The sequence below is a fragment of the Podarcis erhardii genome (genome assembly GCF_964252035.2).
Source record: "Podarcis erhardii genome assembly, chromosome: 3".
In the NCBI taxonomy this organism is placed as follows: domain Eukaryota; kingdom Metazoa; phylum Chordata; class Lepidosauria; order Squamata; family Lacertidae; genus Podarcis; species Podarcis erhardii.
The window spans coordinates 7879921-7998281 of record NC_138507.1 but is presented as its reverse complement, the minus strand read 5'-3'; the positions used below and the strand labels follow the sequence as shown (position 1 = coordinate 7998281).

General features: G+C 42.3%; 3 protein-coding genes and 2 long non-coding RNA genes across 7 annotated transcripts; 2 read left to right on the top strand and 3 right to left on the bottom strand.

Annotated features, from left to right (window-relative positions):
- Positions 1–23959: 23959 nt before the first annotated feature.
- Positions 23960–27650, bottom strand: LOC309338486. Its single transcript, XR_014154925.1, has 3 exons — positions 27243–27650; positions 26938–27105; positions 23960–26235 (listed from the first exon to the last, which is right to left on the bottom strand). It is a non-coding gene; the product is annotated as an uncharacterized lncRNA (long non-coding RNA).
- Positions 27651–27989: 339 nt separating this feature from the next.
- On the top strand, positions 27990–71470 carry PPP3R1 (protein phosphatase 3 regulatory subunit B, alpha). Of its 3 annotated transcripts, none has more exons than XM_081855758.1 (7): positions 27990–28433; positions 42195–42263; positions 56910–56949; positions 60117–60293; positions 64002–64061; positions 67223–67407; positions 69345–71470. In XM_081855758.1, exons 1-7 carry the CDS (start codon positions 28431–28433, stop codon positions 69390–69392), a joined length of 582 nt encoding a protein of 193 aa, XP_081711884.1. In that variant the 5' UTR covers positions 27990–28430; the 3' UTR covers positions 69393–71470. The 3 variants fall into 3 exon arrangements, with proteins under 3 accessions (XP_081711884.1, XP_081711883.1, XP_081711885.1); XM_081855757.1 differs by having other exon boundaries at positions 42195–42266; XM_081855759.1 differs by lacking the exon at positions 42195–42263 and having other exon boundaries at positions 27994–28433.
- LOC309338475 lies at positions 71196–72719 on the bottom strand. The gene is made up of 2 exons (XR_014154909.1): positions 72537–72719; positions 71196–71904 (listed from the first exon to the last, which is right to left on the bottom strand). It is a non-coding gene; the product is annotated as an uncharacterized lncRNA (long non-coding RNA).
- A 627-nt stretch (positions 72720–73346) lies between these two features.
- On the bottom strand, positions 73347–84769 carry PNO1 (partner of NOB1 homolog). Its single transcript, XM_081855718.1, has 7 exons — positions 84489–84769; positions 78885–79034; positions 77275–77358; positions 75700–75760; positions 74784–74901; positions 74095–74165; positions 73347–73630 (listed from the first exon to the last, which is right to left on the bottom strand). Exons 1-7 carry the CDS (start codon positions 84747–84749, stop codon positions 73563–73565), a joined length of 813 nt encoding a protein of 270 aa, XP_081711844.1. The 5' UTR covers positions 84750–84769; the 3' UTR covers positions 73347–73562.
- Positions 84770–87641: 2872 nt separating this feature from the next.
- On the top strand, positions 87642–106438 carry DNAAF10 (dynein axonemal assembly factor 10). The gene is made up of 8 exons (XM_081855674.1): positions 87642–87866; positions 94702–94802; positions 96518–96648; positions 99110–99211; positions 100076–100191; positions 103298–103432; positions 104119–104216; positions 105762–106438. Exons 1-8 carry the CDS (start codon positions 87672–87674, stop codon positions 105967–105969), a joined length of 1086 nt encoding a protein of 361 aa, XP_081711800.1. The 5' UTR covers positions 87642–87671; the 3' UTR covers positions 105970–106438.
- The last annotated feature ends 11923 nt before the right edge of the window (positions 106439–118361 follow it).

The window sequence follows — 118361 nt, the reverse complement described above, 5'->3', positions numbered from 1 at the left end:
AGGAGTGCCTGGCGTGCTCTGGTCCAGGGGATCACGAAGAGTCGGACACGACTAAATGACTAAACAACAACAAACCAAGCCATTGTCTTGCACCATTCAAAGGGATTGATGATAATTAATAATGATGACCACTTACTTATAGGTGTCACGTGTACAGTTAAGAGCTGCTTTGTTTCTGCCTGCAGGAAAAGGTAGTTTTCAATGCTGTTGATAAAAAAAACAAAAACCTGTAACAGCAGAGTAGTGTAGGATGAATCATTAATATATCTAAATAAATAATTTCATTAGCCGTCAACACAGTCTGAGCTGTGTAATCAAAGCATATTACCAGAAGAAACCCCTCTCAACGAGGCCTCATAACGCGAACAATCTGACAGCCCTTATCCAACGTTTCTGTATGCTTTTTGACGGTGTTTCTACCTGTCAGAAGGTTGACCCAGGACTTCCATTGCACTATCACATTAGCAGCAGTTGCGGGAGTGTTAAAAGGAGGGCTTGCCTTTGCAGCAGTGGCAGAATTGTGCTCAGTTCTTGTTCAGAGACCCATCACTGACTTTTCCCTACCAGGGATTTCTAAGTCTTTAATTATTTAGTTGCCCCATTTTTCCAGTCATTTGCCAAATGTGCTTTCATTCAGTTATTACAGGGAGAATCCGACGTTTCACGAATGGACTCTTGCTTGCACAATGGGATTTCATCTTTCTTTTCTCCACCCTGCAGATCCCTGCCCAGACCCCCCCCAACTCCCCAGAGCAATTTTTCAGGGTACATGGGGGGAGAGGAAGGTGAAATACCCTTGCAAGAGCAGAGGTCCATACCACTCATGCAAGGACAGCATCAAATACAACCCTTGGGCATTTAAATCCCATCCCCTGCCTGCGATAAAATCAAACACAGGGCAATTTACAATAAAAGAGCTTAAACAGCCAAAATGAGCAAGATAACCTTAGAATAAAGGTTATAACATTTGGGGCTTTTCGTTTAGAGAAAAGTGTTAAGTTGTGGGTGAACATATCAGACGACACAGCGATTCTTCAAACAGCTCTTGTTTATTCACAGGCCAGAACAGAACTGAACTGAAGGGTTCAGCCAGCCTGCTTATATAGAGCTCCAGTACAACGTAACTGTAACAATTTTCTTAAACTATCCAATCACTGAACGTCACTTTCGATCCTTTATTTGCATAACTATCTACAGTGTCCCCCTGCTGGCCCAGGGTGAGAACTTCAGTACATAACAAAAAGGGGAGCAAGAAGGGACATGATAGAGATGTTTACAATTCTCCATGGTCTGGGAAAAGAGGAAAGGGAGATGTCTCTGTCCCCCTCATAATGGTAGAACTCAAGGCCATCCAATGAAGATGAATGTTGGAAGCCTCGTGGCAGTCAAAAGAAAGGACGTCTTCACACAACACATAGTTAAAACTATGCAATTCCCTTCCACAAGAAGTGCTGTATTTTTTGCTCCATAAAACACACTTTTTTCTCCCTCAAAAGTAAGGGGAAATGTCTGTGCATCTTATGGAGCAAATGCATGGTCCCTGGAGCCTAACTGCCCAGGGGCAAAAGGCAGATCATGCTTTTTTCTTTTCTTTTTTTTGAAAGAGGGAAGTGGGTGTTGACACAAAGCTGCTGGTCATTTGCCGATCGGGGAGAGAGATAAGGGACGCTAGAGATAAAGGAGGCTGCCTGGGAGGGGGGAGGTAAAGACATCAAACTTGCAAAGGGGGGAAACAGGAAGACTAAAGCAATAAGGAGAGAAATTAGAAGAAAAAGAGGAGCAAAAAACTGCTCCAGCTAAGGAAAAGACACTAAGGCAAACATGAGGGAAGGGTGTGCTGAAAGGAAGCAGCTGATCGGTGGGATCAGGAGAGAGATAAGAGACGCTAGCGGAGGCTGCCTGGGAGGGGGGACGTAAAAGCCCATGGATCCTCAGGAATTTTACATTGGGTCACCCCAAATTCACCATCAGATCACATAGCATGTCCATGGCTACAGCCTGCACCAAAAAAATCACTGTTGCGTAGGGCCGCAATGGCGCAAAAACAAGGTTACAAAGCACGGCTCCACATGGATCCTCAGGATTTTTGCATTGGGTCACCCCAAATTCACCATCAGATCACATGTCTGTGGCCACAGCATGAACCACAAAAATCATACACCCACTGTTTTGATCAGAATATTTTTTTTTCTTGTTTTCCTCCTCTAGAAACTAGGTGTGTCTTATGGAGCGAAAAATGCGGTAGTTATGGCCACCAATTGGGATGGCTTTAAAAGAAGGTTAATCAAATTCATGGAGAAGGCTAGCAATAGCTAGCGGGCATAACAGCTGTGTTCTACTACCACTGTAGGAAGCCGGAAGCCTTGAATACCACTTCTTTCCTGCTTCCCTCTACCTATTGCAGCCTTTCCATACTTTTCATGAGGACCCCTTAGTCCTCAGAAGAAACCTCTTGGGGCAGCGGGAGATGGAACTGGAAATTTTTTTGGCTACTCCACCTTGTGCTAGCACAAAGTCAACATTGTGTGCAGTCGCATATCAACAGCGACACACTAGAAACGTATATCATTTCATTCCATTTTAACTTAGTATACAGCCTTCCTATGTTACCATACACAAAGTAGTTTACAAGCTGAAGAAACAACAAAATATACAACAAAGATCACACACCTTATAAAGGTAAAAAAGAAAGAAAGGCAAAGGACCCCTGGACAGTTAAATCCAATCAAAGGCGACTATGGGGTTGTGGCACACATCTTGCTTTCAGGGTGAGAGAGCCGGCATTTGTCCACAGACAGCTTTCCAGGTCATGTAGCCAGCAGGACTAAACAGCTTTTGGCACAACGGAACACCATGGAACACCATGACAGAAGCCAAAGTGCACGGAAACACTGTTTACCTTCCAACCACAGTGGTACCTATTTATCTACTTGCACTGGCATGCTTTCAAACTGCTAGGCTGGCAGGAGCTGGGACAGAGCAACGGGGATTAAAGTACCTCCGTGTTACAGCTAATATGATGTTTCCAGCAGTGCACCAGGTGTCTGTGCCCAGAGGTGTTTCTGTGTATCACAAACCTTTTCCAGATGTGAACATAACAGCAATCTACTCAGGGTTACTACACAAATATTTAGTGTATGAAACTGACTGGCAGTAGAATCAGGCCTGGACTCCTTGTACTTTCATCTACTGTACATACCTTGCTCCATCAATGGGGGCACAAGTGCAGCCGACCTATCATGCACCCCACGGACTAGCTTGCTCCCCTCAGGAGAAGCAAAGGGTTCTGGCCTGTCTCCAGTGAACTCGTGGCAGAGGTGTGTGTGACCTGATATGTATGGATGTTTGAGGCTCATCTACAAATCAGAAAGTCCCCTGTTTGAGTCTCACTTCTGCCATGAACTTGCTACATGGCCTTAGGGAAACCACACACTAATGCACACTCTCAGCACACTCTCGCCAGAGTGGTACATGCTCTAGTTATCTCCCGCTTGGACTACTGCAATGTGCTCTATGTGGGGCTACCTTTGAAGATGACTCGGAAACTGCAATTAATCCAGAATGCGGCAGCTAGGCTGGTGACTGGGAACAGCTGCCGAGACCACATAACACTGGTCCTGAGATTGGGTCCCAGCACGTTTCCAAGCACAATTCAAAGTGTTTTTAAAGTGTTTAAAGCCCTAAACGGCCTTGGTCCTGTATACCTGAAGGAGCATCTCCAGCCCCATCGTTCAGCCCGCACACTGAAATCCAGCACCGAGGGCCTTCTGGCAGTTCCCTCATTGCGAGAAGTGAGGTTACATGGAACCAGGCAGAGGGCCTTCTCAGTAGTGGTGCCTGCCCTGTGGAACGCCCTCCCATCAGATGTCAAGGAAATAGGCAACTATCCTATTGTTAAAAGACATCTGAAGGCAGCCCTGTTTAGGGAAGTTTTTAATGTTTAATCCTGTACAGTGGTACCTTGGGTTAAGTACTTAATTTGTTCCGAAGGTCCGTTCTTAACCTGAAACTGTTCTTAACCTGAAGCACCACTTTAGCTAATGGGGCCTCCTGCTGCTGCCGCGCCGCCGGAGCACAATTTCTGTTCTCATCCTGAAGCAAAGTTCTTAACCTGAAGCACGATTTCTGGGTTAGCAGAGTCTGTAACCTGAAGCTTATGTAACCTGAAGCGTATGTAACCTGAGGTACCACTGTATTTTGTTTTTAATATTTGATTGGGAGCCACCCAGAGTGGCTGGGGAAGCCCAGCCAGATGGGCGAGATATAAATAAATTATTATTATTATTATTAGCTTCCCTCCCTGACATCTACAACATGGTCAGTCGTAACACTGATTTGCCTCCCAGGTTTGCTGTGAGGATTACAACAGGATAATAATGCATATGAAGTGCTTTGAGCACTTGAAAGCACAACAAAAATCTTAGATATTATTATTCTTTATTTGATACCACTCTCTTCCATTTCCTCATTTCCATTTCCTCTTCCTCTTCCTCACACCCATAACCCATCTCTGTTTCTGCTTATTTCTCTCCTATCCAAAAGGTTCCCTTAAGCACCAGCATGAGCCCATGGCTTTGTATTCCCGCCCCATCATCCATTACACAACCACAAAATAATCCCTTCTCCTGTCCTTGCTATTTCCAAAGACTCAGTTTTCTTTGCATCAAGTTAACAAGCAGTTTATATAAAAGGAGAGCAGGACTGCTGGAAATACTTATGTATCAAAGCCCTTATGGTTGTCACAGAAGTACGGTACATTTCTTTGGTCAGATTTGGATACATGACTCAGGTTATTTTCTTCTCCCTCCCTGCAGTATACTGTAGAAGAACATGTTCTACTTCCCCACTAGATGGTGGTAAGAGGAGAGAAATAACTTACAGCACTAGCTTCATCAAGAACTCCCAGGTTTCCTTATATACACAGAGAGATATTTCTGTTCCTGATCATAGGCACGTTTATTTGCATTTAATACATTTATAGCTTGCTTTCTGTGCAATATACTCAAAGCTCACGACTTCATTTTAAACAATCAAAAACATATTGCAGTATCAGTAAATCACTGACAATTAAAAATGCAGCAACTGCCAGAGGTTGTGTTCAACGGAACTTGCTTCCTGGTAAGTGAACACAGGACTGCAGCCTTAGAGCATTTTCACAAATGAGTGGTTCATTCCGATTTTTAAAGAGGTAAAATTTGCTTTAGCTGGAGGGCCAGAGGTTCCCCGTTCCTGCCTGTTGGTATTATGGTAAAGAGCCACTGATAGAGCTCATCTCTGCGAAAACATTCACTTCCTTTCCATTCTGAGGCTGTAAACCTAGGTATATTATCAGGAAAGAAAATTTAACTTAAATCACACTGGATCTAACTACTACTACTACTACTACTACGACTTTATTATTTGTACCCCACCCATCTGGCTGGGTTTCCCCAGCCACTCTGGGCGGCTTCCACAGAAACCAAAAAAACACTAAAATATCACACATTAAAAACTTCCCTGAACAGGGCTGCCTTAACATGTCTTCTGAATGTCAGGTAGTTGTTTATCACTTTGACATCTGATGGGAGGGCGTTCCACAGGGCGGGTGCCACTACCGAGAAGGCCCTCTGCCTGGTTCCCTGTAGCTTTGCTTCTCGCAATGAGGGAACCGCCAGACCAATGAGGGCCCTCGGCGCTGGACCTCAGCATCCGGGCAGAACGATGGGGGTGGAGACGCTCCTTCAGGTATACTGGGCCGAGGCCGTTTAGGGCTTTAAGGGTCAATACCAGCACTTTGAATTGTGCTCAGAAACGTCCGGGGAGTCAATGTAGGTCTTTCAAGACCGGTGTTATGTGGTCTCGGTGGCCGCCCCCAGTCACCAGTCTAGCTGCCGCATTCTGGATTAGTTGTAGTTTCCGAGTCACCTTCAAAGGTAGCCCCATGGAGAGCGCATTGCAGTAGTCCAAGCGGGAGATAACTAGAGCATGCACCACTCTGGCGAGACAGTCCGCGGGCAGGTAGGGTCTCAGCCTGCGTACCAGGTGGAGTTGGTAGACAGCTGCCCTGGATACAGAATTGACCTGTGCCTCCATGGACAGCTGTGAGTCCAAAATGACTCCCAGGCTGCGCACCTGGTCCTTCAAGGGCACAGTTACCCTATTCAGGACCAGGGAGTCCTCCACACCAGCCTGCCCCCTGTCCCCTCAAAACAGTACTTCTGTCTTGTCAGGATTCAACCTCAATCCATTAGCCGCCATCCATCCTCCAACCGCCTCCAGACACTCACACAGGACCTTCACCGCCTTCACTGGTTCTGATTTGAAAGAGAGGTAGAGCTGGGTAATGAACACGGTTGGAACTGCACTGTAAAGGTGCAAAAGGTGCCAGCTTCAGTGCCCAGGATCTCCAGGTAGAATGTCCTCTGCCTCAGACCCTGGAGAGATGCTGCCAATCAGTGTAGACAATTCTGGGCTAAATAGACCAATGGTCTGAGGCAGCTTTCTATGTATTCTGTGTATCCTGCCTTTCCTTCCTTCTATCTTTGATCAGGAAACAGTAAACCACACCCACTAAATTTATGTCACTTTCTGCAGCAACAACATAAAAATTGCATAATATATTGATGTTACAAGGAGTTGAACAATGTAGCTGTTCAACTATTTCTCATAAGGTTATCAAATGGCAATGTAGAGCTTTTGTTTATTCTAGAACTCCAGAGGTATGTTCAACTGTGTGCGTCCGCTCTTCCACAGTTCTAGAGATGCCATCATTTGAATTCCTTCCTCCTGGGAACTATCTTCCCTCAATGTGAAGATTGATCAACAGCAATGAAAATGTAAAGGGACCCCTGACCTTTAGGTCCAGTCGTGGCCGACTCTGGGGTTGTGCGCTCACCTCGCTTTACTGGCCGAGGGAGCCGGCGTACAGCTTCCGGGTCATGTGGCCAGCATGACTAAGCCGCTTCTGGCAGAACCAGAGCAGCACACGGAAATGCCGTTTACCTTCCCGCTGGAGAGGTACCTATTTATCTACTTGCACTTTGACGTGCTTTCGAACTGCTAGGTTGGCAGGAGCAAGGACTGAGCAACAGGAGCTCACCCCGTCGCGAGAATTCAAACCGCCAACCTTCTGATCAGCAAGTCCTAGGCTCTGTGGTTTAACCCACAACGCCACCCGCGTCCCCCAACAGCAATTAGCAGGAGATAAACTTTAGTTTCATGTGAAGAAAAAACCACCTGCTGATGTATGCATATCAAACCTATGTTAATGGAACAAGAAAATGAAAGGCCTGTTCTTCCCCTGGCCATTTGGCAACCCTATGCAGCTCAGAACATCAGAGTACATCTCATTATTGTTTCTGAAAGGTACAAAATTTCATCACCCAGAAGACATGGCTATTTCTGGAGGGAAATACCTGATCATAATATAAATATTTCATTGTTAGCTGTAATAACTGTAGGAAACACTATGAAATATCAAACGGAAGCTGTTGTAAGAGACTCCAAACTTGCTATTGTGTGAATTTGACCACTAAATTTAAGCTGGGGGGGGGGCAAGCTAAGTGATGATTATGCAGATGGCCAAGAATCAGCAATGATGGGAGTTGGAGTCTAGGTACAGCTCCAGGACTGCAGGTCAACCCCCACCCACCTTATTTACACTAAGCAGCCAAATATTTGGTGGCAAGTCCCCCACTTTCCAGCATATTTGAATTAGATGATAAAGCATCTTTTCATTAAGCTCTGTAATTGCCAGTATCATCACAAACGGAGCTCAGCTTTAACTAGCAAACTGTTGAATATGCAAGCTCAGCTTGCAGCATAGTTGCCAGTCCTCCCATTTGCTTAATTAGAAAGCCTCAACTTCTGTAGTAGGAAGGTTTAGAGTAACTGCTCTGAATCTTGTCCCTGGAGGCGACGCTCTCTCTGTATGTTACAACGCAGTGATGTACATAGCCAAGGGAGAATCAAGCTTAAAGCTCCACTGTTCTAATCACCTATTAACTAGCCCATCCCATTCCCTTTGGTCTAGTTTCTATTATGTACTCCTCTTGATACTTGCTGTTAAGTCTCAGCAATGCTAATGGGAATTGTACAACTGGGAAGACTAAACAACTGAGATTTCAAGCAGTAGTAATGACCTAATACCCAAGTAAACATATTTTGTATGAGATACTCATTATACCAAAGAATGGGGGTGGGGTGGGGGGAGGCTTCTAATACCTTTGCTGCCACAGCACCCTCTGCATCGGCCAAGAGGGCCAGAATCTTATGGGAAAGTCCTGGTCTGTAAGGGAGAAGCAAAGGCAGAGCATGCAGGCAGCCACTCACGTTGTCATGTCAAGAACATCCCATGCCTCTCAAATGACCGGGGTCTTAATGGGCTTAACAACCATGGGCAAAATGCCCATGCCAGTTTGTATGCACTGCAATGCTTCAACAGTAAAATTTGGACCCGTGTTACTGTTGGGATCTCCGCTTGGCCAAGCTGATAAAGCTCATTTTCTTCCCCAAAGTCCTTCGGAATCGCCTCCCGACGTGTTTAACGACCTGAGTCTTTGATAAGGCCTCAGGCACATTCTTCAGCAGAGTTTCCAGCACAGGAAAGAGACGAGAGGTTTGGGCTACATTGCAAAGAGTTTTATTTCTAAGCTACGCAGACAGAAAAGACACCCTCTCTCCTTGAAAGCAAAGAGCAACTGAACAAAGGAACAAAGGAAACAGGAAACCACTAACGTCACATCCCATCTCCCGTCTCCCGTGAGACTTCCAACAATCTGGAAGGACTCTGGGATGTAAAAAGAGTCCTGTGACTCCAAGCAGCTGCTTAGTGGCAAAACAGAAACTAACAGTTACTGCGTACTAATGTGTAGTGTCAGATCAGATTAGGTGATGCTGCTGCGGTGGCACATCTCGGGGACAAGACTCCCCCCACCTACAGGCCTCAGACAAGCTCTGAATGGGCCTGGACCAACACTGGGTTGTAGAGCGGCAACTGAAATATCTGTGGCCTTGAGGGAGGCTTCCATCACCGCCTGCCTCTGCCATCTGGACCAGGTACTCAGTGAGAAAGCACTGACTTGTCAGACTGAACATCCTGCTGCTTGGACTGCCATTTCTGGACTGGGGGAAACATACATATTCTTGTTGCAATTATGGACACTGTCATGCTGTATATTGCTGGGGCAGGGGGAGTTCTCAGCCCAAGGACTGCATGTCCTTCTGTGTGGATTTCTGGGCTTTCCATGCTGGTGGCAGACACAGACACAGGCAAAAGCGGGCGGAGCAACAACTGCGATATTTATCTTTCTATAGTAGGCTAGGTTCTACACACACTCACATGCCCCTCTGTATCCGTCACCCAGGCAAGCAATACACATTTTCAGAGTTCAAAGCTACATTCCAGCCAAGTCATGGAGGGATATGGCCTGGGGAGAGTTAAAGGGGCTGACAGAGATGCCTGAAGGCCCATATTTGGCCCCCAGGTTTCAGGTTCCCCACCAATGATTTTACTTACTTACTTCTCTACCTACCGTATTTTTCTGTGTATAGGACAGTGCTTTTTGTTTAAAAAAAACTAGGCAAAAATTGGGTGTTGTCTTATACACGGATAGTGAATGCAGAGGGGGGACGTGCGATTACTGGCAGCAGCAAGCAGGAGATTGGCAGCGGCGACTGGTGGTTGCAGCAAGGCCTGCTGGCGATTGACTGTGGCTGCGGCAATTGGGCAGGCGATTGACGGCTGTGGCGAGGTGTGCGATCGGCAGTGGCTGTGGCAAATGATCAGCAGTGGCAGGCAGGCGGGTGAGTGATTGGCAGAAGTGACCTCCCCCCCCCAAAAAAAGCTAAGCAACTTAATTTTTTTATTTTGGATTTTTTTTTAAAAAAGGGGGTCGTCTTATACATGGAGATGTCTTATACACAGAAAAATACGTACATTGCATTTATATCCTACTTTTCCCCCTGCAAGGAGCTCAAGGTGGCATACATGGTTCTCCCCCTTATTTAATCCCCACAACAAGCCCTATGAGGTAGGTTAGGCTGAGAGGCACTGAGCAGTCTCTCAGAAAGTTCATTTAGTAGGCAGAGTATATATAATCCAAAGAAAACAATAAGCAACCCTCCCCCCAGTTTATGTGTTGAAAAATATGACATATGTATTCAGTTCTTCCCTGTATAATAGATGTCTTAATTTTAGCCTCGTGTTATGAGAAACCACAAGAGTTGGAGAAAGTTGAACTCAATCTTATTGATTTTGCCCTTTCTGCTTTGTGCTACCATTGTAATCACTTCCTCTTTTAGTAAAGTGAGTATGTGGCATGTAGTCACACGGGACACAAGAATCGGCTGGAGGAAGACAGTTTTAAGGAGGCCTCTGCAAATGGAGAGACCTCTGAAGTTTTCAGGAAAGGGTTTTAAAACACACCACCTTTACCCCCTCCCCCCAAAAGAAATCTCATTAGCAAATTAGCCGTTAATTCCATCTTTTTATTACAATAATTCTTCAGCTGAGATTTCTTTCTTATATACTGGCCTTATCTTATTAGTACACAGAACTCATAACATTTCAACCAAAGAGGAACACCCTAGTCTAAGAGACGCTAAGGAAGAACTTCCTGGCCTGGAGGTAAACTAAGAGGAGACACTTAAATTTGAGATGGGTGTGTTGATGCGTGAAAAAAGCACTGTGTTGTGCCGTGACTATAAGGCAGAACACATGAGGCAGAAATCATTTACATTTGAGCACAGATATATTTACCATGAAGAACAATTTGCCCTTCCAGTACTGGAAAATGGATTCCGAAACACATTGTGCTTGAAAGGTAGATGTAGTCAGAATTAACAATTCAACAAGAACTGCAGTGTGCCCAATAATGGAGCAATTTGTCATGTACTAACTGCATTCTGGACCAGAATAGATGCTATGGAGCAAAGATGCTTGTTTGGTCATGAGTCTGTCATCTACATTTAAAGCAAAAGGGGGAGGTGGCTCCCACCCCCTTTTACAACAAAAGGGGGACATGATGTTAAGGGGCAACTGAACCTTTTCCCATTTTGCTTTCTCACTTCACACATGACCTGATTCCCTTCAGATATGCGAAATGTGTGCCTGAAGCAACGTAATGCAGAAAGTAAAGTGGGGAAGAGTTCAGTTAACTGCGTCTTCATCCACCTTATGCTGTGAAAATAAGATCTCCAAACCAATCTGTGAAGAAGCATGGCTACCCAATAATGTCTACTTTGAACTCCATGGGAACATTTAATCAACTGGGAAAGCATATTAAAATTTGGGGATACAGATGGTACATTGCAACTAATTGTAGCAGAACATATAAGGACTGCTGATACAGTCAGTATCTCTGCTGCGATGCAGAACACACACACACACTCCTACACATTATGCCCTTACTTTCATTACAGGTTCAGAAATATCAAAGACACTGTATAAATGCATTTGATACATAACATAAAACAGATTAACAAAACCACTGGTTTCCAGGAATCTTATTAGTATATTGCTCCCCAGTACACAGATCAATGCAGCAAATCAATTTCATACCAAGGTTAAAAGTAAATACAATCCAAAGCTTGTCTACTCAGAAGTAAACCCTACAAAAATCAATGGGGCTTACTCCCATGTAAGGATAGAAGAAACTATCAATTTTAGTTCCCTCAGTTTCTCACTGTTCCAATAGTAAATTCAATTCTTTGTGTTTCTGCATCAATTTGCAATTTAAAAAAAATCCTCATGAAAATTCTTCAACACTTTCTCCTAATAAACACATTTTGGTATGCAGTTTTGACTAATGTACAGATATTTGCAAGCAATATAATCCTAATGTAATGCATTTTTGTATGTTATTTTTACTAATATATTCGTTTTACACACCCTCCCCCCCCTCCATATATGCATTGGCTGGATTGAGAACGGCATTGTAAAATTCAGATACTTGTGAATTTTGAAGGTTGGCTATGTTTTGGTTCTTGTACTATTTCAGAAACTGCACATTTGATAAATTTGGCTTTAAATGCAAACTGAATTGAATTTCTCCCCCAACCCTGTTCTCAGGTAAGTGGAGTTTAGATTGTAGCCTAAATCCATAGCAAAGGTAGAGAAGCCAAATCTGATTCATAAGGTATTTGAGTTCTGCTGTTTTTAGGACCTGTAAATTCAGATTACATTCATTTCATGTAATCTGAGACGTGAAACAAGGAATGGCCTCACTCAGAACCCATTTTCAAGGCAAAACTGCACTTATACACTATATAAAAATTGTCCACGTTTTACTATTAGACACCCCGCAATTCTAGTTCAAACCATAGAAAGTAAACATCAAAAAATCATGACGACATCACTTGAAAACAATTTATGGCATTATGAAAAAACAACAACAAAAAGCATGCTAGCCGAGTCCTAAATGAGAGGCAGCTTTGTTTGTATAGCATTTAATGGGCCCCAATGGGAGCAGGAACAGCTGTGTAAAGCTTGGCTGTCCAATTTTTCCTCTGTATTTACACGTTACCCTTGTTTTATGGGTTGAAAATGCCCAGGGAGTCTACAGACATGCAGTCTGATTATTCACAGATCTCAACATACTGGGTTTATAAAACGGCATCTGGGCTGTGCAGTAAGCATGAGTTCAAACACTAAAACCAAAGAAAGAAAGAACGTAAGGGAAGAAACTGAACATTGTTATCCTGAGGTTGATTACTATGGGGCCAAGAAGGCAACTTCTATTATATTTTAATCTGTTTTGTGTGACTAAGAAAATGTGTGTGATTCCTACCCTGGGAAGTAAAGGGAGCCAGGAAACACTGTGTAGCTTTAAAACAAGTCATGTTGATTGGATTTGGAGTCCCAATAATGGCTGGCCACAGGTTCCCTACCCCTAAAAGAGACTTATAATTTTTATGTCACTGATCTTCCTAATGGACTCTGCATACATATTCTCCAGTTATATTTGCTCTTTTATATCCTTAACTGTATGGCTGGCAAAGATATACAATTCTAAGTTCTATGAATCAGTGATGCCTTTGGTGCCACAAAGACATCCTTTTTATGCAAATCATGGAGTGGAATTTACCTAAATAGAGCACTTGCCACAAAGAGAATGAATGGTAGCAGAGAACATAATTAGTGTAATCCTGATGAACATGAAGAGGCTGTGCTCTATTGCAGGACTTGGTGTACTAGGGCAACTATTAAAAAGTCAACCCAATAAAATTACACTGTGTCCCATGTTAACTGATAATTTAAAAGGAACATTAAGTAAGCATTTCTGCTTAACTTCTGGCCTCTATTAATATCTGCACCTGTAGAAACAAGCCAAGGGGATGGGTGGGCAAGGAAGTAGAATTTCAGCTAAAATTTCGGGCGTCTGCTTTCTACTCCTGTGTACCTGTAGGGGAATTCCAAGTTCCCGTACTGGAGGTCAATAATAAGAAGGTATGAATCAATAAACATTTATTGCATGTACAAGGTGGCAACTCCTATGCAGAAGTCGCTACAAAGGATTCAGATGCAAAGCGAGCATAGATATAGCAACCTAAAATCATAAAACCAACCCCTTCATTATGTTAGTTCAACACAGAAAGTATTTATTTTTTTTCTCTGAATAAATTTTTATTAAATTTTCCACCATAATAACACAAACCACAAAGCAAAATGATACACAAAAACAGAAAAGAAAAAAGAGAAGGAAAGAAAAAAAGGAAGCGGGGGAAAGTGGGGGAACAATAAACAAATAGACAATAATAACAAACTTAATTCTTCACAAATCCAACCTTTTAAACATCTTGGTTGACTTCCTCAAATCCCTCCCTTCTGAGTTTCCTTGTAATTTAAAAGTAACAGCTTTCCAATATCATTATTAAACTAAAACAATTTCCAATTATAGTCATCTTATTCACTTTTCTTAACATTCTAAATCCCACATATTTAATTATAACTTAGTTTAATCCTAGGCCTATTTGTTTCTTTCAAGTAATTTATAATTTTTTATATTACAATATTTGTTCAAATAGTCCTTAAATTTCCTCCAGTCCTCTTGAAACGCCTCTTCTTTCTGGTCGCGGCCATTGTGGCATACGAAAATAATTTAACATCTTGGGCAATTCTAAGCCTGTTATTCCAAGGAGAAAGGCCTCTGGTTTCTTAATAAATGTATATTTCAACATTTTTTTCAGCAGAAAGTATATTTTAGCGACACTAACCAATTAGCAGTTTACACCTTTTGACATGCGCAGTTAGTCTCATTTTTTGCTACCCTATTTTACATCTTCAGCTAGGCACAAGTGCTTAATCTACAATTCTCTTTGAAGCTGCTACAGCATTTGTTGCATTTCCATCTCCTGATGTTTCTAATGTTTTCTTATCTGTAACATAGCTTGCTTCAATCATGTCAAATATGGTCTTGTTTTCTTTCCACCCAGCAGTTTCTCTTCAATGCAACTTAACTAAACAATTTAACAATTTTGGCTCCCACACATCTTTCATTGAAGGTCTGCCCCAAGTTGTTGAATGGAACCTAATAACTTTGCATGGATTGCAGCATTAAGGTGCAGTCCCACATAGTTTACTACATTCACATCCCATTGAAACTGATGGGGAGTAAACATGTGCTGGACTGCAGTCCTCATGGCCATTTCAGTTGTCTTGTATGCAAAAATAAATAAATCACACACCTAGGAAAGCAAGTCCAATCTTAAACTGTGATCTAGGACCAGTTTTTGTCAGTACAGTGGTGCCCCGCAAGACGAAAAAGCCACTAGACGAAAGGGTTTTCCGTTTTGGAGGCGCTTCGCAAAATGAATTTCCCTATGGGCTTGCTTCGCAAGACAAAATGTCTTGCGAGTTTTTCCGACTTTTTTTTCCTCCCCCCCCCCTTTTCTAAGCCGCTTATCTGCTTATCCGCTAAACTGATAAGCCGCTAAAAGCCGCTAAGCCACTAATAGCGCTAATCCGCTAATCCGTCAGTGGGCTTGCTTCGCAAGACAAAAAAACCGCTAGACGAAGAGAATCGCGGAACGGATTCTTTTCGTCTTGCGAGGCACCACTGTATATGGAAACATCATAGCTGCAGACAGCCAGATTGTTGACATCACATGATGCGCCTATCTGTGGGAAAGAAGAATTTCCCAGGAAGTTCATAGGCTGGAAAAGGCTCTGTGAGGAGTGTAATTTGAAACCTTCCAACTGCACATGTACAGGAAGTTTGTCAGACTTGCTAGAAGAACTGAACTGAAAGGTCGTGTTTTTCTCTAGTGCTGTAATGTCAGAAATAAACATCATGTAAATAGATTTCTGACTACTTTTCTTTCCCCTGCAGAAGCAGGAGGAGGGGGTGTGCATTTTTACCCACTCTTGGGAAAATGTCGCCTATCAATATCTCCAGTGGCGTAGCGTGGGGGGTGCAAGGGGTGCCAGCTGCACCGGGCGCAACATTTTTGGGGGCGCACTCGGAGCTCTCTGCCCCTACCTGGTCCTGGCTCACTCTCTCTCTCACAGTGCTGGCTGTGCGAATCTGATCCGAGCTGCCGGGTCGCCGCCCACTGTGGAGGGGGAGGGTGCCAGGCGTGCATTGCGGAGCAGAGAGAGAGCGAGGGAGGGACTATCTGGGGGAGGGAAAATGCAGCAGCCGCCCAGCGCAGAGCTGAGCGCGGGAGAGAACTACATCCGACCAGCCCAGTTTTGGAGGGAAGGTGTTAGTTGCGGCGGAGCCCTGGCGCCCCGGGAGGCTGGCCGGGCCGGTAATGGGGCTGGCCGGTGGCGCCGCTGCCATCCTGCGGACAAAAGGGCTGCCGCCCCCGGCCGAGCCCCCCCCCCCCCGCGAAACCAGGAGCAGCTCTCTGGTGCTCGAGGGCTTCGCAGGCCCTTCATCTCCCCTCCATTGGCGCCTCAGCCCCCAGCCCTGCCTGCGCGGCTCCTGCGTCTGGGGGCGCACTCGCGCGGATGGGGTGCCGCTCCCCGCTTGCAAATGGTGCCCGTAAAGTCACATCAGAGACGCCCCCGGGACCCAGTTGCTGCCTTCTTCCCCGCCATGTGATTAAGCCTCGCACTACTTTGTGGCAGTGGTGTAGCGTGGGGGGTGCAGGGGGGGCCGGCCGCACCGGCCGCAACATCTGGGGGTTAGGGTTAGGGGGCGCAAATCCACGGGTTAGGGGGCGCAAATTACTTGCCTTGCCCCGGGTGCTGACAACCCACGCTACGCCACTGAATATCTCCCTGGTCTGTCCGGGAAGTCAGCCAGAGGAGGTTACCGGTAAGCAAGCTCCGGGAACTGTGAGAGGGGCCAGCCTCTGTGGAGGGGGCTTGCAAACCAACAGTTTTAGGACACTGGATGCATTTGAAATAATTCCAATGGACAGGCTCTGGGCAGTGGCGTAGCGTGGGGGGTGCAGGGGGGGGGCCGGCCGCACCGGGCGCAACATCTGGGGGTTAGGGTTAGGGGGCACAAATCCACAGGTTAGGGGGCACAAATCCACAGGTTAGGGGGCGCAAATCCACAGGTTAGGGGGCGCAAATTACTTGCCTTGCCCCGGGTGCTGACAACCCACGCTACGCCACTGGCTCTGGGTATTTTGGTGACCAAGCAGGAGCCAAACCAAGAACAATAGGACAGGCACTAGAGTCTGCATTTAGCATTCAATGCAGACCAACATATTTCACAATATCCTGCCTCATTTTAGAAACCTTGTATCACCAAGATGATATAAATTGTATTAGTAGCCCTAATGCACCTAAGGTACTGTACATGCCAGCAGAGGAGCCAGCGGAATATAACCCTCTTAATTTCCCAAACTTTTTAGCAGCCTTCAAAATGTATTTGTTTACTTTTATTTATTTTTCACCTTCCCTCACGGAATTCTGCTCTGGTACAAGCCTACCCATACAGTGATCACCTTTGGATGCAATCCTCCAATTTCTCCTCTCACCTGGGTGCTGATGAGAGGAAAAGGCTTTCATGGGGGTACACTGCTTGTGGAAAGCTCTTGCCATAAAAGTTTGCCTGGTGCCTACTTTGGTGCCTACCTATTTTCAAGGTCCACTGAAGACCTTTCTGCCCATGCCTTTTAACTCATTTTTATCTGTTCTAATTACACTGCTTTTATCAGCCATCTTTGGACTTGATTGTTGGTTTATTATGCAGTGTGTTCCGTAGTTTGTTCTATCTGTTTTATTTGCCCGCAAAATATTTTGTATTGATGTGTGACATATAATTTTTTTTTTTAACATATATAAATCAAGAAGAAAAACTTGCTCCATGCCCAAATCTTGCTTTGCCAACTCTAAAGAATGTTAACATCTCTCTATGCTGGTTGTCAGGAGACGGGTACACTAAACATGGAATTATAATAAACATTAGCCCAATGTTTGTGGAGCTTCAAAAATGGCTCACACTGTGAGCCTTTCCAGACCATTTAAACCTTGTAGGAGTTGCATAATTCCTGCACTATGTTGCTTAAGGTCGGTGACTAAGATGGCAAAAGAACATTTATATGTTCTTTCTTTGATCCGCTGTCACTGCTAGTTAATTGTAGCCTGCAAAATATCAGGCATGCAAGTCCAAATTATTCAGCACCTACTTTTGCTTTAAAATCTAACAGTTATGCTGGAAAAGATGGCAAGTAAAGGAAATGTGGATTAGAATGAGATTTTAAGTGGGGGCTGGTTTAAAATAGAAAATACCGGTAATTCCCGTTGAAATGGAGGTGGAAGTCATAAAGAGAAAGAAGATTTACAAAACTAGATGGAATGCTTTGTACATTTTTAGCACACTGTTGAATCAGCCATGGTGTACAACAGAAGAAGAAGATTTTGGATTTGATATCCTGCCTTTCACTCCCTTTAAGGAGTCTCAAAGCGGCTAACATTCTCCTTTCCCTTCCTCCCCCACAACAAACACTCTGCGAGGTGAGTGGGGCTGAGAGACTTCAAAGAAGTGTGACTGGCCCAAGGTCACCCAGCAGCTGCATGTGGAGGAGCAAAGACTCGAACCCGGTTCCCCAGATTACAAGACTACCGCTCTCAACCACTACACCACACTGGCACTAGAAGGTTTAACGATTTCAATGATATAACTGACTACACGGACTACTAAATAAATATCTAGTTATGATAATAGTACAGGGAGTTCAAGGGACCTGGATTTAGTTCTAATGAATCATGGGAAGGAGGCCAACTACTGCAAAGCAAACACATATACAAACACCAACCTAATTGTTTGGGTACTGCAACAGTGCAGCATCAAATTTGTGGAAGATCACTTGCTCTAGTGAACGGAAAACACTGCACAGAAAAAGAATCACAGCATGAAGACAGCATAGCACTGCTGTACTGAAAAACTCCAGGGCCTCCCAGTAAAGTACCATGCTTAATTCAAAACACTTGTCTTAATGGTTAAAGTCCTATATGACTTAAAACTGAAATACTGTACCTGTCTTCTTTAACATCATTATGTTGTTGTTGTTGTTGTTGTTGTTGTTGTTGTTGTTGTTCTTCTTCTTCTTCTTCTTCTTCTTCTTCTTCTTCTTCTTCTTCTTCTTCTTCTTCTTCTTCTTCTTCTGTTTCTTCCTGCTTTGTTAGACACTCTGGCAATATAATATTGGTACAATGGATAGTATGGTGCAAAGGGGTGCAAACAGGGTTGGAGTAGGCAAGGCAATCCCCTTCCCTCAGAGCATATGCAAGTATTTTCTGTTCCCACATATGGCCCAAAGCCTGGGGCTGCAAATGAACATCAGGCAATTAGTCTGACAGCACACACCTATAAATCCCATTGCGTTCAATGGGGTTTTTACTCCCCAGGGAGTGCGTTTAGAATTACAGCCTTCTTTCAACAATATAGGTGGATAAAATTATGATTTACAGAACAGTTCTATTGTACTATATTTTATAAATAACCATGTGGGGGTGGCAACTATTATGCTTATTTCATGTGTGGTTAAGAAAGGGAAAGTGGTAGCGATTTACCAAACTCATCCAGAGTTGCTTTGTTTGGGTAGAGGTTGGAATACAACTCTATGTCCCAATTTAGGATTGCATCTCTTTGACCACATGCAGTAGGTTTCATATACTGTATTTGCCAGGAACAAGGTGGAGTTGGAATTCTCTATACATAATGCACTATACATCCATAAATCAATGGTTAGGTTACACAAAGCTCACAAGCCATCTTTAATTATACTGACAGCCTACTTACTGTAGCAATAACTTATTCTTTGAAACATAAAAAATGAACTACAGACCCTCATCCATTACTCTGGAACCTATTTCAATCATTACATAGAACGCCAAGATCATAAACTAAAAATGCCCCCACTATACTACTGTTTTCACAATGTTCTCATCAAACATAGAAAGATAAAAATAATGTGACTAGGCATAAAAATACCTGGCTATTGCAGAAGTATTAAATTTCAAGTAGATGCCCTACTATAGTATTACTAAGTATTAAATTTCAAGTAGATGCCCTACTATAGCATGATCTGGAAGCATGTACTATGTCCTCCATTAATATACTATTATTCTTCCTCTCCTTTACCTGTAAGCTTAATTTGAGACTTAATGTGGGGGTTTTTTGTCTCAATACTTAGAAAGTAAAAAATCTTTCCACATTTGCTATTTCCTCGTGAACATACATTTTAAAAAACAATATTTGAGGGCAGCTGTATTCTCAGTTTTGGGGGATCAAAACCCTTTTCCTGGACAGCAACCCATACTGTATCTGAATAAAGCAACAATACTATACACAAGTTATCTGGCAGTAAGCTCAATTGGACTCAGTGGGACTTACTTCTGAGTAGGCATATATGGGTTTACACTGTAAAATCTTTTGAAGAACAGTGGTCTCAAATTTGGAGTGGTACACTTGCCTTTTTCAGAATTATAAACCCTGGGGTTATATTTCACATTACTACCTGTAAATGAACAAATACTTTGACACAGCTGGAAATCCTGGCTTGTTCGAGTTTAGGTATACCTATTAGATATTTATTATGATTACAATCTTATTACAATTTATGACCTGCTCTTCACCCTACAGTCCTAGGGCAGTCTACAATGATTAAAATACAATACTACAAACAGTTTAAAACAACTTAAAATTACACATATAAAGCACATTTGCTGAAAGCTGCATACAGAAGGTGGTGGAGCATCTAAGGGTGCTGGAACAACCAAGAAGGCCCCCTCCACTGATCTTAGTACACAAGAGGTTGTGTAGGGTGGGAGCAATATTTGGGGTATTACGGGCCTGAGTTGCTTAGGGCCTTAAACAATAACGTGAGCACCTTGAATTGGGCCCAGGAATGAGTTGGCAACCAGTGCAGCTGTTTAAAATGTGGGTTATATGAGCTCTGAACAGAACCCAGCCAATATTCTGGCCACTGCATTGTGGACTTGTTTCTGAGTCACCTTCAATGGCAGTGCCACATAGAATGCCTTACAATAATCTAATCTGGAAGTTACAGAATGCACATAGAATGCATTACAATAATCCAATCTGGGGTACAGTGGCCTAGTAATCTCAGCCCCAAAAGGGGCCGTAGCGGGTGAACTAGCCAGAGCTGAACTAGCCAGAGTTGATTTCCTGTTGAACTTAATATACTGCTATATTTTCTCCAACAGTGGAAGAATGGCAGATGAAGATGTTGGACTTTTTGGAGTTGGCTGACCTGACTGGAAGAATCCGCGATCAGAAAGAGGAGGAATATCAAGAAGAGTGGAAGAAATTTAAGGGCTATTTAGCTAGATATTTGAATATAACATAAGTAGAATCACTTGTAAGTACCAAATTGGCCTAGGATTAAAATATGTTGAATTTTATAACATTATGGACTGAAAATATTATGAAAAGGAAGGAAGACAGAAATTTGAACAAGTAAATTTTATTGAAAAAGAGATATTGGAAAACTGTTACAATGAGATTTATTGAAATTCAGTTAGGAGGGATTTGAGGAAGTCACTTAACAATGTAAACTAAATTGGGCCTTTAACAGTTAGGTGTTTATATGTTTGTTTGTTTTTATTTCTAATACTGTAATTTTTGTGTGTGTGTGTTTGTTTTAAATTTGGAAAATTAATTAAAAAATTGAAAGAAAAAAAATATTTTCTGACAACACCCAGCCTTAGCCAATATCCTTTTATGTTTATCCCATTCAGTGATGGTTCTGTAAAACTTTCTGTAATGGTAATGGTTCTATAAAACTAGAATTAAAAGCTTCCTCTTTGTGATCTCTGCCCCTGTAATTACTTCTTGTTCAGCAACCATGATATTACTAAATAATTGCTCTTCATTAGCCAATTCAAATTCTCCATAATTTTCCATTTTTTTGTTTTTGTGTTAAGATAGCTAGATAGTGTTTAAAATTTACAAGGCGAAGAAAAAAATTAATGTGAAGAAACCAGCAATTGCCTTTTGGTAAGAACAGGAACTTACCAAATAAGGGGCAATATGGTAATGCTATATTCCTGCTCAACAGGAAACAAATACAGGATAGAAATCATAGGGAGAAAGTTTATAGATAATCACACTACAGTATAACCCTAAATAGCTACCATAACACTTCACCAGTCCACACTAGTGTTGCAATTGCATTTTAAACTAGGCTTGAAAAAAGATGGGAAGACAATGCAGAAAACAGTGATATGCAACATGTTGGCAACAATGCCTGTATTCTTCTTTACAAGTGAGTGCATGAAGACAGCAATTCCAGATTAAACAGATAATATGGAAGCAACATTGTTTCTTCATTGTAAATAAAAAACTGTTGCTTGTTAAAACCACTGCCTCTCAGTGGCCTTACTTCTTCTCAGATTTGTTTGGGAAGACTAACACTGAAAATTATCTTGGAATGTGGTTTTGATCCCCCCCCCCATGGAAAACATCTATTGTTGACTGTAAACAGATTCAGAGAATGTCACGGCAAATAATCAAGATTTTACTTAACAGGCTTGCTCTTTTGCAGATAAAGGCAACAGTGAAAGAAATGAGATTCTAAGCATCAGGAATACAGTGGTACCTCGGGTTACATATGCTTCAGGTTACATACGTTTCAGGTTACAGACTCCGCTAACCCAGAAATAGTGCTTCAGGTTAAGAACTTTGCTATAGGATGAGAACAGAAATTGTGCTCCGGTGGCGCAGCAGCAGGAGGAGGCCCCATTAGCTAAAGTGGTGCTTCAGGTTAAGAACAGTTTCAGGTTAAGAACGGACCTCCGGAATTAAGCATGTAACCAGAGGTACCACTGTAATTTTATGATGGTAAGAGCTGTTCAACAGTGGAACGGACTCCTCGGAAAGTGGGGGACTGTCCTTCCTTGGAGGTTTTTAAGCAGAGCTTGGATGGCCATCTGTAATGGATGTGTTAATTGAGATTCCTGCATTGCAGGGGGTTGGACTAGATGGCCCTTGAGAGCCCCTCCAAATCTATGATTCTATGAATAGCAACAGACAAATTAATAATACTAAAGGGTCTCCTATTTCTCACCACGTAAAAGTAGCATCTCTATTAACTTGAATAACATTTGGCTACTTTACACCTGCTAAAACAAATTTAATTGAAAAAATTCTGTTGGAGCTGACACAAGTTAGTCAAAGTTTCTGTCTGAGTTGTGATGATCATTAGATGCCACAATCATCAGCTATAAACATGCATATGTAAACATGTCCTTACCCAAGGGAAACAAAAGAACAAAATAGACACCCAAATGCTTCTTGATATTTACCACTTAGGTAAGATCGCAAATATAAACATCCTCCAAATATGAATACAATGTCCTGTAACATTCTTCAGACATATGCCACAATGTTTGTCATTGTTCCCAGGTCAAACACCCTATTAAAGCAGGCTAATTTTCAAAAAAAAAACATTTCACAATATTTTAAAAGTTGTTCACCTACTAGAATGATTCAAAATTATATCCCATAAGAAAAAAAAGCCTAAGACTGCAACCCTAACCCCACTTACCTAGAAGCAAGCCCAACTGGATTCAGTTGAACTTACTTCTGTGTAGATATGGTTAGAATTGTGCTGCAGATTATGATAAAATTCTCTATAGAATATTCCAAAGACATTTCTCACCCCCCACCTATTTCCTGGGCTACCTATTAAGCTCACATATGCATGCATTATTGAGATGCTAAGCCCACACAATGCTTCAGGGAAGTGGGCGAGAATAGCAAAAATTAACTTCTCTCTAGTTAATTGCGATAGCTTTGAAGTTGTATTAATTCAAATTTAAACCCGGAGTTGTAACAAGATAAGCAATAAGAGCCCACAGTTTTTGCTGCTTTTTCATTCAAACCACCTTCATCCATACAATTCAGGAATTCAGTAGCCTGGGCCCTTGCACACAGCCTACTCCTGCTTTGGAACAGGAACAGATTAGTATAATATAGCAGTATCTGCTGCTAAGCAGGAAAGCAGAAATGCTAGGCCACATCACTAACTAGGGACAGCACATGCTGAGCTTTCCCTATGATTCCTCACTGCCCACAGAGTGCTTGTTATATAGCTGTTGCAGTGTTCCTTCTAGCGGTGGTGTGTGCCGTTTCACTGCTAGAGGCGAAATGGGAATTGCTGCCCTGCCCTGTCACTGCTGCTGCCACCTATACCACCCAGCCACCTGTGGAGAAGCATAGCCTTCAACCGTCCCTTATTTGGCGGGAAACTCCCTTATCCCAGCGCCGTTTCCCGCTGCTGTCCCAGATTGATGATGTCCTTCAAATTTCCTGGGTTTCAAAGGAAGCAGCTCCTCTCCCTCCCTCCTTGTCGGCCAAGGAGGAGGGAGGCTCCAACTGCGTTGCTTGGCTGCGTTGCTCACCCAATAAGGAGTCTAAGAATGATTGGGGGTGCAGCTTGCATGCCTTGTGCTGATCAAATCGGCCACGTTGCCTGGGGACTCGGCTTTGCTCAGTGCTTCCCAGCAGAGAGGTGATGGTGGTTTTCCTTGCTGCATCCCCTTTGCATGGTTGCTGCGCTGTGGGAGCCACCGCTTGAGGCTTCGTTTGGTTGCTGGTTGACTAAAATCGCTTATTTTGGCTGCTGATCCCTTATTTTCGAGGCTGCTGGTCCCTTAGTTTCAAATCTGTAAGTTGACAGCTATGCAGAGAAATAGCACCGGCATCGATTTTGGGTGAGATCTCATGTGTTTTGAAAGATCAGGCCCAAAAGATCATATGCCAACAGAGCATATCGGGGCACCAACTTGGAGGCTTCTGCCAGCCGAGGCAGAAGCCTCACCCTGCCTAATGGCTGCTCTGACACTGGTCTCACCTCCATATCTGTCCTCCATGCAAAGACATGGTAGTGACCCAGTTTCTGTGACAGTAATGAATAGATATTTACAAAAGGTTTGGATTTTATTTGCTTTCCGCTGTGCTCTACATACCTTTTCCTCACCTAAAAATACTAGATTTTATTTAAACAAGCCAGGGCATTCCCAAATAATCAGTCCAGTGTCAGAACGGTGCTTTATTTGCCATGTTCTACTTCAGAGAAAGCAAGAAAAGTGTTCAGAAAATAATTAACTTGCCTTGTTTTCTTTTCAATTTTTCAGTGTGCATCCATCAGGAAATAATACAATAATACACAGGGCATCTTGCTAAATAGGAACTGTAAAATTAAGCTGTCAGTTTCCTGAATTCACATTGGCAAATATGCTCAGCTGCAACCAATAGAAAAGTTTACATTTCCACGAACATTTTTACACATGGGATGGTATTTCTCTTATTTATTAAGTAACCCTCTTTCTCTTGAGTTTTGGGAACTGCTAACTTGCCTTTTAAGAAGTAATAACACAACCATTTCTCAAAACATTAAAAAAGACTGAGGAACTCTTTCTAAAAATAAATGTGAGTTTGTACAACAGTCATGAAGAATTATATGTGTGCGGTTTAAAAAAGGCAGACATTTTAGACTGAAACTGCACATGCCCGAGGGTTCACCCGCTTTGCTTGGAAAAGCTGCTTATGGCCTTTTAAGGGTCAGAGGAGAAGATTAGTTAATTAGATGGAGTCCCAGGCCCTGAGTTAACTTACAAGTGAAAAATAAGGCAGCTAGTGACAGATGTGAAAGAGGTGTGAGGAAATTGTAAAGGGCAAGACTCTAAAATACAATACAGAAGATGATGGTATATCAAATCCAGTAGGTTCTTTGCAATGAAGTTTGTTCCTATAGTGAAATAAGATAATTTACATAAATTTACATAAATAAATTATGCACATATATTTTATTAGGCAAAAGGTCAAGTTTCAAGCAATATTGCTAAAATATAAGTTATAATATATAACTTACTGCTTATGTTAAATGTTCTTATTTAAGGCAGCAAAAGCCACTGTGAGAAGAAAACCCCACACATATTTTGACATCTAGAAGCCTTCTCAAGGCTAAGATAACTATGGACATTTATGTAACAATAGCAACATAATGGTTTGTTTACCATTGTTCTGTTCAGTTCACTTCTTGGAACCTATGGTATGGTTAGTTAGTTTCTTGGTTCTTATGCTCTATCTGGCCAAGAGCTACTGAGATAAACAAAAGACATTATTTAAATATCAGCTCACAGGAAAATAATTACTCTGCTGTATTTCAGTACTGTAGTCCAACACTTAGAATTAAGCTGTATGAACATTATTACTTAATATAGATATACAGTGGTACCTTGGGTTAAGTACTTAATTCGTTCCGGAGGTCCGTTCTTAACCTGAAACTGTTCTTAACCTGAAGCACCACTTTAGCTAATGGGGCCTCCTGCTGCTGCAGCACGATTTCTGTTCTCATCCTGAAGCAAAGTTCTTAACCTGAAGCACTATTTCTGGGTTAGCGAAGTCTGTAACCTGAAGCGTATGTAACCCGAGGTACCATTGTATATATATTTGGTTGCAGCTGTAAGACACCTGCCCCTCAAATCTACTATATTTTCTCTAATGGTAGTCCCCCCCATACTTATATGTACACAGCTGGTGGAAGATGAGGTGGCAAAGGAGGCTGGTCTTACTGACCAGCTAGTGGCAGACGGGCTCTGTACTGGGACAAGGGTAAATTTTGCAACATAAAATTGCTGGGATGCTTTTCTGCGTATGTGGCCTTGGTTTGCTGCATTTGTAGCACCGAAATGACCTCTCCAGGGCGAGAGTCTGGGCAGTGTGTATGGAGGACCTTGGCTGCCCAGACAACAAAACTCTAGTGACCTTGGTGCTCTGTGCCCTTAACAGCATTTTGCGTAGAACAGGCCCATGTCCGGACATACTCCTGATAAAAAGAAAGAGATACTCTAAAAAAATATAAAGTAGAAAAGAGAGGGTTGACCCTCCCAGAATAAATTTATCAGGCGACTCTTTGCCTATCAGCTTACCCTATGTAGAAGCCATATTGATGAAGCTTATTCCCTAGGTACCGTATTTTTTGCTCTATAAGACGCACCAGACCATAAGACGCACCTAGTTTTTGTAGGAGGAAAACAAGAAAAAAAATATTCTGAATGCCAGAAGCCAGAACAGCAAGAGGGATCGCTGCACAGTGAAAGCAGTGATCCCTCTTGCTGTTCCGGCTTCTGGGATAGCTGCGCAGCCTGTATTCACTCCATAAGATGCACACACATTTCCCCTTACTTTTTAGGAGGGAAAAAGTGAGTCTCATAGAGCAAAAATTACAGTAAGTTTGGAAACTTCCATGAAATGCAGCAATCTATTTTCTGTGATGGATGTTTTAAAGCAAAGGTTGGGTGGCAATCTGCTCATAGCTGTCAATCTTCCCTTTTACGGTTAGAAATTCCCTTATTCCAGTGCCGTTTCCCACTGCTATCCCTGATTGTTAGATATCCCATAGACTGTCCCTGGGACAAGTGAGCCTGCTGATCCCTTATTTTCGATCCCTTATTTTCAAATCTGAAAGCTGAGAGCTATGAATCTGCTGTGGGTGCTTTAGTTGAGACTCCCGCATTCAGGGGCATACCTATGGGTTGTCCAGGTTGGTGTGGGCCCAGGGAGGCGCAAAAAATGGTCTCTCCACTTTGGCTTGGAGAGGAGGAGAAGGAGTCCCTGGCGGAGGATGAAAGGCGAAGAAGAGACTGGCACAGCCTGGAAGGTGGTGAAGAGCAGTTCCTGGCAGAGCGTGAAACACCTGGATGGCTCAGTTGGTGAGGGCATGGTGCTGATAACGCCAAGGCTGCAGGTTCGATCCCCATATGGGACAGCTGCATATTTGGGTTGGACTAGATGATCCTCAGGGTCCCTTCCAACTCCACGATTCTATGAAACAAAGAAAAACAGAGTTTTGGGGAGGTGCCGCTACACAGCTCCCTGCCAAGGGGGCAAGAGACCCTAGGGACACTTCTGCCTGCATTGCAGAGGGCTGGACTGCATGACCCTCAGGGCTCCCTTCCAACTTTCACGGCCTTATGGATTCTAAGGCTGGTTTACAGGCCATGCCTGTTTTGGCGTGTTGCTCTGATAGATGCCCCTATTCCCTCAGGGGCGTTTAATGGCGGAGAGAAGCACCAGGAGCCTGTTGACATCGGCACCTGCCCTCCAGGGGCAAAGCCGTTTGGCTCCAGGCGCACATTCAGGGGGGTGGCGGCTGCCCTCTCCAGCGCGGCGGCCATTGGCACCTGACGCGATTTGAGCGTCGCTTTTCCAAGGCGAGGGGGCGGAAGCTTTGGGGTTTTATTTTTTATTTTTGTGTGTTTGTGTCGTGGGGGGAGCTTTTCCTCACGCGGTGAAACCAGAGCACGAGCTGAGGCCTGGGGCTTATAATAATAATAACAAAATTTTTATTTATATCCCGCCCTCCCCAGCCGAAGCCGGGCTCAGAGCGGCTAACAACATCTTGCCCCATTTCCAACGCCCCTCACAGCAAAAGCCGCCTGCGCCGCCATTTTACAGCTTCACTCTTCTCCCCCTGCTAACCTCTCCCGGCGCGGGTGACGTCACGCGCACGCCCTCCCTCCCTCCCACGTATGCAAATGAAGCCCGTGGTTGAAGCGGCGGCGGCGGCGTAGTTGCCCGGATGTTGGAGGCTCCTCCCCTTTGCTGTCGACCGTTCGTGCTTCGGTTCCCCTGTCTCTCTCTCTCTCGCTCCCTATCTCTATCTTTCTTTCTCTCTCTCTCTCTCTCTTTCCTCCTCCTCCTCCTCCTCCTCCCCCTCCCCTCCCGCGAGGCTGCGGGTCAGCGCGAGCCCACTGCGGCTTAAACCGTCGTCGGCAACAACCACCACAGTAATAATAATAATAAATAAAAAGGAGGGGCGGCGGCGGCGGCGGCTCTTGAGGCAGCGCTTGCGAAGGGGACCGAGCGGCGGAGGAGCGTGAGGGAAAAGAGGCGGAGGAGGAGGAGGAAGGAGAAGAGGAGGAGGAGGAGGAGGAGGAAGACGACGAGGAGAAGAAGAAGAAGAAGGCCGGCACTCGGCGGTGGATTCGGCTGCGGGGAGGCTCTCGACAACCCGCCACCATGGTAAGGACCTTCGCCCCCCGCCACCTGCAGGCCCTGAGGGGATCCCCTTCTCAACCGACCGCGGAGGAGGGGGGGGGAGGGGAAGGCGGCGGCGGCGAGGAGCTCTTCCTCCCCCTCCCCCCCCCGCGCCGCCGCGAAAGGAAGGAAATGAAGCGCCCCCCCCTCCCTCGCCCCCGCTTTTGGTGTGGTGTTTCGGTGGGGGGGGGGGGTCTCAGAGAAGGCCTGACATGGAGGAAGCGAGAGAGCGGGTTGCGCCTCTTCTCTCATATATATATATATATATATATTATATATATGCGCCTCTTCTCTCATATGTATATATTATATATATATATATATATGCGCAAGACTCTTCTCATATATATATATATATATAGGCAAAATCCGCTCTCTCGCTTCCTCCATGTCAGGCCTTCTCTGAGGACCCCCCCCTCCTCTGGTAGAAGGCTTACCCGCCCCCCCCCTCACCCACCCGCCAGAAGCCCCCGTGTTTCCCCACCGGCTTAGCGACCTCCTTTCCGCATCTCATCGAGAGGCGCCTTCGGTGTGTCCCCCCCCCTCAAAAAAACACCCCGACAACGCACCCCCAAACCCTCCCCGCAAAGGGAAAAAAACGACACCCCCGCGTGCCAAAAAACCAGGACCTCGTGTGTGTGTGTGTGTGTGTGTGTGTGTGTGTGTTTCTCTCCTATTTCTCTCCCCCCCCCCTTTAACTAACAGTGGCTTTCCTGCTTTTCCGGTAGTTGCCTTCACCCAGCAGTGACCTCTCTTTTCCCTGCAGTGCCCCACCCCTGGCAAAGAATTCGCCTCCTCAATATGTGCTGGTATTACTTTAACCTTCCCCCCCCCTCCTCCCCACGCACACACTTTTCACGCGTTAGTTTTCTCCCCTCCTGCGATGGCTTTCATGAAAGCGCCCCTCTTTTTCTGTTCCGAACTCCTCCTCCTCATCTCCCTGTAAAAGGAAAAAAAAATCCTGCAAATTTTCTTCATCCCACGCAGCTCCTCTTGCGTATTCGCATTGCTTGCTTCGCAGCAGCGGCAACCCCCCCCCCTCCCCTCCTCTGCAACCTTTTTCTCCCTTGTGTAGGAGAAATATATACTAGGCTGTATATATATACTAGGCTCCCTTTCTTCTTTCTTCCCACCTCACATGTGTGTATATGCCTGTATGTATGTATGCTCACACAGCAATAGGAAATCTGGCACATGGCATAACATGATCCTGCTTCTGTGCCCCGAATAACAGCCACGGTTATGGGTGCTTGGTGAAAACAGATGGCGGGACTCTGTATTTCACCCACAAGCATGCTTTGAAGCAACTGGAAGAATTTGCTTTTCTTTTAAGTGTGCGTGTGTCTCTTTTTAAACACCCCAACTGGTAGTGAAGAGGGTGGTTGGTTAATGGGTAACTAGTTTCAGGTGGTTAGCTATGCTAGTCCGTTGCAGCAAAAATGGTTATTGCAGCATCTCGTAGATTTACATATTTACTATGGCATAAGCTTTCATGGACTAGGGGCCACTTCATCAGATGTGTAACGAAGGCTGCAAACCTGGGCATGTTTAGTTGGGGATAAGTCCCATAGAGCACAGTGAGACTTGCTTCTGAATAAGATTGCTTTATAAATCAATATTAAATCATCTTGACTATGTGTATTTTCAGCCTTATGCTATGCATGCCTGCTTGTTAGTATCACTGTGTTCCATGGAATTTACAGCCAGGTAAATGTGCCTAGGATTTTGCATAGGATCCTGCCTTTCTCAGTAGCTGTCTTAACTGTTTTGCCCTGTAGCATTCACAGACTTCACAATATTCCTTTATCCCATTTTAATTCCATTACTCTGCCTGAACTTCCACATAGTGAAAACTCCTGGATTTGTGTTGTGCTGTAATGAAATGTGTTCATAATTTTTCATTTCCTGGTCAGATTTATATTAATTTCTTCTTGCAGTTGCCTCTACCTGTCATATTCCTTTCCCTTTACTGTCCACAAGCAACCATAGAGAAAGGTCATTCTAATTTCATTTGAAGCCTTGAACCCATTTCCAAAATAATTGCTGTACTAAAGTGTCATATTATTCAGTTGCCTTTCAAGCATAAGCTGCACAGCAATTTTTATTACACTTTTTATGTAGCCTTCATTAATCTAGACTACACTTTACCTCAGTATCCTCATTATAATTGTCCCAACACCATAATTTCCTCGTATACACCACCACAAAAATAATCCCCATTCACTGATCTTTCTCAGTGGTCCCTGAACTATACAGATAAACCCCCTCTTTACTAACCTTCTGCTAGGTGCTAATAAACAGACATGTTCTCACCATTTAATGCATTAGCCACCCTTTCTTCACCATAGGAATGTGTCCTACACTTGTACACATCCTCTTTCTACAAATTTTTATTTTATTTTTTAAAATTGTGACTTAAATTTGTTCAGGGGTCTTGTGCACCAAAACATAAAGGCAGCATTAAAAAAATTAATATTTTTCTAGTGTGCTGGCTGGGGTATTTTTGTGTTGTGTTTTTTTTTGCTGTGGTACAGCATTGTTTGATCTTCATATTTGAACTGAGATGCTACAGTGCACATAGCCTTTGCACAAAGCATGCCTGATAATATGTATTTCAGATTCATTAAGTAATGTTAACTCTGGAATATAGGAGTTGATACGTCCATGACCATTCAGGTTTCAGTGGATAAGGAAGATGAGGTAGAAAGGAACTGCCTACCTAAAAATCATGGCGATCAAAATTTGCTGTTCACTGCTATAAAATTAATCTAGTAATACTACTGCTGTAGTATTTTATGTCAACACTAGGGGTGTCTCCTGCTTGCTGCTAGTGCCAAGAATCAACGCCCTTTTCTACAAACATTTGTTAGCTTAAATTATCTATTGCCTTTTCTTTTGTAACAAAATATGTTTTTTTTGGGGGGGGGGGAGACTGGGAAAAGGTTTATGCCATAGCTTGATTTTTGTAATATGTCAGTTGCTTAAAATCTTTCTTATTTGTAGCTTGTGTGTACTTTATCTTCAAGGCTGAAATGGTTGTATATTGTGAATTAGAAATGTGTGTCAGAAAAACACAGTATTAAGGTGAACTGTTTTAAAAAGTGTCTTAAAATGTGAGCCATTTGTTGAGCATAATTCAAAATAGTTGCAAGCTACATTCTTTAACAAGGTTCAGCAGCATGTACTGTTTTTTATTACCTAAACAAACAAGCAAAAAAAACAACCCAAGGCTTCAATCCTAAGTATGTATGCTTGAAAGTTTTTGCAATAAGTGATTTCAACTAAGTTGTACTCATAATAGATCCATTGACATCAATAGACAAGTTACTTAAATACATTGATTTCAGTAGGTCTACTTTGAGTATGGCTAATTTTGGATACCATCCAATTAAAGTTAATCAGATTTTGTTGTTAGTAAACCTGGTTTGGATAGGTTGTTAAAAAGAACTACTTAAGAATAAATAGTTTTGAGGGGTTTCATTATAACAATTTGCATTTCACGTTCAAGTAAACTCAGAGCGGTTCATAATCGTTTTAAGAATATTCTGGTGTGCATATTTCTCTATTTTATGAAATCTGTATCATTATGTTACAGGATTGTTTTGGAATGTTAATTGCTATTCATATTTAGCTAAGTTTCAGGTATTTCTATGCAAGTGGTGATAAATCTGGTTAAGAGATGAATAGATGAAGCCTTTAGTTTTCATGGGGTCTACCAGAAGAATTCCACTTTTAAATCCTGATTGTTGCCTGTTAGATTATTCAAGCATATGCGTCTTAATCCAGGGATTAAGCACACCCAGGAGTTGTGCATGCCCAACAGGTTTTTGGTCTTAAAACAGCAGACTTCCTTGCCCTATCGCAAACTTATTTTTTGAAATAAATTGTCCCTAATAGAGGTACAAAGCAGCTTGGTCACACAGAAGTGGCATTGTGCTTCCCTTGATTGTCACAACTATCACTACTCCACCTGCAGGCCTGGCAAACCATTTAAAAGGGATTCCATGGGCAGTTGATCGAGATGCTTATTATTTGAGAAGTGCTGCACTACATTCATACATAATTTTATTTGTATGCTGACTTTTCAGAGTTGAAACCTGCTCAAGGCAGTTTACAACATGTAAAAATTACATAATTGCAATCATAAAAAGAAGTAATAATAAGCAATAAATAAAACAGCAAAAAGCACACAACCAAACTGAACAATTTCCACCTAAATCATAAGAACAAAAATAAAGACCCCAAAATTATTATCAATAGAATTCTTTAAATAATATCCCAGCCCAAGAGTCTGGTTAGCAGCCTCAGCTTCTGCAGCTAGAGTGAGGTAGAAAAAGGCCTACAAGGCAGGGAGCAGGTCTTCAGATCTCACAGCCGTGATGATACAAAAATTATAAAGCATCTTTATATATTTTGTAGGCATATATACTGTACACTTGCTAATTTTGGGCCTCTATACACTTTTGCTGCATTCATTTTTTATTTGTAGAGAAAATGTGCATTTATTATGCAATCTTCTCTTATTAAGTTTCTGTTGCTAGGATACCATATGTTACCATTGTTCAGGTTGCAATATTTTGTATTTCACCAAACTTTTGACTGAGATTAAAATCTGTGACCGAGATTATGACTCCCATATTCATGTGCTGGATGTGGAGGGGATTCTCTCCAAGGACCGTGAACAAGAACATCTCCCTGCAGAGGACTTGTCTCGACAGACATTTCCCATCCTGAGCCTCACCAAAATGTCCCTGGGACCAAGATGAGAGTGACTCTGCGGCCCACAACACATTGCTCAGGATGGACAGTCAGGCCCACAAGATGGCTGCTGAGTTTATTGAAACTGACACTGACTTCCTCAGGCCTCGCCAAAGCTTGGACTTGGCTGAGAACAAGGGACTCCATCTTCCTTCTGGAAGGTGGAGAGGAGGCACAGTCAATCCTGTGCAATGCTTTCCCCACAGGTCAATCAAAGTCCCTCTTCTGTAGTAGCCTCTGTAGTATAATCAGTTTGTAATCAGTATTTGAGATTGTGGCCTGCGTCCACCTTTGAAGAGAGCATTGACTATAAACCCTTGACCAGAGCAGAGTTTAGAAGTACAGTGGTGCCCCGCAAGACGAATGCCTCGCAAGACGAAAAACTCGCTAGACGAAAGAGTTTTCCGTCTTTTGAGGTGCTTCGCAAGACGAATTTCCCTATGGGCTTGCTTCGCAAGACAAAACGTCTTGCGAGTTCTTGCGAGTTTTTTCCCTTCCCCCCCTTTTTCTAAGCTGCTAATAGCCGCTAAGACGCTAATAGCCGTGCTTCGCAAGACGAAAAAACCGCAAGACAAAGAGACTCGCGGAACAGATTAATTTCGTCTTGCGAGGCACCACTGTAATGTAATACCTATTAAATAAGGCTTAGTCCTTGATAGTACTAAATAGCCTCACAGTTCATGGTTTGGGGGAGGAGCGTCTGAAACCCTGGAAAACCACTACTGCCAGTCAGAGTGGACAATAATGAGCTAGATCAATCAAGAGTGAGTCATAAGACAGCTTTTTGTGCTTCTCCTTGATAGCAAACTTTGCTAGTGCATTGTGTGGCTGGAGTGTTGCCTTCTGGATCTTTTATGTGATGTCACCAACGACGAGAGACGAGCTCTTCCCTTGTTCCCCTTCTCAGGAGCTTTCGAATTCCATCTTTTAATCGAGCAAGCAATACTCAAGAGACTATGTACTGTATTGCTTCATTTCAGTATGGATAATTTTAAGTACCTAACTTTTAGAGCAAGCATCCTGGAGAGAGAAGTGATGGAGATAATGTGCTGTGAAGTTACTACAGGCACACATCCACACCCTGGCCCTGCAATACAGAGATGCTTTCGGAGAAGAAAAGCAAAATACTGGAGGAGATTGTGAACTTCCCCATTTGGATTAACCACAGTTTAGTGTTGCATCTGACCCTAAACTACTGTATTTGTTCTTGTATAAGACAATGTTTTTTGCTAAAAAAAATTATCAAAAATTCAGGGTTGTCTCATACATGGATGGTGAATGTACAGGTGTTTTCTTTTTCTTTTTTTAAAAAAAAACTACTTACCTTCCCATGGCTGCTGTGAAAAAGCTGCTGGGACCACCATCCCTTTCACTTACCACTTCCGCCAACCAGGCGCTGGCGGGGGTTGCTAAGCTGGTGCTGGTGATTTGAATATTTAATAAAATATCAGAGTTGTTCTGTTTGATATTTAGAATACTGATTTCTTAATTTGGGGTTCAAAAAAATAGAGGTCACCTTATACGCGTGGGCATCTTATACACATAAAAATATGGTAGCTAATGTTGATTGTAGTTAGTCAAAACCAGCCAGCTTTGTAAATTGTGGTTTGTTTTTCCTACCCAGCGTTAAGCATTATTTGCAGTTTATCCTTATTCAAACATTATCATCATCATCATAAATAACAATAGTAAATAATAAACAACAAATTTATTTATACCCCACCTTTTCCCCTGATGGGACTCAAGGCGGCTTACTGTTTAAAGCAAAAACTGCTTAAAACAAAGCAAAATCAATAATAAAAATGCAATTGAACAAAATAATTAAAATACAATTAAGCATCACAACAATTTGAGGTTAGTAAAAATGAAAGCAAGCAATTCAGAGCTCCTCATGGCTGCACCAGAGGAGAAAAAAAACTGCAAGAGCCGGAGTCCTACTGCAGTTTGTCCTCATTTACCCTGAAGCATCACATTAGTCCATGTGTGCAATTAAGCACAAAATATGTGTAAAGTAAAACCTTGCACAAATTTACTGGCATATGCCAGTTGTCAGCTTATTTAGCCCCCCCCCCATGTTGTTACTTCATATTTTAATCAATATATTTCTAATCAAGAAGCTTCCAAGAAATATTAATTGAACAGCTGTAAGGGCAGTTCAAATACCTTTAGATAAAGAAATACAGTGGTACCTCGGGTTGCATATGCTTCAGGTTACAGACTCTGCTAACCCAGAAATAATACCTCGGGTTAACTTTGCTTCAGGATGAGAACAGAAATTGCGTGGCGGCAGCGCAGCAGCAGTGGGAAGCCCCATTAGCTAAAGTGGTGCTTCAGGTTAAGAACAGCTTCAGGTTAAGAACGGACCTCCAGAACGAATTAAGTATGTAACCAGAGGTACCACTGTAATTAAGAACAGGAGAATAAGCTGTATTTTCATAGTGTTTCCTATGGCCCATCATTTTGAATTTCAGTTTATCAGTAAACGTTAAAAACCTCAAAGACACATATCTTTTAGGATGTGAGCAAAGTGGGATTAGTGTTTCTAAGCTGAGTTGTTGTTTGGATCACATGTACATGCATAAATAACTTTAATAGGGGTATATGTTCACTTTTCTGTTACGTCCATTGTTGGCAGATTTGCAAATAAGTAATCAGTACTAACCAGCTTTTGAAATTCCTCCATTTCAAGTATGCCATGAGGCATCGTGGATTGAATTAAATCAAGGCAATTTGAATCAACAGGGGGGAAATGCCAATTTAAATAAGTGATTTTAATCATGTTTCCTGTTGATTACTTCATATATTTCCTAAGCAGCGGTGCAAATTGAATATTAAGCCATACTAATTTACAGTTAAATAGGGTATTACTTATATTGTTTCTTTCACCAGTCTTGTGTGTCACACTATATATATTTTGCAGGTTTTCCTTTTCCTTTTTTTTTTTTTTTACAATAGAAGGAATGGGCAGAAACTAGTGTGTGTATAGACTTCTGTTTGCACAACAGGAATTCACTTCTTCTCCTGCACAGCCCCAAAATCTGTTAGAGTAGATGCTTAGGGTTTGCAGAGGACTGTAGGAGAGATGGGGGGACTGCAAAGTTCCATTGAGCAAACAGAAGTCTGTTAAGCTCACTTGTAGACAGTGTTGTATGCAACCCAGTGTCTTTAATATATTTATTTTATAAAACTTTCTTAACACGAATAGCCTTGACAGTTTGAAAGATGGGAAGTATGGGAATATAGGAACCTGAATCCTGGATGATGTTACCTTCTTTTCAATATTTTTCATTTCTGCTTCACTTTGCCTTAGCCTAGCCTCATAAAAAGAAGGTGGCAAACGAGATAAAATGCCCATGACTGATAGTTCTTTGGCAGACAGGTTGATTTCATCAGGTGGAAATGAAATTCTTACGTTTAATAAGTACGAGCATAAATATTCATATCTGAGAAATTGACAGACTGATTCAGCTTTTGCACACAAAAGCTTTCTGTGTAAGAGGCTAACATGCTTTTATAGATATGATTTGATAATTAAACAAATTATTATTTAAGATAAACTTGGTATTTATTTTTTATAAACTGATTTTTTATATAGAGAAAGTCTTGCTTCTTGTTCAGTTTGTTTTGACGCAACAAGGGGATTTCTGGACAGGCAAAAGAAACCTAAAATCCATTTGGACTCTTGGAAGTAGTTTCATGCTTTTTTGGACCGGATCTGTGTTCTATACTCTGTGTATAACTTTTTACTAATAGTCAGCAGTAGTAATTGCATATATGAACAAGCTGTTATTGTTCCTTAATTCTGACTGCATGTGATTATTCATAAATCTTATCCAAAGTCATTTTTGACAGTTTTTATAATACTAGAGGTTTACTACTAGTGACACTTAGGTTTGGGGGGAAATAAATGCTCAATAAAGTTCCCTAGTTAGTCAGTGGGCATCAATTTTAACTGCTATGGCTTCATGGAATACTGTTTCATGAACAAAGGCATAATAGGTGTGTAGCAAGTTATCACTAGTAATCTCTCTGGTTTTTCCAAGGTCTGGTTAACTAGTGACCAGATTTTGCTTCCTTTCTTCTCCCTTCTATATGATTTAGGTTTTCTTAATTGTCTGCTGAAGTGTAAAGGTAAGGGGACCCCTAACCATTAGGTCCAGTCACGGACAACTCTGGGGTTGCGGCGCTCATCTCGCTTTATTGGCCGAGGGAGCTGGCGTACAGCTTCTAGTCATGTGGCCAGCATTACTAAGCCGCTTCTGGCAAACCAGAGCAGCGCACGGAAACGCCGTTTACCTTCCCGCCAGAGCGGTATCTATTTATCTACTTGCACTTTGTGCTTTCGAACTGCTAGGTTGGCAGGGCTGAAGTGTATACTGTACTGCTAAATAGGTCCATTTCTGCGCTGTACCTTTTCTTTTGGCCTGCTGTTATCTGGATAGGGCACCTGAGTTGGATAGCTCTTGTGGAACAAAGATGACATTTGGATGATTCCGATTTATAAGCAAATATTTGTGCTCATTGCTTCCAATTTAATATTAGAGGCACAACATTAGTAGCAAACCTACCACTTTATAGCAGTGTTAGTGGTCCCCTGATTTACCTACATGATTATATACACACACACATACACACACAGAAGAATTTTTTTAAAAAATAGCCATTCCTCCCCACATGTCATCCAAAGCAATTTTAATAATGAACAAGTACTACAGATCCTGAAGAGAAAATACTGTTGCTACATAGCTTTAGTCTTTTGACTGGAAATGCTTGGAATCTATACTCTTCTTTATAGAAAATTATAAATTCTGCTTATGGCTGTGGTTTTGGAAGGGCACTTATTTCTCATCAAGTATTAAGTTAACAGTATAAGAGTTGAAAATGCTAGTGTTCCTGTCCTTTTTTAATAATGTGACTGTTTTGCCTTAAAAGAAAATAAAAAAATTCCTTCCAGTAGCACCTTAAAGACCAACTGAGTTAGTTCTAGGTATGAGCTTTCGTGTGCATGCACACTTCTTCAGATACCTGAAGGTATTCTTCAGGTATCTGAAGAAGTGTGCATGCACACGAAAGCTCATACCTAGAACTAACTCAGTTGGTCTTTAAGGTGCTACTGGAAGGAATTTTTTTATTTTGTTTTGACCATGGCAGACCAACACGGCTACCTATCTGTAACTTGCCTTAAAAGGTTTCATATATTGGTAATCAACTTTTCATAATGCCTTGCCCTGGAGATTGTTTTGTGTTTGTCTTAATTCCAGTTAAGATAAACCAAAGTTGGCCTTGGATTTTGGTTTCCATTTTCTATGCTATCAACTTTAAAATTTAGGTGAAGTGCTTCTTTGTTATTTGATAATAAGGAATCAAACTTGCGCCTATCTGTTGCAAATCATCTGGTGACCTTCAGATAGATTCCAACCCCACGTCTGCCCATTCGTCCTTTAGAAGATGAATTGAGCTATGGTAATATCATAGTCCAAGCTGGCTTTTTAATAATGCTACTGTTTAAATGTCTGTAGAGAGGGTTAAAGCATTTTCCTCTCCCTTAACCACTAAGCAAATGAAATATTCCAGGTGTGTCTGCTCTATAAAAGTGGAGTTATTATATATTCTTTTTAGAGTTCATGTATAGGACCCAAAATTATGCTGCAGGCAGTGAAGGGTTGTTGTTGTTTCTTTAGTTTAGTACTAGTATTTTCTTTAATTGCTTGATTTCCAACATACTAGTATGCATCTGTGTTTTGTACTTTTTGATGTAACATCTGAAAAGGTAAGATATGCTTCTCTCTGCTATAATATGTGTGGACCTGACATGTTTTGGATCAAATCCTTATCATTCTCATGAAAAGCAAAGGATATTTTAGGGAATAAATCTCATTTCAGATGACTGGAGTATATTCCTTTCGTCTAAGAGTCAGGCTGAATTTGTATCTTTAAAGAGAAATTAACATATGTATTTTTTATACAAACTTGTGTCATGGAGCTGTGCTGATGCCTCACAATGCCCCTGCTAATGACACACACCACTTAGCATTCTGTGTCTCAGCTGATTGTGGCTATCTCCCATTTCCTCTGAATGCTGCAAGGTCTGTATTTCTGTTACTCTGAACCATAAAACTTAATAGACTCTCACAGCCTGCCTGACCTCTGGTTCCTTTTAGACCAAAGAAGAGAATCTCTGGCTCTGCTGGTGGTGTTGGACTACATGTTCTATTACTCCTCTTCAACAGCCCTTCTGGCTGCAGCTATTGAGCGTTGAGGTTCTGATAATATCTGGAAGACCACAGGTTTCTTAACTCCTAATTTAGACCCCCAACCCACTTGGTGAAAGTGAGATCTGACCATAGAAAACTATGGAGAAATCCAGGAATTTAGTGTAGTTATGCGAGGACAGCAGTCTTCCCACCCCACATTACCATACAGAAAGTAGCAGCAAACACAGACTGTCTCTGGCTTTCACTGTGAACCTGACAGTTCCCCCACTAGACTATTAGATAAGTTGTTTTCTTAACTCCAGTCCCTCAGCCTTGGAAACTTACAGATGATTGCTGCACTGTTTTGGAGAAACTCAAACATTATCTGTCTTTTTAATTTTCCATTCTGATAGGCATTCAGTCACCCAAGTCTGCTACTAGAGCAGTGGTAGGGAACCTCTGGCCTGCAGGTTTAATTTTGTCAGGCAGTGGTCCTAATTTGGCATGTGAGGCTGTTTTCCCCAAATCTCACCATTTGCCCCACACCTTACATGATAGATACACTTCCAGTTGGTCCTTGGCAAGTTAGAATTGCAATGCATTTCCAATTGGTCCTTGGCATGTTGGAATTCTTGTAAGTGCCAGCTAGCTGCCGATGGATCAATCTGTTCCCTGCCACTGATGCCCCTACCAGATTTATTGTCTATGCTCATGCAGCAACAAATCCGAAAGCACAATACTGTTATAAATTCCCATGGCACCTTAGCCACTATGTATCAATAATAATGATGTTCCTAATGATGTTACCTATGTATGAAAGCTGCCAATCAATACATGGCCTATTGATTATTTGCTCGTAGCGTTGTTGGAGCTACTTAGATCCGGACAAATCTGTGGGAAGGGTTTGGCTAAACACCTATAATGGTAATTTGAGATGCTTCAGAGCTGTTTTGAACTAGCATGCAAACAGATATGTTGCAGCATTCTCAGTGGGCCCAGAATACAGTGGTGCCTCGCAAGACGAAAAGAATCCGTTCCGCGATTCTCTTCGTCTAGCGGTTTTTTCGTCTTGCGAAGCAAGCCCATTGACGGATTAGCGCTATTAGCGGCTTAGCGGATAAGCAGATAAGCGGCTTAGAAAGGGGGGGGGAGGAAAAAAAAGTCGGAAAAACTCGCAAGACATTTTCGTCTTGCGAAGCAAGCCCATAGGAAATTTGTTTTGCGAAGCGCCTCCAAAACGGAAAACCCTTTAGTCTAGCGGGTTTTTCGTCTTGCGAGGCATTCGTCTTGCAGGGCACCACTGTACTGGCTATTGTGGTCAAGGGGAAGAGGAATGGAGTGAAGCAACTTAAACCCTAAACAGAAGCACTCTACACTGCAACATTTTGTTACAGGACCCTACTTGTTTTTGTCTGTTTAGACTACTAATGGACACAGTTGGTTTTGGAAGGAATCACCTTGTGTGGTTACATTTTAAAGTGTCATGCAGCTTAGTATTTTTTCTTCCATTTCTGAAACCTTCCACAATTCAGGCAATCATTCCAATTAATTTTGGAATTTATTTATTCCTGAAGGAAACAGATTAGGTCTCCAGTTACCTTTCCATGCACATAAGTAGTCCTTCAGTGAAAGGAAGAGTGTGTGATCCAATGGAAGCTTCCACTTAGATGAAAATTGGCTCCTCCATTCTATATCATTCTATACCTCATTAATCTGTGACACTATCTCACATGCTGTCCCTATGAGTCTCCCAAAGGTTGGGAGCAGATTTTTTGAGGATTCAAGTTGCTACATAAGGGAGGGGAAATATGTGAAAATTGCTTTTCTTCTGGTTATGTATTTGAAGTGCCCTTTCTGTTGCTGTGGATGGAAATTATTTCCTACCTTTGAAGAGCTTCTTAAGTTTCACCTGACTATGTTGTGTATATTGAGTGTTCCTGCCTCTCTGGTGCTTCTCTTCTGGTCACATGTGATCTTTTAAGGCAGTTGTTGTCCACAGTAGGCATGCATATAGCTGCTTGTAGCAAGCTCTGAAATAGGCATGCATATTGAAAAGTGCAACCCTCTTAAGAAAACTGAGCTACATATTTGCCAGCAATTGTAGCAGATTTCAGAACTGAGTGGGATTAAGGCAGGCTCAATTTGTAAAAGAGGGTCTTTCTGTTTGCATTAATATTGATGGTCATTTCTCCAATGCAAAGGATTAATTTTAAATAGAGGCTGATTTAGAAAACAATGATGTCATTCCATCCCTGTTCTAAGGGGCATGACTTTATAATATTTCTAAAAATGCACAGGCTGGTCATTACTGCTCTATGGTGAAGAAAAGCTACTCTGTCATGCTTAGAGGCACATATCTTTTATGGCTAAGTTTTGACTCTAAATACAAGATTTGGAACCGAGCCCTCCAACCTTCCAGATATTATGTGAATGACTATGAGTAATTATTTCAAAATAATCACATTAACTAGCACAGGGCAACTACTTCCATTATAAGCAAGTGTTTAAGTCATGGAGTAGTATTTCTAAAGGTCTAGTAAATTGTGACATATTTGCTAGCCTACATGGAAAGGTAACTGTGATCTGATGAAGTATCCCTTAAGAAAGCTCATGCCACAGTAAATTATTAGTTAGTCAATATAATGGAGGGCCGGGTTTTTAAATTAAAGTAGTGGCGAATGGAAAACTGATCTGTATAAAAGGTTGGGGGAAAGACACTTTCTAAATGAACACATGGCTCATATTTTATATAGAGGAAAAGAAGTGTAAAATCTCTATTATGTTACATCTGCAGCAGCAACGCCAGGCAGGTCCAACACCAGTACCAGGCAGGTCCGGCACCAGCAAGCAGCCGCACCATTCTTCTGTGAGTTTAATAGAATCAGAAGTAGCATATTCCTTTTAATTTACTACTATCATGTTTGTCCTTTCAACAGTCCTGTGAGGAGGTAGAATACTAATATTTCCATTTTTCAAACAGAACTGCGGCTAAGGGTCACATTTATAGGGAGTCTGTAGCTGAGATGGGACTTTATCTTCTAGATTAAAGTCAAGGTCTCTGTTCATTGACTCTCAAGTTAGACCAACCTGAATAAAACTGGAATGAGGAATTAATACCAAACTGAAGTATACTTGAAGAGGAAAATAGATGTTGAGTGTGGATTTTTTCATATAGAACTGAATTTTAAAGCTGAGCAGGTTTGAGGCTACAGACCATGCTCACTGAGTGAAGTAACCTCAGATATGACATAATTTCATTAGCTTTTTCATGTTTTTGAAGTAGGAATAGGTCTATTTCGGTCTTGCATTTATGTCTTAACTGTTTAAAACTGATCATTATGAAAGACAAAAAAAAAAGGGAATTTTAGCTGCTAAGAGTACAGGGTAATGTTTAGATGGGAACAAAGTTCAAAAATCTAGAAAAGCACAACTCCAAAAGTGTAGTTAACTTACTTTATATTTGATGCAGGAGCACTGATCCAGGAATTCCAAGCCTTAGCCACATTTTAATAGATTCAAAACTGAAGAACCTAACAAGACATCACATGCATTAGAGTTTTCAGTGGGAGTTAAAAATACTACATGATCCTTTTGCATCAAAGCAAATGCATTTTGTACCTTAAAGCCTTTTTTATTTTTGTAGAGCAATATTCTACCAAATTTTATGTAAATGTTTGGAGTTTAAATGTACTTTTTCTTGCCCTTTAGTGGCAGAAGACACTTGGTGTTATGGATATCTTTTGTTACTACCCTTTAGTATCTTATTTATTTGTTAAATTTCCAACCTACCCTTCCTCCCAAAGGAGCCTAGGGCAGCAATTTTCCTTGTTTTCACAGTTTGGGCTAGCTTTATAATTATAATTATATATAATTGTTTTAGTTTTTAAGTCTGTAAGTAATACTAAATTAATTAAATGCATGCCTATAGTTAGTTATATGTTCCTTGCCTCCTGATGGCTTACAGAAGAGCAGCAGCTCATTGCAGTTTCTGTGCTAGGCACAGGGGAGGAATGAAGTGCTTCATGCCTTCTCCACCAGCCTGTTCATTTGCCATGCACTTGCCTGTGGTTGTCAGGATAGTGCCTAAATACAGGGCTGTTTCAAAAAAATTTAGCCACTTAGAAATACTGATAAATTATGTTAATTTACCTGATTTATTTATTTTTTTAAATCGTGGAGTGTGGACCTCCAGCTTGAGCTCATTTCTCTTTAATCTGGTGTACCTTGCTCATTTTGTTACTTACTCTTCTTTAAGAAACATCAGAGCAGCTTATATCCAACGGTATTCCATCCAGGCACTTCATGTTGTACTAGCTAACTGTTCAGTTTTGTTCAACAAAAATAAAGATGAATAGGAGAGTGGTAGGTTTTGTCCTGCTTACAGAGGTTTCTAGGTAGGCTTCAGGGATGATTCTAGCAGTGTTTGAAATTAACAAGTGGCCAGCTGCATTTTGCATCTGACTATTGGCCACTTGCAACCAAGTGAAGATGCGTGGGTGATAGCATGGCACCTGACATCTCCGTCAAATGGAGATTCATGCCTGGGGATCACTGGATCTTGACACACACACATCCTGTAGAATTCTATCAGTTATATTTTACATGCACAATCAGAATGAATTTCAGGAACCAAAATGCTTTTTCTGTGCAGCCTGAGTAGGAGCAGTGAAAAATGTTATAGTTGATTGTTGTAGTTTGCCTTCACTTACCCCACTGCCCTGCTCACAGTTGTGAAGAATATTCCTTTAGAGCCATCTTGCCCCCAAATGGCAAGTATACATTCTGTTTTGGCGACTGCAACCTTAGTTTAAGAAGCCATTTGGCGCCTGGCTTATATATGAGTTTCTAACACTGGTTTCTAGGCTTTGTTGGAACCGCCATATCCCATAGCTCTGCCACACATTTATTTAATCACATTACACCCTACCATTCCTCCAAGGAGCTTATATTAGCAAACGTGTGGTTATCCTATATTACCCTCAAAATCTGTTTGAGGTAGGTTATCTGAAAGAGAATAGCCTGGTTTGCATACAACACTCAGTGCAATCCTAACCATGTCTACTCAAAGTAGGTCCTATTGAATTCAATGGGGCTTACTCTCAAGTAAGTGGAGTTAGGATTGCAGCTTAAGTAAAGGTTTATTAAACTACTGTATGTTTAATCATTTGATTTTTTTCTAGTGGCTTAACTAGGTTTGTTTACTGTCAAAAAACTTATTTGAACTCACTGTTGATTTAAAAAGCTTGGTTTATTTTAACTATTCCTTTGCTAATCAGAGCACTCTTGAAAATTGAAAATTTATGGGTAGATTGAAGAAAGCAGAGAAGGCTTTTTCTCCTTTTTAATTCTGATTTTGTTTTATGGGGTAAAAACCACAGCCTGAAATGTATTATTAAAAGCATGTATGTGGTGATGGATATATACATGCATATTCACACAGGTTTGGAAGTATATACTTTTTGGGGGGCAGTGCATTCACCTTTTCCCAGAAAATATGGAGAGTGCTAGGATAGACAGTTATTATTAGGATTGTATTGTTGGTTTTTCAGTGCTAGTAGAACTACAGACTCACTAGTAAAAAGAACTACTACTAGGTTTTGGGAGGGGAGGCGTTAGCACTTGCATAGTACCACAGGAGAGGGTTCTGGTGTGCCCTGGCAGAGGAAGAGGGGTGCGGCGGGAGTGCACTGCCCCACGGCAGCGTGATCCCGGTGGGGTGCCATCATGGTTGCCCCCTGCCTACGCTGGCCGTCATGCCCCTGCAGGCAGTGCACCCCTGGGATGCGTGCCAGCCATGCCCCCGCCTGCTCTCCCCCCCCCCCCCCGTGCCAGAGCATGATGCTCCGCCACTGCTGGTGTGTTTGCAATCATGGTGGCTAAACCCCTAGAGGTGTGTGATCCTAGTGGGCTTGGGGGTGGAGATCCACATTCTGTCAGAAGAAATCACTGTCCCCAACCCCTCAGATATGCCTGCCCAAGCATTGCAGGCCAAGGAGCTGCCTCAGGTACCTCCCCTGGTTGCACAAGAGCCATCTCCTGAGGAGGTAGCTGGGAGTCTCTCAGATGCTGAGCTGGTCCCTTACCCCTTATCCATTGCCTAGAACACAAAATCTGGCATGTTCAAACCTAACCCAGTAGAAGGACTGCTTGTCCAGTCTAGGAACTCACCTGTTTGCTGTGCTTGCACCACTCTTCAAAGGGGATGTGTAGCTTGTTGGTTCAACAGCTTAGCTCATGCTTAGCCATGCCTTTTGTCTCATACCCACTGACTCCTGTAACCTGTGACTTGCCTTATGTACCAGTCTGGTCTGAAAAGAAAAAAACTTCAGCAAAACTGGAGTTGTGAGTTCCAGTTCTTTTTTCAGTCAGGGGGAGCTAGGACACTCTGTTATCCTGATGCTGTGGTTTTAAGAATACTGTGCTACACATAGTTGATCAGAGAAGTGAAACATTGCCCATATGGGTCTGGTCAAAGTTAACCATGTGAGAAAAGCTTGTTGAATATTAGGGTTTTCACCCATGTTACTGAAGTTGGCTCAACTCAAAAAGGGTACATTCTTAATGCTAATATATGAATTGGTTCCTCTTACCTTTGTCGCCCAGTGATGAGAGAAAGCCCAAATAAGCAACTCCATTTTAAATATAGGAGCATGCTGAAAGCACGCCCTCTGGCTTCCTTTTCTGACATAATCACTTTCTTGTCCAAAGGCTGCATTAAGTGGCAGCTTTGTGGCAGCCTTCATTTTCTGTTACCAGAGCCTGCTATTAGAATATTTATCAATCTTGCTTAGTGCAAAAGATGGTGTCTGTAAGCTCATGTTTTGGGGGAAGAGCATTGTTGTAGGTGAAATCAGCTTAACTAGGTATTCAGCTAGTCACATGGTGAATTTGGAGGATTTGTTGGGATAAAAAAAGTTAGTAAGCATCTTATACACAAGAAATTATTATAATACAATGAAAAATGTTATTCATTTTGTATTTTTGTACCTTTACTATTGCTATTTTTATTGTTAATGTTCAACTTTTTTATTTGTGTAAAAAAACAAAATGTAAAAAAAAAAACCCCACAACTATACACCTGTGATTCAATATGGGGTAAACCAAACCTGATTCTGGAATCTAGTCAGGTAAGTTATCTTTTACTTTCACTTTACCAGTGTGTTGGTTTACAGAGTAGCGTAAGCAAAAAAAAGATTCCTGCTCTTAGGCTCTTGCAATAGTAAATTAGAAGGGAGAGAAGCACAATCCTATGTTCTATCTCTTCCACCCTCCTTGAGCCAAAATTCCTGGCAGTAGCCACTGAATTAAGTGTAGTTTGTACTTAACTAATGACAATAAAAGCAGGAGTTGCATTAGGTGGCCCAAAGTACTACATGGCAGGAACAGGGGTTCAGTGCTTCATTTAAAATAGCTGCTAGTTGGTTTGAGCTAATCCTAGACAAAAATGAGCCACATACCCTGTATGTCATAAGAGGATTGTAAAGAAGTGTTTTGAAAAGTAACTACAAAATAGCTACTCTTGTGTTTATCATACACTACTGTTAAGATTCTCAAACTACCCTGGGTGGGATCCAGACTCAACCTCAGTAACTGAATGAATGGAGGGATGATTTTGGTGATTACTCCCTCTGCCCCCTCTAACCCCTTCCCCAAAAACACACCCTGCTCTGGAGCTGACACTGGGGAGGGTGGGATTACTGAATATAGAGTCTCCCTCTCCTCCTCCTCCTCCTCCTCCTCCTCATAAATGCTTGTTCTCTAGAGCTCCCACAAAACCTCTGTTGATCTTGGCATTGCCAGTTATTTTAGGAAAGCCGAAGAAGTAAAAAAGCTGTTCCTAGTTCAATAAAGCATGCTATAATCACAACTAGACTAAAAATCATTGGTGCTGAAGCGTAACAGTGGCTGAATGCTGTAACAGCTTTAACCTGACCTGATCCTGGCTGTAATCCTAAATCCTGCAATCCCCTTTGCCGTGGTTCATTATCTCTGATGTCTACATTTTTAAATGCTCTGTTCAAGAGGTATTAATCTTCATTTGAATTCCTTTAGTACTGAAGGTCACTTACAGAAGGTCACTTATTTTAATTTATTGGTGAAAATCATAACCATTAAATTTGGACTGACATGCGATTGTTTAATCTAAAATCTTTACCAGGAGGCTCTCTTTATATACAGTTTTATCAGTTTTTTAAACCTCAGATCTTGCCTAAACATGACATCTTAATTTAAATTATTCTCTGAATCAGAGGTTTTCAATCTTTTGAGTCCACTGCTCCTTTCACCAACTACATTCTTTCTGCGGCACCCTGAAGGCTCAGGAGCCCAGTTATGTCACCCCTTGCTTGCAGAGCTGGCAGGCTGTCACCCTTTTTCGAACACCCTCCCTTGTGGAGTGTTCCCTCAGCCTTCTCTCCTCCCCCCTCTCCTCAGAAGTCCTCTGGGCAGCTACTGTTGCCGTCCACTGCTCTACATCATTAAGAAACACAACTTCCATCTCTTTTTCTGTTTAGTTTGCTGTGACATCTGAGTTTCAAAACTATAGATTACCCTTTGCTTTGTTCTCCAAACCATCAGCGGAAACCATAGTTCTGAAACAAATTTCCACTTTGGTAGAGAGGGCAAGCGATACTCATGGTTTGGTGTTTAGCTGCCACAACAAACTAGGGGTAGCCTTAAACAGGCAGTCATGGGGAAAGAGGGAGTGTGTGAGCTCACAACTTGTTTCTCAGTCCTTCAAACCATTGTACTGTTGTATCGAGTGTTGATAAATTAGGATTTTAAAGGGAATGCCTGGCTTCTGGAGTGGGGAGGAATAATTTAGTATGAGCTTTTGACAAAAAGAAGCTCTTGTAAGACTGAGAACAGACATTGAAATTAAGACTAGGAGTTGATGATAACTGTCTGGCCAAAATGTGCATTTTAAGAATTGTAGCAAGTTCAGAAAAGGGATGTCATTAATTTCTCTCCTCTTGGGAAAAATTATGTGCAGACTATCTGGCCGGCTCAGAACTATCCCCAGCTACCTTGCCATCTCTCCCTCCCTCCAGAGAGAGCTTTTCCCCAAACAAACCCCATTTCCAGGTGAGGCGGTGAAGCAGGCAGAATCCAGACCCACCACTTCTTACCCCACATCCAAAGACAGATGCCCCATTTTCTTTCATTTTGTTTCCAACCCCATGAGCCAAGATCTTGCTTTTTCAGTCACCAAATCCTCAACCTCTCCAAAAGCTTTGTTTTGTTGAGATGGAAATCTCCCTCTAAACTTCTGGCTGAAAACTTCTGTTCTGCCAGGCCTATGCAGACAATGAAGAGGTATCTCCCACAATGGGTTACTGATCTTTGTTTTTAACTTTGCTGTTTTTAGCTTTTTAGCATTTTATACTTTTATTGTATAGTTTTATTTTATTTTTACTGTTGTGAACTGATTTGATACAGTTTGGTATATATTTTAATAAATAAAGCATTAATTTATGCTGCTAGATTTCGGAAAAAAGTGCTTTAGAGACACAGAGAGCAATAGAGACAAATGGCAAAGTTCAGATGGGACGGGCTGAGGAAATTGGCAAAAGTTGCTTAACCCTCTTCACCAGTGAGATTCCTTCATTAGCTCAAAAAGTCTTCTGTGGATGAAAGGAATGTCTCCATGAAAGGCATTATATAATATCCATTCTGTGAAGTCTATAACTGAATTCTGTTGAATGTCCAAAAGCAGTAAGGACTGTTGCTTTACGTTTTCAGAAATTGGAATTTCTAGATTGCATGTCTGGACTGAGGGTAGTGTTGTTTTTTCCTATTAACCCATAAACAGGAGCTATTATTATCAGCAGACAAGTATGCTGTTTACATGATGTACAAACTAAAATTTATTTTGAAGGTGAAATGCATATAAACACACTAAGTTTGTAAGTTCTTCCTTGATTCAAGAATACTTAAATGTTGGGCAAAACTATCATCTTACATCCTTCCTTTGTTTTGTTTTTGGCAATAGCTTACCTTCCTTTCTCTCTGCCAAGTTTCAATTCCAAGAAGCGACAAAGTGTAATTTTACTGTAGCGCTTCTTGTGGGAGCAGAGGGAGAGTGATTCATGTTGATTGAGCTAATGTGTCAATACAATATCCACTAAGATGGACACTGTCATTTTACTATGGCAACTCATCCATCAATTCTAGGAAACCAAGAGTCCAGTCTAATACCTAATCCACTGCTTCTACTTCCTTGGCTGTAATTTGAGCAGGTGGAGCATTTCTTCCTAATTTCATTGAAACAGTAAAATAGTAAAAATGAAAATTTCACATATATTTCAATATAAAATTTCACCTGTTTTTCAAAGCTGCCTGTTTCCATGCATCATGTTTTCCACATTCCTTTCCACATTCTTCTCTGTTGGTTCATTGATCTCTCTCATACGTTCAACTTACTACTCCCCTCTAGTGTGTGTGTGTGTGTGTGTGTGTGTGAGAGAGAGAGAGAGAGAGAGAGAGAGAGAGAGAGAGAGAGAGTGAGTGAGTAGGAACAATATAATTATGCAATTCTCTTTTAAGCAATCATAGGAAAATAGTGAGTTCGCTTCTGAATGGTTCCTTGGGGTCAGTGTTTTTTAAAAGGGAATAGATTGCTGCTGTTGCAGATGCTCCACTACATACAGGTCTAATTTGCTTGAAAGTGTGGAGGTATAACTTGCCTCTGGAACAAAATGTGATGAGGTAACATGAAACCTTTTCTTTTGAGGCAGAAGACCGTAGGTGTCTTACTTGACTAGTACAGTTTTATTCCTACCCCATGGGTTGTTGGTAACAGCACATTCCAACAAAGCAACATGGTTTGGTAGACCACATAGCCTCCAAATCAATGAAAAGTACGTTTGATATTTCTCTATATGCTTAGCATTGCTTTTCACTAAAGGGTTGGCCAAGCAGGTCATTGTGTTCATTAGCCATCCTGTCTAAACTTCTTTTGTCTGTTATTTTTGTATTGCACATAGGTTAGACTGCTGTGTAGTTTTCAAATTAAAATATTTGTGTCGCCTAACTTTTCTCTCTGTGTGCTTGCTCAGTAAAAGGACCACATTCTCTTTCTCTCCACTTTTTAAGAAGTGTCATGGCAATTAAACATCTCTTGGACTACAGTGGCCTAGTGATGTGTAGGCCTCAGCATTCATTGTTTCTGATAATAGGGCAAAATAGCTCAGAGGAACTTTAAGTTTTTGTGTTGAAAGTAAATACTTTTTACTTTGACCAAATACTTTTAAATGGTCAAACATTTTAAGGGCCTATGATTTAAACTCTGATGTCTCCTTTCCTGAGATCTACTGCTGTGATAGATCTGTGCATTACAGCCAAGTCTTAAGTTGATTCCTCTCCATGACTATAAATAGTTAGTGAGTCATAGACAACTGCTCCCCAGGTTAAGTGTCCGTCAGCTGTAGACCTCTCTTTCTGTCCTCTGGTTTTCAGTGATCTTAATACTAACCTTTCAGTATCAGGTTAGAAAATCTTCACTGCTTGAAGTCTCCTTTTTCATCCTCCCTCAAAAGTTTGACCAGATTCCTCTCTCGTTAAGAAGAAAAATAAAAACATGACATTAGCTTTGCACTTTTCTGAGTTTGCTATATTACCAGTCTGGAGAGTTGAACATTATTATGCTTCTTATTTTCAGAAGACCTTGTTACAACCTGATACATGCATTGCACCTAAAGAACCCCATTTGAAGTCTGTAACTTCCTTTTCCATTCCTTCTTAATACTGTGACCAGATGCAGATTCTAGGGCTTCATATCAACTAAAATTTTTTTTTCCTCACCTCCCCCCCCCCTTCCCTCAATTGCTCTGTTTACCATTCCACCCAGAAGTGTGGAGCCTCAGGCCTGGGGACCAAATGGAGACTGCCTCTCTTGTCTGGTTCTTTACCTTGACTGTATTGTGTCTTTGAACTGTAGTACAGTGGTGCCCCACAAGACGAATGCCTCGCAAGACGGAAAACCCGCTAGACGAAAGGGTTTTCCGTTTTGGAGGCGCTTCGCAAAACGAATTTCCCTATGGGCTACCTTTGCAAGATGAAAGCCCATAGGGAAATCTCTGGGACAGCGGGGAAGCGCAGCGCGTCTTCCCCACTGTCCTTGGACCTCCTCCGAAGGCTGGCGGTGGGGCGGAGAGACCTTCTCCCCGCGCCAGCCTTTGGATGGCTGTCCTGAAGACTTGCGGTGGGAGGAGGGTTTTCCTTCCCACCGCCACTTTCAGAATGCTGTTCTGAATGTTGGCGTGGGGAGGAAAAACCCTCCTCCCACCGCAAGCCCCGGGAACAGAGGAGAAGCGCTGCGCGCCTTCCCCTCTGTTCCCGTACCTGTCCTGGAGGCTTGTGGTGGGGAGAAAAGCCCTTCTCCGCACCGCCAGCCTGGCAAGCGGTCTCCATAGGAACGCAATAATTGACTTTCAATGCATTCCTATGGGAAACCGTGCTTCGCAAGACGAAAAACTCGCAAGAAGAAAAAACTTGCGGAACGAATTAATTTCATCTTGCGAGGCACCACTGTAATGTATTTTGCTTGCCTGGATAGAGAGGTGTAGTGTAGGAACTGCTGAGTTTATGCTACTGAACTATAGCTTGCCATAGAAAGATAGAAGTCACATCTGTTGCTGCAGCCACTGCTGGTATGGGGCCCATGCAGGGTTGCCCTTGAGGCAATGAGGTTCGCTGGCTGAAATGAATTCACAATCCCTAATCTAACATGATAAAGAGTTCCGGAGAACACAAAAGCTTGCACCCTATCTTGTGATATTTTGGTTGGCTTTATAAAAATATTTCCCTAATGTGGATTTTTTGGAATAAAGCTGCAAAGTGTTTGAACATAGTCACTGGTCTACACTCTAGCTAAGCAATGTACAGCTATATGGTAGGCACACCTGCATTTGCTCAGTTTGGGGTGATGCATGAATTGTGTCCACCTAGAGAAAGCAGATCTGGCCATAATGACACATGATACAGCATAATCCTAACCATGTCTACTCAGAAGTCAGTTCTGTTAAATCCATTGGGGCTTACTCCTAGTATAGTATAAACTGTATAGATTTGATAGTGTCTGTACTTTTCTCTCTCAGTACTTACTTACTTGGTTATTCCCGAATAACCGAGTTGTGCTATGGTGTTTGTAGAAATAGGTGTGTTTTATCCTTGAGTGACTTTTAATGTTCTTGGTGCCATCCTTTGCAGTTTCTCTGTGAGTGAAAAAACCCCAAACCCAAATCCTTGTAAATTAAACAGAGTAAAAGAGGGTATGAACACTTCTACTCTGTTGTGACAATGTGATAAGCAGGTGCTTGGGATTAATACTAGATTTGATTTGGGTTTTTTTGAGTTTTTACTCCAGATGTTACTGTGTGTTTAATTGGTTTTGGCTATTCCATTATTGGTATGTTGTATTTTTTATACAGTCAAACCTTGGTTCCCGAACAGCTTAGTTGCCGAACAAGTCGGCTCCTAAATGCCACAAACCCGGAAGTAAGTGTTCTGGTTTGCGAATGTTTTTTGGAAGCTGAATGTCCGAAGCGGCTTCCGCTTGAATGCAGGAAGCTCCTGCAGCCAATCGGAAGCTGCGCCAACAGTTTCAGGAGTCAAACGGACTCCCAGAACGAATTAAGTTTGAGAACCAAGATTCCATTCTAATTTGTTACTGCGTGTGTGTGTTTGTGTGTGTGTGTGTGTGTGTGTGTGAGTGAGAGAGAGAGAGAGAGAGAGAGAATGAATGACCAATGAAAAGGGTTAAAGGACCCTCTGGAATACTGTGGGAGGTAGCATGGAGGAGGAATTGCAGGAGTAAGGGTTGCTAGGTTAAAATCACCACCCTTCCTCCAGTGAGAGCCTCTGCTTGAGACCCTTCCACCAATCAAAGGAGCTCTGATATTTGCAGGAAGGGTATATTTGGATCCAAATCATTGACTAGGCTCTCACTTTGACCAGTAACTGTGCTAAAAGCCTCAAAGATTACTTAAGGGTGGCGCATGCTCATGGTAGCTTTGTATACCCAGGTTCAGCACATAATTAGGCTTTGGGAACTGTACTGTGAAAAAGCAGTGTTTTTCTTCTGATCCACCTCCATGTTCTTTGCAATTAGCAGCTATGTTGGCTGCCAGCCACATAGAAATGTTGAGGATGTGTTCAGATTTAATAAAAAAGCATAGCTTGTTGTGCAATTTCAAGTTGCTTGTACACCTTTAAGTGTAAGAGCAGAGCTATAGGATTTGGAGGCCCAGGTGGTATTGCCTTCACACCTTAGAGGTAATTGGGAGGATCTACGGTAGATAAAGTGATTCGAGCTGTGAATTAGGTTGTGAATTCTGTATCCGAAGACTTGTTAGCTGATGGAAAAATGTATCACCACCAAAGTGTCAGTTCTTTGGATAGGTATCTATTTGGGCTGGGAAGACTGGAGAGAGATAATCTGAACCTTTAGAACCACAAGCATTGTACCGCAGAAGTGGTTTAGTCATGCTGGCCACATAACCCAGAAAGCTGTCTGTGGACAAATGCTGGCTGCTTTGGCATGAAAGGGAGATGAGCGCCACAGCCCCATAGTCGCCCTTGGCTGGGCTTAACCGTCTAGGGGTCCTTTACCTTTACCTTTTTAGCCCTGGAAAAAGCACATCTGAGGATTCAGTTAAATCAAATGATTACCTAAATAGAATTATTTTCAGGAGCCAAGAGCTCGTGTCTTTTTCTTTTTCTTTCTTTTTTTTTTTTTTTGTTACAAGACTACCGTGAACTCTATGCATTCTGCTCTGACTCAGCTGAAAGGCTACTGTATTGAACATTTATTTTTCTAGAAAAAGAGGTGCTGCCCCCTGGCGTACCACCCATTATTCTACCATGCAGCACAAAACCTCCAGACAAAAACCTGGCGAACCAAAGGCTTATATCGCCTAATAGACTTTTATAAAAATAACAAACCCTTGTCAACACAAGAAATACAAGACAAACTAGAAGACACCCAAATGACCTGGTTAACACAACACCAACTACATGCCTTCTTAAACAACCCAACAGTAAAATCAGCAGCAACTAGGCCCCTGACAACCTTCGAAAACCTCCTCCTAACAACAAAGGGAAACGGTAAAGGGACGGTATCCGCAGTATACAAAATACTACTCCAAAATCCCGCAAATCCCCTAGACACAATCAAAAAACAATGGGAGAATGACATAGGCTATGAGATTAACCCCACTCAATGGACCAGAATGTGGTCTAAACCCCCCTTTAAATCCATATCAACAAAAAGAAAAGAACTCACACTGAAACTCGCCTACAGGTGGTACCTAACACCAAGGAAACTAGCGCCAATACACCCAGGAACCTCACCAAAATGCTGGAGAGGGTGCACCTCCTCAGGCACATACCTCCACATGTGGTGGGAGTGTCCCAAAATTCAACTATTCTGGACAACAGCCATACAAGAAATATGTAAAATAACTAAGCAAGTAATAGACATCACCCCAGAATTGGCCCTACTAAACATCTTCCAAGACAACAATGCCCATTTACACCACAAAGAACTTATAACCCACCTGCTCTCAGCAACCAGAAACATCATAACCAGACACTGGAGAGACCTGTCAGGAGTAAGCATGGACCAATGGTACCAAATAGTATGGGAAACAGCCCTACTAGAAAAATTAACTAATAAACTGAAACTGACACGGGGACAAACAGAAGAAGACGCCTTCACCCCGGTATGGCTCCCCTTTATCACATACACAGCCCAACAGGACAACGACAATAATCCACCAACAGCATACAAATCAATATGGCTAACCTGATCCAAAACACCCACCCACCTCACTCACACACGAAAACAAAGATCACCACAGCCAATCACAAGCAAACAATCACACCCTAAGCCAACCCCAACCTCTCTCACCACCAAAGGAACACAAGTGAACAACACAAGCAACGCTGACACCAAACTCTACATACATTAAACATAATAGAAACACCGCCACCCGACCCCACCCCCATCCATCCTCCCTCTCCCCACCCCCCCTTTCTTTTTTCTTTCTGTTTTCTTCTCCCCCTAATGCCTCAACAAATGAAACGGATTTGTAAAAACGTTACATGGAAGAAGAAGAAGAAAAAAAAAAAACGAGGCACTACACTTCTGTAAAACAAGAAAATCCTTAATAAAAAATATTTTAAAAAAAGAAAAAGAGGTGCTGGAACTCACCATGAACACCTCCCTTGTTCTCTTATAATGACAATGGCACCCACCTGAGAGGTGTTGGAACTCAGTTCTGGTGAGTTCCTGCTGAAAACAGCTCTGGAGATGTCATAATACAATAACATCAATCTAAGTCATTCTCACAATGCACACATTGAAATAAACAATGCTTGTTTATTGCTTGTTACTGCAATCCATTGATCTCAGTGAGTATTACCTGGTTGGCTAGTACTTAGAGTGTTTCAGGGTGTTTTTTCCATATATAGCATGTAAAATCTTGAGATGTATTTAGACTTGGACCTGTTCTGTTCTTACATATTTTATATGTAAATTGATTTAATATTTTATTAGGAATTTTATTCTTAGCTGCTGATGCTTTTCCTGGGAATAAATTCAGTATATCAGGAATTATTATTTGTTATGTTTCTGTCCCACTTTTCCTCCCAAAGCAGCCCATGGTGACAAACATCAAAATGTTAAAGCAATGCAATTTTAAATAAAAAAATAACCATGTTAAAAATATTTTAATATAATCATTTAGAGCATCTAAAAACATTTAAATAATACTGTAAAGGTAAAGGTACCCCTGCCCGTCGTACGGGCCAGTCGTGTCCGACTCTGGGGTTGCGCGCCCATCTTGCTTAAGAGGCCAGGAGCCAGCGCCGTCCGGAGACACTTCCGGGTCATGTGGCCAGCGTGACGACGCTGCTCCGGTGAGCCTGCACCAGTGCAGCACACGGAAACGCTGTTTACCTTCCCACTATAAAGCGGTACCTATTTATCTACTTGCACTTAAGAGTGCTTTCGAACTGCTAGGTGGGCAGGAGCTGGGACTGAACGACGGGAACTCACCCTGCCGCGGGGATTCGAACTGCCGACCATACGATCGGCAAGTCCTAGGCACTGAGGTTTTACCCACAGTGCCACCCGCGTCCCAAATAATACTGTACTTCACAGTTATTAATTTCTAGGTTACCATATCCAGTAACTTTCAGGCATCAAATGCTTAAGTAAACAGGATGTTTTTGAATAGTCAATAATGAGGGATACAGCTTAGCAGGAAGGAGATTCCACACACAGAGAATCACCTCCAGGAAGGCCTTGTTGCAGGTCTGTGCCAACAAGGCAGCAACCAAAGGTGGCACCACTACCTATTAATGACTTAGAATGAAATTTCTGGTGTATGTGGTTTTGGAAATAAAAACAGGAAACAAAAATAGGTATATAAAAGATTATTACTTAACTTCACAAACAGTCTATCAAGGTGCATTTTTAACTGTGTTTCCCCACCCTTTTTTTCAGGGAAATGAGGCAAGCTACCCACTGGAAATGTGCTCACATTGTAAGTTCAAACCTACGTTAACACTTTTTTCTACTAAGCTATGATTTGAAGGCTCTATTTATTTCGTAATTGTATGAAGTATGTCTTAGTGCAGTTTTTAGTTATTGCGTTCTTATAATGTATGCTTCTTCGGTGAATGCTTGGGGTTGAATCCAACAAAGTTTGTGCACAAGCAGAATGGAATTCCACTTGCACAGTAAGACATCCTCACACTTCACAATCAATTTCAAAGGGTAGGGGATTGAACAGATCTTGATGGTGTGGTGGGAGCGGGGCTGTGTGTGTGTGTGAGGGGAGAGGGAGATGAAATCCCATTGTGTAAGTGGAAGTGGAAGTACGCTTGCACAACATTGAATTGCACCCTTGTGTATTTATGGTAGAGTCTAAACCAGCAATTAAAAACCCATGCTAATGTGCAGAATGTGCATCTATTCCAGTACATCGTGTGTCATGCTAGCTGTTCAGCCTGAGACCTGTGAATGTATCTGCCCTCCACATAGAATCATCTTGCCAGACAGGGCTTCCACCTCACACGGAGACACACTTTTCTCCCCAAGGACTCTTCCCTCCCCCCGCTCATGTTGACACCGTATGTTTCAGCACACACACAACAGTGTTAGTAGGGCTGTTCATGCCCCCCCCCCCATTTCAATATGGATTTGGTAATCTGGATTGGCCCTGGGGTGATCCTGACTTGATTCCAGAATTGAGATGGTGATCAGGAAAAACTAATATTTGCCAATCTAAACAAAAAAGAGACACAAGACAATAAACTAACCACTGCTAATAGAATGAGGGCCTGGTAGTATAGGAAAGAATTACACACACCAAGAGAACAGCTGTGCTTTCCAAAATAGGGCCAAAATTGGAGCAATGTGTGACACTGCCCTAAATAAGATAAGGCAGACAAGAATTATTTTTAAAATAAGAGGATGGGACTGCTGGTTTTCTTCCATCCTTTCTTTCCCCAATCAAACATGGGTATAAGGCTGGAAAGGACTAGAGGAAACTCAGACAAGCTGAAATATTAACAAAACCACCAAACTAACTGATCACCGACTTTTTCAAACTTTCTTATATTGTGTCTGTTCAGAATTTAGGAGACAGTGAATTTGGGCTTTCGAATAATATCTCCTTTTACTCTAGATCTCGGAGGCTACTGTAACCCCATGCACAGCACAAACTGGTTACACAGCCCCGGTTGTTAAGCTAAGACACCCTTCTGGGTTTCTTGAATATGACATTGATTCTATGACATAAGAATGTAACTAAAGAACAGAACAGTTTTATTGGGTACCCTTTCAGTCTTTAGCCAGCAGGACCAGCTCCTCTGAGTTCTCTCCCACTTCCCAATTTATCAAAGATCCACTTTTAAATTGTAAACCTTTAAAAAAAGGTTACATCTTGCCTTTTGTCATTTATAATCACAAAGTTGCACTATCTAGGTTTCAAGCATCTGCACTGGTTTCTTGTAGTCTTCTGGCCTTGATTCAAGAAGTGCTACATACTGAGAGGGATCACTTTATTTTCCTGTATCCTGACACAGTCATTGAAATGGAGCAGTTTAGAAGCGAAATGCATCTTTCACAGTAATTCCTACAATATTCCTATAGGCATGGCTTATCTTCTTTTCACAAATGGTGGTCTGCATAAAATCAGTGAATTCATTATTATGATTTGATTTGAAACAAGAATTAATAAGTTGTATCTTCATCATAGTGGTTACTCCTGCACATGAATTTCATAAATTTTGAACAGCATAAATATACAAAGAGGTGGGCGGTTTCCTAGCTCCAAATTACACTTCAACTTTAGACACCTAAAGCTGGGTGTCTTCTGAAGGCAGTATGATGTTTTCTTTATTACAGCAGAATTGACTGACTGCATTTGACAGCCCTTTTAATTATTTGCATGATACATTTAATCTTTTTTAAAATGTTATGTAACTCTTATGGGAAAATTCCAGAATAAAGTTCTGCTAGAATTAGTACTCTGACCACATTCAGACAGAGCGATCTTAACCCTTATCTAGGGAATGATTGGAACAGCTGAGCCACAGCACCATCACATTCAAAATTCTGGGTAAAAAAGGGGGGATGTTTTGAGTGGTACCAAGCTGCAGCAGAGGGACCCAGATCAGACCCCTTTTGACGGTGAAGCATCTCCCCCATCATTAGTGAGCCTGGGCTTCATTTTACCCCCCAGAAACAAACACCAGAGGGTTAGAATTGCTCTCTCAAACTACCTTTTTCAATATGAGAATTCCTTGTTTTCTCACAGACACATTTGAATTCTGTTCAAAGGAGAAATAAAACTGTAAATATAAAGCATTTTCTGCAGCCATCGTTGTTTATAAACTGCTATATGGCAGGTTTGGGTTTGTTTCCCTGTTAGATGCATGGCAGGTAAAGCTAAACTGTTTTACTCTGCCTTTCATTGTGACTGCAACTTTTCAGGTGTTGATTTATTGTAACAGTTGTAGTTTAAACAAACTTTTAAAAATCGATTGTGTTCCACCTTTTGATGGAATTTTTTTAGCCAGACTTAGAAGTTTTTCAGTACTCATGCAGAAATGAGGTCCTGGAATGAGACCATGCCCATCCCATCAATCAAGAAAACAGATTTGATTTTCTTCTCTCCTGCAGAAAAGACAGCTGTGGTGAATTCAGTTCAATGCAATCTAAGCTAGTATCTGAATAGCACCTTTTGTATTTCTACCTAATCACAAGGAATTGAAATTGATACAAGATTTAAATGATTGAATTTCTTTTTGAATGATTATTAGCTGACTCCTTTTTGAAGATCCTTGATGATGTTATATACGGTTTAACAGAGCGAGTCTATGATAAAGCAGGATGGATGTTTATATAGTTGAGCAGCCATGTGACTAGAATTAGCTAGTATTATCACTCCTTTGAACATTTGAGTCAGCATACAGTAGTTTATAGTGAGCTGTAAGGTTAAATGTGTCATGGCATGCCCTGTGAAAAAAGGTGAGCAATTTGAATTGGTAATGTTTAAAGCTAACCCTTTTGTATAGAAGTATGTAGAGTTACTATATACTTTTAAAGAAATACCACTGCATTACAGTAAGTCATTGCTTCATATAAAATAGTACAGTGAACTGTTTCTAACAATATACTTTTTTCTCTTTCCTTCCACCCCAGTTGATGCAGATGAGATTAAACGATTGGGAAAGAGGTTTAAAAAGCTTGATTTAGATAATTCTGGTTCTCTGAGTGTGGAAGAGTTCATGTCTTTGCCTGAGTTACAACAGAATCCACTGGTACAACGAGTAATAGATATATTCGATACAGATGGGAATGGAGAGGTAGACTTCAAAGGTAAGAAGCCATTCTCTCTGGATATATTAAATTTAATATGTGAAAGCAGTGTGTTCACACTAGTTAGAACATTCTGCTGAAACTTGGCTTTTTGGTTTTTTTCAGCGCAATCCTATACATGTCTGCTTTTTCAGTCCCATTTAGTTCAGTGAGACTTACTCTCGGGTAAATGTGTGTAGGATTGCAGGCATTGTTTGAATTAGTACATCCCATAGAATATGTGTGATAATTTGGTTCTTTGCTTGGGAAATGGTTCACGAAGGAGGAGGAAATGGAATAGTCAGCATTTTGCGGTACTATTTTGTGAAATTTATGTTGCTGCTCAGTTGTTTGGTGAAGGACCTCTAATTTTCCAAGTGCATAGAAAGTTGTCTTTCCTATAGTATTATAGGGAACATATCAATTTAAATAATGGTATTATGTAAGATCATTTCCCTTAAGATCTAACTTGTGACTAAGGCTGCAGTTTTATAACATACTTATGAGTAGTCCCTTGAACCCAGAGGGGTTTGCTTCTGAGTAGGCAAGCATACGATTGTGAATGCTGACAACTTATGTGAGGCTGTTAACTGCCAGAACACATTGAAAAACTTATTTTGGCTTCCACTTACTTAGGCTTGTTTGAAGAAAGTCATAATCCAGCAAAAGTTCAGCAATTTTTTTCCTGTTTTAATGGGAGGTATTTTAAACATATTCTTGATTCTTCCATTAATTCAATATTACTTAAAGGAGCTTTACTTTGGCTTCATAGAGTCCTAATTTGGGGGATATATTACATGACAGAAACTCAGCTCACATATTTGGCTATAGTAATCTTCACTAGTTATTGCTTGTCACTACAGGGTTTGACACACAAAATTTAGAATGTGAACATTGAAGCTCTTATTTTAAATTCTAAAATTGGTCACTATCTGACCTTAACTAGGATGTGAATTTCAAAAACATAAATAGCTGCTCCACTGAAATACAATTTTTCTGCAAACAATGGCTGGATCTCGTGCAGGTATACAGATAGTGGCTTGGGTCTGTAAGTTGATAATATGCAATTCGTAATCTCATTGTAGTAATCATCATTTAATGCCCTTGTTTCCTTTGTCAAATCTTAACTCTAATTTTTCTGTTTGCAGCATAGGTCCTAAGGGGGCAGGGTCTAGGAATGAGCAGCTTTCCTTCATACTAGTACTGGCTCAAGTTATTACCCAGAGTACCTGGGTAATGTGGAAATCTGGGGCCTTAATAGGATTATCCTTTCACCCATATGCACATCTGAACAGTATTATTCATACATTCTCTCTCCCCCCCCCCCAAACAAGGGAAGTGAAATAATAATAACCTGGAGTATATTTTATTTTAAGCATTTATATTCCACTTATTTGCACTACCAAGACACTTTGGCCTCCTGAGATAGGGTTGTATCTAATAGCACCTTCAAGCAATGAACTTGATCCTTCAGGAGGAATGCAACGCTATCCAGAACAGAGCACACAACCATTCCCAAATGAGACAAACAGTTTAAATAAAACTATGGAAGCAATAAAAAGCAAGGAGTTCAGGAAGTTTTCTCCCTTCAGTTTTAAAGGGAAAGTATGCCAGGTACGGTAAACAGTAGCCTTACATTTGAAGATGGGCCTGTCTTTCCTAATACTCTACAACTAGATATTCCAGTGAGCACAACCCAGCTATACTGATTTGCTCTGCCTGAAGATATTCTTCTACCCAAGAAAGTATCAAAGATGTGCATAACTATGGAAGCCCTTTAGTTGTTATGTTCTTATATTGCAGGACACTTACATTTGAATATTTTAAGTCACCATATACTTTTAATTCAGCCTTGACATAGTTTCAAGTTTTTGGATAAGGTTAGGATGTGCATTTAAAGTGTCATTTGTGTGCAGCTTTTTAATGAAAAGCCACAAAATTACAAATTAGAAGGATGACTTTAGCACTTGAAAACTACATTATGTATGTTTAATAGTTAGAGGCCTGCTGCTCACATGCAGTTTTTCTACATATTTTTACTGAATTTGACTGATGCCAAACTATAGTGACTATAAATATATGCTTGTCTGCCTCCCTTCTTAAAATGTAGAATATTTTTTACCTTGAAGGGAGTAGGTGGGGGACTTAGAAGTCATAGCATCTGAAATGCAGTCAACTTTGGTTGGTTTCATTCTTTATTGCCACCTCTTTTAGTTGTCATAATATCAAGCCTCTAACTGTGAGTTGGAAACTATGGGTGCTTTTAGTTGGGGGCGTTACCTCAAAAACTTCCAATTTTTGAGTGTACAATGGGCACACATTTATCCACACACACTTATTCTTTCAGTCATGATGTTCCTTGCTTTTACACCACCTGCCGTCCATATGAGTGGGCAGAGCTTGATGAAACCATATGTAGACTGCTTTTCTGTCATTCCCCTGCCCTTTGCTAACTTTTTTTGTTCTGGTCATGCTCAGATATTTCTATCCCTGTGCACAGATACCTTAAAAAGAAATCCAAGAAGTACAAAAGAGCACAATTGTGAACATTATAAGCGTTAGCATGTTCCACAATGGGCAAAATGAAAGCAGGGGTGTGTGTGGAGGGGGGGGTAATGATTTCCATTTGGTTTTTCTTCATAAATTGATACTGAGGTCTTGTCCAAGACTATTAATTTACCTAACTAAGGCTTTTAGAGGGACATAGGTGGCGCTGTGGTCTAAACCACTGAGCCTTGGGCTTGCCGATCAAAAGGCGGTTCGAATCCCCGTGACGGGGTGCGCTCCCATTGCTTGGTCCCTGCTCCTGGTCACCTAGCAGTTTGAAAGCACACCAAAAAGTGCAAGTAGATTAATAGGTACCGCTCCGGCGGGAAGGTAAACAGCGTTTCCGTGCGCTGCTGTGGTGTCGGTGTTCCACTGCGCCAGAAACGGCTTAGTCATGCTGGCCACATGACCCGGAAAAAACTGTCTGCGGTAAAGCGAGATGAACGCTGCAACCCCAGAGTCGTTCACGACTGGACTTAACTGTCAGGGGTCGCTTTACCCTTTACCTTTTTAAGGCTTTAAGAAGAGTGATTAAGAGGTCTTTCACAACACTCCACTATATTGTTTTGAAAACTAAAAATGAGATTAGTCTCTTAAAAGCAATCCCCTACATGCTTTGTAGAGCTCATGAGAGAAAAGTTGCTCTGAAATCTGCGTTCTGCAGGTGGTAGTTGGTGGAAATAGTTAGGCGCATCAAAACAAAATAGCTAGGTTATGCTCACGTGAGGAGCAAACAGAAGTAAGGGTATGGTGATAAGGGGCCACTGAGCAAAACATTACCAGCATTTGGTGAAATAGGCCACCAGCCTGAAAGGAGCTATCACACTAGCAGTGACTGTGTATATATTCTCTGCAGAATAGATAAATGGAAATCAAACCAAGAAAAACTATGGACTGGCATTTTAAATTACTTTGTGTGGACACTGCAAAAAGTCTATGGTAGCATCAATTCCACCTGGAAGCACTCTACATATCTTAAATGAAAGCTGAGATTTTTATGAGTATTGTGAAGCCCATAGGACGCTGTAGCACACAAAAACATTGACCAACCTAGGCAGACCACATTCAGGATTGACTTCGAGAGAATGCTAGACATGCATTACTGAAGTCCACAGGGGGGAATTGTATGTTATGTAATATGTAAAATATTTTATAAATGTTCTTCTTGCCTTTATTTTGTAGAATTTATAGAAGGAGTCTCTCAGTTCAGTGTCAAAGGTGACAAGGAACAGAAGTTGAGGTGTAAGTATCAGATATTTCCTTAGCTGGCAAATAAAGTTTGCAATTGGGCAGTTGGGGAGGGGGTGGATAAGAAAATCATTATTGAGATGTCTGTTCTATAATAAAACAGTAAGTACTTTGAAATAACTTGAATATCAATTGAAAATCCTTAATTATGTGGAGAATGGAAAATTAACATACTAAATCTTTTCTACAGTTCAAGGTGAAATACACAGGCTTTGTGTTAGGAGTTGGTTTTTTTTGTAATTGAAAGTACCTTAGTGCAGTGTTTCCCAACCTTTTTTGGGCAAAGGCACACTTGTTTCATGAAAAAAATCTCGAGGCACACCACCATTAGAAAATGTTTAAAAAATTAACTCTGTGCCTATATTGACTATATATAAAGTAACTCTCTTTAATAGGCATCAAATAAACACAAAGAAAGTATTTTATAATTACTTTATTATGAAATAGTAAGTACCGTATTTTTCGTCCCATAGGACGCTCCGTCCCATAGGACGCACCTACTTTTTTTGGGGGGGGGGAAATAAAGGGAAAAAAAAATTCCTTTATTTCCCCCCCCCCCCCAAAACCAGGTCGGGGAACAGTGGGATGGCGGTGCTGCGCCTCCCCGCTGTCCCCCAAGCTTGTGGGGCTGGCCCATGTCTGCCTGGCGCGAGGGGCGCTCTGCTTCAGGGCGCCCCGCGCGTCGGGCGGCAGGCTACAGTCCGCAGCATGGGGAACCCTCTGTTTCAGGGCGCCCCACGCGCCCCCCAGGTGCGCAAGGCTGGCCAACACCAGCGCGGAGCACGGGGCGGCCGGCCGAAGCAAGCGGCGATGGGATGTGGGAGGAAGCTCGCTCGCCGCCCCGCGTGTGCTCGCCGCCGCCCCGCCTCTCACCGCCCGACTCGCCCGCCTCCCTCCCACGGCACACCAGGCAACGTCTCGCGGCACACTAGTGTTGGGAAACACTGCCTTAGTGGGTGTTTTAGATCTGTAGGTGCATCACTAAAGCTTTTCTGGCCCTGTTTGTTTTTTACATAATGAAATACTATGCCTGCAAATATTGTGTCATTTGCCAATAGTAAAGCATAGAATGATTTCTTCACCCCGCAGCCACCCATATAGATATACACCCCACTAGAGAATTCAGACTTAAGGCTGCCCTAGCATATAAGGCTTTATCTGTTTCTCCTTCCCTCTGAAAAGCTGCTTCGTAGGGTTGGGGAACCCCCTAGAACAGTGTGGGAGGTGGTATTGGAAAGCACGTTAAAGTGCAAGTAGATAAATACCGTATTTTTCGCACCATAGGGCGCACCGGACCATAGGGCGCACCCAGTTTTTAGGGGCGGAAATCAAGGAAAATAACATTCCCCTCCAGCCCCAAAGAGCAGCATACAGGCTGCACACAACCTCTCCCTGCCGGAGAGGTTGCGCGCAGCTATGGAAGAAGGCAAGGCAGCGAGCGGGATGGATCCCGCTCGCTGCTTTGGCTTCCCCTTTAGCCCCATGCAGCCTCTCCTTGCCGGGAGAGGCTGCAAGGGGCTAAAGAATCCATAGCTCCATGCAGCCTCTCCCTGCCGGAGAGGTTGCGCGCAGCTATGGAAGAAGGCAAGGCAGCGAGCGGGATGGATCCCGCTCGCTGCTTTGGCTTCCCCTTTAGCACACAACCATTCCCAAATGAGACAAACAGTTTAAATAAAACTATGGAAGCAATACAAAGCAAGGAGTTCAGGAAGTTTTCTCCCTTCAGTTTTAAAGGGAAAGCATGCCAGGTACGGTAAACAGATGGATCCTGCTCGCTGCTTTGGCTTCCCCTTTAGCCCCGTGCAGCCTCTCCTTGCCGGGAGACGCTGCGCAGGGCTAAAGAAGCCATAGCCCCGTGCAGCTTCTCCCTATGGCAGAAGCCTGCATTCGCTCCATAGGACGCACACACATTTCCCCTCAATTTTTGGAGGGGAAAAACTGCGTCCAATAGAGCGAAAAATACGGTAGGTACCACTCCGGCGGGAAGGTAAACGTCGTTTCCGTGCGCTGCTCTGGTTTGCCAGAAGCGGTTTAGTCATCCTGGCCACATCCTGGCTGTACGCCGGCTCCCTCGGCCAGTAAAGCGAGATGAGCGCTGCAACCCCAGAGTCGTCCATGACTGGACTTAACAGTCAGAGGTACCTTTACTTTTACCTTTAACAGGTAAAAATTGTTTTCCCAGACCCTGCCTGGGAGCAGACGGGGCACTCTAGATCAGGGATCAGCAAACTTTTTCAGCAGGGGGCCGATCCACTGTCCCTCAGACCTTGTGGGGGGCTGGACTATATTTTGAAGAGAGAAAAAATGAATGAATTCCTATGCCCCACAAATAACCCAGAGATGCATTTTAAATAAAAGGACACATTCTACTCATGTAAAAACATCCTGATTCCCAGACCACTCGTGGGCCGGATTTAGAAGGTGATTGGGCCGGATCCGGCCCCCGGGCCTTAGGTTGCCTACCCATGCTCTAGATCCATCTCAATATGTTTAGTTAGAACTAAGACCCACTAATATAAATGAAACATATTTCCAGATAATTGGGTTCAGGGTTTCAACCAATGTAACCAACTCTGAAAGGGAGTATGCCAATCACTTTGTAGCCAGACAATTACGGTGACATTGAAGGCAAATTATACCAGTGTTTAGGATTGAAATGGCACAGCTGATCTAATAGAAGCTATTTTTTCATATATCTGTGATACCCGATATTGCTGTAAAAAGACAAGGTGTCTAGATGAAGTGTGTAACACTGATCTGCAGTAAAATGTTCCTGTCAAGTCTCTTCTTCACTCTTCCAAAGAAAATATAAATTTTTAAATATAAATTTTTAAAAATACCTGAAAGAAAGTTGATCTTCTGTCTTTGGAACTTCACTAAGTGGTGAAAGTAAGAGCCTTGGCTTCAATTAGGAAACTGAGTGAATGGTATAAATAAATGCTATAAATAAATACTCACTGACTTAGCTGCTAAGATAAAGAATGATTTATGAACATTCAACTGCTCAGAAGTTATTAAACAATCAGAATAAGTCTGTTGTGTTAATAGAAAACAGTGCAGAAAAGGAGAAAGGGTATCACCAGCGTGTAAGAGAAAGAAAACATTGAATGGGCCACAGAAGTCATATTTGCTACTGAGCTTTTCTTATCTTGCAGTTGCTTTCCGTATCTATGACATGGACAAAGATGGCTATATCTCCAACGGGGAGCTCTTCCAGGTTCTGAAGATGATGGTTGGGAACAATCTCAAAGATACCCAGTTGCAGCAAATTGTAGACAAAACCATAATAAATGCAGATAAAGATGGTGATGGAAGAATATCCTTTGAGGAATTCTGTGCTGTAAGTTCATTTTTAGTAAAAGATGTTTATATATGCATTTTTCATTTTCAACTTTGCCCTTGTAGATGATGTCGTTATTTCCTAGAAAATAACCCATTTAACTTATTCCATTGTTTTCTTCGACATTCGTCTTCAATTCTTTACAGGATAACGTATTAATTTTGCTTTAAACCCTTCCCATTTTAAGTCTCCTTATTGACTCAGCTGTCCTCTGGCAGTTCTTTTCATTCACATCATATGGGCATTCTGGAGACTTGACATAATTATCCTCTGCTACTAATTTGATTGCTTCAGTTATCATAGATTAAAGCTTCCCCACCTTCAAATGTTTTAGGTCTTCAGATGTGAGAAAAATTAGAATCTGTTGCAAAACTAAGTTGTAATTTCATTCTGTGCTAATTATACCCACTTGGTAATTCAGGGGTGGGCAGGCCACTTTTACTGCCCACCTGTCAATTGCCTGATGTCATTATGACACGAGGTGAGCAATTTTTCCTCTGCTGCGTGCAAATCATACTACAAAAGGAAATACAAGCCAATCGTTGCTTGAAGTTGCTGCTCAACAGCTTGATAGGCTGTGACTCCAAGCCAGTTGCCTGTACCATGTTCCCATGGAGAACTCAGTCGTACAGCCTGTCCAGTGGGTTTGAAGTCTCAACCTGTCAGCAGATAGGCAGTGGCTTTAATAATGATCATCATCATCATCATAATTTATTATTTATACCCCGCCCATCTGGCTGGGCCTCCCCAGCCACTCTGGGCGGCTTCCATAGAAACCAAAAATACAGTAAAATATCACACGTTAAAAACTTCCCTGAACAGGGCTGCCTTAAGATGTCTTCTGAATGTCAGGTAGTTGTTTATCGCTTTGACATCTGCTGGAAGGGCGTTCCACAGGGCGGGCGCCACTACCGAGAAGGCCCTCTGCCTGGTTCCCTGTAGCTTTGCTTCTCGCAATGAGGGAACTGCCAGAAGGCCCTCGGCGCTGGACCTCAGCGTCCGGGCAGAATGATGGGGGTGGAGACGCTCCTTCAGGTATACTGGACCGAGGCCGTTTAGGGCTTTAAAGGTCAGCACCAACACTTTGAATTGTGCTCGGAAACGTACTGGGAGCCAATGTAGGTCTTTCAAGACCGGTGATATATGGTCTCGGCGGCCGCCCCCAGTCACCAGTCTAGCTGCCGCATTCTGGATTAGTTGTAGTCTCCGAGTCACCTTCAAAGGTAGCCCCACGTAGAGTGCTTTAAAGCCCACTGGAGTTCCTCTTGCCCCACTATGCACAGTCCGCTGCCTGTGGGGAACTCTGTAGCCTAGCTGTCCCCAGGCTTTCTCTCACGGCCGATCAGCAAGCCTCCATTGTCAATGCACAACTGAGAACACACTTTTAAGGCTCCCAGTTGTACACTGGCAACAATATCTCTACCTGCCCCACACTTGATTCTGTGCTAATTATACCCACTTGGATTAATATGTTGGCAGGTGGTCTTTTTTTTTTTTAATTGGTATCGTTGGCCAAATTGGCACCCATATAGGGCCCAGTTAGGCCCACGAGCCAGACCTTTAATGTCATAACTGTCTTGCACACTGTTTTTGACTCATTACTTAGGGTTGTAGCCAAGGAAGCCATTGCTTCGATGGAAAGATTTCTGCTCATGCACAGAGCTTTGCCTCCCTTTCCTTCTGCCCACACAAGCCCTGAAGGTTTGGGGGGAAACCCCAGAGCAGATTTGGGGTGTGCGCACTGGAGGCATGTGGGAGGAGAGGGAGGTATCTTTGCATGAACAGAAGTTGTTCCACAACTACAACCCTGAATTTATGGAAACGGACCTTTCTTGAGGTGAGAGCCTCTTTCTGTGAAGATCAGATCAGAATCAATTGATTTAAATTACCAGCTGTCTTGCAAATTCTCATATAATATTCTTGTATCAACATTTCAGGTTGTAGGAGGCCTAGATATCCACAAAAAGATGGTGGTAGATGTGTGACTCTTTAGGACACCACCCAACACTTTTGCTTTCTTCTCCATCTCTGAAGATCTGCTCAAGACGTCCAGCAACGCTCTCTGTGTATTTAAATGGAAGTATTTTTCTCTGTGAAGCCACATTTTCCAACATGAGCCTCATGAAGCCAACTAAGTGTTATTGAACTTTTATTCTCTCAATAACTCGTGTAGCACTTTAAAGTCTGAAGGACAGCAAGATGGAAAGAGCATATCAGTGTGGTGGAGAAAGGGAAGGGGGTTGGCTTTTTAATTTATTTTTCTCATCTTTTATAACAAGAAAATATCTATCTATATATATGTGTGTATTTATATATAGATATATATATGTAGCTTTCTATATGTAGTAGTTAAGTGGGCTTTAATTTAATATACTTGATTCAGAAACAAAAATAGAGTACAAAGTGCCAAGCAGAACATTAACAGTTCGATATATGGATATACATCTTTACTTTTATGTCACACAGTTTTATATATATAGTAGAAGAATGTAAAGTTTTAAATGGTTGTTAGGTCAACTCTTTCCTTTTTCCTGTGACTATTTCAAATATTTATATATTGACTGGCAGAGAAAGCATTGTTTCCTGTTATTTTCCCTAATTACATTTTTGTAAGACAGGAAACTGAAGTTTGTTTATATACCTGTTGATATATTACCAGGGACTGCATCTTTGCTCGATAGCTCTCAGTACAATTCTACTTATTAGGATGAGAAAATGTAATTTAATGTTAATGCCAAGAACTAGTCCTTGTGTGCAAATAGGATTTAAAAGTTGCTTATGGCCATTTAATCCCTTCACTTACTAAATGGATGCAGTTGCACATAATATACCCTTAGTAAGCATCAGCTGTGATCCATTAAGTCTAGATAGAGCAGTTGAAAGTATTTGCATTTGTTTCTCAGCACTTAGCTTAATTAAGAATCTAGAATTAACAAGACAATTGTATAGAGTTCCCATTGCGCAGTGAGACTATAAAACCTTTCTTGCCATTAAGTTATGTCCCAACCATATAGATTCTTTTATGCATTTAATGTAGTAGTTCCAAGTTGCATAAATAAACTGGTAATATTTTATATGTGTGTATATAGGATTATTACGGATATTACGGGGGAAACATTAACCAATGCCATAGGGAAGGAGGAAAGCTTCACTTTATCTAAATTTATACCTCTTGTTCTTCTCCAGCATTTGGAGGGGGTCTCTTTTTTTTTTTTCTAGATTTGTCCATATCATGACTTGTAATGGATAGTAACTTTATATGTGTGATATAAAAGTAGCGAGCCATGTTCTACAACTTTATATCATCCATTTCCTTTTCTGCAATGGTACTATTGGCTAGAAGAAAAACATTCATTCGACTTTTAGGATAGCGCACCCTTTCCTGTGTAGCAGTTTTTTCCTATTTAAAAGGTTTTATAATTGGCAATGGAAAGGGCAGGTTGTATGGACTTAAATCAGCTGCCTGCCTGCCTGCCACAGCTGTTCCTTCAACTGAGTGCTGCACATCATGGGCTCTGTCTGTGAGAGAGAAACCCAGGTGCTTGGGGTGTCCTTGCATGACATGAAGTTTTGCATGTAGATCGATTTGAAAACGTTCCTCTTGTTTACATGATTTGCATAATTTAAAACGATAATGTTGCCAAACTTTGGTAAATGTTAAAAACAGAGAATCTCCACTACATGTAACTTTCTTCCTCTGGATCAGTCCGTGGCTTAGAATCTCAGCCAGTGGTGGTATCTGTTCCAGTGTCAACTGCCATGTGCTCTGCTTCAAGGGGGAACTAGTCTTTTGTGAATTTTTTGTACATAAGTATTTGTTACAAACATTTTAGCAAATGCTTTCTATTTCTTAATTGCTTGTGCATATCCTGGCTGGCGTTATAGAAAAATAGTGCTAACATTACTTTCTTATTGGGGGACGAGCCTTTTTTTTTTTTAGTTTGTGTGTGGAAAATGCGTTATGTTGAATGTTTAGATTTTCCTCTGCATGCTACATCATACACTGTTGGAACTATAGGAACCTTCATACTGTATGAATAAAAAATAAAATATTTGAACTTTACCATAGAATTGTTGAAGCTTCTATAGAACAGGCAAGTAAATGCAAAACTAAAACATTTCCCCTGATTTCAAGTTTAAAATGGCAGTTTATGTGTTTATGCATAAATCCCAAGCAGTATTTGACCACATAATCAGTGACAGATATTCAGCTGCCTCTGACTTACCTTCTTGGGATACTACTGTGTTAGTCAAAACTTCCTGAACAAAACTAACTTGTAGCAAGCTGGTGGAGAGATATAGTCTTACTAATAAGACAGTGGGATGTAAAACCTTAATCATAGCTTCAAGTGTAATTTGGAGTACAATTTAATGCACACACACACCGGCCATCAATACTGGCTTGGATGCAATGACATTCATGCATGAGTAGAAAGCACTTCCTAAATGCAGAATAGGACACATTGCTCCTGAGCCGCATTACCGTATTTTTTTGCTCTATAAGACGCACTTTTCCCCTCCTAAAAAATAAGGGGAAATGTGTGTGCGTCTTATGCAGCGAATGCAGGCGGGACTGCCCTTCTCCCTCCTCGGGAAAAGCCCCCCAAGAGCCGCACACACGCTCCACGCGCTCTTTAAAGGGAGGGCAGCTCTTGGGGGAGCCTTAGCCGCGCGCAGCCACGACAGCAAGCGGGATCCCGCTGGCTGTTCTAGCTTAGCCACGGGTTGAAGTCTCCGCAAGGGAGCGGGGAGCCTTCATCCCGCTCCCCTGCGAAGGCTTCGTGCGGCTATCCCTGGCTTTTGCACGCTCTGTCCCTTCCCCCACCTCCCAGAAAAGCCCCCAAGAGCTGCGCTCCCTTTAAAAGAGTGTGCGGCTCTTGCGGGAGGAAAGCCAGTAGGGTTGCTTTCGCTGAAGCCAGGAGGGCAAGAGGGATTGGTGTGCACCGATCCTGCTTGCTCTCCTGGCTTTAGTGGTAGCCCTGCAAAGCCTCCTGAGTGGAGATGGAGGAGCTCTCCCTCTTAGCTCAGGATGCTTTGTGTTCCTTTCTTCTTTCTTGTTTTCCTCCCCTAAAAACTAGGTGCGTCCAATCTTCCGGTGCGAAAAATACGGTATATAGTAGAGTTCCAACACTCTTGACTGGGCTTTTGAGTACGAAGGCCTAAAGACCAATTTCAGCACCCATGGAAAAGCAGTTTGCACCCCAGGGGGTACACCAAAACAGGCGTGATTTCTGTACCCCTCAGCATGGTAACCAATCCCTGTTAGAACAACTTAAACTGTGTTCAGTATTTTACATAAAGCTTTTAGGGGAGTGGGATGCAAAAATGAGTATTCACTGTCTTGTCATTTAAAGCCCAGTATCTTTAGTATTCACAATACTTAAACTGGGGTGTGAAGAATTATTGTAGGGTAGCTTATCGGGTGCATCATGTCCTATTAAGAAGAGATAATAATAATAATAATAATAATTTATTATTTATACCCCGCCCATCTGGCTGAGTTTCCCCAGCCACTCTGGGCGGCTCCCAATCAGTATTAAAAACAATACAGCATTACATATTAAAAACATCCCTGAACAGGGCTGCCTTAGAGATGTAAATTAGCCATCTAATGCAGTGTTTAAAGCAGTCATAGCCCAAATACAGTAAACAGACTGTGGCTAGTTTCTAATTTGAGGGATATCGGTGGTGGAGGTGAGTTTCCATGTCAACACACATATCACTGGTCCAACATCTGCTACCGAACACTGCAGGAACTCGCAAGACATTTTCGGAAAGCCCATAGGAAGCAAGCCCATAGGAAATTCGTTTTGCGAAGCACCTCCAAAACGGAAAACTCTTCCGTCTTGCGAGGCATTCGTCTTGCGGGGCACCACTGTACTGTTGTGGGACCACCGCACAGAATTATCAAATTGGACATTCATGTTGAAACACTGAGGTGTTAGGCAAGTTGGCTATAGCAAAACTTTTGTTTGCCATCTTTATTACATATGCTCATCAGACAGTATGTCTGCTGGAGAACAGAGTTACACTCTTTCCTACGCCCATGTTGGAGCGAAGAGTTGCCACAGGCTTTTTTCTTCAGTCCCACTGTTTCTGTATATGAGTCCTTGTACAGAAAAATCCATTTAGCTTCAAATCCAGCATTGTTCGTCTTAAAACCTTTCTGCTGCTCTGCTGGCCACTGCTCTAATATTGCCATAAACCTTTGATGGAGGACTTCCTGTAGAAGAAAAGCAAAGTATTAGTACTGCTGATAATGAAATTCAGCACTTAAAATGAAAATATAATTGATACCAATATTGATCTTACTAGACATAATCCTAAAACCTACGATGAACATGCACACAAAATTCATGCTGATAAGGAATAGGAAAAATAATAAAAAATAGATAAAACCATGAGTACTAATATATTCAAAAGAAGCCGCTTTCAAACAAGTATTTAGAGATGCGTAGCCCTGTAGATAGGAGTACAAAAGCTGCCTCTGAACTTAATTTCCTTCTGTATGGGTACTAATGGTTATACCTACCTCTTACTACCATTCCGGATTATTAAAGTCATAAGTAATTATTTTTGCTCAGAAATGTAACGTCTCGGCCATCAATAGAAGCAAAGCCAGTTAAAAGTCCTAGCCCAAAGCAGACCTCTTTAAATCCAGATTTCCTTTTCTTAAAAGAGGCTTACCTAAGATGAGGTTGCAGATTGCTGTTCGTGCCATTTTAATATTCTGGAAAGACCCTAAAATATGAACTTTCCTGTAATGAAAATAAGAAGTTTTACTTTACATGTGGAATGTACAGTATTTAGGAATATTTGACTAATACCTGAAAAAAAAATCCTTTTAGTGACCCCAAAGGACCAAACAGTCTCACATTGGTAGAATCAGCACCTGACTGAGCTGTGCCTCCATAAGGAGAGATTTCAGTCATCTATCAAGATGCTCAGCTCTTTCCAAATCCTAAGTATTAAAAGTAGCCATGGCATCATACTGTCCTCATCTACTTCATTTCAGATCCATTTTGCTGCACTGCATGATAACAACCACACCATCTACCGTAGCACACCGAGGGTGGCGGCAGCGGTGGCTGAAGAATCCATCTTAATTGGGGCTAATCCATTCTTTACTTAGTGCTGTATCATGAGGAATAATTGTCACAAGAAAACATACACAGCTTTTTGAAATTGAGAAAATATACCTAGAGGTTTCGTCAGCTGCCTAGTAAATGACGTAGCCAGATAGCATCTTACTGCCTATTCAGGGTCCCCTACAATCACTTTTAAAAAGTCTTGTCCAGACAGAACGTTGCACAGAAAGTACACCAATTCATATTCATACCACGAGAAAATGTTATAGGCTACTGGATTATACTTACGAGTCTGCAAGAACTATTCGTGTTCTGGTCACATTTTCAATAGTGAATTTTGTTTTTCCACCTTTCCCAGCAATTCTTCCTATTGCTCTAGAAAGATGATCTCCTTTTAACGGCTTGACTAAAGAGAAAAGGTCAATGTTACTTCATCGTACACATTTTTCCAACCTAGTCCTAAATAAGTTTGTTCTGGGCTCAATGAATGATATGGGTGAATGTGATGTTGCACAACTAATGCTCAGTAGCTGTGAACCGAGTTAGTCTCTTGAATCATTGAGAACCACATGAGAATGAAATACTTTTAAATGTTTATTCCAAAACGAATGATCAAATTGAAGCAAGAACTGTTAACTGTTAAAACTAAGGCTGCAAGCTTTAACAAGGAGATCAGACAACTAAAGTTAAGGAGACACATGCTCTGCAATCATTTTACAGTGGTGCCCCGCAAGATGAATGCCTCGCAAGACGGAAAACCCGCTAGACGAAAGGGTTTTCCGTTTTGGAGGTGCTTCGCAAAACGAATTTCCTATGGGCTTGCTTCGCAAGACAAAAATGTCTTGCGAGTTCCTGCGGTTTTTTTCCCCTCCCACCCCTTTTTCTAAGCCGCTTATCTGCTTATCTGCTAAGCCGATAAGCCGCTAATAGCGCTAATCCGCTAATCCGTCAATGGGCTTGCTTCGCAAGACGAAAAAACCGCTAGACGAAGAGACTCGCGGAACGGATTAATTTCGTCTTGCGAGGCACCAGTGTATGTGTTGTTATAATAGGGAAGGAAAATGATACTTAAAACAGCCTTTCATTTTAATAGTGAGCAGCAGCGTTTGTTACTAGTGTAAGTGCTTACACATCCCTCAGTAACTGAAAAATGCACCTATACTGAGGTTTTGAAAACACAAGACCTTCAAAATGGAAGACTCACCATCTGTTACTTCAAAGGATTCTAGGAAAAGGTCATCTAATCTGATGAGAGCAAGTGCATCCTGGAAGAGAGTTGTGGAATTTGAAACTTTGTATAAGAAACAAAAAAAATACTTCTCAAAAGATCAGTAATCTTACAGGGCAGGCACAGGACCTAATTAGGGACAGTATGAAAATTAGAACAGAAAAATAGAAATGACTGGCAGCGGCTACTGAATTTTACTTTGTGGCATGGCTAAAATGGGTCACCTGACGTGACATCCAGTGATTGACAGTCCTGTGAAAATAGCTCATAGGGGGTTGAAGAATCCAGGATATACAGGGCAAGGCAATGTCACAACAGCAGGTGTGATGAGGACTTCTTCCTTTGCTCCCCCAATCTGTCCTATGGGGTTCCTCTGTAGCCTTCTTAGACTTTACCGACTGGTGGGGTCTGCGTTGCTCCCGGACGGGAGGAAGGAAGTCAAATGACACTGAGGTTGATTCAGAGAAAGAGTTTATTCTGCTCTCCGGATAGCAGAAGGCACTTGCGTGGTCAGTCCACAGCAAGTCCAAAGAAATGAGAAATTTCATGCAGTATATATATCCTCCAGGCACCCTCTCCCCCCTTCCCCAGGAATCCAAGCATGTCAGCTTATACACGTAAGTTGACATCCATGACCATAAACAGTTGTTCCTGTTCCGGCACTCTTGACCATAAAAGGTTGTTCCTGTTCCTATACTCTTATCTTGGGGCAGGAGGTCACCAACTTCTAGCCCCGTTCCTTGGTCTCTTGTCAGACTTGACAAGGTCTGTGCGTCTTTGTGGTCAGGATGTAAGATAAGACCCAGACATGCCATCCCTGCTCTACTCGGAACTGGCAAGGCCACTCATTGCCGTCACGGACTGATAAGGGAGAGGGCTTTGAGCACTTGTTTATACAGCTAGGTTTTCTGTTTATACATTGACTCAAGAGCTCAAGTTAATGCATTTTTGAAATGCTCCCTTGGAGAAGGAAAAATGTGGAGTTTGGGTCCCGTTTCAGACTGACTGCACAGAAACCCATTCCTTCGCCTCAACCCTTAAACAGATTTTTTTGGGGGGTTGGTGGGCATGGAGAATGCAGGAGGAAGAAGGGATGTCTCACTACCAAAAGCCCAGTGCATGGAGGACACCACAGTTGGCTATCATTTGTAGCTTTTAAAAATACAAGTTCCACAACAGGAGGATCAAGGCATATTAGCAAATATTAAGGAAAACTTTCCAAAGTCAATATTAATCTGGTACTTTTGCTCCTATTTTTAAACCATTACCTTTGTTTTAAAAACCTGGAAACATCTACTCTGGCAAAACATATTCCCCTTTTGACTACAAAGCACCCCAAAGAAAACAGCTTTAATAAATTCTAAAACAGAAATTATACATGAAAGTCAAGCATGCAGATCTCAGTGCAGGGATGGCTGGAACACAGCACAACAATACAAAGTCAATTTCTTCATTTGGATAACAGATTGTTAAATCTCCATTGTTCAAAAGACAAAAGAAATCCTTTACCCTATGCATGCCAGAGAATCTGTTTAAAAACAAGTAACTCACCTCAACTTGAAATCCAAGTAGAAAAGCTTTCACAAAATCAACTGCTTTTGTCAAAGCACCTACGTCTTTTGTTTCTTTACAAGTCTAGAAGAGAAAATAAGTTGTTAAGATTTGGGCAATGGAGCGCTGGGAGATTTAGTATACAAGCTGCTCTACTCTACATCATTCAACTTAAAAACCAAGCTCTGTGTTTCCATTAACACAAAGGCGACTGACTACCTGTTCCTTCCCCCTACAGAAGCCTATGCTGACAACTCCCAATGGTCAACTTCACCTTAATTTTACCCATTCCTAAATCTGTATTATATTTACCCTTACAAAAACACTCTGCAACAATACATAATGATTTTGTAAAGTCATTCTGCACTGAAAGTTTTATTCCGCATTGAAAGTTAACTCTCCGTGATGAACGGCTCAGATCTAAGTTGTTGTATCTTTGCATTACTAAGAAATAAGTGAGGTTCTCCTGAGATTAATGGAACTTCCACAGCACTGAATTATCCACTAACCTCAATGACTCTGCCCCAATGGCTTCGTTATTTAATTTAGCTAGTTAAACAGGAGAATCCATTCTGTCTGGATTCGGCTTTATCTGAGATCCCCTGGAACTGCTCCAATGCCAGCCACCAAATGGCACTGCTGAGACTATAGTGCTTAAATCCAGCCCACTACTACCTGCTGAACTTTTTCACTAGGAACTAGGGCCTGACCCTGTCTCCCACCCTGCTTTTGCGTCATGTCTTTTTAGCCTGTAACTGCTGTGTGAGCCCTTTTCGGCTAAAGGGGCAGGGGGACATGCTTTCATTAAAGGGCAAATACAGTGGTGCCTCGCAAGACGAAAAGAATCCGTTCTGCGAGTCTCTTCGTCTTGCGGTTTTTTCGTCTTGCGAAGCAACCCTATTAGCGGCTTAGCGCTATTAGCGGCTTATCGGATCAGCTGATAAGCGGCTTATCGGATCAGCTGATAAGCGGCTTATTGGCTTATCGGATCAGCTGATAAGCGGCTTAGCAGCTTAGAAAAAAGGGGGGGGGAGAAAAAAACCCCGCAGGAACTCGCAAGACATTTTCGTCTTGCGAAGCAAGCCCATAGGAAATTCGTTTTGCGAAGCACCTCCAAAACGGAAAACCCTTTCGTCTAGCGGGTTTTCCGTCTTGTGAGGCATTCGTCTTGCGGGGCACCACTGTACTAGGTCCTCCCACTTTACAAAGCACCAGATGACACGACATGGGAAGAGAAGCTGCTCGATTGCAGGCAGTTCTCCTCGTCCCAGGGCCAAAGACCTCATACAGTAACTAGCACCTCCCTCTCTGCTACCATCAATTCTGCTCAACACATTCTGGGCAGCAAAGGGCATGCTGAATTTGGGACAGCCAATTGTCTGCTTGTGACTAAATTTGCCCCTTAACTCATAGTTTAATTAGAATGGACATGGGATTAGTTCAGCAGTCAGGTTTTCAAATCTTTCCTATCTATCAATTATTCCTCCTGGCATGAGGGGACACAGGAGAAAGGAGAGGGGTAGCCACAAACGAGCATTGTGCCCCTGTGCAATCTTTGGTCACGATGGCTTACCATGATATGTTCTAGGAAAACACATCCTACAGCTCACCTTTATCTCTACGTTTCTTGTTTTTAAATTAAACCTAATTTGAAGCTGTAAGTGTTCTACGATAGGCGTAAAAATTTTCATCCAGTTTTCTTTCAGAGGTGTGTATCTGTTTGGTGGTACAGAAATTTTCCTCACTTCACCTTTTCCACCCTATAATAAAAGACCAAAAAAGAAAGAAAGAAATGTTGGTTTTAAGAATTTTTATTATATTAACTGTACACTTCCCTGATAAAGCTTTTTTAATGCAGTATATAAATTCCTATGTGTACAAATAAATAAGATCCCTTTGCACCAGAATCTAAATTGCATGACAAGTAAAATTACTCTTAAGTATTCAATTCAATGATTAGCTTAATGTTTTGCTTATAACCTTAGGAAGCCCAGTTGACTTATTTTTGCTAGAAACTTTTACTTTAAGTCTGATAGGTGGTGTTGTTCAGGTAACCAAGTTTATACTGACCTAACAAGCAGTACAGAAACATATAAGGAAAATCATCCCATAACAGTATAGTGAAGACAGAACTTATTCAGAATGATCAAACAGTGTTGAGAAACTAGGCTGTATAGCACAAGTTTAGAGTAAACATAGTACATGCTACCACTTCCCCTACCTCTAACCAAGATTCAGGTTTGGGGAATATTCACATACTGAATGCTGAATCCTTCCAAAATTTTCAACCATAATTTGTCTCCCTGCAACGCCCATGAATTCAGAAATGGGGAGGCAGAATAACAGCAAAAACCTAGCCAAGAATTTAAGTTTTGATCATAACCCACTGAGTGACCTGCATTGGCCAAAGCAGGATTTGCATTAGAATGCAGAACCAAACCAGTCTCAGAAACTAAGAAATATAAGTTAATCACCAGGTTACAGTTGCCACAACATACTGTTTAGTCGCCGTTCCCCCCCACAATAAGGTTTATTGTTATTATTATTAATTTCATTTCTATTCTGCTTTATATTTTAAAGAGAAAAAAAATCAAAGTGGTTTATAACACATTAAAACATCAAATAAAAGAATCTAGAATAAAATAACGACAAGATGGCCAAAGATCAGCCAGCTGGCAGCAGTGTCTCTTGATGCTGTGGCATGTGGGGGAATGTCTGAAGCAGAAAACACACCAGCCAGATGGGGATGTCCATTGCCAAAACTGGCGACAAGACATCTTCACTTGTTGGTAGCAAATGGACCCACACCAGTCGCAAAACGCAACTGGAGCCTGTGGAATTTCGAGCACTGAACCAAATCAAGGTCTAATCACAGTACCCCGTGTCAAGTAATTCACTATGATACAAGTGCCCGTTACATCTCAAAACACAGACTCACAGAATTATAGAGTTGGGAGGTACCCAGGGGCCCATTTATTTTAATTATTGAATTTATATACTGCCCTTTACCTGCATGTTGCAGGGCAGTGCACAGAATAAAATCAAAATATAAAACCACAAAATACATACCGTATTTTTCCCTCTATAACACACAGATTTTTTCTCCTAAAAAGTAAGGGGAAATGTCTGTGCGTGTTATAGAGCGAATGTGTGGTCCCTGGAGCCGTTTGTCCCAAGTGCATGGCAAAAATCAGGCAAAAATCATATTGCGCCGTCACGGAGGAGAGGAGGCTGCTGCTTTCCTGCATTCTGCCTCAGGGTCTTACTGCCCACCCTGTTCTGTTTCGGTTGCTGTTTGCTCAGACGGAACAAAGAGCAGTGAAATCCCCTCCCCTCCAGGCAACCCCTCCCCTCCAGGCAAGTAGAGAGGAAAGCAGAGCGTCCCTGCTCCGGTGGTGGTGGTGCTGCTGCTGCTGCGTCTGGGGACTCGGCAGGCAGCGGAAAACATGCAGATGAGAGAGAGAGAGAGAGGGCGGGCTTGAGTGGGTGGGTGGACTTTTGCCTTCCTTCCCCCCCCCTTAAACCCCTCTCCTGCATTCTTAGCCAGCTGCTTCTCCACACACCCCTCTCGTGCTCCTTGTCCCTTCTATATTTTTCCTTCCCTCCCCACTTAAAACGTGGTTACAAAGCACGGATCCACATGGATCCTCAGGATCTTTGCATTGGGTCACCCCAAATTCACCATCAGATCACATAGCAATGATCTGATGCAAAAACAGGGCTGCAATGGTGCAAAAACGTGGTTACAAAGCATGGATCCACATGGATCCTCAGGATCTTTGCATTGGGTCACCTCAAATTCACCATCAGATCACATAGCATGTCCATGGCTACAGCCTGCCCCCCCAAAATCATGTACCCACTGTTGCCTGGGGCTGCAATGGTGCAAAAACGTGGTTACAAAGCATGGATCCACATGGATCCTCAGGATCTTTGCATTGGGTCATCCCAAATTCACCATCAGAACACATAGCATGTCCATGGCTACAGCCTGCCCCCCCAAAATCACGCACCCACTGTTGCCTGGGGCTGCAATGGTGCAAAAACGTGGTTACAAAGCATGGATCCACATGGATCCTCAGGATCTTTGCATTGGGTCACCCCAAATTCACCATTAGAGCACATAGCATGTCCATGGCTACAGCCTGCCCCCCCAAAATCACACACCCACTGTTGCCTGGGGCTGCAATGGTGCAAAAACGTGGTTACAAAGTATGGATCCACAGGGATTCTCAGGATTTTTGCATTGGGTCACCCCAAATTCACCATCAGATCACATGTCTGTGGCCACAGCATGAAGCACAAAAATGATACATCCACTGTTTCATTCAGAATGTTTTTTCCCTTGTTTTCCTCCTCTAAAAACGATGTGCGTGTTATGGTCAGGTGCGTGTTATAGAGCGAAAAATACGGTAATCAAGATAAAAGCAGCAACAACCTAATACGCTCCCCTCACAAAACCCCACATTTTAAAAGAGGATAGGATGTCAGTCAAATCAACCAAAGGCCTGGTTAAAAAGGAACGTTTTTGCCTGGTGCCTAAAGATGCGTGATGAAGGTGCCAGGCGAACGTCCCTGGAGAGAACATTTCAGAGATGGGGAGCCTGTTCTTGTGTTGCCACCCTCCAGACCTATATGACTCCTGGCACAAAGTGGGGTGGGAAAAACCGACTGTACTTCACTTGAAAATGATAGTTGCACCCAGGACTTGCAATACCCAAAGATTTCCCATAACATGATCTAAGATCTTCTCGTATGACCATCGTGCAGAAAGTGTAGTGCAGTGACTAATGTTTCCAACTCTTCGAAAGATCCCATCAATGGTGTCTCTGAAAAAATTTACACATCACTTGGGAAGACAGGCAAACTAATGCCAGTGTGCTGGAAGAAGCAAAGATCACCTGTGTCGGAGCAATGATTCTTCAACATCAACTTTGTTGGACTGGTCATATTGTGTGGGTGCCTGCTTGTCATCTTCCAAAACAACAACGGAAAGGGTGCTGGTGGTCGATAAAAAGTTTAAAGACTCTCTCAAGGCAAATCTAAAAAAAATGTAGTATAAACACCAACAACTGGGAAACACTGGCCTGTGAGCGCTCCAATTGGAGAACAGCCTTTACCAAAGGTGTCATGGGTTTTGAAGACACTCAAACTCAGGATGAAAGGGAGAAAGGTGCTAAGAGGAAGGCAAATTTGGCAAATCCTCACCGTGATCAAATTCCACCTGGAAAACTATGTCCCTGCCTACAAAGGTTTGTATAGTTAAAGCTACGGTTTTCCCAGTAGTGATGTATGGAAGTGAGAGCAGGACCATAAAGTAGGCTGATCGCCGAAGAATTGATGCTTTTGAATTCTGGTGCTGGAGGAGACTCTTGAGAGTCCCATGAACTGCAAGAAGATCAAACCTCTCCATTCTGAAGGAAATGCCCTGAATGCTCACTGGAAGGACAGATCCTGAAGCTGAGGCTCCAGTACTTTGGCCACCTCATGAGAAGAGAAGACTCCCTGGAAAAGACCCTGATGTTGGGAAAGATGGAGGGCACAAGGAGAAGGGGACAACAGAGGACGAGATGGTTGGACAGTGTTCTCGAAGCTACTAGCATGAATTTGACCAAACTGTGGGAGGCAGTGGAAGACAGGAGTGCCTGGCATGCTCTGGTCCATGGGGTCACGAAGAGTCGGACACGACTAAACGACAACAACAACAACAACAATAATATTGCATTTCAAACAAGTTCCAGGCTTCATTCAAATTAAGCGTCTTGGAAAGGATGAGGAAACAATGGTTAACTTCACTTGAGGATTGCAAGAAAATGCAGTTGGCCACACCTTTACCTGACTTCTGCTTTCAAACAGAATTTCTTAGAGCTAAATTAAAGTACCTAGGTGTGTCGTCTTTAAGTGATGGGTTCATATTTCTCCAGAAGCAAAGCTATTTGAAATCAGGAGAGCTGTGGAAGGACATGTGGCTCCAGAATTGGCCTCCGCAGTCACTTACGGACTCGCTGTTAAGACCCTGTTCATCTTACTCGGCTACAAGCGATTGCCAAAGAGGAAGAAGTGTGTCGAACTAGGGGAGAGAAGGGTTCGAATCCCCCCTCAGCCATAAAGCTCACTGAGTGACACAGGACCAATCTGAGCCTGACCTACCTCACAGGGTGGTTGTGGGGTTTTTACATGAGGAGGAAAACCACGCGAAGCCCCTTGGAAGGAGCACAGGTCTATAAGCCAGTGGCGTAGCGTGGGGGGTGCAGGGGGGGCCGGGCGCAACATCTGGGGGTTAGGGGGCGCAAATCCATGGGTTAGGGGGCGCAACATCTGGGGGTTAGGGGGCGCAAATCCATGGGTTAGGGGGCGCAAATCCACGGGTTAGGGGGCGCAAATCCACGGGTTAGGGGGCGCAAATCCACGGGATAGGGGGCGCAAATCCACGGGTTAGGGGGCGCAAATCCACGGGATAGGGGGCGCAAATCCACGGGATAGGGGGCGCAAATCCACGGGTTAGGGGGCGCAAATCCACGGGTTAGGGGGCGCAAATCCACGGGTTAGGGGGCGCAAATCCACGGGATAGGGGGCGCAAATCCACGGGATAGGGGGCGCAAATCCACGGGATAGGGGGCGCAAATCCACGGGTTAGGGGGCGCAAATCCACGGGTTAGGGGGCGCAAATCCACGGGATAGGGGGCGCAAATCCACGGGATGGGGGGCGCAAATCCACGGGTTAGGGGGCGCAAATCCACGGGATAGGGGGCGCAAATCCACGGGTTAGGGGGCGCAAATCCACGGGTTAGGGGGCGCAAATCCACGGGTTAGGGGGCGCAAATCCACGGGATAGGGGGCGCAAATCCACGGGATAGGGGGCGCAAATCCACGGGTTAGGGGGCGCAAATCCACGGGATAGGGGGCGCAAATCCACGGGTTACGGGGCGCAAATCCACGGGTTAGGGGGCGCAAATCCACGGGATAGGGGGCGCAAATCCACGGGTTAGGGGGCGCAAATCCACGGGTTAGGGGGCGCAAATCCACGGGTTAGGGGGCGCAAATTACTTGCCTTGCCCCGGGTGCTGACAACCCACGATATGCCACTGCTATAAGCGTAGCAAATCAATACGTCACAGAAATAAAAACGAGGCCAGAGGCGGGACGTGGCCCCCGAGCCGCCCTCGCAGGGCCTGGAGGGCCCGCCTGGCCGCACGCGCCTCTCCCCGACTCACCCCGAGAGCCTCTCCGCGGAGAGGGGGGAAATCCGGCCGCTTGAGGGGCGGAGGGCCCTCGGCCGTCTCCATGGCGCCTTCCTGGCGCTCGCAGGCGCGCCGCTTCCGCTTGCGGACCCGCGTGAAGCCTTCGCCGGCAGCCTGCGCCTCCATGGCCGCGGGAGGTTCCGCCACCCGGCTCTCGCCGGCAGAGCCCTCCATGCCGAGTCCGCGGGACACGCCGAAAGGAAGGAGCGGGCCCGGCGGCCTGGGAAACGTCATCACGCCCCCGACGTCACTTCCGCCGCTCTAGTAACCCCCCTGTCGCGCTCTCTATCGTCTTGCGGCCTCCTTCCCTCCCCCCCCCATTGAATAGTAGTAGCAATAATTAACAACAACAATAGTCGAAGAGACCATGAGGGTCATCTGGCCTAACCCGCTGCAATGCAGGAATCCGAAGCAGGGTTCAAAGACCCTGAGAGTCTCTTGCGCTACCAAGTGAGCTATTAACCAGGCATAGGCAAACTTGGCCCTCCAGATTTTTTGGGACTACAGCTCCCATCATCCCTGACCACTGGTCCTGTTAGCTAGGGATGATGGGAGTTGTAGTCCAAAAACGTGGCTGGCCAAGTTTGCCTATGCCTGCTATTAACTAAGAACAACAACAAGCAGTACAGTATATCCAATTTCTACGCCGATCTAAAAGGGGGTATATACAGTGGTACCTCGGGTTACATACGCTTCAGTTTACATACCCAGAAATAGTACCTCGGGTTAAGAACTTTGCTTCAGGATGAGAACAGAAATTGTGCTCCGGCGGCGCAGCAGCAGCAGGAGGCCCCATTAGCTAAAGTGGTGCTTCAGGTTAAGAACTGTTTCAGGTTAAGAGCGGACCTCCGGAACGAATTAAGTACTTAACCTGAAGTACCAATGTATACTGAATGAGGTAACTGTTAGGTGGATTTTTAGCTGGTTGACTGAACCCAAAGAATGGTCAGTACGGTAATTGTGTGTCATAATCCTGGGAGGAAAAGTGACCAGCTCATCCAGTTTGAAGATGACACTAAACTGGGAGAGGTAGCTAATGCTGCAGAAGACATAATCTGGATTCAAAATTATTATTATTATTATTATTCTGGATTGAAAATGAACTTTACAGATTAGAGAGCTGGGCTCAAATTAATTGCAACAAATGTAAAGTTCTGCACTTAGGCTGGAAGAACCAGACGCACAAATATCAATCAATCAATCTTTATTATGGTCCAGAGACCCGACAAAACAAGAATAAGATAGGGACATCTGGTTTAATAGTAGTACATGTGAAAAGTATTTGGGGTTTTAGCAGACCACAAGTTCAACAGGAGTCAACAGTGTGATGCAGCAGCAAAAAAAGCTAATGCTATTCCAGGCTGCATCAACAGAAGCATAGGGTCAGACCCCACCTGGAATACTGTGTCCAATTCTGAGCACCACTGTTTAAGAAGGATGTTGACAAGCTGGAACATGTGCGCAGGAGGGCAACCAAGGTGATCAAGGGTCTGGAAACCAAGCTTTATGAGGAGCGATTGAAGAAGCTGGGTATGTTTAGCCTGGAAAAGAGGAGGCTGAGAGGAGATATGATAGCAATCTTCAAATATCTCTAGAGCTGTCACATGGAGGCTAGGACTCGAACCAATGGCTTCAAATTACAAGAAAGGAGATTCCAACTTCACATCAGAAAGAACATTCTGATGGCAAGAGCTGTTTGACAGTCAGAAGATGGTGGATTCTCGAAAGGGGTCAGGTTCACCGCATGTACTGTGTTAAAGGAAAATATAATGAAAATGATGTACAGATGGTATTTGACTCCTGTAAAATTAGCAAAGATATATCATAACTGCGATAATCTATGTTGGAAATGTAACGAAAAGGAAGGAACATTTTATCATATGTGGTGGACCTGCCCCAAGGTGAAAGACTTCTGGGAAAAGATATATAACGAATTGAAAAAAATGTTGAAATATACATTTATAAAGAAACCAGAGGCCTTTCTTCTTGGAATAACAGGTTTGGAATTGCCCAAGAAAGAAGTAAAATTATTTTTGTATGCCACAACTGCGGCTTGTATTTTGTTAGGTAAAAAGTGGAAAACCCAAGAATTACCAACGATAGAATGGCAGATGAAAATGATGGATTTCTCGGAGCTAGCCGACCTAACCGGAAGAGTCCGCGACCAGAAGGAGGAGGAGTATCAGGAAGATTGGATCAAATTTAATGATTACTTAGTTAAACATGTTAAGTTAAATTAACTGAAAACAGCTTGCAGATACTTAATTGGCTTAGGATTTTATTCAAGTTAAGTGATGAATTAATAGGTTTAATTTCATCATGTGAAGATCTAAGGATGTTAATGTTTAAGTTAAATATTTTAAGAACTATGATTTGGAAAACCGTTAAAAGGACATGCAATGAAATTCAACCAAGGGGAAGCGAGGAAGTCACTTAATAATGTTAATAAGTGTAATTTTTAATAAGGTTATGATTTATGTTTGTTTGTTTTATGTGTTTGTTTGTTTATAATGTTGTGAAAATTAGGTTTTTTTCTTTTTTACTTTTTATTTCTACTTTTTTCCTGCCTTTTGTGTTGTATTGTGTATTTTTTGTTTTTTTTATGTTTTCTTTTTTGTAACCTTTAAAAAACCTGAATAAATATTATTTAAAAAAAAAGAAAAAGAAAATTTATATTAAAAAAATTTGGGAAGAAGATGGTGGATTCTCTTTCCTTGGAGGTTTTTAAAGGAGGGGTTCGAGGGCCACCTGTCAAGGATGAGATTCCTGCATTGATGACTCTATAACTGTATGATTCTAACACATGCAGCTTTCCCTTTAACTTTCTATGATGCTGTGATTCCGTCGCGCGTGCTTTGCCCTTCCCACTCCGAAAACGCGCCTTGCACGAGTTGAGTTTGAAAGCACCTGGCAACACACACAAACCCCACCCTTCAGGAGAATAGGCCGGCGCTGCCCCGGGGGCCGACGGGAGTTGGAGTCCCCCTGCCGCTGACGGAACCCTTATTGGCCAATGAGGAGCGGCGGGGAGTCCAGCGCTGCGCCCGCTGCGTGCTTCCTCCCGGTAGCCCGGATGTTGCCGTTGGTTGGGGCAGCCGAATAAAGCGTCGTCGGCTTTGAACGGGGAGCCGTTGGGGCGCCGCTGCGGCCGCCGCCATGTCGTCTCCGGGAGGCCCCCTGGAGAAGCCGCAGATCATCGCGCACGCGCAGCAGAGCCTGAACTACACGGCCTTCGAGTGCAAGTGGGTGCCCAGCAGCGCCCGCCTCGTCTGCCTGGGCAGCTTCCCGCGCGGCAGCGGCGTCGTCCAGCTCTACGAGCTGCAAGGCGGGCGCCTCCACCTGCTCCGCGAAGTGAGTGAGTGAGCCAGCGAGCGGGCGCCGCCTCCCGCTGCTGCGGAGGAATTTGGTCCGAGGGAGGGAAAGGGAACGAAGAACGGGAGGGAGGAGCGCGGGCAGAGTGGAATGGGCTGCCATCAGAATAATAATAATAATAATAATAATAATAATAATGAGCGCGGGCAGAGTGGAATGGGCTGCCATAATAATAATAATAATAATAATAATAAGGAGCGCGGTCAGAGTGGAATGGGCTGCCATAATAATAATAATAATAATAATAATAATAATAAGGAGCGCGGTCAGAGTGGAATGGGCTGCCAGAATAATAATAATAATAATAATAATAATAAGGAGCGCGGTCAGAGTGGAATGGGCTGCCATAATAATAATAATAAGAAGAAGAAGAAGCGCGGTCAGAGTTGAATGGGCTGCCAGAATAATAATAATAATAATAATAAGGAGCGCGGGCAGAGTGGAATGGGCTGCCAGAATAATAATAATAATAATAATAATAATAAGGAGCGCGGTCAGAGTGGAATGGGCTGCCATAATAATAATAATAATAATAATAATAATAATAAGGAGCGCGGTCAGAGTGGAATGGGCTGCCAGAATAATAATAATAATAATAATAATAATAAGGAGCGCGGTCAGAGTGGAATGGGCTGCCAGAATAATAATAATAATAATAATAATAATAAGGAGCGCGGGCAGAGTGGAATGGGCTGCCAGAAGAAGAATAATAATAATAATAATAATAAGGAGCGCGGTCAGAGTGGAATGGGCTGCCAGAAGAATAATAATAATAATAATAAGGAGCGCGGTCAGAGTGGAATGGGCTGCCAGAATAATAATAATAATAATAATAATAAGGAGCGCGGTCAGAGTGGAATGGGCTGCCATAATAATAATAATAAGAAGAAGAAGAAGCGCGGTCAGAGTTGAATGGGCTGCCATAATAATAATAATAATAATAATAATAAGCGCGGGCAGAGTTGAATGGGCTGCCATCAGAATAATAATAATAATAAGGAGCGCGGGCAGAGTGGAATGGGCTGCCAAAATAATAATAATAATAATAAGGAGCGCGGGCAGAGTGGAATGGGCTGCCAAAATAATAATAATAATAATAATAATAATAAGGAGCGCGGGCAGAGTGGAATGGGCTGCCAAAATAATAATAATAATAATAAGGAGCGCGGGCAGAGTGGAATGGGCTGCCAAAATAATAATAATAATAATAAGGAGCGCGGGCAGAGTGGAATGGGCTGCCAAAATAATAATAATAATAATAAGGAGCGCGGGCAGAGTGGAATGGGCTGCCAAAATAATAATAATAATAATAAGGAGCGCGGGCAGAGTGGAATGGGCTGCCAAAATAATAACAATAATAATAATAATAATAAGGAGCGCGGGCAGAGTGGAATGGGCTGCCAAAATAATAATAATAATAATAATAATAATAAGGAGCGCGGGCAGAGTGGAATGGGCTGCCAAAATAATAATAATAATAATAATAATAATAATAATAATAATAATAATAATAAGGAGCGCGGGCAGAGTGGAATGGGCTGCCAAAATAATAATAATAATAATAATAATAATAAGGAGCGCGGGCAGAGTGGAATGGGCTGCCAAAATAATAATAATAATAATAATAATAATAATAAGGAGCGCGGGCAGAGTGGAATGGGCTGCCAAAATAATAATAATAATAATAAGGAGCGCGGGCAGAGTGGAATGGGCTGCCAAAATAATAATAATAATAATAATAATAAGCGCGGGCAGAGTGGAATGGGCTGCCATAATAATAATAATAATAATAATAATAAGCGCGGGCAGAGTGGAATGGGCTGCCATAATAATAATAATAATAATAATAATAATAAGGAGCGCGGGCAGAGTGGAATGGGCTGCCAAAATAATAATAATAATAATAAGGAGCGCGGGCAGAGTGGAATGGGCTGCCAAAATAATAATAATAATAATAAGGAGCGCGGGCAGAGTGGAATGGGCTGCCAAAATAATAATAATAATAATAAGGAGCGCGGGCAGAGTGGAATGGGCTGCCAAAATAATAATAATAATAATAAGGAGCGCGGGCAGAGTGGAATGGGCTGCCAAAATAATAACAATAATAATAATAATAATAAGGAGCGCGGGCAGAGTGGAATGGGCTGCCAAAATAATAATAATAATAATAATAATAATAAGGAGCGCGGGCAGAGTGGAATGGGCTGCCAAAATAATAATAATAATAATAATAATAATAATAAGGAGCGCGGGCAGAGTGGAATGGGCTGCCAAAATAATAATAATAATAATAATAATAATAAGGAGCGCGGGCAGAGTGGAATGGGCTGCCAAAATAATAATAATAATAATAATAATAATAATAAGGAGCGCGGGCAGAGTGGAATGGGCTGCCAAAATAATAATAATAATAATAAGGAGCGCGGGCAGAGTGGAATGGGCTGCCAAAATAATAATAATAATAATAATAATAAGCGCGGGCAGAGTGGAATGGGCTGCCATAATAATAATAATAATAATAATAATAAGCGCGGGCAGAGTGGAATGGGCTGCCATAATAATAATAATAATAATAATAATAATAATAAGCGCGGGCAGAGTGGAATGGGCTGCCATAATAATAATAATAATAATAATAATAAGCGCGGGCAGAGTGGAATGGGCTGCCATAATAATAATAATAATAATAATAATAATAATAATAAGCGCGGGCAGAGTGGAATGGGCTGCCATAATAATAATAATAATAATAATAATAAGCGCGGGCAGAGTGGAATGGGCTGCCATAATAATAATAATAATAATAATAATAATAATAATGAGCGCAGGCAGAGTGGAATGGGCTGCCAGAATAATAATAAGAAGAATAATAATAATGAGCGCGGGCAGAGTTGAATGGGCTGCCAGAATAATAATAATAATAATAAGCGTGGGCAGAGTGGAATGGGCTGCCATAAGAAGAAGAAGAAGAAGAAGAAGAAGAAGAATGAGCGTGGGCAGAGTGGAATGGGCTGCCATAATAATAATAATAATAATAATAATAATAATGAGCGCGGTCAGAGTGGAATGGGCTGCCATAATAATAATAATAATAATAATAATAATAATGAGCGCGGTCAGAGTGGAATGGGCTGCCATAATAATAATAATAATAATAATAATAAGCGTGGGCAGAGTGGAATGGGCTGCCATAAGAAGAAGAAGAAGAAGAAGAAGAAGAAGAATGAGCGTGGGCAGAGTGGAATGGGCTGCCATAATAATAATAATAATAATAATAATAAGCGTGGGCAGAGTGGAATGGGCTGCCATAAGAAGAAGAAGAAGAAGAAGAAGAAGAAGAATGAGCGTGGGCAGAGTGGAATGGGCTGCCATAATAATAATAATAATAATAATAATAAGAAGCGCGGGCAGAGTTGAATGGGCTGCCATAATAATAATAATAATAATAATAATAATAAGCGCGGTCAGAGTGGAATGGGCTGCCATAATAATAATAATAATAATAAGCGCGGTCAGAGTTGAATGGGCTGCCATAATAATAATAATAATGAGCGCGGTCAGAGTTGAATGGGCTGCCATAATAATAATAATAATAATAATAACAACAACAACAACAATGAGCGCGGTCAGAGTTGAATGGGCTGCCGTAATAATAATAATAATAATAATGACCGCGGTCAGAGTTGAATGGGCTGCCGTAATAATAATAATAATAATAATAATAATAAGCGCGGTCAGAGTTGAATGGGCTGCCATAATAATAATAACAAGAAGAAGAAGAAGAAGAAGCGCGGGCAGAGTGGAATGGGCTGCCATAATAATAATAATAATAATAATAATGAGCGCGGTCAGAGCTGAATGGGCTGCCATAATAATAATAATAATAATAATAATAATAATAATAATAATATCATCAAATCCAACTCTAATCGTGCTCGTCTCCCATGTTGTGAGAACTTCGCCCTGAGAACTACAGGTGAAGGTGCACAAATTTAATAAATTATTATTCACAATAATTGTTCAATTTTTACACCCTCATTTGTAGTTCACAGGGCAGTTGACAACCTACACATACTCTGTGTGTGTGTGTGTGTGTGTGTGTGTACACCCACCCACCCACATATATGTATCTATTTATATATATATGTATGTATATGTACAGTGGTATCTCGCAAGACGAATGCCCCGTAAGACGAAAAACGTGCAAGACGAAAGGGTTTTTCGTTTTTTGAGTTGCTTCGCAAGATGATTTTCCCTATGGGCTTGCTTCGCAAGACGAAAACGTCTTGCGAGTTTGTTTCCTTTTTCTTACAACCGTTAATACCCAGGGAATCCGCGCAACGCAAGACAAAAAAATCGCAAGACGAAACAACTCGCAGAACGAATTAATTTTGTCTTGCGAGGCACCACTGTATATAAACACAAAATATGTAATAAAAATAAGAACAAAAACAAACTGATAATCCCCCTCCCCTGTCCCACAACCCAATTAAAAGGGTATACAGTGGTACCTCGGGTTACATACACTTCAGGTTACATATGCTTCAGGTTACATATGCTTCAGGTTACATACGCTTCAGGTTACAGACTCCGTTAACCCGGAAATATTACCTCGGGTTAAGAACTTTGCTTCAGGATGAGAACAGAAATCGTGCTCCGGCAGCGCGGCGGCAGCAGGAGGCCCCATTAGCTAAAGTGGTGCTTCAGGTTAAGAACAGTTTCAGGTTAAGAACGGACCTCCGGAAGGAACTAAGTACGTAACCAGAGGTACCACTGTATAGCAGAGGTAGGCAACCTAAGGCCCAGGGACCAGATGCGTGTTCAGCATGTTTTTACATGAGTAGAACGTGTCCTTTTATTTAAAATGCATCTCTGGGTTATTTGTGGGGCATAGGAATGTCTTCATTTTTTCCCCAAAATATAGTGCGGTCCCCCACAGTGGACCGGCCCCCTGCTGCAAAAGTTTGCTGACCCCTGCCTTATATGGCTAATATATTTGGTCACCATTGTTCACTCCCATGTATCACATTCTGGCCATTGTAAGTAGTAATCTAATTGTATTCAGTGATTGAGGCGCCTTAGGTCAGCTAAGTAAGTTTGTGACTAGGATGATATTTGAATTGGGCTCATAGCTCACATTCTTAGGTAACACTGCCTTGAGTCCCTGTTGGGCAAAAAGACAGGATATATAAAAATATATTAATACAAAATAATAATAAATAGAGACACATTTAGTGATGGGTGAAGAAGTGTATTAAAAATAGCTTCAAAATGATAAAGTTTCAACTTTTAATTAGGAACATGGATAGTGAACTGTAAGCATATCCCAAAACAGGATCAAATAATAAGGGAATCATGTATGGATTGGCATGGATAAAATGAAGCAATGTAATGTTTGTTTTACTAAGCATTTGGCAAACTAACGTTCAGTAATCAAGCACTGTTTAGAAACCAATAATGATGGGGAAAACCATGCTGATCACCATGGTGATAACCATTAGCTTTGCTTATCTACACAGCCCTTTGCTTCCTACACAGCTTTTGTTGCTGTAGCTATAGCAATGTAGGAGAACACAATGTTGCCTGCCTTATGCATTGAGGAGTAAATTGTGGATAAAGTATTGAGGAGTGAGAGTCGTTTCGTCCGATAGATTGGCTGGCCAGTTATGGAAAATCAATCATGAGGTCTTCTCAATGAACAACTACTACTTTTACTGCTTTCTACCATTCAGAGAATGAAGTTTTATTTTAGCATTGTTCTCAGTTATTAGCAGCCTATTTACAGCACTTGTTTAAACATAGGATTGCAATTTTTTCCTGTTTATGCAAGGATTTCCACCTGAACAACAGAACTTAATCTCTCTTTCTCCTTCCCTGCACCCCACATCTATTGTTAGCCCCACTCCTCTGAAACAGGTGGGGGTGGGAGTGGGGCTGAATGGAGAAAGGAGAAGAGGAATCCCACTGCGTAGGCAGAACTCTTTATGCTGGAAGGATGACATAAGTGGATGCAGCTCATAATTTTTTTATAATCTGATTTTAGTTACGCAATCCTATTCCCAAAACATGTGGTATATAAATAATACTAGTTCTGATATTTGCCAATTAAAAAAAATATGAAAAAGGGAGGGAGAAAATAATAGGCAAGTTGCAATCTACTTTTATGTTTGCAAACTATCAGCAGTTGCTAGCTTTACTAACTATGGACATCTCTGAAATAAATTGGAAAGAAGAATGACAGCTCAGTCTATGGATGCCGATCCAAGAATGAGTCCAACTGAATTCAAGTGGAATTTACTCCTAGACAAATGTGTATGGGATTGCAGCCACAGTGACTTAAAATAGACTTATTAATGACAAATCTCTCCCATATTCACTTAGACAAATGCATTTTCATAACCAAAAATCAGACTAAAATGTGTGACTTGTCTGTTAATATCGATATTTCATGGTGCATATTTGAATTTTGTGGCGGAAAGGTAAACGGCGTTTCCGTGCGCTGCCCTGGTTCGCCAGAAGCGTCTTGTCATGCTGGCCACATGACCCGGAAGCTGTCTGCGGACAAACGCCGGCTCCCTCGGCCTATAGAGTGAGATGAGCGCACAATCCCAGAGTCGGTCACGACTGGACCTAATGGTCAGGGGTACCTTTACCTTTACCTTTACCAGCAGTAACTCTTCAAACAAGAGAAACTGACTTTTGACATTTACTTTTTTATCAGCACTTAATACTAACAGAACCAGTCTGTTAGATTGGACAAGATAATAAATGTAAAATTATTAAGCCATCCTCCTAGTATTTTTTTCCTTTCCAGATTGAAAAATCAAAGCCTGTTAAATGTGGAACCTTTGGTGCTTCTTCTATGCAACAAAGATACCTAGCTACAGGAGATTTTGGTGGAAATTTAAACATATGGTAAGAACATTTTTGCTGGTTAATATTGTTTAAAGCTCCATTTCACACTTCACCTATTCTTTTGTTCTCAGCTAATTCAAAATTGTCACTTTATTTAAGTCGTCTTAGTTTAGGATCAGAAAGGTTTTAGGCAGTTGTAACCTAATTCAGTTATATAGAAATTTTAGTTACCTAATTATGCCACCTCTGTCTTCATGGTTTTGTGACTTTCCAAAGCAGTTTGTGATATGCAATCATAGACTACTATTTTAATTTTTAAATATCAGTGAGCATATTTAGGTAGTGTTTTTAGATGCTATTGTTTTATAAATTTCATAGTCTTTTTGAAATATTCCCTTTACAGGTGAAAAACCGCCAAAGATAATGGCACTTGGTTGTTGTTGTTGTTGTCTTTTTTGGGGGGTGGGGAGCTTTCTGCATGCTTACCTTTTGACCCTTATTAATCATGGTTTCACCAGACAGAGAAATCCATGAATCTGTATACCTTGTTAACAACTTGCTTTTGTTTCCTGCACCAGTTCTCCTAATACATGTATTAGCTACATTAAATTAGAGTATTTTTGATTTTCTTCATTTGTCCTGATAAGCAGAGGGTGTATGCGGGTTGTTGAATGATAGTAGCATTGACTAGCTAGAAAGAAGCACACTGTCCAGATGCTAAAACAAAAAGGAGATCTTAAGGGGAAAAGAAAGACCCTAAAAATAACAGGATTTGCAAATATGGTAAGATTACTATTGAACTCACAACCCAAGGGTCACATTTTGCAATCTTCTGATTCTTGATGTCCCTTTCTTGAATGATTTAGAAAACTTCAGATGTTCCTGGATGTCAGCAGCTACTACTCAGGCAAAAGTTATTTGCTTTTGAATTCCCGCCCCCTTAGGATTTCACCCAATCTTATGATAAAGCTATAAAAAAGTTAAAGGGACATATTTCAACCTCCATTGTCCCATTTCTTTTTCTTTCTTTCTTTCTTTTACGTTTTTACTAGCTCTTACTATTTAGTACTAAGTGAAAACATTTAGTATCAGATAGCACAGCAGCAACAGGACTGGGGGGGGGGGAATCCTCCAGGAACCCACAAATTTGCTTATTTGCACTAAGCTATGATTTGGCTTAGCACTGCATGTGAACTGGGCCTTTGCAGGCTCAGCATACCAATCAAAAAGGTGAATTGTAGCCTTGAATTTTTGTAGTTTGGATTGTGAAGGTGTTTCTTGAACCTTTGGAATTTCATCAGTTTTTGGTGGGAAAGGAAAGAACACAGTTAAAAAAAATGTTTGCATCAAATTTGTCATTGTAACAAATGCCAATGATAAAAATGTTGCTTCTTAAGGCTTGAGCAGATTCAGATTTTGATTAATGGGTTGTTACTCCTAAAACCACTTTTGGTTTTTGCATCAGAAATTTCACAATTTTAATTATCACTGCTGTTTGAAACTGAATTAAGAATAGTTTGTTTTAACCATTGTGGTATAAAATATCCCTAATTCAATTTATTGAGAACCATTAAAGAACACAAACTAATTATGCCATAAGCTTTCATGGATTAAAGTCCAGTTCCTCAGATGCACCAGCTTATGACATGATAGTTGTATTCGTCTGTAAGTTGCTGTAAGACTCTTAGCTTCTCTCCCCCCCCCCCCCCCAACAGACCGACATGGCTTCCCCTTTGGAAATCGTAAAAAAATAATTGTTCCTTTATGGTGTTTAGGAATTTGGAAGTTCCAGAAATCCCAGTGTACTCTGTGAAGGGACATAAAGAAATAATCAATAGTATTGATGGCGTTGGTGGCTTAGGAATTGGAGAAGGAGCACCAGAAATTGTGACGGGAAGTCGGGATGGTGAGTTAGATCTACTGCAGTGTCACTGGTTAGAAGGAAAAGCGAAGTGGGTTAGGATAAATCCAGCTAATAGCTTCCAATGATTACCATTCTTCTGTCTTCACATGTTAGTGTTATGAACCAATTTAGTCCTGTTATCTAAATTTAAAGGGTGTTTCCATCTACTCAGAAGTAAGTACTGCTCAGCTGAATGGGGCTTACTCCCAGTGGAGATTGGCATGCTTTCCTGTGCGTAAGCCTGATTAACACAGTGGAACTTGCAAGTAAACGTGCCCAGGATTCTGTCACCTATCTTTACCATAAGATAGTTTCTGAGACCTAAGCAATTCTAAAACATTGTCTTTTCAAACTAGGACAACTATGTAGGGATATTGAGAATGGGAAAGTGAGAGGATTGAGAAGCATGGGGGATGGTCTACTCTTGCTTAAAAAACTACTAGATCAAAATATCTTGCATCTCCCAAGCATTGCATGGTCAAGGGTTGTACATGTGCATCTTCTTGAGGCCACTGGATTCTAAGCTGCAGCAGCTGAGAAGGGCATTGTCCCTGCCTTGCTAACTCAAGGTCCCAGTATTTTTCTGGGAACTGGAATTGGCTGAGCGCTCACCTGATGTCTGACATTAAGGGCAGCATCCTGGACTTGTGTCCTCCTGCCTGACAGATCCAGAGCTGCTCAGTGAAGAAAGTTGGGGAGGCCAGTGCTTCTGTCATTTACTGGAAAGGGGAGGGGAGAATGAGATGCAAGTGGAGACTGGTTTGTCACTCTAAACGTGAGAGAACATGAATGTGCCTGAATTTGTGGAGGGAGGACAAAGGAATAAACGTCTACTTCCTCTCTGCCCCCACCTTTCTAGCGGTTCATTTTCTGATGGGTCTTCACTTGCACTTGTTTTATTTAATGTGGCCTTTTGCTTTCTATGAGTTCAGTTACGAGCGCCTATGAATCACTTTACAAGCCTAGCAGCTTGTAGGATGGGGAACTAGTGAATAGCTGTTAGTTGCAGCAGTTCTAAAGTAACATTGGATGATGATGTTTTGAGCTGTGCCTATGTGCAGCAAAAATGGTGGAAGGTTATATTGCTCTAGCAGGGGCTGACCAGGGAGGTGAGTGGCAGCAATCGCAGACTATTTAAATCCTGTCTGATATCAGGTGCTCCAGAGGGTGCAGTACATTAGCTTAAGATAGGTCATTGGCATTGTAGTTTTTTTTATTTTAAAAAAAGAACACCAGCTGGAGCAACACTGCATGGCTGTATCTCATTGGGCAAGCAGAAATGCCACGGTATCTACAGAGATGCAAATCAGCATGGGCATTGCTACAACTAAGAGCATTAATCTGTACTGAGCGTTTGTGGCTTTCTTACAGTGTTTGCGCATGCTTGGGCACATTAGCTATTCTATAAACTAGTAACTGATAGTTTTAAATAAGTCCATTTCTTGTGTACATTCCTGGCCCTGCTGAAGTTAGTGGCCTAATATCTCTTGTTTTTAATAGATTTAATAGATTGCCACCAGTTGTCAGAGCAAATCAAGTTTATTTAGGTATAATAGGAGAGTAAAAAAGAATGAAAATAAGAAGAGTCTTTTTCTGATTTTCCCACCCTTAAATCATGTTGAGCTTTTGTTAAAACTTATTGAATTATAAGCCTATACTATAAAGAAGCTTTTTCTATTATTCTGTTTCAAAGGGATGTCAGATGAGGACCAGGCCTTTTTGCGGGGTGGGATGAGCAGGATATAAAAAGCAAAGCAGCAATCTAAAAACAAAAATCTGTCAGACTTGGAAGAGGACGCTCTTACAGCTCTAATTAATAAGACTACACCTACTGATTAGTCCAGTCTATCACTGCTTATCCATAGTTGTCCTCCCCGCCCCCTGCCCAGCTAGTATATACTTGGTAACAGCAGTCTTGGCCAGCCTTTTTCCATTCTAGGTTCCTCCTCAGCTGCCATATGATATGGTTACAAGGGTACTGCAATCAGATCTACATATGCTGTATGTTCTATTTTGAGTCCCACATAGAACAGGGTTTTCACATAAGTCATTAGAGGGCTGTAGCAAACTGATATCTGCATATATGAGGATACAAAAAGAACATAAAGCAAGACAATTGCAGAAAGATCTGTATAATTTACATATAAAAATGTGTGGTATTAGTAGGCCTGCCTTCTTAATGGAGATTACAGCTTCCAGGAAACGGAAGCTAGTATTTTAGCTGAGTTGCATCTTCTTTAATTTATCAGTTAGTCCGCTCACTGGATGAAACAGCTCATCCATCAAATTGTGAAAGCATTGAAACAAACTCTTCTATTTTTTAAAAAAAGTACATTAAAAATGAATAGGAGTAAGGGAGACATTAATAGTGTTTTATTAAGCAAGTTGCTGGGGCCGAAGTGATAGAATAAACGCCACCACGTATTTTATCAGTAAAATAATAATCCATTATCCACTTTTGCAGGGACTGTGAAGGTGTGGGACCCAAGACAAAAAGACACTCCAGTTGCCAATATGGAACCAGCCCAAGGAGAGAGCAAGAGAGACTGCTGGACAGTTGCGTTTGGTAAGGTCTCTCTTGAGCTGGTTGATTTTTGATGGCATACAAACATATATCATGGAACTTGTCTTTGCTCCCATCGCTTTTGTACCATAACATGGAGTTTAAATGACTCTATACGAAATGGAGTCTGTAGAGTGCTTCTTTTGGAAATATAGCTTCCAGCTGCTTCCTTTTCTCTTTGATCTTCTCCAGGTTCTAGCTTTCTGTGGCAGAAGCACCACTTCAATTGCTTCTGTCTCCAAGAATGCAGTTTTGACATTTTAAATAAATTAAGTAATACAGGAAGACAGTAAAAGGTAAAGGGACCCCTGACCATTAGGTCCAGTCGTGACTGACTCTGGGGTTTCGGCACTCATCTCGCTTTATTGGCCAAGGGAGCCGGCATACAGCTTCCGGGTCATGTGGCTAGCATGACTAAGCTGCCTCTGGCGAACCAGAGCAGCGCACGGAAACACCGTTTACCTTCCCGCTGGAGCGGTACCTATTTATCTACTTGCACTTTGAGGTGCTTTCGAACTGCTAGGTTGGCAGGAGCAGGGACCGAGCAATGGGAGCTCACCCCATCGCGGGGATTCGAACCACCGACCCTCTGACCAGCAAGTCCTAGGCTCTGTGGTTTAACCCACAGCGCCACCCATGTCCCTACAGAAAGACAGTAGCTTGCACTAAATCTTTCCAGCTGTTGCCCTTGTCCTTTGTTAAATGCCTTTATCTCTTCTTGAATAGTAATAACCTGTCATTCCAGGACTGGTTTTCTACCAGAAATGCATTATGCTTTTATAACAGAATAGGTGCACAAATGTGACTTGTTATAAAAATTGTTGGTCATATGATTTTTTAAGCAGTGCCTCTTTTTTTTCTAACTAGGTAATGCTTACAATCAAGAGGAACGTGTTGTATGTGCTGGCTATGACAATGGGGATGTCAAGTTGTTTGACCTTAGGAACATGACACTGCGGTGGGAGACCAACATCAAGAATGGGGTAATGTTTCACAAATGTATGTCTAAATGTCCATCTTTTTAAAAAAATATTTTTTGCAATACAGATACTTCTAGTCTAGGAATTATGCTTAGTGCGGTTAAAATTAAGCTGCAGATTTAGTTATTTTTTTCTGTGCACTTTTTTGGGGGTATGGCAAAAAAATATTACTCTTTGTATGACAGTAGTCAATACAAGTTGCTAAGTTTGCATTGGTCCTCAATACTTTGTAGTTCAGGCTTTTGAAATGACATTGAAAGGATGTCTTTGTTACAAGGCACGGATCTGTAGAGGAATAAAATCTACACAGTGAGAATGAGAAATATACCGTATTTTTCCGTGTATTAGACGAGGTTTTTTGACTAAAAATTCATGTCAAAAAACTGGGGTCGTCCAATACACAGGTAGTGGCAAGGGGGAGGTGGTAGAGAAGCAACGCGTCTGCCAGTCAGCTGGTTGGTGGGAGCGCAACGTCCCCTGATGCTGCAGCGAGTGCGAAACAATCTAGGGCGTTTTTCCTGCCCGCAGCTGCGTGGGGGGAGAAGCTAAACAATTTTGGTCCATCTCCCCTCATTTTCTTAAAAATGAGTCTCAAAAATGGGGGGTGGGTTTCTTATACATGGGGGCATATTATAGACGGAAAAGTACGGTACTTCACTAAATGAAACGTGTAGTTCTATACAGAGTTCAGGGTACCCAGTCCTGTTGGCTGGGATTTCCTCCTTTCCCCTAAAAATCACGCAGTTGGTCTTGGGCCTGTGTTCTGGAATGGCAAGCCCCCTTGCTACATGTCAAACCACTTCTGAAACTCTTTTTTATAATTTTATTTTCAATGCAAAATTATAACAAAAATTACAAACATTGAATCCAAGATAATACAGTGGTACTTCGGGTTACATACGCTTCAGGTTACATACACTTCAGGTTACAGACTCCGCTAACCCAGAAATAGTACCTCGGGCTAAGAACTTTGCTTCAGGATGAGAACAGAAAGCACACGGCGATGGTGCGGCGGCAGAGGAGACCCCATTAGCTAAAGTGGTGCTTCAGGTTAAGAACAGTTGCAGGTTAAGAATGGACCTCCAGAACGAATTAAGTATGTTACCAGAGGTACCACTGGACTATACAAACACGAAAGAAAAACAGAACACAAAAAAGGAAACAAAAAACAAAAGAAAAAGCACACATCTACAAATAAAACCATATCTTCATTCTAATCTAGTCATTACATACATAAACACATACTGACTTTCTTCCTTTGTTCCTTTTACTCTTTCTAAATTGTGTCTAATGTAGATTACTTCTATCTTTATACTTTTTTTACACCATTTTTCTTTTTCTTCAACCTTGTAAAGCATCATTCATTACATACCGATATGTTTATTCCAGAACAATGTTTTTTTCATATACAGTGGTACCTCGGGTTAAGTACTTAATTCCTTCCGGAGGTCCGTACTTAACCTGAAGCACGAGTTTAGCTAAAGGGGCCTCCTGCTACCGCTGCGCTGCCGGAGCACAATTTCTGTTCTCATCCTGAAGCAAAGTTCTTAACCTGAAGCACTATTTCTGGGTTAGCGGAGTCTGTAACCTGAAGCGTATGCAACCCGAGGTACCACTGTACTCTTTAGCACATCCCCATTCTTTGAATAATTTCTGGTCCGATTGTCCCCTTATGAATGCTGTGAGTCTTGCCAGATTTATATATTCACAAAAATTTAATTTGCCATTCTTTCATTGATGGAATTTTTCTCCCTTTCCAATTTTTTGCTATAAGCATCCTGGCAGCTACCACTTCTGAAACTCTTGTAGTCTCAAAGCCAGATTACAGTTGATCATAGAGGTCTGCTGTTATAACAGGAATCCCCCGAGGCATGCCTGAGCTTTTGGATTGCTCCCAAGGTCCCTAATTACACTTCCCTTGGCAAGTGTATTTGCTGCCCCCTGTCAGAAAATCCCCAATTGTGTGGCTAGAGAAACAGCTTGAGGTTCTCTTTACTGTTGCACGGTATTTTGGAGATGCTCTGAACGCACCCAGAGTTCAGTGCAACCACAGTGAAAATCCCTTCCTGGTAGGAAGGGAAGGCACAGAAGCACACCTAAAAAACGGCAAGGCCCACTCTTTTCATTTTGAGCTGAAGACTTGTTATGCCTGCCTCTACGCTTCTGTGGTGCTCCAATCACCCGAGAAGGTAAAGAAGAAAATAAGCCCCAGCCTGGTCTCCAGTTGGAATTCAAGGCGTGGGGCAGGCATCACCCTAGCATTGTGCTGGCTTGTGAGGCTGCTTCTTAAATTGCCCTACGATTCAGGAATATTCTCCCCTATTCCAAACTTCAGAGTAAGGGAGGGTAGCAGGTGATTGCCCATAACCCTGGATTGTATTATTGCAGGATCCCACAGGTCAGGATCCCACAGACTGTGTAGTTTGGGTTGGCTGCTCAGGGTCTATTCCAGCTGGGCTGTCTTCCCACTCTACCCCACCCCGTCAACTTTACATTTTATATCATTTATTTTAGTCCTTTAAAATTGTAAGCTGCCTTTGGTGCCTTGGCAGAAGGGCAATATACAGTGGTGCCTTGCAAGACGAAAAGAATCCGTTCCGCGATTCTCTTCGTCTAGCGGTTTTTTCGTCTTGCGAAGCAAGCCCATTGACGGCTTATCGGATTTGCGCTTTTAGCGGCTTTTAGTGGCTTAGCGGATCAGCTGATAAGCGGCTTACCGGCTTAGAAAAAGGGGGGGAAAGGAAAAAAAAGTCGGAAAAACTCGCAAGACATTTTGTCTTGCGAAGCAACCCCATAGGGAAATTTGTTTTGCGAAGCGCCTCCAAAACGGAAAACCCTTTCGTCTAGCGGGTTTTCCGTCTTGCGAGGCGTTCGTCTTGCGGGGCACCACTGTATAAATGAGTGAATGAATGAATGAATAACATGCATATATAACTATACCCCAGAAGCATCACTTTGATTCTAGGCATACCTAAATATACATAGGAATGGCCTGCATGCCTTTCCATCTTGAGCTCTTTCTCAGTGGGCCTTGCTTCTAAATAAATACAGTTAGGATTGCACCGCAATTCTGCTGAAGTCTTAATGCTTGCTTGCTTTATGCTTCTAGGTTTGCAGTCTTGAATTTGACAGGAAAGATATAAACATGAACAAACTGGTAGCAACATCACTTGAAGGAAAGTTTCATGTTTTTGACATGAGGACTCAGCATCCAACTAAAGGTTTTGCTTCAGTTTCAGAGAAGGTACGGTATAAAACACAGGCTGTTCATTGTTCTGACAGAAAATACGCTACTCTTGCCATGGGGAAGAGGCAAAGCAAAAAGTTTAGGTTGGAACAGATGCTCATAAGGGTACTATGACTGGGGCCCTAAACCTCTGGAAGACTTCCCCTTGAACACTCTCATGGGGCAGTAGTCAACTAACTTTTTGCAGTGGGGATTTTTTGGGTAAACTTCTATGAAGAGGTTCCCCCCCCAGCTGTATATAAATGTTGTGAAATAAATTGTGGGACATCTTTGAGCGAAGAAAAGGCGTAAGTTTGGAGTGCGGTTAGATGGTGTCTTCTATGCCTCCTTCCAGCAGCTCCTCCAGCCAAGCTGGTGCCAAATGTCTGAGCTGCGCCGCCCTGCCCCGCCCCAAAGGAGGTGCCTCCTCACACTGCCCCACAGGGGCCTGGGAAGCACCCCCTAGCCAGCCCCAGAAGTACCATTTGCCAGGGCTGCAGCAGCTAGCAGTCACAGAAGCCTTTGGGAGGCAGAGATGCGAGAGGGCATCATAGGAGGAAAGGAAGGAAAGAGGGACAGAGGCCAGTGTTGACCACGACACCCCTGACCAACATTCAAGGCACACCAGGGTGCCATGGCACACGGGTTGAAAATCACTGGATTAGACTAATGTATGTACAATTTGTGTATAACTTTGTTGTTAGGCCCACAAATCAACCATGTGGCAAGTTCGGCATCTTCCACAGAACAGAGATATATTTGTGACTAGTGGAGGAGCCGGAAACCTTCACCTTTGGAAATAGTAAGTATTTACTGTTCATCCGGGGGGGGGGGGTGTGCAGGGAAGTAGGACCAGGTTTGTTTGAGTAGCCCTAATTCTGTACGTTCAGTTACGGTGATGGTAGCTTTTCATGTCGTAGGAGAGCTTTCTGTTAAGACCGAATTATTAGAAGTGGCTTAGCTTTACATCCGCAACCTAACATTTATTTGGCAGTGGATATACGTCGCAGGAAACTTAAATAATTTTGCCATCACTTTGTGTTCAAACGCAGCTGTACATTCCTCTGCCAAATGAAAATATATGATCTTTGTTCCATAGATTCCTTACCAGTGTTCCTAACAGTGACTGTCCTCCTGTAATATGTTCATGCTAACAAGTCCCTGAAATAATACTTAACCAACACAGATTTGTTTCTAGTCTCCCTGTAAGTCTGTACAGGGAACACACTGTCCAATGGCTCAAGCCCTTTGTTTCTTCTCTGCCTAGTTCCTATAAACTGACATAATTTCATTCTCCCTTACTCAAGGGGGGCTAGTTAGAACTAGAGTATTAGGGGGAAAGTTTTGCTGAGCTGCTAGGCTCTTCCAGTCTGCGAATTGGCTTGATGTTTATATGAGCCTTCTTGCTCCAGCAGCAGTGTGCTTTGCTCCAGTACAGATGCCATTTAAAACTAACTTCTGAACAGAACCACAAACTCCTTCTGCTCTTGGGTGGGACAGACAAGAGAAGAGGCTTTAAATGGCTCTTTTAAATGGCTATATTGAGCACATACTGAATATAATAAAATTCAGGAATAGCATACATCTTCCGTTTTTAATGTCTGTCTTTATTGTTGTTTTTAAAATTACTCCAGCTAGAGGTTTTTTTGTAAGTAGCATACACGTCTTGATAAATAAATTTCAGCATACATCATATTTATGTATTTTAACATTTTACCAAGCAGCTTTATAGAACAGAAAGCTTATTGACACAGCCTTGACCAGGCATAGGCAAACTTGGCCCTCCAGATGTTTTGGGACTACAATTCCCATCATCCCTGACCACTGGTCCTGTTAGCCTGGGGATCATGGGAGTTGTAGTCCCAAAACAGCTGGAGGGCCAAGTTTGCCTATGTCTGGCCTTGATGTTTCACGTCCTTCTGAGCTTTGGTTTGCCTAAGGCTGCAGTATTCACTTTCCTGGGATTACGCCCTATTGAATTCAGTAGGACTTCTGAACAGACGTGCATAGGAATGTACTGTAACTTAGCATTATTAAAATTCTGGATTCTTCTGCATTTCCTTTGTGATATCTCCCATCTCCCGCAATGTCAGTAGGATATAGTTTTGGGAGTTGGATTTGAATGTGAAGAAACCAGGTTGAGGAGTCACTTGTGAGATGCATGGAGTGACCTTAGGCAAGTCACGATCTTAGCCTAAACCAATTTACAGGATTGTTGTGAGGGTAACATAAGATACCCATTGTAAATGACCCTGAACTCTTTGGTGGAAATATTGATATAAAAAAAGAGCATGTGCTGTGTGCTTATAACAGGCTTTTCACATACCTTTTTTGATCTATTTTCCAGTGAGTATCCTGCACAGCGGTCTAAGCAAGATTCAGAGGGAAATGAGATGGGAGTAGCGGGTTCGGTTAGCCTTTTACAGAATGTGACGTTGTCAACACAACCTATTTCAAGCCTTGACTGGAGCCCTGACAAAATGGGTCTCTGTGTCTGTAGTGCCTTTGATCAGACTCTGAGAGTGCTCATCGTCACTAAACTGAACAGGATTTGACAAAGGACTTCTAAGGAGGAAAAAATGAACCTTTTAGAAATGTAATGGAATCTCTGTTTGACCTCTTGCTACAGAACAAAATGTGAAACATTTTGTCTGGGGTACTTTTCACCATTTTGAAGTGTAGCATACATTTCTACAATCTGTGCCTTCAGTTTTAGCACATTAAGACCTGTTTGTATGTGACACACTTAAGTTCAAGGTTTCTTGTGGTTGTGGCCTTTTTTTGTACAGCAGTAAAAATTTGTTGACATTTGCTTAAATCATTTTTAATCATTTTGTGTGTCTGTTGCCCACAAAACTAAACCATATCTTAGAAACCAACTTCCAGAACTAGCAAGTGTTTGTCCTTTAAAGTACTGCATTTGTTAGTATGTTCACCAAAATGGCTTGGATTGCCCTTATTTTCTGCATTTAAAATTTGAACAGCTGTGTTTTAATGTAATAAAGGTTAATGTTTGTACTGATATTTTCCAGTTATTGGCTGCTTATTTAAAATATGATAAATAAACATGAATGGAATAGTATTATAATTTGAGTGTAGTTTGCTATACTCTGGCCAGAAAGATGGGTTTCTGCACACCTATTTTGATATTAAAACCACACCTATTTTGATATTAAAACCAACTTTGCTCAATTTACAAACATTTTACCTTTAAGATCAAATTTGCTTAAACTAATTTTGTGCTTGTGCTTAGAAAGCAGTTGAGTATTAATCAAATTTAATTCCCCACATCCATTTGGTGTTATGAACAAGCTTTTATTCTTTTTCAAGATCACTGTAATCTAAATCTATAGACAATAAAAGCATAATAAAATAAGTTGAAAGGTTTAACAGATCAACAGAAAATAATATAAAATGTCAGACAGGTCTTAAAAGCACAGAAGAAGCACTACATCTGAATCACTGAAGAGACTCCAAGTCAAATTTTATTTTGATTAAGTGAGAAATGTCTAAGCTTCCAAAGTATGCACATACAGTGCACTGAGGTTCACTTGGAACATGATTTTCCACACAAGGTTGGAAAAATCCACACATGCCAGAACTGGATGCCTGCCTTGAGTGAAGTTGTGGACAGTTTTAAAATAAATAAAAATAAATAAAAAGTATTTTGTCGTAGAAGTGATATGTGTGACCAGTCCTGTGAAATAGTTTGCAGTCTTGGAGATCTTCATTAAAAATAAATAAATTGCGCAGTAGAAACGTATTGCAAAGTTTCAGATAAAACAAAAGAATTGTAAAACTATGATTTCCAGAACTTCTCAAAAGACCACATTATTTCTGCATTATATTCCAGGCCAATAGAATGATCTACTTGATGACTTTGTGTTAAACATCTTGATTTCTGTGTTGTGCAGCATGGATCTTGCTTGTTTTGGAAGTAAGCCCTACGGAGTTAAAAAGGTCTTACAAGTAAATTGTACACAGAACTGTAGCTGCACAGTGTCAGCCTATGCATGTCTACTCAGAAATAAATTCCACTGAACTCAAGAGTAAGTACTCCCAGTTAAATGTGCATAGGCATGCAGGCATAAGAAGTTCCAGACAAGGAATGACCACTGGGATGAGCACAGAAAGAAAGAAACATGTTGCATCTGCTGCAGCACAACCAGGCACCGTAACTCTCCCAACGGTTTGACTTCAACCCCAAAGGCGCACTCTTCCACTGTCTCCCGAGACAAAGGTATGTCAACTTTTAAAGCGCCTCAAGCCTTTTTGTTTTAATCTTAACACTGTAGAGCTGATAGCTTCAGTAACTGAACCCTAAAATATATGGTAAAGGTAAAGGGACCCCTGACCATTAGGTCCAGTTGTGGCCGACTCTGGGGTTGCGGCGCTCATCTCGCTTTATTGGCCGAGGGAGCCGGCGTACAGCTTCCGGGTCATGTGGCCAGCATGACTAAGCCGCTTTTGGCGAACCAGAGCAGCACACGGAAACGCTGTTTACCTTCCCGCCGGAGCAGTATCTATTTATCTACTTGCACTTTGAGGTGCTTTTGAACTGCTAGGTTGGCAGGAGCTGGGACTGAGCAACGGGAGCTCATCCCGTTGCAGGGATTCAAACTGCCGACCTTCTGATCGGCAAGCCCTAGGCTCTGTGGTTTAACCCACAGCGCCACCCGCATCCAAAATATATGGAGGACCGCCAATTTTGCAGCTAGAAATCCTAAAGCCAACTGGGGAACAGCAGGCCTTAGTTCAGGGTGGAATGTGGGGACGGGTTTCTCGTGTTTTCACAGTACCATCTCTGAGCTGCCTCTGCAGGTTCATCAAGAAGTCTATATCGTTTTGTTTCAGGGCTTTCTGGAGAAAAATGCCAGCAGTAGTTTCCTATGCAGCTAAACACAGTGGGAGACTTTGCAGTGGCAGAGGTCCCCCCTCCCTCCACGGCTGATGGGGCACTTCCAAAAGGTCCTCATCCCCCTTCAACAAAGATCAGGGCGTGAGGGCTGCAATGTTAAAATGTCTATAAACCGTGCTGTACATAATATGTCCACCCCAATGTTATGCAAGCTTGTAATAATAATAATAATAATAATAATAATAATAATAATAATAATAATAATAATACTACAGTGGTGCCCCGCAAGACGAATGCCTCGCAAGACATAAAACCCGCTAGACGAAAGGGTTTTCCGTTTGGGAGGTGCTTCGCAAAACGAATTTCCTATGGGCTTGCTTCACAAGACGAAAATGTCTTGCGAGTTCCTGCGGGTTTTTTTCCCTCCCCCCCCCTTTTCTAAGCCGCTAAGCTGCTTATCAGCTGATCCGCTAAGCTGCTTATCAGCTGATCCACTAAGCTGCTTATCAGCTGATGCGCTGAGCTGCTTATCAGCTGATCCGCTAAGCTGCTGATCAGCTGATCCGCTAAGCTGCTGATCAGCTGATCCGCTAAGCCACTGATAGCTGATCCGCTTATCAGCGGATCAGCTGAGCCGCTTATCAGCTGAGCCGCTGAGCCGCTTATCAGCTGATCCGCTAAGCTGCTAATGGGCTTGCTTCGCAAGACGAAAAAACCGCAAGACGAAGAGACTTGCGGAACGGATTCTTTTCGTCTTGCGAGGCACCACTGTAATAATTTATACCCCCGCCCAGCCAGATGGGCGGCTTCCAACAAAATATTAAAATACAGTAATCCATCAAACATCAAAAGCTTCCCTAAACAGGGCTGCCTTCACAAGTCTTCTAAAAGTCTGGTAGTTGTTGTCTTTGACATCTGAAGGGTATTCCACAGGGCGGGTGCCACCACCGAGAAGGCCCTTTGCCTGGTTCCCTTTAACTTGGCTTCTCGCAGTGAGGGAACCACCAGAAGACCCTCGGCGCTGGACCTCAGTGTCCGTGCAGAACGATGGGGTGGAGACACTCCTTCAGGCATACTGGACTGAGGCTGTTTAGGGCTTTAAAGGTCAGCACCAACACTTTGAATTGTGCTCGGAAACATACTGGGAGCCACTGTAGGTCTTTCAAGACCTACGTTATGTGGTCTCGGCATCCGTTCCCAGTCACCAGCCTAGCTGCTGCATTCTGGGCTAGTTGTAGTTTCCGGGTCACCTTCAAAGGTAGCCCCACATAGAGTGCATTGCAGTAGTCCATGAAATGACAAAATGCCAACCCAGTTTGGCCAAATGGCCTGATAAATTACATGTGGCATATAAATTCCAGCCGCATGTCTCATAGTAAACAGAATAGATATGTGTCCGAAAATGTACGTGAATATGAGTCTGGGACGAGCTGCACAAACTATTAAGCAGCCTAGTGTGGAGGCAAGTCTAGATCTTGAATGCCCCTCTCTAAGATAAAATGGGTATTTCACTCCCCCTGGGAATTCCAATAGCTGCAATGCATTGCTTTTTGTGTTTCATATGTATAAAAAAATCTAGATCCAAGAGTGAATAAAACCAGAACTAATATTAGCATCGTTAAGCAATTTCAGTGTTGAGTTGTATTGTCACCTCTTTTTTAAAAAAGGCTTAATCGTTTAATAGGAAACAACGAGAATAGCTCTGGGTTAAGGAAACTGTGAATTACTGGTAATACTTTTTGTTTAAGTTAAATGGAGAGCAATGGCCTTGTCAATATATTTGATTTGAGATTATGTGCCTGCAACTTAAGCATTTTATTTCAGAGTAGGTGCAGGATTTCCAAAATGGACCATGCAGTCTATCTTACAAAACAGTGGAAGGTATTCTGACCCTGTCCTCTAGTGGGGAAATGTGAACATTGCAGAAGGTGAAGCAGTGTTTTCCAAGCAAGAGAAGAACTAAATAAAAGTTATTCAGTACAGTATATCGGAAAGGTACAAATCCGTACTGATTCAAATGTATTATGATATCCAGGCTTTTTGAGGAACCTGAACAATCAAGGAGACCTTGTCGCCGTGACACATGATTTCATTTTAAGACTGAGTTCTACAGCACGCAGTAGATTCCTACAGGCATGTAAGGGTTGCATGTATCTGGGCAAACAGAAGGCAGCTTCAAAGATTTTGGAATCCAGCTCCTCCTCTCCATTGCGTAAGTGGTTTAAGTGCTAAACAAAAGGAGGAGGGATTGTCAAACTAATGCACTACACTTAATTGTCTTTACATTTAATTTTTGTTTTGTTTTGTTTTTTGGCATCAGACAAGTCTGTTTCATTGGAAATCAGTGCTTCTAAAACCTCAGCTTTTCTCTGGGAGCTATGCCATGCCTGAAGGCAGCAAAATGTTCCAGATGACAGGTTCCTGTGCCACTACCCTGTGTTTGTGTTTTGGTGTGTACACAGGTGAAACTCGGAAAATTTATTCATTTATTCATTTATTTCAGTAATTCAACTTAAAAGGTGAAACTAATATATGAGATAGACTCATGACATGCAAAGCGAGATATGTCAAGCCTTTATTTGTTATAATTGTGATGTTTATGGTGTACAGCTGATGAAAACCCCAAATTAACAATCTCAGAAAATAAGAATATTAAATGAAATCAGCAAAACAAGGACTGCAAATAGAGCAACACTGGACCTCTGAGAAGTAGAAGCATGCACATGTACTCAGTACTTGGTTTGGGCCCCTTTTGCATCAATTACTGCCTCAGTGCAGCGTGGTGTGGATGCTATCAGCCTGTGGCACTGCTGAGGTGTTATGGAAGACCAGGATGCTTCAATAGCAGCCTTCAGCCTTCAACTGAGATGTGTGAGGTTATGGACTAATACAATGCTTTGGCTCATCCACACTGAATATTCTCTTTTACACACAACAAACTGAGTGTCCCAACACCTTCTGAAAAAAATGAAAGAGATGCTTTGGTTATAAAGAGAGTTCCCCGAGTATGGTTTAGGATGGAGCCCAAGATACCCTGTTCTTTTCTGCAATGGCAGCATTAGAATAGATTAGTACCTGCAACCCACAAATCATCACATGCAGTACCTCAGATTGTAACTGCATGAAGCGTGCATGCTGGATCCTATAGATTGTCCAGAAAAACACTTGTGACTACATGGTACAGTACTTTGATATGCTTGCCAATTAAGCTCTTTTCGCCTGCTGTAAGTTATGGCCATTCAATTTGTTCAGGAGCAAATATGGATTGTGTGGCTACTGGTGAGTGTAATTTATAGCAGAACAGCTACTAAATCATGCCGTTGGCATTCTTCATTACAATAAAGTTGTCTAATTGAAAGAAGTCCTCATTGACAATCTGACAGGTGGGACCTATCTTAAAAATGAATTTTGAATTATTGTGACTGCAGTTCCTAAATCGAGCTACTGTAGCTGTTAATCCTTGAAACAGGGCCCATATTCACCTAAAGCAGAGCTCTCAAGTGCCCTCTAGGTTCAAGCATAATTTGTTCCCAATCTATAGACTGCCAAATGAATTTGATGCTTTATGGTACTGAAATCAAATAAATCACCTTTTGATCACCTGAAAAGGCCTGCTCCAAATTCTAGGTTGTATAAAACAGACAGAAAACGGGGAGATTTTCCCCTTGACACTCATCTAGTCAGTCTAATTTTGCCATTAATAGAGCAAAGGTGCCAGTTCTTTTTGTCAAACTGAGCTGGGTTTATGTCATCTTATCAAATACTATATTTGATATTAAATAGAGCTGCAGCAATTAAATGAAATTGGATAAACTTTTAATTAGCTAAATTACCAATCCAGATTAAGAGACTTGCTTCTTCATAGGCATGGTTAGGATTGTGCCGCAATTGATTAAAACACAGATGCTCACCTGACTATCCTGGCCTAAGTCAGATGTCAAAACAGGAGAAAAATGTCCAAGATGCTAGGGAGCTGTATCAGTATGCAAGGGATATTGCCCATGTAATCAAATTTTGTAGTCATACCTCGGGTTGAATGTTCTTCAGGTTGAGCGCTTTCGGGTTGCGCTCTGTGGCAACCTGGAAAACAGACCGCGTTACTTCTGGGTTTCGCCACTTGCGCATGCACTCAAAATGATGTCATGTGCATGCGCAGAAGCAGCAAAACGCAAGCCGTGAACCGTTGCGTCTTACGTTCCATTCAGGATGCGAACGGGGCTCCGCAACGGATCCCATTCACATCCCGAGGTACCACTGTATATGGAAAATGTGCTAGAGAAATTTGGGGCCTTTTGTTCTGTCTGTCGATGCCCTTTAGAGCCTGCCGCAAACCAACAATAACCTGTTACTGGAGGGTTAAGTGGGGTTAAGATTGCAGCCTTTCATCTCCCAGTTTCCTCCTGCTGGTATTTCCGTATTCCAGTACGATTCCAAGTTTGGGAATACTTCATATTAGAATACATGATGAAAACTCAAGTCAATCATGTAGACTTTACAGTGGTGCCCGGCAAGACGAATGCCTCGCAAGATGGAAAACTCGCTAGACGAAAGGGTTTTCCGTTTTGGAGGTGCTTCGCAAAACGAATTTCCTATGGGCTTGCTTCGCAAGACGAAAATGTCTTGCGAGTTCCTGCAGGGTTTTTTCCCTCCCCCCCTTTTTCTAAGCTGCTAAGCCGCTTATCCGCTAAGCCGCTAAAAGCTGCTAAACCGCTAATAGCGCTAATCCGCTAAGCTGTCAATGGGCTTGCTTCGCAAGACGAAAAAACCGCTATACGAAGAGCCTCGCGGAACGGATTAATTTCGTCTTGCGAGGCACCACTGTACATTGACGACACTTGGCTGCATTAGACCACAAGGGATTGGGGAGTCCAACACTGAAATTTATTGCCAATGAAAAAAGCGTAATCAGCACAGAACATACCACATCTATTACAACATCAATAGTGTCCTGATTTTATTGAAGCCGCAATTCTGCACAGTATGATCACATCTTGTGCAGTGGCTATATTCCAGGAGGGGGTGCATATATGCAAAAATGTACATACCCGAACCACCTCCTTGGAACTGCCCCCGTTTGACCATCTTTATCTTCCAAGCAAGGCAGAGAGCTTTTAGGCCCCCAGACTTGCTTACCAGGCTCTGAGATGTTCTCACAAGATCCCACGGGACTGTCTGAGTTCCTGCGAGATCTTGTGAGAGCATCCCTGAGCTTGCTAAGCAAGTCTGAGAGTTTAAAAGCTCTTTCCATGCAAAAGGAGCTTGTAAGCTCTCTGCCTTGCGTGCAATTAATTTGCGAGATTTTAACCGGTTGGCTTTCAACTACGTAAGGTTGAAATTGTGCAAAATCTGATCATACTGTACACACTTATTTGGGATTAAAGCCCATCAAACGCCTAAGACTGTGCTGCAAACAGTGTTGGATTACCCAATAGGCACCCTAAACATGTATTTAGGATGCCAGCAAAGGATGTCACCAAAAAAGAGAGACAGAGTACTGCTCTGCCTCTCAAAGCATAACCATTTTTAATTTGCTTCTGATTTGTTTCATTTGTCTCTGACTTACAAGATCCTGAAAGAGATTTGCCTCCGACTTACAACATATAACAAAAGCCTTCATTTAACCAAACCAGCTCTGGTCACGCAAAATGTTGCCCAAACACATCCTGTCATTTAATCTAGCTCATGTCCAGGAGACTCTTTGTGGTACCTGCCAATTACCCTAATCTTAACCCGTATCTCTTTTCTATCTACCATTTTGAAAAAGAAGAAAGACCGAAAAAGCTTTAATCAGAAAGACCTGTACGATCTCAGGGAAATAACCCTGAAGTGAAAATCATGCTTGTTCTCTTGTATCGTTTACTTTTGCATTTCAATGTTGATGAGAAACACTCCCTTGTAAGAGGGCAGATAGCACATCTTTCTAATAGAATTACACCAAAAGGAAGCACAGTCCTTTGACTCAAAGGCTAAAGTGGTAATGCAGGCAGGCAGAGAGACAGGCACAGTCAGGATTAGCCATAGTGAGGCAGGGGCCTGAGGCTCTGGCAGCAGTCCCATTAACAACACCCCCAGCCCTCTATAGCAGCCCACTCGGCAGTTAGCCAGCTGCCCTCAGCACCGGTGCAGGATGCTGTCCCATCACCAATGCCAAAGTAAATCTAGTTATATTTTCTGCATATGCCATTATTCCAGTATGCTACAGCTGCCGCCAGATTATTAATTGCCCAAAATTGGAAAAGTCAAAACACCCCAGCAATTAGTGATTGGCAAACAAAGTTATTTGAATTTGTAGAACTTGCAAAAATGACACAAAAAATGAGAAACCAAAAAAATACAAAGTTTATTAACGATTGGAATAAATTTATGATTTACATTGAAGGGAACTATAAGAACCTAAAAACTACAGCAGGACTGATATAGATCTTACGATGTGCAAATCATTATAATTATCAACTGCAGGAGGAATAAACTACTTATATTAAGAAGCCTGATACCGGGAGGGATGGAAGTCAATAGGTGTGTAGAAGAATGATTTAAATATTTAAAGATATAAAGATATAAATGAGAAGACAAAGAAACGTAACGGAAATTGATATTATTTACATGTTATGTTTAGATATTTATTTAGTTTTCTTTTTGTGTTTTGGTGTTTTTTGCAACTGTTATAACTGTTGATTTGTTTTTCTTTTTGGTGATTCAAGTGAAAATTAATAAAAAGAATTTTTAAAAAAATATATTTTCTGCATATGCCTTTTGTTGGGGGAATCATGTAATTTTTCAAAAAACAGGAGACTTTTCTGATTTACCTGATGGCATTATAAGCAATCGTCTTTGCTAAACTCAGGTAGAAAAGTGGAGTGTTTAGGAGAACAAATGGCTGAGTGTGTGTGTGTAAGTAAAGGGACCCCTGACCATTAGGTCCAGTCGTGGCCGACTCTGGGGTTGCGGCGCTCATCTCGCTTTATTGGCCGAGGGAGCCGGCATACAACTTCCGGGTCATGTGGCCAGCATGACTAAGCCGCTTCTGGCGAACCAGAGCAGCACACGGAAACACCGTTTACCTTCCCGCTGGAGTGGTACCTATTTATCTACTTGCACTTTGATGTGCTTTCGAACTGCTAGGTTGGCAGGAGCAGGGACCGAGCAACGGGAGCTCACCCCGTCGCGAAGATTCGAACCGCCGACCTTCTGATCGGCAAGTCCTAGGCTCTGTGGTTTAACCCACAGTGCCACCCGCGTCCCGTATGTGTGTGTGTGTGTGTGTATACATATATATATACATATATTTATATTCACACCATATTGCCCTTCAAATCAGGAAGGAAAATGTACCAGGCTGGACCTTGTCACGGTGGCAAACAGCTGTCTGCCTACAAAGTATTGATATTGGACTGGGGAGAAAGGCTGGTCTGGATGGCATCTGTGGGTCCCCTCTGAGCCTGTATTTATATCTACATAACGCAGAAAGAGAGGCTGTTAAAAGTTGCCAGACTTACACAATAGAAATCTGGAGTGTGGTCTGCACATCACACAAGGCACCTCGTTTCCTAGGAAAGTCTCTGTGTCACCCCTTCCTCCCATTTATTATGAAAAAGCATCGTTTAACTAGCCAATCTAGTTGTTCGTTACTGTGTTATATATTTTTGTGTTTTTATATTGTAAACCAACCTCTGATCATCAGATGAAGGGCAGTATAGACATTAAATAAAGAACTTAACAGCTGCCTTCAGACTCTATGATGGAATATTGCCCTTGATCGCTTATTATTGCCCTGGCCATTTTTGCAGCTTAGCAGACCGTTTCCCCCCTCTCTTTTCCTCAGTCTTTGCATGCAAAAGTGAAAGCATTATACAGTGGGACCTCAGGTTAAGAGCTTAATTCGTTCCAGAGGTCCGTTCTTAACCTGAAGCACCACTTTAGCTAATGGGGCCTCCTGGTGCCACCGCGCGATTTCTGTTCTCATCCTGAAGCAAAGTTCTTAACCCGAGGTACTATTTCTGGGTTAGTGGAGTCTGTAACCTGAAGCGTCTGTAACCCAAGGTACCACTGTATTCTATTCCTCTGCTGTGGCCTGCCTCTTACAGACACCAGCCTCCGTTAAATAATCCTGAAAACTCCATGAGATTAAAAATAGGTGCCTAGTGCCAGTTGGCTTTCCCAGAATCTGTGGTTTTTCATTACATCTGATTTACACCCACCCACACACCCACACACTTAATTAACTTATGGAATCAGCTACCACAGGATAGCTTTAGATGGGAGTGAAGACAAGTGCATGAAGGCTACAGTTCTCAGTAGATCTCTGCTGCCACAAGGATCACAGGCGACGTGGGAGTTGGAGGTGCATTGATGGCTCCCTGTTTGTGGCCCACTCCCCAAGGAGGCTCACCAGGTGCCTTCATTACACACCTTGAGGCACCAGGCGAAAACCTTCTTCAACCAGCCTCTTGGCTAACATCTGATACCCTTCAAAGGGGAGTTTGGGGGGCATTTGTGGGAGGGAGGGGTTTTTGTTTTGTTCTTATTATGCATTACGTCTCCTTATATTTTTTTATGCTGTGAACCGCTCTTGCATCTCTTCTCTTTTACACCCCTCTTTTAAATCAGAACCAGTGAAGGCAGTGAAGGTCCTGTGTGAGTGTCTGGAGGTGGTTAGAGGATGGATGGCAGCTAACAGATTGAGGTTGAATCCCGACAAGACAGAAGTACTGTTTCAGGACTCCCTGGTGCTGAATGGGGTAACTGTGCCCCTGAAAGACCAGGTGCGCAGCCTGGGAGTCATTTTGGACTCACAGCTGTCCATGGAGGCGCAGGTCAATTCTGTGTCCAGGGCAGCTGTTTACTAGCTCCATCTGGTACGCAGGCTGAGACCCTAACTGTCTGCGGACTGTCTCACCAGAGTGATGCATGCTCTGGTTATCTCCTGCTTGGACTACTGCAATGCGTTCTACGTGGGGCTACCTTTGAAGGTGACCCAGAAACTGCAACTAACCCAGAATGTGGCAGCTAGACTGGTGACTGGGAGCAGCCTCTGAGACCACATAACACTGGTCTTGAAAGACCTACATTGGCTCCCCGGACGTTTCTGAGCACAATTCAAAGTGTTGGTGCTGACCTTTAAAGCCCAAAACGGCCTCGGTCCAGTATACCTGAAGGAGCATCTCCACCCCCATCATTCAGCCTGGACACTGAGATCCAGCGCAGAAGCCAAGTTACAGGGAACCAGGCAGAGGGCCTTCTCAGTAGTAGTGCCCGCCCTGTGGAATGCCCTCCCACAAGATGTCAAAGAGAACAACAACTACCAAACTTTCAGAAGGCATCTGAAGGCAGCCCTGTTTGTTGCTGTTGTTGTTGTTTAGTCGTTTAGTTGTGTCCGACTCTTCGTGACCCCATGTACCAGAGCACGCCAGGCACTTCTGTCTTCCACTGCCTCCCGCAGTTTGGTCAAACTCATGCTGGTAGCTTCGAGAACACTGTCCAACCATCTCGTCCTCTGTCGTCCTCTTCTCCTTGTGCCCTCCATCTTTCCCAACATCAGGGTCTTCCCCAAGGAGTCTTCTCTTCTCATTTAGGGCTGATTTCCTTAAGAATGGAGAGGTTTGATCGTCTTGCAGTCCATGGGACGTTCCTCCAGCACCATAATTCAAAAGCATCAATTCTTCGGGGATCAGCCTTCTTTATGGTCCAGCCCTGTTTAGGGATGTTTGATGTATTTTAATATTGGGTTGGAAGCCGCCCAGAGTGGCTGGGGAAGCCCAACCAGATGGGCGGGGTATAAATAATAGGTTGTTGTTGTTGATGATGATATAATATAGGTGGTGGTTGTTGTTATTGTTGTTGCTATTATTATTATTGCATCTCCATCAATGCTATTTTTCTAGAAAAAAGAGGTTCCAGAGCTCACCAAGAACGCCTCCCTCCTTCTTTTTAGAATGGCAAAGACGCCCCCCTGAGAGGAGCCGGAACTGAGCTGCTGGGAGTTCCGGCGGACAAAAATCAGAAATAAACCCGCGCGCCCTGCTAGCAATGTCCCAAACTCGGGTGCCGTAAGCTGGCAGTGCGCTCTGTAGCCCCCCACCTTGGTCCCCC

Excerpts from the sequence above, each read along its gene's own strand:
- PPP3R1 (XM_081855757.1), top strand. Across the intron at positions 42,267-56,909 it reads AGCAGCCGCACCATTCTTCT|GGAAATGAGGCAAGCTACCC; the intron begins GTGAGTTTAATA and ends CCTTTTTTTCAG. Across the intron at positions 67,408-69,344 it reads CCTTTGAGGAATTCTGTGCT|GTTGTAGGAGGCCTAGATAT; the intron begins GTAAGTTCATTT and ends TCAACATTTCAG.
- PNO1 (XM_081855718.1), bottom strand. The coding sequence starts at position 84,749 with ATGACGTTTCCCAGGCCGCCGGGCCCGCTCCTTCCTTTCGGCGTGTCC. Across the intron at positions 79,035-84,488 it reads TCCGCGGAGAGGCTCTCGGG|GGTGGAAAAGGTGAAGTGAG; the intron begins GTGAGTCGGGGA and ends CTTTTATTATAG. Across the intron at positions 77,359-78,884 it reads CAAGAAACGTAGAGATAAAG|ACTTGTAAAGAAACAAAAGA; the intron begins GTGAGCTGTAGG and ends TTTCTCTTCTAG.
- DNAAF10 (XM_081855674.1), top strand. The coding sequence starts at position 87,672 with ATGTCGTCTCCGGGAGGCCCCCTGGAGAAGCCGCAGATCATCGCGCAC. Across the intron at positions 96,649-99,109 it reads TGTGACGGGAAGTCGGGATG|GGACTGTGAAGGTGTGGGAC; the intron begins GTGAGTTAGATC and ends CCACTTTTGCAG. Across the intron at positions 99,212-100,075 it reads CTGCTGGACAGTTGCGTTTG|GTAATGCTTACAATCAAGAG; the intron begins GTAAGGTCTCTC and ends TTTTCTAACTAG.